The sequence below is a fragment of the Micromys minutus genome, assembly GCF_963924665.1.
Source record: "Micromys minutus genome assembly, chromosome: 22".
NCBI classification, from domain to species: domain Eukaryota; kingdom Metazoa; phylum Chordata; class Mammalia; order Rodentia; family Muridae; genus Micromys; species Micromys minutus.
This window is the reverse complement of record NC_137957.1, coordinates 16770300-16872239: the sequence shown is the minus strand read 5'-3', so window position 1 is coordinate 16872239 and position 101940 is coordinate 16770300. Positions and strand designations below refer to the sequence as shown.

At 41.2% G+C, this 101940-nt stretch overlaps 1 protein-coding gene and 2 pseudogenes across 4 annotated transcripts; 1 reads left to right on the top strand and 2 right to left on the bottom strand.

Moving 5' to 3' along the window:
- Positions 1–7452: 7452 nt before the first annotated feature.
- Positions 7453–70117, bottom strand: FRS2 (fibroblast growth factor receptor substrate 2). Of its 2 annotated transcripts, XM_080935343.1 has the most exons (9): positions 69990–70117; positions 33757–33850; positions 32481–32524; positions 17912–18003; positions 14380–14471; positions 12357–12543; positions 11066–11224; positions 10472–10635; positions 7453–8719 (listed from the first exon to the last, which is right to left on the bottom strand). In XM_080935343.1, the coding sequence occupies exons 5-9, from the start codon at positions 14443–14445 to the stop codon at positions 7769–7771; spliced, it is 1527 nt and encodes a 508-aa protein (XP_080791469.1). In that variant the 5' UTR covers positions 14446–14471; positions 17912–18003; positions 32481–32524; positions 33757–33850; positions 69990–70117; the 3' UTR covers positions 7453–7768. The 2 variants fall into 2 exon arrangements, with proteins under 2 accessions (XP_080791469.1, XP_080791468.1); XM_080935342.1 differs by lacking the exons at positions 17912–18003; positions 32481–32524.
- On the top strand, positions 59852–60288 carry LOC308434904 (large ribosomal subunit protein uL15-like; annotated as a pseudogene). The gene has a single exon. The product of its transcript is annotated as a large ribosomal subunit protein uL15-like (transcript).
- Positions 60874–61076, bottom strand: LOC308434903 (snRNA-activating protein complex subunit 5-like; annotated as a pseudogene). Its single transcript has one exon. The product of its transcript is annotated as an snRNA-activating protein complex subunit 5-like (transcript).
- Positions 70118–101940: the final 31823 nt, after the last annotated feature.

Sequence of the window (101940 nt, the reverse complement as noted above, 5' to 3'; positions counted from 1 at the left end):
TCAAGCAGGTCAGGAAGCAGGAGCTGATGCAGAGGCCATAGAGGGATGTTACTCGCTGGCTTCCCCTGGCTTGCTCAGCCTGCTTTCTTATAGAGTCCTGTGTTTTGTATTTTCAAGACAGGGTTTCTTTGTGTAGCCCTAGCTGTCCTGGAACTAGCTCTGTAGAGTAGGCCGGCCTCGAACTCATAGATATCCACCTGCCTCTGCCTCCTGAAAAGTATTTTAATGGGTAGATACCAGGTGGGTATTTAGAAGCAAGTCACACTACCTGCACATTTTAAAAGGCTGCTTTATTGAGCACAAAGTATATAATGTCCAGTGGGTGGCAAGCAAACTTAAAGATTGTGGGTGAAGGGTTACCAGTGCCCCTCCCTGTCTGCCTTTAGAAGAGTAGGTGAACAGAAAGGCTTTGAATAAAACAGGGAGACAGCCCTGCCATCCTATAGAGACTCTGTCTTCTCCTCTGCATCCTTGTTCTCTTCTACCCCCTTCCCACACCTATTCACTTGGAACCAAGCTACAATGGATTGTAATTGCAGCTTGTTTTTATAACTAGTTTTGTAATCATGGGCTTCCACAGACGTTCTGAATTGACTGAAAGCTATTTCCATAAGTCCCACTGGCTGAATGTATCATTTTACCCCCCTCACAAATGTTTCTTAGCATTTTACAACTTGTGTGGCAGTTTTGAACTGAGAATGTTACAGGGTCCATTGAGCTTGCTTACTCCTTCCTCAGGTTGTTTCTCTTGGCTCTCTTCATCCGTCTTTCTTCCCTATGGTTGGATCCCTTTTGGTGAATTCTGTTACCTGACTGCTACACTCTGCCTCAACTTCCTGGTTTCTGAACAGACATAACAGAAGACAGACTCTCACAAACACAAGACTAACTTTCTTAGAGGGTGCCTGGGCTATAGTTAGCTTAGGTGTAACTCCAGTGTGGTTGGGAAACAGTTTCTGCAGTTGGTGTACTTGCAATGACATACAAAAGCTCTGAAGAAAATTTGATAGAAGGTGACTTGGGGAAAAAACAGCATAGTCTAGATCAGTGGTCCTCAGCCTTCCTAATGCTGTGACCCTTTAATACAGTTCCTCATGTGGTGGTGACCCCAGCTATAAAATCATTTTTATTGCTACTCTATAACTGTAATTTTGCTATTGTTATGAATCACAATATAAACATCTGTGTTTTCTGATCATCTTTGGAGATCCCTGTGAAAGGGCTGTTCAACCCCCATGACCCATGGGTTGAGAACTGTTAGTCTGGAGAGATATAAGTAACTGAAATAACAAACAACAACCAGAACACAGGTAATGAGACTTCTCGGCATTCAAGAACTCTTGTAATACTGCCGTAGGGTATTAGGACTTCCAGAGTCAGCACCTACTCGGATTCTTACTGTTTGACACTAAACTGTCCTATCATTCACCATACAGGATGCTACTGCTTAACACTCTGCCAATGGGGACAGGCAGCCTGCAAGATTAGCCAGGACCATCTTTTTGTTTTGTTTTATTATTATTAAAGTGTAGGAGTACTCTGTCTGCACTTGCACCTAGATGCCCGAAGATGGCATCAGATGCCTTTGTAGATGTTTGTGAGCCACCATGTAGTTGCTAAGAATTGAACTTAGGACTTCTGGAAGAGCAGTGTTCTTTACCGCTGAGCCATCGCAGCAGCCCCAGTCAGAACCATCTTTAAAGTAAACTAATGAGGGGCTGGAGAGATGGCCTAGCAGTGACAAAGTGCTGGTTCCTCAGGCAGAGGGCAGGAGTTTGCTTTTCAGCACCTATATGTGGCAGCTCACAATTGTAACTCCAGATCTAGGCCGTTGGGTCCCCTCTCAGGATCCCAAAGATAGTTGCACATAAATATGCAAAAATATACAAATACACACATAAATTGACATTTTTAATGTTTATAAATAAAGCAAGCTAGTATTTGTGATAGTGCCTGGTAGTTAAGGTATTTTACAAGTCAAAATTCTAATTTCTATGAAAAAACACTTGTCAGTATTAAAACAACACACATCACAGTTGCTTTTGCTGTTTCTAGGTAGCTGTGGTTTTTAGTGGGGACAGTACTGGCTTCTCTTGTAGTAAGTAGGACAATTCTTTTTCAATATGTGGAGCCTCTACAAAAGAACCACTATTATACTTTTTATGAGATGGGAAATATTTAAGGAAATCTTGACAGCCTTCAGTACAGAAATGCTTCTTCTATAAGCGATGTGCATTTTCTAGAGTGAGTATAAACTATAACTACTGAATAAAATATTCATGAGGAAGTAAACCTCCAGAACCTAAGTCTGTTTTACACACACACACACACACACACATACCACACACAAAACAAAAACAAAAAAGACGACACTTTCCTCAATTCTCCTATGGGATTTGGCTGCTGTCATTGTAAAGTTATAGAAGTTGTTTGTAATATGTAACTTATGTCATAGGGCTTAGTTCTTTGGAAGGAAAGACACTGTCTTCTATTAGTGATAGTCTAACTGTAGATTCATTCCTTTGAGGATGAAGTAGGCTATTTTGGTGACTAGCACAGGGCGGAATTTAAGCCCATCTGTTAAATAAGAACATGTGACCAGGTACTGTCCCCAAAAGATCTTCAGAGGAGAAATGCATAAACATTACAAAGCAGCTTTCATATTCTGAGCACAACACCCTAGTCTTCAAAGATACTCTGCACCATCATAACCAATTCGAGCATTCTCTGGTGGCCCAGATGGGACATATCTAATCATTTGTGGGTTTGTCCCACCCCTATATAGCTTAAATGATTTCCACCTCCATCTCTGTGATATTAGACAAGACTCGGCAATTCAGTGGCTAAAAAAAGGTTTGGGTTCCCAGAACTGAGTGAGAAAAACTGGAATGATCATGCACAGTAGATACTGAAAAAGTCTGCCAAGTAAATGTATAATCTTTAACACAGCGTATGTTTGCTTTGAAAACAAATCTGGCTGGAGATGGCTGTGTTTAGGAGCACACAGTAGTCTTGCAGAAGACCTTGGTTTGTTTCCCACCCGTCTATTGGGGATCGACTCCTTCTTCTGGCCTATATGGGTACTGCATTCACTTGTACAGCAACGCTCCCCAACTTAAGACTAACACCTTTATTGTAAGGTGTCAAGAAATACATGGAACATAAATACAGTAAAACTTTATGTAAGTATCCAACCAAACTTTTATTTGGGTTTTATTGCAATCTACTTTTGGCAATAAGGGAAAAGTGACCATAAGAACTCATCAGATTTCATTCAACAAAGCAGTTTTTCATGAATGCTTACGGTCAGTGTATAGTGAGCTCAGCTTCCAGTATCAACTCGAGTACCTCATGGCGGGTATTTATGCCAGAATGGTAACAGTACGGCATTGCAAGATGCTACACAGTTTAAGATGAAACATTTTACACATTGTAATTTTAGGATAGTAAGGTATACTAGTATAATAAATAAGAGAAACTTAAAAGTGTTGCTTAGCCCTTGTTGAACAAAACTCCATTATTAGCTTATGCTTTAAGTACTCCAGTTAATAAAGGCTTGAGTGCACTTCAAGGACTGACTTTTCCAAAGACTAAACATTAGTTATTACTTGTTACATCAGAACAAAGCTTTCAAGCACAGCCACACTTGTCCTTAAAGCAGGTCTGCATCATACATAACTTCTCACGACTGACAACATGGCTTATATGGCAAGAGTTCCACACTGGGGCGACCACGGGGCGGTCCTCCCACCCCCGCTCCCTCCACAAAGCCACACTTGGCCTCAGTGTAAAAGGTCTGTTTTATTGCCATGCTACAGAACGTCTGACATTGGCACTGACGGGGAGTACGAACAAGGACAGAGGGGTGAGAGGGCCAGCGACACTGTTACACACACAAGGTTTTATTGTAATTAACAGTGGTTACGTTTGCCAACTCAAAATTAAACTGCTGATCTGAAACAGCATTAAAACACAATTTATGCATAGTACAGTATCACATCTTTCATTAGAGAAATATGGAATGTTTAGAAAATTAACCATAGGGGAAGATTCATATCTCATATACAATTTGGCAATGGTAGTCCCACTGTAGACAACTTTTATAAAAGAAAAACTAAAATCTAATAAGCTACCTTTATACAAAGTTGCTATATTTATGCCTTTATGTAGGAAAAACATTTATAATGCAAATTAGAGCATACAATAATCTTACATTATTATACAATATAATGAAAATAGAAACATAACACAAAGTCTGTCCTTTATAAAACATCTATTTTGCATTTCCCGACGCAAACGTGGCACCCTGGTGACCACTGTACCCTCTATGCCAGCCTGTCTCCACGCTGTCATTGTCCAACTGCCAGAGAATTTCAACGACAGGATGCTATGAAAGAATTGTGTCACACCCTGGAAACTGAGGACGCAGGGATGGGAACAGCGAGATGGCAGGACGCTGGTCTGTGCAGAGCACACCAGGACAGGGTTAAAGGATCTGTTAACTTCAAGCCAAAATGGTTTCTACACATGCTGGAATTTCGTACCAACGCCTTGATTCAAATTTGGCAAACATTAAGGAAAAAGTAAATAGTACCATATACTTCACATCAGAAAGATGAATGAGATGCCAATACATTACTTCTGAATGATGTCTCTAAAGAATATATATATATATATTTATTTATACATACACACTACACATTGCACAAAACACTTGGGTATTGTGGGTAGAAAACAGCACACGGGAAGTGGGAAGTACTTGTCAGCTTGTTAAACCTTTGCCTTGAGGCAAATACACAGTGGCACATTGCTGGGAAATTATGGAAACTTAAGGCCCCTGTCCCATTTTTAATAGAACTTTAGTGAGGTACGTTTTTATATTCTGTGCCCCAGACTCAGGGTGGGTGCAGTGGGGAGCATAAACAAACTCGTTTGACTCTTAACACAGTACAGCATGGGGGGCGTTAATATCTGTGATGACAAAGATTGCTTGGCAAGTGTCCTAATCCCAAGTGTGGTCTATTATGGGTGTACTGAGAAGTGAAGAGCTGTTTGCTGAGTCTTCAAGAGTAAAGTGCATGACTCATCACTCCACAGAAGCAGCAGATAAAGGGACGGTTTGCCAATCTTCTTACAGGGAGAGAGGGAAGGCACCATATTTTCACTTTCAAAGGAAGATGAACCTGGGAAACAAAACACTCACAAAACACTAGTGACACCCCTATCAGTTTCCAGCCCTGGTCTGGAAAGAAAAATGTTAGGATCTATATGGACTAAAAAAGGATTTTATTTGGGGAAAAAACAATTAAGCAAGGATTATATTTCCAAAACCAAAAAGCGGGGTCAAATGGTCTAATCAACAAAACCAATCATCTAAAATTAGTTTGCTCCAGAAAATCTGAGACATATGGCTACAAATATATGCCAATAAAATATCTCACTCTAAGATTTACCAAATAGTAACAGTACATTCTTCCAGGACAGAGCTTAATGCCCATTATGAGCCAACTGTAAAGAACACAGGTATTCTACATGACTGATTAAATAGAAATAAAGGTGGTTTCCAGAAGACATCCAGAAATGAACACACCTCTTTACCTCTTCCTAATACTCATATTATACCTGAAAATCAGATTCTTAGCAGACAAATGGTCCCATTTGCATTCTTATGCCACATACTACTTAAAGCACAAGCTATAATGATGTATTTATTAGTCAGCTAAAAAATGTAAAATCTAGTTCAGATTTGAAGGGAAAGTGACGTCAAAGAAAGGACAAAGCCCCAGCCTGGGATGACCGAACAGAGCAGTCCAGTGCTGAGGCGGAGACCCTCTGTCTGGACTGCTCCTTATGAAGGAAATCGTGCACTGCCCCATCAGTGTCTTTACCCCAAGTCACAAGACCCACCACTGACATTTGGCACAACTAGCAAGCTATTCAGAAGAAAGGATGGATGAAACAGTGTATTTAACAGGGAAACAGCACATGTAGCCACTACTCTCTTGAAGAGAACAGCCAACATTTTAGTTCAGAGAGGGAAAAGGAGAAAGAAATGTCTGCTGTGCTATAAACCAATGGCACTGAAGATGAGCACGTGTAATAATTTACTTCTCATGGCCCCAACTCTACTGTTCTGCTAATTCAGTAGCTGGTCTGTAATGTGTTCCTAAATAACTGAATGACTGAAACCTTTTCTTGTTAAATCTACCTTAGTCATATCTGGTGTAATCAGATCATAACACGAAATGTCTTTAACTTTAGAGAAAGCAAGTAAACTATTTTGTAAGGCTGCCTATCCTTCCATTCTTCCCTTCTCTTTACTACACAGTGCTTTGAGAGCGTTCTTGATTTCCAAGAGTTCAACATCTAGGATTGCATCAGTTTGTATAAACTCTATTCATTTCACATCACAATCATGACATAATTGCACTGCTCCAAGACTTCCCTGTACCTGCTATGCTGGCAACAGTATTAACAGCTCACCAACATCATGGGGTAAGAAGAGCCCAGCTCCATGTGAGAGGACAGCAGAGCGAGCAGAGCAGGCAGAACAGGACTGTAGCCGAGGAGCTGAGACAACCCTGCTAACGAGCTGCGCAGGGTACCCGGGAGAGGACAGGACCCTTGGGGACTCACATGTTTAGGAGTATCTTCCTTTTCTTCTCAGCTACTAAAGAGACCACCCATGGACACAAATGAAATTTAAAATCCAAATGATGCTTTTTTCATCAACTTGAAAAGTAAACAGTAGATAAATAAATACTGGATAAGGGCAACCCCCAGTTTGAGAATAACAGTTCTAAATGGACCCTCAAGACCCTAACAACAAAAATGCAGACTAAGTAATAACAGGAAACATACAATCCCATTCCAAAATGACACACAAACATTGTATTGTAAATCAAAAGCTATTACATAACAAGGTAAGACAACCCAAAGACCAAAGGGGGAAACTGAAGCTCGGTGGGGATTTCATGAAATGTCTCCAGAAACAATGTGCTGCCAATAATCTACCACAAAGAAACACCAAGAGATCATGGTGTACATTTTCAAATGTTTTTGGGTAAAGTGACCTGAGACTGATTCCTAAACCCATCATAACTCTGAGTAAGATGCTATCTGGACATGCCCTTCAGTCGACAGCAGGAGGACGCAGCTCTCTCCTGTCTACCTTCCAATACACAGCTACGGTTATGAGACTGGACTTTTTCTAGTAATACTGAAGACGGAGGAGCTGACTGATACAAAAGGAAGTGTGGTTCTCTTTGTTTCTTTTACACAAGTTTGGCCCAAGTCAAAAAGCCTTTAACTAATGAAATAAAATCCTCACAATCCATGCTAGAGACCAGACCCTGTGAACAGTAATCTACGAGGATTTCTCTCAGGGCCTAGGGTTATGTTAGCAATGCGCATTATCAAGAGACTTTATAAAAGGTTCAAATGCCAACCACAACTTAGACATGAAAGATATGCATACATATGCCCAGAATACCGAGTATAAATCAACCAGCACGTCATTCACTTCAATCCTCATGTTAAATAGGCACTGTGAAATGGGGATGCTGCTGTACAGTGATGCGCAGAACGTATGATATTAGTGTTCTTTAAGGAGTACCTGCTCTGCATTAATTCCCTTTAAAGACGCAACTGAAATATTCAGGGGGAAAAAGAGATCAGTCTATAAAAGGAGTCAGTGTAGAAATGAAAACGAAGCATTGCATCTTCATGTCGAAGAGCCCCACGAAGGTGCAGACGACGCAATGCAGGCTCACATGGGCAGGTCGGTACTATTGTGTCTAGTTTTCCTAGACGTGCCGTCGTCTCGAGGCAGTGCTTTCTGCAAGGTGGACATGGCGGCAGTTCTCTCAATGTCTATCACAGCGTACAGCTCTGTGCGCCGGGTGGGGGTCTGTGGGAGGGGAGTGGTCGGCGTTTTTGGAGTCTGAGGGTTGTCAGAATCACTGCCCGCTTCCAAATCCACCTGTATATAATTGAGTTGCCTATGTTCTAAACTGGGGCGCCTGATATCAAAGTTAAAGACTGTTGGTGTACAATCCCTACGCCTTGAATAGTCTATTTTGTGAGCACTTGCTGGCACGGTTACATTCTCTGTATTGACATAGTTATGCATTGGATCTAGATTATTATGGTAGCCATTTAGAGATGGGGTCTTTGGTCCTAAATTGTCATCTTCATCCCTACTGAGCTTGCGGGCTTCCCAAACAGGAGGCAAAGACGGTAAATTTTCATAGTTTAATAGCGCAGGTCTTCTCTGCGCTGAGTTGTTGATATTCTGGGTGTCTGAGGTGCTGGTAGATGTCAGACGACCTCTCCTGACCCCTGAGGCACTAGGGATAGACAGCCCGTTTATGTTTTCATACACCAGTTTGTTAACAGGGGGCACATCTCTGCGTTCATCGCTGTCATAGCCAGTGTCCCACTCTGTGCTACTGGCACCACTGCCACTGACTTGGTCTTTTCCAAGTTGCTCCAGTTTCTCCTTTTCCATTAACTGCTTCTGAACAGGGGTTGGTCCTAAAACGAACTTGACTCCTTCAGGCTTAAGAAGCACTTGAGGGTCCCTGTCTTCAGTGTTACTTGGCTCTTCTTTTGGTGTGTTGCTTTCAGCATTAGAAACTCTTGCCTCTGGGGGAACATGCACACTTGCACGGTTCTTTCGCTCTTCTTGTACACCTGTAGTGTTAACATAAGTATGTACCTAAAAAGAAACAAAGCAAATCAGCCAAGTGTAAAGCACAAAACAAAAACAGGCTCTCTAGCTCCAGTCGGAGATCTATCGGAGCTAGAGTCGTGGCTCAATGGTAGGGAGCACTGCTCTTCCAGAGGACCCAAAAGAATTCACAACTCTTAGCACCCACATGGCAGCTCATAACTTTTTGTAACTCTAGTGCCCTCTTCTGGCCCCTATAGGCACTGCACACATAAACACAGGCAAAACACCCATACACATATTTAAATAGATACTGATCATGTCAATTTATCCTATTTATTTATTTATTTATTAAAACAGGGTTTTACTATGTAGCCCAGGCTAGCATCATCTAGATTCAACTGCCTCTATCCCAAATGTTAGAATCACTGGTTTGTGCCACCATTCCTGCTTACATATGTTAATTTTATCACTTCCTCTTTAAATGTACTGTTTGTTACCTTAAAATGTTTGCACCTATCTTTTTACCTATCAAAAAACTGGAGGTAAGTAAAGTAAGTAGAAATCTCTTAAGTTATAAAAAGAATAACTCCTTTAAAATAACAGGCAGCATTATACTGAGACAGCACATTATATTGAGACAGTACATTATACTGAAACAGCACTGCATCCATCAGGCAGGAAGCCAGCCAACCATGGGACACACAATCCTGGTATCTGAAGCAGAGGCAGGAAGTCAAGTTTGAGGCTATCGTAGCCTATATAACAAGACCCTGTCTCGGAAGGAAGGAAGGAGGGAGGGAGGGAGGGAGGGAGTCAGAACCAAATAGGCTTCTCTTTCTGCAGCTCTCAGGCATCACCACACGACTCAGAAGTAAGAAACAACAAGGAAAAGGTAACTCTGTCATTACCTCCTCATGATCTCACCCAACAAAGTGGAAACCCCTATATAAGAATTCTATACAATTTATAGATGCAAAATAGCTGCCACCTAGTAAGGTGTCATCACTGCTTAGAAAGGGCAGATGGTATTGTAGAAGACAGTCTACAAGTATCTGAAGGACACTAAGAAGTTTAGGATTCAAAACGAAATGCAAAACTGAAGTAGAAATAATTATAGTAAATAATATAAAAATGTTTAATATGCAAAGAATACAAAGAACTATACTTTAAAAACACTAAAAATCTCTTACTCATAAATGATCATATACTTTACAAAAGTAGACGTATCTGATAATATATAACGTTCAAATACTTGGCTCCACATTTGTACTATTGAGGAACATCAGATAGCTCCAAACAACCTCAGCAGCAAAATGTGCCTTTCCATCTGTAGTTCGCTGGTAACAAAGACTAAAACATCAAAAGCAACATAAAATCTTGACCCACTGAGGTTTATTCTATTCAGAACCACCTATGAGTTTGCCTTTCTTCATTGACAGATGCAACTCTCTATGGACTGACAAACGACTTAAAAGTTTCTTTAATCCCAACACTCAGGAGACAGAGGCAGAGAAATCTCTGTGAGTCCAAGACCAGCCTGGTCTACAGAGTGAGTTCCAGGACAGTCGGGGCTGCACAAGGAAACCCTTACTCAGAAAGAAAAAAGAAAAGTGACGTTCCCCCAACATCTGTGCATATTACAGCACATGCTAGCATCTGTATGCCCCTTCTTCAACTGTCGATGCAGAAGTAATTTACAGTAAACTTAAATCTGTACTGAGTAAAAGCTTCCAGCACTAACACAGGCACACTTCAACCCCACAGAATCAGATTCGCGGACACAGTGGTAGACCTTACTTGTTCCTCAGCCACGAGCAAAGGGTGTGTGGACTCTTCACCGACTGAAGGTAAGCGAGCACTTCCCACGGAAGGATGCCGGCTTGAGGGGTGGGATGAAGCGTCTCCAAACGAGGGGTAGCGGGGATATCCATTAGGTAAGTTCTGAGCACCAAGCCCTGGAGCTGCAGTTTGTTTATCGAGTTGAGAAGGAAGGACATGGAGTAGGGCAGAGAATAAAAATGAATGAGACTGACACACACTGGGAGTCGGTGACACTTCCTGTCAAGGCCTAGAGCACAGAAAACAGCCCATGCAGTCTGACCTCATCGACTGGCTATTCTTTCTGCAGTGTTGGTGCTAAAGCACCAACTCCCCCTGCCCCTATCCCTGCACACAGGCAAGGCAAGCATTCTGACACTGACCTATACTCCTGCCTTAACTCACATTCTAGACAATGTGAGATGTTTAATGTTTTCATTTTTAAAATGTTTGCAACTAAAGCTAGCGGGGGTTTTGTGGCTGTTCACCAGCATTTCTAGTTGTTACAGATAAATATCCATAACCTGTGTCTTATGTCTGACATGCAGCACGAGAGGAAAGAGGGCCACTTACTTGTAGGTGTTCGAGGTGTTCTAGGGACTTCCAATTCTGTCTGATGACTATTCCTTTCTACAACGGGCTCTTCTACCACATTTATACTATTATTTTGCATAATCTCTTGCAACATGTTAAACAATTCTTCTGCACGAGCACACTTAAACGCAAAAATTCCTAAAAATATAAATCAAGAGCTTTAACATGGTAACCATGCCTTTAAAAAGCTATAGGAACTTTGGCCAAAGAATTCCCTTTTGCACTCATCAGCAATAACTGCAGCGATCAATTCAAAGGACCAAGAACAAATGACTGTTGAATATTTGGTCATATTTGGGACACACACATTATATATATAAAACCCCTCCAAACTCAAGTATAGAAAGGCAGAAAAATGTCAGACCCAAAGAAAGGACAAGGAGTGGTCTGCAATACTGACTTCTAGACATGACTGTAGCTTTAGGATTTATAACCAGTTAATCACTATGTGGGAAAGAAAGACATACTTATCAATGGTGTAGCCATTGGTAATGTGCCTATACCCCTGAACAAACTACACGTTCTGTAAATAACTCTAATGAAATTCACTGAATTTCCCCAAGCCCCTGCTGGCCAAATGACATGAAAGGAGATGGAGGACTATCTGAGAAAAGAAAGGGATTAGCAAGACTGGGAGGTGGGTGTGATCAAACTTTATTATGTGCATGGGTGAAAATGTCTTATGTACAATGAACATATGGTAACAGACACTCAGAGAATGTCTATTACACAGGATGAATAGGCATCGTGACAGTCTGAATGAGAATGGCTCCCAGCAGCTCATATATTTCAATGTCTAGTCCCTATGAGGGAACGCGGAGGCGTGTTTTAAGGTTTCAGAAGCCCATGCTAGGCCAGCGCTCTCTGCCTGCAGCCTGCGGGTCAGGATGTAAAGCCCTCAGCTGCTGCTCCACTCCACTGTTCACATTCTTTGCCCATACAGTTAGAACCGAAAAAAACAAGTTAATACTTTATTTCTACCAAGTGCAAAGTGTTTAGTGCATGCTTGGTAAATGAATCCATAATTTATATTTAATAACCATCTTATTGGCAGTTTTGTGTGGTATTTATTGGCATAGAGGCTTCCTTTTTAACCCTGGCTTGCCTGGAATTTTCTATGTAGGATTTACAACAATCCTCCTGCTTCTACCTCCCAAGTGCTAGGTGTACAAGCATGTGTCTCCATGTCCAGTCTTTTATGCAGAGCAGCCGGAAGTGCAATGCTTCAAATATACTATCATGCGGAGAAGATAAAGAAGGCTTTATCTACCTTGTCCAGTTTGACACCTTCGACCACTTTCAAAAGAAAATAGATTTGAGTCATAGCCATATCGCCGTAGGCAGAGGTAGTGCCATTTCACTGAGTCCCGTTTCCTGGTGTATAGAATCAGCTCTGTGTCTGTAAGCTCCATGACACCTGAGCCTAGCTCATTCCCATCGTCATCCACGTTAATGACCTAAAAAGAGATGAGAGTAACTTAACATTCAACTACCCTTTAGAAAACAATGCATGGCTGATAATTCTGTCAGCTTTTTCTTCACTTGCTACTTTATTCACCACCAGTGTGTGTTGGGCATGGACTATGTATCTGTCCCCACTTAATAAGACACAAACACAAAGTCAGACTGTTGACAAACGAATGCAGCAGAGCTGGACAAGGTGGCCATGGTAGCCTGAGGTGGCTGAAGAGAACATGGATCCCTCCTTGTAGGCTTGAGTAGGATTAACTTTACAAAGGAAATCTGGTGGCTCACAAGATGCACAACACAATATGAAGGCAGGGTGCTGAATCAGAACAAAGGAATCACCTTCCAAAGAGACCAAACTAAGACAGGCACAAAGCCCACTTAATGAGAACCTCAGGAAACACCCAGAAGGTGAGGTGTGTACAGCCCAGTGTTAGTTAGAGCAGGTGACTAGCATGCCTGAGGCCCTGGGTTTCACTCCCAGTGCTGTGACAAAGGAAATGGCCAAAGACTACGAATAAAGAATAAAGGGCAGCATACAGGGAACTGTAATTCCTGGGGCACGGACAGGTGATCTCCACGTACTTTCCCCACTGAATCTTCCTAACAACCTAGACTAGAGGCTTCCACTGCGCCAGTGGAGAAGAGACTTACTGTCATACAAACTGCCTGAGAGAGCAAAGTCATCGAGTAACGGGTTGAACTTACACAGATATGTGTCATCCAGAGGGGAGGACTCCCAGCACAGAGGTAAGATTGTAAGTGACACTAAACAGCTCTGGGAGCAGTTAGCCTATTTTAGCGCAGATTACTGAAGGATGGACTGCAGGGTAAACACAAGCACAGGCAGACATGGTGGCGCATGCATGCAGTCCCAGCTAGAAGAAAGAGGAGGGCGGGGACTGCACACAGCCTTGGATACACAGTGAGACCCTCTTACTAAGAAAAACCGTGGTCTACACACGCTGAAGATGTCTCCGAGACGTGAGGGCACAGATGCTCCTCTGCAGCAGCACTTGCAAAGTGTCAGAACTGAAGAGATGGATCTCCCAGTCACTGTGCCCTGGTGTGCTACCATGCTCGTATTCTACAGCAGTGGGCTAAGAGACCATGTACGGAAACCTCTAGGACTGACCCCAAATAAAATTATTCTTTGATATAAGATTTTTGTTTCAGTAACAGAAAGCTCACAAGTGCTAAATCTGTAGTCACAAGAAAACTGTAAAATGACAGGTAAAAAAAGTATTACCAAATCAACTGGATACAGGAGATCAAATGAAAACTAAAAAAGAATTCCTATTATGGTCTGTCCCCTAACAGCTCAAGTGTTGGTGGCTTGGTCATCACTGTAGCAGTGTTGAGGTGGTAGGGCCTTTAAGAGCTGAGGCATAGTGGGAGGTCCTTCAGCTACTGGGGGTGTGCCACCAAAGGAATCAAGGCACTCAGTTCCTGTGAGGCTTCTGGCAGTCTAGTCTCTCAGGATTCTGCTCTTGTAGACTACTGAGATACTCTCCCACAAGGAGGCAGTCTAGTAAAGGGGTCCTTGGGCAGGGCCAGTGCTGTGCTGACTCAAGTTTTCTCTTCAGAACTGTGAACTAAAGAAACCTCTCTGCTTGGTAAGTTCTTAGCTTTAGGTATTTGCTGCAGCAGTGAAGAACAGAGTAACAACCCATACTGTTAGTAAGAAAGCACCATCATCTACTAAATGCAAAAAGGCGCCCTGTGGAGGAAAAGGAGATTTTTAAAATGGCAACAAAGATCAAGTGTTTGAGTATGCCCAGGTAGGCAGAAGGAGAGACATTTACAGTGCTGCTGGTTTTACTGACCTTAAACTTGTTCCGATGGTTATCTGAGACAGTGTCTTTATCTGGACAGCTACAACAGCTACCCATGGCTTCTTCAGAAGACCATGTGAGCACTACACAGAAAATAATTTGAAGAAAATTATTATAGACAGGATACAAAAGATTCAAAATAGGAAAGGACTACAAAGTATCCCATATAAGCATGATACTTTGATGCAGAAAATAAAGCCCAGCAATGTTAATATTTAGGACTAAATTTCAATTAGTTGGTCAATTCTGCTTTTGATAAGATTAAATCATACATGCCAGAGAAACTCACATTTCCAGTTCAATCTGTAACAGTCTGCTTATTCTAAAAGCCTATACCAGTATCTAAATAATTAGCTTACAGTTATTCAACAGTTAATCAAGAAACTAATGTTTTATGGTTTAGCAGTAATTTCATGTCCTTCCTTTAAACAAACAAACAAACAAACAAAAAAGTTGGGCATGAGGCATGTGCTTTTAATCCTAGCAGAAACAGGCAGCTCTGTGAGTCTGAGGCCAGCCTGATTTACATAACAAGTCCAGGCCAGCAAGGGCTGCACAGTGAAACCCTGTCTCAAAAAAACTTTTTTTTTTTAAAAGAAAGATGCTATACTTTTAACTATCAGGTATTCTGATCCTTATCCACTGTAGTACCTTTTACATATCTTATTAGATAAAAGTTCATTGGCAACATCAAAGAATTCATACATATCAGATCCTAAACAGTACGTCAGTAAGAAAGGTCAACTCAAGATTCCACCAGTAGCATAAATACATAGCACTGTCCAACCTGATATTCTGTGTATTTAATTCTTGGCCACAGAAGTCGGATAGGAAAGGTTACAGAGGTGAGAATAGGTGTTCAAGGGCATGCAAAAATAAACACGGGAGGCTGTCTAAACAGAGGGTGAGCATACTTGCTATTTGCTCCATGGGGAATGAGAAGCTGCACAGGAGCCTCATAGGAGCCACGCTGGTCCAAGCACACTGACTGGAACCACCAGACACTTCTTCACCACTTTCTGGTTTAACATCACATTAGCCTATTGTCTCACGTCCTTCCACACAGCTTTCTGTGGCTTCCTTTTCTCAAGATTAAACTTTTCCTGACTCCTGCCTAATAGGCTCATTTAAAATTGTTTTAGACCTCTCCATCCCCATCTAAGCTCCCCAGGCTGTCCTGACAGCAAAGCATCCACCATGTTTTGTATGTAGCAGACACTGGGGTTGGCTCTCTATTTAGATACTGCCTCCCCCATCATAAGTCCCCTCCCAGTAGAAGCAGACCTTACTCATCCTTGCAAACCTAGTGTTCAGCACAAAGTAGGTACTTTTGGTCATTTATGAACTGCCAGGCAGTTAAAATTAAGATGGAAAATGATAATAGTATATAAACCTGAAGAAATGATAACCTCCAGTGTTCCCACAGTGCACTATCAAGGCCTTTACCATCTTTGTGCAAGAGTTATCTGTAGTGACTCACTCCACTGTGATCTCTGGAGACAGGCCCCGTGTCTCCTTCACTTCCCAGGGCACTGGGAACTGTCTAACATAGTGCACGCGTGTTCCATACATGTTAAGTTTTTGTTGTTGTTGTTTTTGTTTTTACCAACAAGGGCTACATTATTAAATGGGAAAATATTTTTAAATTTACAAAAAAGATGTAATTGATAGAAACATTTTGAAAATCTTAAAATTGTATAGCATTCTTTCCCCAACCTCCTTAAAACTTATTCATTTTAACCACAAAAGGGAGATACTCAGATATGTGTTTAAAATTTATTTGCCTGCAGAATTCACTTGTGAGATTAACTCGGAAATCTACAGAAAACTGGACTGGGGTAAAGACCTAACAGCACAGCAGCAGTAGGCACAAAGAAGAAAGTGATAATTTAGACACAGTCTGCAGTGCTGAGTGGCTAGACTGGTACAAAGGAGCGGTGAGCAAGGATCCTGTGTGGACATCCGGTAGTAGTTCCAAGGCCAGACTCTCTGGTGGAAGTGACTCAGCTTCAACTATCCTAACCTGAGGTAACAAATGAAGACATATAGAAGAACTAAATATGCAAATATGGGTTTGAGGGAGGAGCTTAGCAACGTCAGACAGCATGGAGCACTGAGACTATTAAGAGAAGAAAGGTTGGGGCTGGAGACAGCTTATCACTTAAGAGCACTAAGTACTCTTGCAGAGGACCTAGGTTTGGTTCCACCACTCTGATGATGGCTCCCAATCTCCAAGGGCTCATGCATGCACATACCTACACTCAAGCCCACACACATGAGTATGGAGAGGCTGTCCTATCTCCAGTTTTCTAAGTCCCGACAGCACCATATGCATATGGTTCCTTAAGGTGTCATATAATTAAAGAAGCAGATGGGTCAGAAAAAGTTTTTCTCCCTCTTTTAAAACCTGGAGGGGAAGCATGTGTGGGGAAACTACATGACAGAGTGAGCTGAGGACCTGAAGAAGGTGAGTTAGGTCCAGGGACCAGACTTCAGGGCCTACCAAGAGGTGGCGGGCTTCCTTGTACTCTGAGGCAAGGGAGGAAGAAAAAAAAAGAATGGAAGGGACTAGAGAGGTAACTTCAGGTCCAGAGAATTTGATGCCTTCTCTGGCTCCTGCAGTTACCTGTACTGCGCACGAGCACACACGCTAAAGGACAGACAGGTGAGAGCAAACACGCTGAAGTTGATGGCATCTCCTTTCTTGTAAAATACCAGACAAAGGCTGTACGATGGGGGAGCCGGAGAGACTGGTAAATAAGTGAGTGGCAAGAAGATTTTTAGGTAAGAGGACCTCAGACTGATCTAGGGTCTGAGGGTAGAGGAAACTGAGAAATTACAGGATGTTTTGCTCAGGAAAGAAGAGGGGCGAAGGACACAGGTTTGAGGATGAAAGCAGAGGCTCAAGACTAGTGAGGAAGTGCAGCTGAGGAAGGCCGGCAGCGTGGTACACATCTGTCAGTGACAGTTCTGCAGTGAAGGGTGGGGTGGGCACCTCCCCATGTGAGCCTGCCTGTGGACATTCAGAGGTGCTGAGCGGTCCTCACTAACAGCTGTGTATGGCTGCACTCCAGTTTCTGCACTCTCCTTGAGACCACACTGTCCCAGGCAAAGGGACAGGCAGGTGCTGGACGGTCTGCACTTCTCAACAGCAGACTAGTATCTGAAGGCCACATCTCTGTGGTGACAGCTCAGAATATTAGCACTTTAAACCCTGGACTGAGAACCATGTGAGCTCATTAGCATATTTCTTCAAACCAGAACTCTGCATGTATATAAGGGATCTTATGCTCTCCTAGAACACAGATATCTGAGTGCATTTAATAGCAAGAGGGAGTTTCGGTCTGTGATCAAACACCCCACAAATCAGCTAAATATTCTACATTAGTAACCACTGTGTTTAATAAAAGCCATTCGTCCTTATTTTCTGGGGATAGGGGAGTCAGTAAATAAACACACAATGTTGTTGCATTCAACAAAATTAAGTTGATTGGTCTTTTCTTTAAGGCAAATTTCAACTTACCTAGATCTGGCCATTAATATTCTTAGCCTCTGATGCCACATCAGGAGATTAATCATATTTCAAAATACAATGTCTTTGTTTGTTACCTTAACCTAGAAATAACAGAGAAAAATTAATCTCTTTCTGGCAGTTGACTCTAGGGCGTCATTGTGCTGAGTGCAAATACTTAACTGACGTCCACGTCCAGCCCTGACACATTGTCTCTTTTATGACACCAGTTTTCAATGTTAGGTTACTGCTAGTACTAGTAGTTCAGCTCACTACATAAACTCAAATACCTAAAATATTCATTTAAACCTGATTTCTAAGCTAGATTTTTAAAATATCAAGCAATGACACACCAACCCAAGTTCTATGATGCTTCTACTTCTCTATTAAAGCGTTGACTCTGGCCTGTCCTTTGCTAGTAACTCCTTCCCAGGCCTAAAGTCCCGTTTAAGCCTGGAGAACAGTGATTCTGCATTCTGAAACTCAAGCCTCCTTTACATACACCTCCATGTCTTCTATTCCCTAAGACTCCCGACAAGCCCAGGTGGTATTAGTCAATCTAAACACAGACAAGAAAAACATGCCAAAGACTCACAGGACAATGACATTCCAGCAATAAACTAGTCTAGAGTCCTAAGAGATTTCACTGTATGGAAATGTCTGGTCCATCTGTTTACAACAGCGGGAAGGGGACCAAGCGCACTCAAGCAGAGAGGTGTTCACTGAACACCTAGACTGCATCTACTAGGCTCTTTATCGGAGCTCCCAGAACCTCCCATTCCACCTACACACTAACCAGTTCACAGTGGATGATAATTCAAAATAACCACTTCCAAAATCATGTACTTACAGATAATCGGTATAGTTTCATCTCCTACTACAAATACCTGAACATAAAACAAACATACCAGGCACTTGCTCATAGCCCGTCCATGGGGTACCAAGTCTGCATCTCTGTGAGCACAGCCTTTGTTTGTGTACCTATCTATAAAGACGGGGACCTTGCTAAATAGTCCAAGGCCTAGACACAATAGAGGTTCTCAACCTGTAGGTACAGACTACTTTGTGGGGTCAAATGAACTTTCACAAGGGCTGCATATTAGATCTACTGCATATCAGATATCAAATTACAATTCATAGCAGTAGCAAAATTACAGTTATGAAGTAGCTATAAAATAATTTTATGGTTAGGGTCACCATGACACGAGGAACTCTATTAAAGGAATGCAGTATCTAAGCTTCTACTACATAGTTCAGGCTGGCTTCAAATTGATGGTCTTCCTACTCTAGCCTCCCTGGTGCTGGGATGATGAGAACATACTACCATACCTGGATAACAGGGCTTCTTAAAAACTATAGGTCTCAAAAATATTTGACAACAATAAAAGGAGATTTACGTTTTTAAGTATATTTTAATTAATTCTTTAAGAATTTAATACAATGTTTTATAAAAAAATCATTTTAAAATTTTTAGTGTACATTCATGTGTTTCACATACATGTATGTCTGTGCATCACTTGCATGCACGAGGCCTGTGGAAGCCAAACCGTGGCATCAGATCCCTGGAAATGTAGTTACAGATGGTTGTGGGCTGCCCTGTGAGCACCAGGACTCAAGCCTGGGGGCCTCTAGAGGAGCAGCCAGTGCTCTTTACTGCTAAGACATCACTCCACCCGGTTTTTGTTTTATCTCCTATGTATGAGTTTTGCCTGCATGTACATCAGTGTACCACAAACATATCTGGTGCTCAGGCCAGAGAGGGTGTTGGATCCCATGGAACTGAAATTAGACAGCTGTGAGCTGATCCTGGGTCTTCTGCATGAACAGCAAGTGCTCTTAACTACTAGCCGTCTCTCCAGCCCCAGTCAAAAGTCTGTAAATGTTCAATGATCAAAATAAGTTTAACATCAGTGGGCAATAAACATGCGGCATTCCTGATAGGAGTCTACTGCACTGCGATGTGTGGCTTCACCATCCGTGTTCCATCGCCAACATCAGTGAATACAGCTTGGATACCTCGGCTCAGATGGGGGAAGCTAAGTGCTATGCAGTGCAGCATTTCTACTGTACACAGAGTTTTCTTCTCCTGAACAAGCAAAGCTTAACTATAGAAAACAAAGACAATACCTTCCTATCTTCATTCCTCTACAGGTAAGTATCTAATTAGTCTACCTTTGACTCATACTGCATCAGAAGGCTTGATTGTAAAAAGCACTATTTGAGCTGTTTATTTGAGTGCTGTAAATTGTTCGGTGAATTTTGGTTTTGGCCTAGGACAGAAATGGTTCTAAACATACTTCTGCCATTTTCATACTAAGTATGAACAGTCTCAGCACTGATTATTACAAAATATCAACCAACTATGAAGATGGTTGATACTCTGTGCTCTATGGTTTTGTACATTTTCCCAACATTGTTTTTTTGTTAAGATGCTCTTTAAAAAAAAAATTTATTTATTATGTTATGTTTATGAGTACACTGTAGCTGTCTTCAGAACACCAGAAGAGGGCCTCAGATCCCATTACAGATGGTTGTGAGCCACCATGTGGTTGCTGGGAATTGAACTCAGGACCTCTGGAAGAGCAGTCAGTGCTCTTAACCACTGAGCCATCTCTCCAGCCCAACATTTAAATTCTTATGTAGAAATAAGCATGCAAAATTGCTTTTGGTAAAACTACATGTATATCAAAAATTTTTAATAACTTCATAAATTATTATCAGGTGTTTCCTTTGTATGTTTATTTTATAAACATACACCTATAGTTATAAGCTATATAGTTATCATTTTTTCATACAAAAAGGGTCATGAATGAAAAGGGTTTAAGAAATCCCATTCTACACATTGCCTTCCATTCTCCAGCCACTCAAGTATATTAGTGTGAATATAAACAGCCAGAGAGAGATTCTTGTGTATACGACTGCCCACAACTAAATAGATTCTAGCACAAACCACTTATCCTATCTGAGGCTCTGCTCCCACTGTCTACCTCTTTTATCAAAGACCTTTCACCCTTGCTTTCTCTGTTGGGGGCTCTCAGCATCTGCCCACTTGCACACTGAGTATGTTTACAGTTAGTAAATAAGCTTAAGAGAAATAAGAGTGGCAGAACCAAACCCAGCTGTCCTGGACTCAGAGCCATCGGGCTGCATCAGCACACGTGGCTCCTCTGGCCCCTTGAAGTCAGTGAGGGCACATGTTTATGAGACGCGGTCTGTTCAGCTCAGGCTGCTGTCATACTTGCAGTCCTCCTCTGTTCTGCTCCTGAGCTGAGATGGCAGCTGTGTGCCACTGCAGTCACTGTGTCACCTTATGTGTTAACTGACGGTTACCACTGCCAAGTACAGCGGTAGATTTGCTTGCTTTTCAGAGGAGATGGGGAGAGGGGCACTGGGGGAGGGACTGTGAGGGTAGTATGGGGGAGGGGGAAACAGGGATTGGGATATAAGTGAATTAATATAAAACATTCAGTACCTACCATATAAGGTGTATTGGGTAGTAAAGATCTTGTGCTTCCTTTAAAAGCATACTTTGTACATGAAAGCACATTCTCTGTTTCACACTAAAGCATTCCCAATATGAAAAAAAAAAAAAAAAAGATAATTTACTAGACCATGGGTGTCCTGGGTATTTGATTCAGATCTTCTGTATGACTTAAAAAAACAAAACAAAACAAAACAAAACAAAACATGTATTTATTTTATGTATATGAGTACACTGTTGCTGTCTTCAGATACACCAGAAGAGGGCATCAGATCTCATTACAGATGGTTGTGAGCCACCATGTGGTTGCTGAGAATTGAACTCAGGACCTCTGGAAAAATAGTCAGTGTGCTCTTAATGCTGAATCATCTCTCCAGCACTCTGTGTGACTTAAATCTCTGGTTTCTCTCCACTGCTGAAGGACTCAGAACTGAATGCAATGCACATGCAGTGAAAAGGAAGTGGTTATATATGAAATGGAGCTTTGCTTTTACTGTTCCTAGAAATCCAAGGGTAGGAGAACCACAATGTCTGTAAGCTTTCCTCTGTGCATGCACACAAAACCACTATCAGCTATGTTGGATCAAAAATAATAATAATAACATGCCTTCTAGCTATAGCAGGGAAACTACACCCATGAAATCTCAACAGCATGGCTGCCTAAAGAAGGGCTGGACAATTTCAACAATAATTGCAATTCAAATTGAGATAGGAGCAATCTCATAGAGCCCACCCATGAACTACAGCCTGCCTTCCCCAAGGAAGTGTGTGTGTGTGTGTGTGTGTGTGTGTGTGTGTGTGTGTGTGTGTGTGTGTCAGAGAAAAACTTGGATTTCCAGAAACAGTAAAAGCAAAGCACCATTGGTCATTTAAACCAAGCGCTCAGCCTTAAATATGTGCATGTGTGCGGTACATTGCCAATGCCCAATAACTAAGCAGGCTGTACTTACATGTTGATTTCTGTGTGTGACTGTCTTCTGTCTGTGTAAGGGACATGGTTAAAAGAGAAGGAAGCTATAAATGGGGGAAGGGGCAATACATGGGAAGGGTAGAAGAAAAGAGGGGGACAGGAAAAAAGGTATAATTATATTTTAAACCTCAGAAAAAAATAGGGCCTTGAGAGTTTCCACAGTAGTTAAGAGCACACGTTGCTCTCATAGAAAATCTGATTAAGTTCCCAGCACCCAAATGTTGGCTCATAACCATTTGGAACTCCAGTTCTAGGGGATCCAACACCCACTGACCAATGTAGGCACCAAATAGCCAAATACACCTAAAAAACTAAATTTATTTTTAAAATAATAATATGAGATTGGTATGGTGGTATACATATCTTTAATCCCAGTACTCAGAAAGCAGAGGCAAGAGGGTCTCTGTGAGTTCAAAGGTAGCCTGGTCTACATAGTTATAACCTTTGGTGTATTGAAAATAGTTGCTTCGGCTAAAACAGTAATATTTGTATAAATAGTAAAAAAAAAAATGTAACTTTAGAACATCACAAACTACTGAAGTAATAGTTAATGAATATTAGTTTCTGCCAATTAGTTTTCTTTCTACTAATTCACTCGAAAGATTGGGGGGAAAATCAATGAATAAAAAGTTCATCTTCTTTATCCTTAAGGGTAAACTCACTGTAAAGACTGTAAGTTACTCCTATTACTAAGGCTGAAATTGTTTAGGACTGGAATTGGCAGCATATGTGTTTTCACACTTTAATTAAAATGCCAGAAATGAATGTGTTTATTTTGTCAATACTAAGAAAATCTTGTGGTAAAGGAAAATATTCAGAACACTTCCTCTCCCCAAAATACACGGGTTAGAAAGCAGTGAGCGCTGTGTCCTCTACCAAAGCCCTGATATTTGCTTTAACAGAATGATCAGATCATTCAACTTTTTAATGCAAAATTATTCTAAAAAATAAATGTTACTCATGTGCAACTAGTAGCTCTTTAAATTACTAAAACTGTGTTAAAATTGCTAGAAAGAAAAAATTGTATAAAAAGATGATTGTAGATTAAACCCCAAGCTACTCCATCTGAGTTTTAACAGTGCTGCTTCTATACTACGTAGACTTAGTGGCATTAGTAACATTAATGCTGCAGCCTTTCTTTCACAAGTTAAGCTAAACAGAAACAGAAACTCAATATAAAAACAGGCAAAAGTTAGTCTAAAGTATAGTCAGCACTTTATAAGAATTTCAGTTAATCTGAAGATGAAGTGTTCTAAGGGAGTTAAGACTAGAAAACAACAATTAATCCATGAGCGTGTCTTAGGAGGCCTCTTTACAAGAGCCATTTACCCAGGCCCCTTGGGCAAAGCACTCCTTTGCTGTATTTATTAGATTTTAAAGTAAAATAAAATAAAAACATGAGCTGCTCAACAGCATGGTATTATTTAAAACATGGCTTTCAAAAAATATGAGGTACATATTTCCTGGGATGAAAAAAATCCTTGAAAAGGCTTAGTTTACTAAGTTTTAGATTTAGAGAAACACTGAGAAGATGGTGCAGGAAAACCCCACAGACCCGTGCCCACCTTTCTCTACTATTAACATCTTACATGACATGGCTCATTTGTTGTTGTAAAAAACAACACGGGTAGCATTACTAACAATTAAAATACACATTTATAACCACCATGGAAACTTAAGCCTACATCCCAATCTCCAAGAGTCTGAGGCAGAAGGACTGTCCTAAGCTAGAGGCCAACCTAGGGTACAGTATGTTCCAGGCCAGCCTAACTATAGTGCGACATCCTGTCTCAAAAACAAAAACAAAACAAAAAAATTTACAAAAATTTTAAAAATATGATTATCTGGCTTTACTTAGTTTTTACATAAGCTTTTTCATTCCTCCCAAGATACTTGGAGTGTATGTAATCATAAAATCTCTTAAGGTTTCTCTTGGGTGTAACATTTTCTCCTAATGTTCCTTATTTCTGGTGAGTCCTCCAGTTCTGAGCAATAATAGGTTAAATACTTTATAAAGCTCTTTGCTGAAATTTGTTTCACGTTTTTCTTATAATTAGACGAGGATTATGAGGTTGGAAAACCAGAGATAAAACTTTACAGCAGTTGAAACACTATCGACATGACTATGGTTGATGTTAATTAAGCCTGGTCACCTGGCTGGGGCTGTGCCTACCATTTCTCCACTAGAAGCTATTCCACTCCAACTCTTTTCCATGCCGTATGTTTTAGAAAGAAGGCCCACACTCACAAAACAATGAAGTTAAGAATAATGATGCAGATCTACAATTCCTCAGGATACTGGGCATGGAAAAATGTAGTGAGGCTTAGAAGGCATTCCCACAAGTGCAGTTGCTAGCATTCAAGGGGCAACTTCAGTGCTGGGGGGTAGGGTGGGGCGGGCAGAGACTGCTCTGATCTATTGTATGTAAGATCCTGGGTTCAATCCCTAGAATGACACACACAAAAAAGAAGAGGGTGTGAGGGACAGTTTCAATCACTCTGAAGTCAGACACTGTTTTGCTGTTTGGTGTGCTGGGCTGGCAGTCTCTTTGCTGAGCTTTATCTGTGAGGAAGACCAATCTTTTAGATTGCACAGGAAAGCGGTCCCTCCTCCCCCCACTTTTATTCTACTCAGTCACATATTGACCCATAGACATTTCTTTTACATTTAGTGACTGCTAATACTACTTAACATGACTTTGTTGCTCAAATGATTTTAATTTTGGCCACAGGGAGCTTTCATTGGTTCCTATGCTCCTTTAACATATTCCTATCTTTGTGGGGTTTATTCCTTTGTGTCTTGCTTATTTACCCCAGTCCTAGAATCTGCCTTTCCCTAAAGAACACTGGTACCTCTCTTTCTTGTAGTGAGTGTGCTATTTATTTAAAACCCACCTCCAGGCCCTGGTGTGTTCTTCCTATGTGACATACTTCCAACAGGACTCTGCTTTTAACTGGATTTTAGAAAAAGTTTGTAAGAAATTAGCATAAAATACAGAATTAAATTCATACTGAGAGAGCACAAGAGATGGCTCAGTGGTTAAGAGCACTGGCTGCTCTTCCAGAGGTCCTGAGTTCAATTCCCAGCAATCACATGGTGGCTCACAACCTTCTGTAATGAGATCGGATACCCTCTTCTGGTGTGTCTGAAGACAGCTACAGTGTACTTATATATAATAAATAAATAACTTTTAAAAAATTTATACTGAAATTAGAAAAGGTAATTTTAAGTTAATACAATTTAATGGAAATAGAGTAATCACCACTTTTTAGACATATTTCAAATAGACGAGATCAATTTTATTAAAACTATAAAATTGGAACATAGTCTTGGCAAAAGAGGCCCTGGGGATACAGCCATGTTGGTAGAGTAGCAGTCTAGCATGGCTGAAAGAAGCCCTAGGCTAGGACAGACGTGACTATGTGGCTCAGGCTGGAACTCACTATGTAGTCCAGACTGCCTCAAACTTCCCATCTTTTTGTCTCTAGAGCACTGAAATTAGAGCCATATGCAATTAAAAACATTTATTTTTTAATTTTAAGAACTTTGTATTGAGGCAGGATCTGTGTAGCTATGGCTGGACCTTGAACTCACAGATGTGTAAGACAAACCTCTATGAGCAATGGTTCAGGAATAGACAGGCCAGTGCAATAAAGCAGAGCACGCAGAAACAAAAACCACTCATCTATGAAAACCTGGTTTCTTTCTTAAGATAAACTGTAAATGAAAACAGCTTCACACCTTCCTACACTGAAACTGAGGACTGCTGTGAGAGTGGGGTGTTGCTTGTTTGGGGTGACATTTAAGCTTATCAAGATCTATTTTGAAACATCACGGAGCCAAGTGAATGAAGGTCATATTATTTTAATTCTTTAATTATCCTTCAAATTATATAATTACAAAACTAATCAAACAAAAACTTGTGAAATCAAGTAGATTATGTACTCGAGAAAATATAAAGCCATGTGCTGAGGCAGCTTTGGAAGCTGAGGAAGGACTGTAGTTGGAGCTGGCTTGGACAATAAGACTTACAATAAAGAATGTGAGGCTGACAGGGCTCTGACTGTTCCAATCACCTCTCATGCCTTGTTGAAGATAAATCTATTACTGGGATGGGCTATGGCTCAGCTGACAGAGTACTTGACTAAGTATGTGAAACTCTAAATCCAATCTTCAAATCTACTGAATATGGTAGCACCTGCCAGTAGTGTCAGCACTTGGGAGGTAGAAGCAGAAGGATCAGAAGTTCAAGGCCATCTACAGTACATATCAAGTTGGAAGTAAGCCTGGGGTACATAAGACACTGTCTTAAAACAAAACAAAAAGGAAAAAACCCATACATCATTGTTGGAATCAGGGAAGAAAGAAGTAAAATCAAAAGAAGACATGTTTCAGTCTGTGTCTACACATATACTTTAAAGTACAAGTAACAAGTTCATGGCAGAATCCAAAGGTGTGTCAGAACTGAGCATGAGAATGCACCTTTCTCTGCTTGGTCTGTGTTTGTAAGGAAGGCACTGGTGTTTGAGCACCTGCACAGGTCAAGAGAAGTCACTGGATCCCATGGAGCGCCAGTCAGCACAGGTGGAAATCATCTGACGTAAGTGAATGGAAAAACTGGAACTCTTTGGAAAAGCTTCAAGTGCTCCTAACTGTAAGGCCATCTCTCCAGCTCACTTTAAGATGCATTAGAGAATGAACAATCCATGAGGCTCTCACAGGGCTGAGACGTCTCAGTGGGTAAAGTGCTTGCCACACAAGGGAGGACCTGACCAGATCCCCAGCACTAACTTAAAGCTGGGAATGAAGCCTTGGCACTAGGAGACAGATAGATCCCGGAACTTGCAGGCAAGCCAACCTAGCCAAAATGGCAAGCTCCAGGTTCAGTGAAAGACTGTCTCAAACACACATACAAAGATAATTTGTCCTTATAGACACAAGACAAAGATAAACGCTCCTTAACACTCAGAAGTAGAGGCTAGGGAGACAAGAGCTTGAGGTAAACTCTTGAGGTTCAAGAAGGAAGGAAGGAAGGAAGAAAGGAAGGGAGGGAGGGAAGGAGGGAGAGAAGGAGGGAGAGAGGGAGGGAGGGAGGGAGGGAGGGAGGGAGGGAGGGAGGGAGGGAGAGAAGAACAAGTAGACAAACAAAACAAAGATAAAATCTTCCTTGGTAACAGCAGTAACAGAGGCGGGCAGAGGGAGGGAACAACTAAACCAGGCATAACAGGGCAAGCCTGTTGTCAGACCTACTTGGGAGGCCGAGGTCTGAGGACTGTCCTTAGAATAGCAAAGATGGGGGAGGGGACTTTCCAAATAATCCTGATTAAAGTGTCAAGTCAAAGAAATACAATTGCAAAGAACACATCATTAAACTGGGAACTTATCAACATTGTATTCACAACTAAAAAGGGTGAGATAGAAAAAGTAAACATTTATGTCAAATACTTTTTAAAAATTGGATATAATGAATGTCTATGTCATCAAGCAAAAGATATTAACTCTTATTTCACAGGCAGGCAGGCAGCCACTGCCCTGTGAACTGTGAGCTTCTGGCTGCACACAGCATGGGCACTCAGCCCTGCGTTTCCAGCTGCCCACACAGCATTCTGTGATTAGGAATGATGCACAGTCACACCACATTCTTTCCCTCAGCTCACACAGCAAGAACTTGCCCTCTCAGCTGCATTCTGCTGCAAACAGCGTGGTCACCTTAGCAACCCTATGCTCCCAATATGGACAGCTGGTCCACTTAAAGTCAGTCCTCTTTGGCAAGGAAAGTGCTTATGTGAGAGAAGAGGCTTGCCTTTCAGTCCACACCACAGGGCTTGATTCATCTTCATCAGCACTTTTGTCCTGTGGTAGCAATTTGTGTGCAGTTTCAACATACTCTGAGTTGTGGGCCTTTGTTTTTAAATCTAAAAGCAAGTAACTAAAAAAGTAAAATCCAACTAGGTCATTCAAGACCCTATGATCAGAATATGAAACAAAAAATTACAGAAAACAATTGTACTCTTTTATTAAATTTTAAAACTCTCAAGTTTCAAAAGTAAAGTTAAGTTTCAGTGAAATTTAACACCTGAAGCCGTTATCTACAAAGGATCTGAATCAGAAAGTGCTAATTTTTCAGTATCATAGACTCTCTCGACTCTCAGACACAAAGCCCACAGAAAGCACTTTCCTAGCAAGTGAGAGACTCTGGGGTGGACTTCGAGCATCACTGAGCTGCTAAACTTCTGCTAAGAATTTAACCAATGGACTATAAGTCAATCTGCATTCATTAGTCTACCATCTACATGGACAGTTTCTTAATGTTTCCAGATGTTCAAATAAAATGAAGTAGTAAGTATATCTGAAGACCTAAGAACTAGACTGGCACAGATAACATGAATTACTCAAAACCAATCTGATCTCTGCCTGTACCAGGGTCTGAAGCAAACTGCACCTTTCAAAATAAAAGAAACAGTTTTACAATGCATTATACATCTCCACACTAAACCAGGCAGAGAAAACTGTGACACTCTGAAATATATTCAATCAAATTGTTCATTACATAACCCACAAAGGCAATTAAAATATCCTACCCAACAAATCCAGACACCTAACCTTTAAAAAAGCAAACCACAATATTCTAAACTGAAAGTTTGTGGTGTTTGTAATAAATTTGAAACATTAATGAAATGTTTTTATATATAACAGAGGTAAACCAAATCCTATTAATTGAATAAATGCTGCTTCAGTGTAACTTAAAATAAGTATATTTAAACAAAAAATAAGAGCATTTGGGGCAAGAGAGATGGCTCAGCAGTTCAGAGCACTGGCTGCACTTCCAGAGGACCCAGGCTTGATTTCTAGTACCTATATGGCGACCCACAACTGTCTGTAATTCCAGTTCCAGAAGCTCCAACACCCTATATCTGGCCTTCATGGACACCAACCATACTCTCAGTATACAGATATTCATGCAGGCAAAACATTCATACCATAAAGTAAAATAAAAAGCATGAAAAATTACTAAAAACTAAATTATTCATGGATTTCTTTCATTCTCTTTCTTACTGTATATGTGTGTTTAACATCCACGTTATGAGGTTCTTCCTGATGAAAACACTTCTCTAAGGGCTGGCAGGATAACTCAATGATTTCAAGGAAGAAGGGAGCCAACTTTCTCAAGTCCTTTAACTGTCACTTGTGCGCCTCAGCATCTGTGCAGGGGGCTGCGGGGGGGGGGGGTGCGCATGTGTGCTCGGGAGCAAAGTATTACTATAGGGCAGCCATACGGGAGGAGAAAGACCCCCCAAATTCATTTTTTAAAAACTGGCTTCCATTTGTAAAAGCAGAAGCGTTAGGGTTCTGTCAGTCTACCAGGAGAACAATGAAATTAGCATGCTGTATAAAAAGACTCAAGAACAAAAGATACTCAAAAAGAACTGTGCTGCTGTTCAAGTCTGAGTTGTACATTTAAAGGGCAACCGACCCCTGACAATCTACGGAATGTGAAAATCATTATCAGCTGCAAAAGTTCTGGTCTTCTCACCAAAACATTTATAAATACATCATTACTGACATTAAAAAAAAAAAAACCAACCAGCCAACCAACCATTTTCACAAAGCTTTCCACCTGGCTTTGCTTCCTCAGACTTCCTGCATCCCACCTTTCCTACACAGTGTGTAAGTCCCTCCAAAGCTGAGGAGCTGGAACTGGCTGGATGTGATAGGGTTGGGGAGTGGGGGAGGAGGCAGGAGGTGACTAGGCTTTGCAGCTCCTCTGTGAATGGGATTGAGGCTCTCCCAGAAGAGGCCTCCCAGCACCTCTCTCCATCTGCCCTCATCTCCTGGCCCAGAACTCTTCTCTGCAGGAAGCAGCAATCACCAGACAAGAACCCTGCCTGCCAGTACGCTATCTCAGAAGTCTCAGCATCCATAATGGTGAAAACTAAGCTTCTCTTCATACGTTGCCCAGTCAGTGGTGGGCTATTATTACAGACACAGATAGAAACACCACCTGTGTCAGCTCCCTAAGCCCAGAAATAGCCTGAGACCCTCACTCACCTCACAGTAAGATCTGTCCTCCTAATGAGGCACCTTTAGCCTTTCCAACCACATCTGCTTCCAGTCTACATCAGAAGCTCACAGGCACTTTTAACTCCAGCTCCAGAAATCTTATGTTTCTTTGGTTGCTGAACACATGCGCCCACGCCCATGCATATACACAAAGTAAATCAATCAATAAGCAAGGCTTAGGCAGAAAAACAGGAGAGTGGAAGCCATATTCTGACCTCCACACATTTGTCCACAAACACATGTACTCATTTACTTACAGACAAAATAAATATTTTTAAAACGTTGTGATTTAAATAAAATAATATGCACAACAAACATTAAAAGTCAACTATATGGACAACCAATATAGGAGAAAACAACGGTCCTGTAAATGGCCGGTGGCGATGAGTAGGACAGAAACCAAAGCCCATTCTAATACCGACAGGCCTGCTCAAGGCAATTCGTCAGACCTGCAGCCTCCCGGAGGCTCTCAAAGAATCCACACAAACCAACAAAATATGCATAGACTATACAGAGTACTTAAAATGTATAATCATTTTTAAGGTTACCACTGTCCCTTTACTACTTTTAATTACATAGCGGTGATACTGTGTGTGTGTGTGTGTGTGTGTGTGTGTGTGTGTGTGTGTGTGTGTGCGCGTGCATGTGTGTGCATGTTAATAATGTGCTAATTTTCTACACTAAATATAACAATATCAGGGTGCTGGAGAGGTGGTTCAGTCAGTGAAGTGCGTGCCTTTTCAGCAGACGGCCGAGATGAGAAAAGGCGGCTGGCCTGCTGCATTTGTAATCCCAGTTCTACGGAGATGGAGTCAGAAAGATCCCTGGGATCCCTGGGCTCTCTGGCCAGCCAGTCCAGTCTATTTTGCAAGCTTCAAGCAACTAAGAGACCCCATCTCCAGAGGGGGAAAAAAGACAAATAAAAAACATGACAGCTAAAGTTCTCCTCTGGTCTCTACATACACATGCACAGACATGCAACTGCATATGCATGTACATCTGCATATATATACCAATGAGTATGCATATACACAAATACCAAATAAAAATACTGGGATTTACACATAGCTCACTAAGAGGAGCATGCCTACCACATTAGAGGCCCTGGTTCAATACCCAGATCAATAAATAAATTAATTAAAAATCACAAAAATAACCATTTACCACTCTAAATGGAAGCTCTAAAAGTACCAGACCCTATCATCATGAATCATAAATTTTAATAATGTAGAAGATTTAAATTTCACTTTCCAAAAGAAAATAGATGAACAGACTAAGAACAGTGAGATTAAACCTTTTAAGGTTTGTGCTTTTGACCAGGAGATAGTGGCACAAACCGTTAATCCTAGCACTTGGAAGGCAGAAGCAGATGGATCTCTGGGTCTGAGGTCTATATAATAAGTTCCAGGACAGCCAGGGCCCAGCAATTGAATCCAAGTACTTGGTGCACAGTTAACAAACAAACAAATAAACAAACAAACAAAGATTATTATAGTTTTTACTCAATGATGTCTTCCTTCAAAAGTCTAAAGAATTTTAAAAAAATGTTAAAAATCCACTGGAAGGAATGATCCATAACAAATTTTAAAAAATATCTATTAGGGTTGGTACCCTAATAAGACTACCTATTATGGTGGGACACAGCTGTAATCCAAGCAGCAGGCCAAGGTCTGACCAGGCATGGCAGCATACACCTGAGCTCTCCATGCTGGAAGAAGGGCAGGACATGGTCTCTGTGAATTATTGGCCAGCCTGCTCTACATGGCAAGTTCAAGGCTATCTAAGGCTACATAGTAAGAAACCCCCATCTTTAAAAAAAACTAAAGCAAACAAAAGATAACCACCAAAATGGGGCGGGAAGATGACTCAAAGGTCTGAGCCAGCCCAATCCCCAGGACCTACATGGGAGAAGGAGAAAGAGCCTCACAAGCTGTCCCCCACCTAGACAGGGGTCTCATGGCACACAAAGTAAATAATGTCTAAAAGAAGACAAAGGAAATTACATTATCTTTCAGTAGAAAGCACTCTACTTTTCCCATTTTTTATTATTATATAAATGATTTCTTACCTTTTGGGATTATTTTTCTGAGAAAAACAGATATAATTTTGTTCCTTAAAAAATAAATCAGGTAGGAAAGAATTAGTTTCAAAATAGTTTCTTGAAGATAAAAAATTTCAAAATCAAATTCAGTTATAACTGACTTCTTTTTAAGACAGACCTCACTACATAGTCCTGACTGGCCTTGAACTCACAGGATTAAAGGTGTACACTGTCATGGCCAGAGGACAATGATGGCAGTCATTTCTAGCAAAGACATAAAATCCACTCTACTGAAAGGGACTGGGGCGATGGCTCAGTAGAGTACTTGTTGCTCTTGTAGAGGTCCTAGGTTTCATTTCCAACACATGGCAGGTCACAACCACTTTCTAGGGAACCTGAAACCCTCTATGGCTTCCACGGAAACCAGGTGTGCATGTGATATACAGGCGTGGGGATGAAACACACATAAAAATTTAAAAGTAAATCTTAAAACACCACTTATCTGTCAACTGAAATCAAATCATTTTTGTCAGACACAAAATGTGAGACACACTTCCATAATCTAAGACACCAGAAACTCAAGTGACATTTGTTTCTCTAAGACATGATGATATTCTGAAGGATGATATTTTAAGGTACAGAAATATTATAAAGTTAACTTATTTCAACAGAAGTATTTATAGCCATAAAATATTATATTTTATGATATTATATAATCACAAGGATCGCCTAACTGTAGAATATTTTATCACCCCAATAAGAAACCCTCAAATAATGAAGGGCAAGTTTTTAATCCAAGAAAGAATTATCTGAAATAAATCTAATTTAAAGAAGCTTTTTTTGTTTTTCATTTGTTTGAGACTGAGTCTCTCTGGATCCCAGGCTGGCCTTGAACTTACTACATAACCCAAGGTGGCCTTAAATATACATTAGCCATTCCAGTGTTTGGATTTTAGGCATGTGGGACCATACCCAGATAAGAAGCCTGTCGATACAACACTATGATCAAACTCTATCTTTATAATATGAAGAACACAGACTGGGATGAAAAAATAGATATCCAAAATTAGTAAGAAAAGCTGTACTGGGCAGAGGTAACTCCTTTTCAATATATTTTTCTAAAGCTGTAATTCAATAATATGTGCACAGTTCTTTTAAGAAAACATAGCAGACACATTCTGTAGAACTCATCTAAGCTACACAGTAGAAACAGAATTGTAAGTGACTCTTTTAATGCCCACATTCTTACTAATGTGTTCAGCACAGATAACTGTTAAGGTAAGAGAGAGACTTGGTTACTTACTAATCTGGATGGACGCTGTACTGCATCTTACTTCATGACAGGTGGATTAGTTCTTCACCATTACATCTGGGCATCTACTTCTTAGTAGCCATTTCTGAAATAAGGATACAGTAATTGAGAATATGACTTATGTTATAAAATGATAAAAATGTTAAGAACAATTAACTACATTATCATGACCATAAGCAAACTCCTAATAGAAAACATGAACAGAGCTGAAGAGTTATTAAGATTTAAAAAGAAAAAGCAGGGGCTGGAGAAATGGCTCAGCAGTATGTAATGTAAAAGCACTGGCTGCTCTTCCAGAGGTCCTGAGTTTAATTCCCAGCAACCACATGGTGGCTCACAACCATCTGTAACGGGATCTGATGCCCTCTTCTGTTGTCTGAAGACAGCTATGCTGTACTCATATACATTAAATAAATAAATATTTAAAAAGAAAAAGAAAAGGCTGGGTCCTATCCTCCAGGGCCAGAGTGTTTTAGTCCTCAACACCTGTGCTCTGCTGCTGGGCCTTACAGCCCTGACTGTGACTTACAAACTGAGACAGAAGAGATACACATAGGAAACCATACATTGCACATTTTGAACACCATGAAGCGATTGCTCACTTGTTTGTTATTTACTTACCCATTATACCTAAAATGAAAACCGTGCGTTCATTTTATATATTTATTTTAGACACTTGACACAATGGCTATCATGCCAATGAGTGTTCCACACGTTTATTCAAAGAGTGAAAAAACCAATTATTAGTTAACTCCAACTGATGAAGTGCTTAAGTAATCTCAGACACCGTTTCTTCCATAGAAACACTACGAATGCAAACTACCTGTCATTATCTCTTCTCCAATAAGCAAAAGCCGTAAAAGACAAGGAAGATACACTCCCGACCGCAGAAACAGAACAAAGCCTAGGCCACCTTAGCTCTTGATCAGCTCCACCTTTGGTAAAGAATCTGGGAAGAGTTGAACATGTGGTTTCTGTCAGGTACCAGGATGTGGGATGGGCAGATGTTTTTATTAAATATTCATAATCTTTGAGGTATTGTAGAGAGCATTAGGAATACAGGTCTTCTGTAGAGAATGAAATGTTGCTACTCTGACAGATCTCAAGAATAAACTCAACAATTCCGGCACTCCCCTACTTCTCAGGCTATAACTGAATAATAATCCACAAAATGCTAGTTGTGGCTGGGCACAGTGGTGAGGCAGAGGCAAGCAGACCTCTGTGAGTTTGAGGTCAGCCTGGTCTATAGAGAGTTTCACAGTGAGTACACCCAAACTACATAGTGAGACCTTGTTTCAAATATAAAATAAAATAAAATAAAATAAAATAAAAGCTTTTGTGTGCAAGTCTGTGTCAATGTGAAAACTTGGAAGAATAAGATAAAGTTTGGATAGTCTCTCCCACTTCACAAAGCAAAATGAGCAACAAAAAACCCAAATCATCTCAGATGATAATGGAGAAGAGGGGTAAGATAAACCAGGCACTGCTGAAAACTATATTGCAAATTATCTTGTGCTGTCATGGGTTGGTTAGGGAAGTCTGGCCAGCTTGGCTGGTGGGTTGAAGGCCAGAGTCTTGTAGGTAGCCTAGGCTCATCTGAAACTCAAGATCCTCCTCCCTCACCTTCCTGTGCAATGTGTGGCACACACGCCATCAAACCAGGCTTTCGAACATATTTAGGATAATTAAAATTACAAGACAGGTTGATGAGATACTCGGCTAATATAGATGCGTACTGTCAAGCCTGATACCCTGAGTTTGACCTCCCAGGACAAGGTATAAGGAATAAAACAATCCCCACGAGTTGTCTTCTAACTACCACATGAATGCTGTGGCAAACAAGCCCATACACACATCATATAAATACAAAAAAAATCTAATTAAAAATGTAAAATAAGTTTAAAGAGGAAAAATGGTGTAAAAGACACATATTTATAAATATGTAAACAGGAAACTGAAATATGAAACACTATGGATGAAGCTGGTGACATAGGCACACATAAAACTGCCAGTGCACTTACAACACACTGCACCAACACACTCACAGCACTGTGGACCCAACAAGAGAAGGGAGACCCTCAGAAAGTCTTTGTATTCTTTAATCATCATTGTTCCATGTGTGCACGCCCATTTAGTTCTGCTTACATTACATGGATATGACTTTAGGGTTCATCACTGTGTGGCAAAACTTTTCCTGGGGAGACACTACATGCAACGCATTACTTACTCCAGACTGGGAGCCAAAACCAGCCAAAGTGTGGACACCACCAAAGTCAACTCTGTAGACCATGAGTTTTATTGAGGTTGTTTACAGGAGGGAGAACTTACTGACAGGAGCAGAAGTAACTCAGACAGCTGTCACCAAACTGGGAACCTGGAGCACACCGCATAGTTCACAGGCAGCTCAACAGGTTGGAGAGTGTCCTTTCCAAGGGACTTGTGTCCAAATCTCTTCCAGCCAGTTCAGGTAGTTTCTGCTTCCCTCTCGATGGACTTTTGTAGCTTATCTTTGTTTCTCTGAGAGGGACTCTCTTTTATTGCTCACTCTGGCAAAAAGTGGCCTAATGAACCTAGTCAGTTTTAGGGACTGTCTAAAAGTTTGTTTTTGAGTTGTTTACCACCCTGCTTAAGGTTTCCCTGTAGGATGAAATGTTTCAATCTCTAAGGACACTTCCGGCACCACCACTTGGTACTATCAGAAAAGACTAATTCTTCCTAGCTGAGCTGTTGTTAATTGCCAGTACTCGGTGTACAGGTGGGGCTTGTGAGATTGCTGCCTGCCAATGTTTGTTCAGGTTTTGTTTAGGTAGACATGCTGGTCAAGTTTCATGGTGATAGCTTCTTTGTTTCAAAAACTCTTAAACTTGGGGCCAGAGAAATGTTTCAGCAAGTAAAGGCGTTTGCCAACAACTCTGACAGTCCCCGTTCAATCAGTATATGGTTGAAAAATGAGAACCAAGTTTGTTCTCAGACCACCACATGTACATTCTGACACGGTCACCCAACCTTACTCCCTCCACACTAAGAAATAATTATATGCATTAAAAAAAAATTAAACTACATTGAGTGGTCTTGTTACAAATACTAACAAATAGGTAATATTTCTCATCAGGATTCAAATAAAAATCACAGGAGTAAAAACTCAATAATTATATAAAATTTAGAGTATCCATAAAGACTCATGATTCATTTCATAAATATCTATTACTTGTTCTTTCCCCTTAAAAAAAGGCTTAAAGCAATTATTACTCTACTACACACCGCAATATAATAACCACCATGAACTGGGACATTAAGTACATAAACTTCATGGTCATCTTTAGAAGTTGCTTACCCATAAATTTCATATGAAAGGTAATAAAGCAGTCAGTGCAAAAGACAGGCAGACAGACGGACAAGTAGGCAGACATGTTGACATTCTGGAGAACCAACCCCAGAGTCTCATAAAACCTGAACAGGCAACTGTAACCCTAAGCTGCATCAACTTCTATAGCCACACTCGTCACATGATCCACGCCTTGCGTACTTCACAGCTCTGTTGCTGCAGTGGTTTCTTTAGAGCCTATCTCTTCCTTGCTTGCTTCAAGAATCAGTGAGATTAGCTGTTTTCAAAAGAAGGTCAGAGTATATCATCCTTCTCTTAAACCCTCCGAGGAAATACTCTAACACCACACCTTTACAGCGATCCTTCCCACTTCTCTCAATCTTACCACTCACCCACCTGCCTCTAGGCTTTGACCACAATGCTCTGTGCTCTCCATAAACACATTATGCCATGTTCCCACTTCAAAGCTTTCTCGTTTTCTCTGTGCAAACAACTCCCCCCGCCCCCAGTCTTATTTCTCCTCTTGCTTTAGAGTCTGGTTTTTATAAGTCATCTCATCAAAGATAGCTAGCTGCCTGTCTGGGAAAGCACCTCACCCCCAATAAATACTTTCTTGTTCTCTGGTAGAGAACATTTAAGAAAAATAGTTACTCATTTTAGATGAGTTGATTTCCAAGCATACCATCATCAGTGTTCAGAGCTTTGTGTCTTAACATCTACAGGTCCATACTGTCACTTTAAAAAAAATACTTAGGGCTGGAGAGATGCTCAGCAGTTAAGAGCACTGCTGATCTTCCAGAGGAGCCTTGTTTGATCTCCAGCATGGAGGCTCACAACCCTGAATAATTACAGTTCCAAGGACCCAACACCCTGGTAGCATAGAGCGGCAGCATGCATGCAGTGCATACATACACATGCACTCAAAGCATTACACATAAAATCAAAAATACCAAAAAATATGTTTAAGATCCTTATGGTCCCAACTTCAAACAATTCATGAAATTGTATGCATCACACTGTTTTTCTTTGTGTTTTTAAATAATCTGTTGTGCAGCTCTACAAAGGAGCAGTTAAGTTAGGAGTTTTAACCAAATGAGCACCATTAGGACAACTCCCAAAAGAAATAACACTGCCTTGCTCCTGGTTTTTTTTTTTTTTTGTTTTTTTTTTTTCTTTTCTTTGTATTTCTAAAGTTATAAACTTTTCTGAGAAGTTCAACTATTTCACATTTATTTGTTATCTTTAGGCATCATGGGCACTAGAAAGAATCAAAAGAGCCCACGAACATGACTAAATTAGATATAACCCAGTAGGGATGTTTGAACTTAATTTTTCCTTCTTTAAATAAACAAACACCCTCCAAGCTGAGGCCTGCTTTGCCTTTTATGTACCACATGCCTGACAAACTGCAGGGTTTTAACAGAGATTAGCCAGGGGACAGAGGACCCACCAAGCACGACTCAGTAATCACCTTCAAGACCAAAGCAAACATCCAATCTCTAGAGCTATCCCAAACCTCTGCCAACATACCTTTCATCTGAACAATCTATTTTCATTTAAAGTTCACAAAGCTATTCTCATATAGTCCAACATGTAAAAATAAATCCAGAATACCAGAAACATAATCAGCAGGGGCTTCAAGAGCTAGACAATGAATCTAGCATAAAAAGCTAACTTGTGGTAAGAAGGTGCGGAGAACCCTTTGAAGACTTTAACAGAATAGTCTCAGTCATCTGGAAATCAACTATCTGAATGATGAGGAATGGAACCAGCATGGCTAAGCATGCACTCATCTTCCTGATACCTGCATGCACTCTCCCAGACCCACATGGAGGAAAACAGACCTGGCTCCTTAGAGCTGTCTTCCCATGGACCCATGTACACAGAGTCTCTCACACACACACAATAAATAAGTGCAAAATTTTTTGAAAAACTTTTAATAACTTAGCTTTGTTATATTAATGACCTCAATTATCTAGAGAAAATAAAAATTATCACTGTGACTAAAAATGTGCCTTTAAACATGAATACAGCTTAAGTCTTTGCATAGAGGATAATGCAATAGAGTTACCAAATTAAAGTTGCCAAATGAATAAATATAAATGCTAACTTTCAAAATACTTTTGTCCAGGATTATCAAGAAAAACTAACACTTAAAGCTGCCCCTCAAGTCAGCGTATGGATTACTAAGGATGGGGAGGAAGACAAATATAATTTAAAAGTAAAAATACCAGGATTTAATGTTTTTCAACAAAACATGTTCAACACAAATTTTTAAATCTAATGAAGATAACAGAATGGTCTGTGTGGTTTCAAAGTCAATACCTGAAGCATCATTAGAAGTGTTTGTTTTTATACCTTGTCTCAGGTTTCAGAAAGGATAATAAGGGCTGGAGAGATGGCTCAGCAGTTAAGAACACTGGCTGCTACTCTTCCAGAGGTCCTGAGTTCAAATCCCAGCAACCACATGGTGGCTCACAGCCATCTGTAAGGGGATCTGATGCCCTCTTCTGGTATGTCTGAAAGCAGTAACAGTGTACTCTTGTAAATAAAATAAATAAATAAGTCTTTAAAAACAAAGGGAGGAGTGATAGCATATAAAGAATACATGGTCTCTTGAAAAATATATGTGCAATTTTTATAATCAGTAATTGTCTGGTCTTCCTTCCCATGTACACTCAAAAAAATGAGGAAATGTCCTATTTTAAAACTTTTATTTTGGTGTGTATGAAGACACGGACAGAGCACTCAGATAAAATAAAATGTTAAAAAAAACCTTTTATTTTATATAAACATCCTGCCCACATTCTAGGCACTATACAAAATATATTTCTAAATAGAAAACATTATTACATTTCCATTGTGACCTATTTAGAATATCAAAGTAGAAACTTCCCTAATTTTCTTCCAGCTCTTCATCACATGCAAAAGATGTACACAGACCTAAACAAGTATCACCAATCTATGACATTTATTGTTTATCATAATAAAATTAAATGCAATACCTAAAACCTTCACTATACAGAAAACCTGGCCTCAAAACAAGCTTGCCTTTTATAAATATCCAGGGAGCTAAGTTACCTGAATTCGGTTTTAACAGACCGTCTTTAGTTTTTCATTGTATTTTGAAATTAGTTAATTAAATGAAACAGGGTCTCTCTATGGAACTTATGACCAGACTGGCCTCAAACTCAGAGAGATCCACCTGCCTCTGCCTCTGCCTGTGCTGAGACTAAGGAAGTGTGCACCATGTCCAGAGGGTGGGATGTTTTTTAAGACCTACATAAAGCTCATCAACTTGAAATGTGAAATCCTGACAGCAAGGAGTTGGTTCTAGTGAGCATCTCCGGGAGATATCACAACAAAGAAGAAAAGATCACATGGCCCAGGAAACAAGAAGTAGCCAATCCTGCCCTTTCAGTACCGCTCTGGAGAGAATGACTCAGGGTCTCACATTCTGAAGACAGCAATTTCTAGAACTTAATTATCTTGCATTGAGCCCTACCCCTTTTAAATTCCACCACCTCCCCACACTACCACACTGAGCACCAATCTCCCAACCTATGGCTCATTGGGCACACATAAACCAAGAGCACAGGCTATACCTGAAATACTTTTGTCCTTACATTCCCTAAAGTTAATCACAGAAATTCCACGACTTCCCTACCTTATACCTCCTTCATTATGTATCAGTAATCTACTTACTAGTGTCTTTTAAATGACACACTGAAACACACAAGGGGCTGGGGAGATGGCTCAGCAGTTAGAAGCAATGGCTGCTCTTGCAGAAGACAGGGCTCCTACATCTACATAATGGCTCACAGACATTCATAACTCTAGTTCCAGAAGATAACACAGTCTTCAAGGGCACCAGACCCCCATGTGACATACCTACATACATGCAGGCAAACCAATTGTACCCATTTTAAAAAAAAATGTCACCCAAGGAAAAATGATAGGAAAAGTAAAAACTACAAACTCCTTGCCTACTATGTTCCTGGGTTTGATGCATGCATGACAAAACAAGATAAAATGGAGACTGTTCACTGATTAAAATGTAAAGAGAATGAAAGCGTGTGGTGCACACCTGCATCACGGCACTCTAACTGTGAAGAAGGAACAGAAAACCCAAGGCCAGCCTGGGTTACACACAGAGTTCTATGACAGCTTGGACAGTATAGGTAAAGCTGCATCATAAAGTCAAAGCCACCAATCTTCACATTTAAAATTCATAAGTATACATGCCATACATAATAAATGTTAATGAAATTAACAGATTCAGCCTACAGGCTTTCAGAATTTACTTGAAGCAGAGGAGTTTACTATGGTTTTTTTTAAGTTTTTTTCTTTTATTATTATTATGTGTATGAGTGTTTTGCCTGCCTTCGTGTATGTATGTGCACCACAGAAGAAGGTGTCAGAGTCCTGGAACTGGAGTTGTGTTAGTTATGAGTTACCCGTGGATACTGGGAATCAACGTTAGGCCCTCTGCAAGAGGCGTACGTGTGCTCTTAAAAACTGAGCCATCTTTCTGCCCCTGATTTGATTGCTTCTGATATGTGTATACATGTGTGCCTGTGTGGGAGTACACACAAATGAGTATGTGCCCTTGGATGCCACAAGTGTCACATCCCACCAGGAACTGAATTCACAGGTAGTTATGGGTAGACTGATGTAGGTGCTGGCAACTGAACTCTGATCCTCTGGAAGTATATAACAAGCTCACAAGTGCTGAGCCATCTCTTCAGTTCTCAAGGGATTTTAATATCAATTTTAAGCATGTTGGTTACAAAGAGGTGTTCATCAAGAAAATGAGACAACTGGAAACGTGGGCTTTAGGGTCACAGCTCTGAATGCTGTTGCATCATCAAGGGTATGTGATCTCGGGCAAGTCACCTTCTCTTCTGTAAAATGATGAGTTAATATTGCTGCTGTGTAATAATGACATGGAAATAGTGCTTATAACATGCTGAGCCTGGCGCCTGGCACACAGCGAGGGTGCAACAAGCATCCAAGGCACCAGGCACCACGGACCATTGTCGTTCTTTTTGTCTGCTCTGTAACTCCCTGCATAATTTTAAAAGATCAGACACTTCCCACTCTGAGAATGTTCCCCACATTGTATCACACATTCATCTAATGCAGACTAGGAGAGGCCAAGTGAACACAAGAAGCAGAAACAACCTGTTCTCATACTAACGTCGGTGCCACTATAGCAAGGTCAAGTCTGGGGATGAGGTGGCAGCATTTCGTTGTCCAAAGCCAGCAGTGCCACTGGAGCAGGCTGTGGCTTCTGCCTGTCTCTGTAGTTGCCACTGGCATTCTCATAGGGACCCTTGTGCAGTGAGACTCTGGGAACTGTTCCTAGCTGCTTACCCTGAACTTGATTTGTTAACGCTTGCAACAATATGAACCCTGAACCCTGAGTTCTCTTTAAACTATAAGATACACTTAAATTGGTTTTTCCTACTCCAGAAATTCAGCACACAGTGAGTAGAGATACCATGTATTCTCACCTTCTCTAGCCCTCAGCAACCAAGAGAGAGAGAGAAAGAATGAGAGAGAGAGCTATTTTCAATTTCTTTAAACAAAAGTAAATAAATAAACAACTATAGGAAAAAGTACTGTCCAGTTTCACCTCTTTTATTCTGGGAATTCTTGAAACCTTGTTTTAATAAAATATGAGAAATTGTTTTCCTAATTTAGAAAATAATTCATTTCTAAGGAATATTATCAAGAACACACAGGCCAAAACAAACTAACTAATACAAGCTATTCCAGGGCAGGTGAGAAGGCTCGGTGGTTAATGGCTTTGCTGCCAAGCTTGACAACCTAAACTCAATCCCCAGGACTCACATGGTAGGAGAGGCTAAAGTTGTCTTGTGATCTTCTCACCCTGTCAAGTAATAAACAAACAAACTGTGGGGGGTTCAAAGAAAATGGTCCCTATAGGCTTATAGGGAGTAGCACTACTAGGAGAGGTGGCTTTGTTGGAGGGGGGTACATGACTAAGGGGTAGGCTTTGAGGTCTCAGAAGCCCAAACCAGTTTTTTCCTGCTGCCTGTGGATTCAGAAGCAGAGCTCTCAGCTTCTCCAGCACCACATCTGTCTGCACACTGCAACATTTCCCACCATGACTTTATAAAACTTTATAAAAGTTAGCAATAGAAACCCTAAGACACAAACAAACAAATAAAAGGAAGCAAATTTTAAAGAAAAAAAAAAGTTCCAGCATGCCCAGCACTGATAGATGATTCCCAGCAGGAACTTTTCACCTAAGTATCTATAACCAAAAAGCCACTCTTGCTTAAGACCCATGAATGGCAAAATCAAAAACTTATCATAAGGCTGGAGAGATGGCTCAGTGGTTAAGAGCACTGACTGCTCTTCCAGGGGTCCTGAGTTCAATTCCCAGCAATCACATGGTGGCTCACAACCATCTGTAAGGGGATCTGATGTCCTCTTCTGGTGTGTCTGAAAAAAAGCTACAGTGTACTCATAAATAAAATAAGTACATCCTTTTTTAAAAAGGGTATCATAGAGTAAAATTCCACACACACACAAATGACAACACATAGAGCATTTAATGCACACATACTTGTTTTAACAAATAACTCAGTAAAACATCTATATAGCAAAACAATTCGCCCTTCTGTAAGCCATGCACAAGAAGTCAGTGCCCCATAGATATGGCTGATATATACTCCTCCATTCTCTACCACACTTCACGACAGGTCTCTAACTGTATTTTATGCTTTCCCCAGTGCCTAAAAGCTCAAATTTTTCTCTTACTTGACTGCAGGGATCAAAGTACAGCAGAGGACTAATCTCAACAAATCGAACAAAGCTTTTTCAATTAGTCTTTTAAATTAAAATAAAGATCAGTCGTTTAGAAACCTGTATTGATAAGGAATGCATGTGTAGCATACTGAAACTATCGGTAGGAATACTGCGTTTTGAGAGATCTGGTGTCCCAAACCTCAGCGCTCACAACACCCGTGCACTCAGGCTAGGAGAGGACTGAAGTTGTTGAGGCCCTGAGACACAGGCAACATATGTGAGGAACCTATCTCCTGATCCCAGGCTGCCACACCATTAAACACCAAAATGACCCGCCCCAACCAAATCCAGGGCAAGAAAACTCAAAAATTCAACTCAAACTGTTTTCAACTTTTCTGACCTGTGATAATTCATAAATACTATGGAGTTATCAACAGAGAAAAATGGTCAAAGAGAGTAAGAACTGCCCATGAGGTTTATCCCTAGTAATACCTAGGACGTCAGAAAGTCAAAGTCACACTCTGGTGAATCAGGTACTGTAACTCTGGTGGCCAATTAGGATGAGTTAGTTGATCACCATTTATCTCATCCTGCAGGTAAACACCACCTAAAAGCTTGACTTTAAGCTAAAAACAACAAAAAGGTTTTTCTGTTCATAATTTAGCTACTTTATGCAAAAAATCATCACCACCATCTGAAAAATCACCTTTTGTTAAAAATAGTATGATGCCATCTACTGGTGTGTCTGAAGACAGTATACTCATATACATAAAACAGATAAATAAATCTTTAAAATAAGATATGTCTAGGTTAGCCTTACAAACTAGCTATACTTGTTTTACGAGAGGGACCTAAACCTAGTTATGAATTACCACTCTATTGTGAAGAGTGATTATGCTAAGGAGCAATCAAAACACTGAAAGTAAAAATGGAGCTGACAGTTCTCACTGAAATAAGGAATAGAAACAAGAAGTGCATGTGTGCACACAGAACCAAAAGAAAGTTCAGAGAGAGAATGGCAAGCCAGAGACGCCTGCTGTTACTTCCCCTCTGCAAAGGCTAATAAATGGAGGTACAGTTAACAAGTCTTTAGTGTGCACAGCCCAAGGGACTGGCTGAAACAAAGCCATGAGCTCTGTTTAAACTAAGTAAAAGCACAATGTCCCTGATGTAGCCTGACAGCAACAGACTGACTGAGAGAAAACCCGAGAAGAGGGGTGAGTATAAAGAGAACAGCAAATTACACACTGCTTTGCTAACTCCCAGAACAAATTCTGTGGTTACTAACACCATGCCTGTTTTACAGACCAACAGTACCTCAGAGTTACTGAAAGCTTAAACATGTCAAAGTCACACAGTGATAGGTAACATAGTGCATATTTCATCTCCTAATTTAAGTTACCATCTAAATGTCCTATCTGCCGATGAACATCATTCCAAACACGAAAGCTTAAAGCTGCTAAATACTTTAAACACAAGTAAGATTTGCCATTTCATGTCTACTTTTACTCAGATTCTAATACTGCCACAGCAGACAATGTTTCCATAAAGCTAAAAAAGACTAACTAGAAGACACTGCGTAGGGCACCAGTAGGCACTTCAGATGTAGTCAACATCACAACACTACTTAGCAAGCACTGTTTTTAGAGGTAAATAAACTGAAGCACAAATAGGCTTCGTGCTGTATGCCTGATCCAAACATGGTCTGATTGCCAGTACCAAACAAAAGCACTAGATACACGTTTTGGACACCTTTTGATAATCATTAGTGATTATGGACACAATGACAAAATGTTCCCAGAATTAGGCTATTCAATCAATAAAGCTGCACATTTTCATTCACTTAGCAAATATTTAATGTTGTCATAAGCTAAAAGTTGTATCAGAATGTAGCAGTGTTATTCACATCTTTAGAACACAGTCCAAATAATCATATAATGTAGACATCCAGTATACACAGCTAGACTGTAATATCAAAAAAATAAAGGGGAAATGGTCTCGGGGATCTACAGAATTACCTTAGCCTCAGGTACTCATCAGAAATGTACAAAAGGGAAACTGTAACAGTATCTTTTGTTTTCTAATGTGTGTGTATATGTGGTGTGCATACACATATTTATATTTGCATGTGAGGGGCATACATGTATGTGGGTGTGTGACGGCCTGAGGGTGACACTGGAAGTCTTCCTAACTGTTCTCCATCTTAATTTGTTGGAGCAGGATCTGTGAACCCAGAGCTCAGGGATCCACCAGTCTGCTAGGCAGCTTTCAGTGGATCCAGTCACACACAGCTCACCATCACACCTACCCTCATGTGCATGGAAGCTGGGACCTACACTCGGTCCTTATACCCAGTGGTAAGCACTTTAACCACCGAGCTGCCATCTCCACAGTGCCTAGGCGGAATCTGTTCAAACAAACAAGCACAACGAAACAGACTTTTATGGAAGGTTCTGGAAAGTGTCTTCCAAAATCACTCCCCATAGAAAGGTCAGGTTCTCACTATGAAAACTGTTGTGGCGGAAGGACAGACTGTGTTAGCACAGTTACACCATCTTAGGAGACTTAGAAGGAAACAGTGCTGAGGTGGGTCAGGGATATTAAATCCCTGCAAATAAGATGGGAAGCAGTAGCAAAGGTATTTACTTGTCCATCCAATTTCACAACTAATGTGGTTGTGAGTTTCTGTTTGGCATACCTATAAATTCCTTTAAAAAATTCCTATAAAGAGACCCGGCAAGGTAGCGCACACTTTTAATCCCAGAATTTAGAAGGCAAAGGCCAAAGGTCTCTGTGAGTTTGAGGCCAGCCTAGTCTACATAGCCAGTTCCAAGCCAGTAAGGTCTACGGTGAGTCAAAAATACATATATTCCTAAAGGACTGAAAAAAAGGGGGATGGCAGGCCTTTCTCAAGCATAACTGACCCCAGCACTCTTCCTGAATCCCTTTACAAAAATGAAAGGAGGGCTGCTGGGATGAAAGGTAAAGGCACTTGACACAGGCCTGACAACCTGACAGCGGCTAAGGAGTCTACAAAGTGGCAGGAGAAATCAGTCTGCCTGTCCCTCCCCTCAGACCCCGACACACTTAAAGCGAGACAATTACCTGAGAAATTATGGATAACTCAGGTCAAAGAAACATTTTTACATTTTGTGTAGTTAAAGCTTTATTTAAATGTGAATGTCAAATGACACAACTGAAGGCCTCCTTACGGAAAATATATAAATACGAAATATGAGAAAGAACAGGAAAGAATCTTATCTGCAAGAACTATAACAACTTGCAACTTTTAAAAGCCACATTTTGTGGGTACAAATTCACCACCTAAATATAATCTAGTTAGCATACTTCTACAGTCTAAACCAAGAACCTGATTCTAAAAAAAGAAAACACTTCAAAGCACAAGATTAAAACCACAAACTACATCAGAATTTATTTAATTTTTTTTCAATTAACAAGCTCTTTTCATATAGAAATAAAAGCTGTGTGCCTAGGTTTCCTTTTACAGTATATTAACAGAGGGTGGTGACCCATGACTGACTCACTCATCAACTGTACAACAACAGTGTAAAATAACTAAGCAATCATTACACATGTTGAGGGCACTAGTAATTCCCCTCCTGGAGATGTTGACATCCTTGGTTATCTGTGCCTGCTGCGGGACGGGTAGAGTTTGAAATGAACCACAAGAATGCCCTTTGGCCCCCTGAAGTTGATGTGACATGATACAAAAACAAAGTGCCTGTAGTAGAGGACCAGAGCTTAGTTCAAACTGCACCTTACACGGATCCGAGTGAGCTTTCGTCCCATGCCATTCAAATTACTGCATTTAGCCTCCAAAGTCACATGTAGGCAAGTCCTCAAACTTAGTGATCTTTAATGGTGGTGGAAGCAGTGACAAAGGTGGGGCAAGAGTACACTAGAGCAGAAAGTGAAGGAAGGCCTCCAGAGCCAAAGCACTGCTGAGACAGCACAGTGGGGTGGGTGATGGCAATGGCAGGGCTGCAGAACAGTCCAGGGGAAGGACACGCACTGTTCCACAAACTGTAACTTCAAGACATTTATTTATTTAACCAACACTTCCACAGGGCTTACTGTGCCAGCGACTGTCTGAAACACTCTGCAATTCATTTAATCCTCTTTATAGCATAGGTACACACTATATCTGATAGGTGAAAATATTAAGGCTCTCTTACCCAAGTTACACAGCTAATTAAGCTGTAGAAACAGGAATCAAATACAGGTAGCCTGACCTCTTAAATCCATGCTCTTAATCACTCTGCTAAGCAGTCACACAGTGTGGATGCATAACTGTGAGTTTCAGGGCACGCCATCCTGACTATGTGCTAGACAAATATCTAAAATTTCATTATCAAAGGAATTATATTTGTAGTAAGAACAAATCAGCACCCCCCCATACACACCTCAATAATTAAAGAAAACAAAGTCATGAATTTGAAAGAGAGCAAGGGAGTTACGTGGAAGGACTTGGAGGGAAGAAAGTGAAGAGGGAAATTAGGTAACTATTTTATAATCTCACAAAAAGATATTTGAAATAGTGTTCACCTCTCATAATATATAAAATCATCGATAATAACATCTGCTGAGGTGCCTCACAGATTGGCAGGTCTTTATCATTTTTTTAACTTTAAAAAATTGTATTTATTTATGTATTTTTTTATTAATGTAGGAGTGCTGTCTGCATGTATGCTTGTATGCCAGAAGAGGGCATCAGATCCCTTTATAGATGGTTGTGAGCCACCATGTGGTTGCTGGGAATTGAACTCAAGACCTGTGAAAGAGCAGCCAGTGCTCTTAACTGCTGAGCCATCTCTCCAGCCTTCTTTATCATTTTTAACTCTGTGAAATTCACACATACACAACAGGTTATTATATATAAAATTATTAAGATGAGCAATGTAATATATGCTAAGTGTAACTTTGTAGAAAGAGGCTATACCAACCTCTGCTCATCATAATTGTTATACATTAGATCACAACTTTAGTTGGTGCCACCAAGTTTTACTCTAAAAGCTGGTTAGATTACTAACAGTTATTTAACAGTCTCTACTTAACATATATTTATGTTATTAGTAGTATTAATTTACTATTTTCCACTAAAGCGCATGTATCAGTTCTTCCCAAATTTATCATCATAATTTGATTTGCAGCACTATTTTTAAATCCTTAACAGACTAGAGACACTATAAAAAATTGATTATAATTTTATGGAGGACCTGAGATCAAACCAATTCAATGTTACAGGAACCAATTAAAAAACAAAAGCAAGTGCCTCTGAGTTACAGAAAGAAGAGCCTTCAAGACTTCTAGAACTCTTATTACAAGTAAGACAATAAGTTAAATTTTGAAATAATTTCCAGACGTGTTAATACTAAAAGTAACTTCTCCATGAAGAGAAAATTACGCAAAATAAGTATGTCTTACCGGCCAATTCAAACAGTGTTGAGATGAAATGAAAGACATATGAAGACAACTTTATTGTCTTATAATTTCTTAAAGTACTAAGGGAAATTTTATGTTCATATAAAAATATTAAAGGAAATATAAAATAAGAAAAGCTTAAAAGAGACACTTCTCAAACTAAAAGGTGACTGGAAAAGAGATTTTTTTGTACAGAAAAAATATTTTTCTGTACAAGCACAATGAGGATTTTCTTTCCATTATAAATACATAAACGTTTTTTTGTTGGTACCACTTACTATGCCTATTCTCAGCCCTAGGATATTTCTGTACCAATCTCAAATTGGAACTGGGATGCTATCTGCCTTCAAAATGTTGAGTTTTGGCAGAAGCATAGTTCCATGTATAACAGAACTTTTATGCTCTTCTACAAGTCTTTTAAAGTGGTATTCTTATTTAGATGTTAACTAAAACCACCTGTACATTTAAAAGTATAAATCAAAACCTGTTAGACACACTGCTCACTAGTACAATGGATCAAAACTTGTCTCTAGTATGGAAAACGGTCCTGTGTTTATTCAGCAATTTATCTTATGGTTAAAAAGATTAGTGCCTATTTTTTATTAGATATCCTCTGTATTTACATTTTAAACGTTATCCCCTTTCCCCCTCATTCATATCCTCCTTCCCCCTCCCCTTGCTTCCATGAAGGTACTCCCTCTCTCAACCACCCTCTTCACCTTAATGCTTTGGCATTTCCCCTACTCTGGGAAAATGTGCCTTCACTGGACCAAAGGCCAATTCGTATTATTTATACATTTTATTTTAAGGAACTAACATTCCAAAGTTAGCTACATAATAAATGCTATTTTCCCACCACTGGAAAAGCAGAGAAATGATACACAAAGCTCTAATTTCCAAAGCACTATGCGCAAACTGTCTACTACTAAATGTAGCTATCTTGCTTATTAGACTGCCATAGTATGACAAATCATGTCCAGGGAGCTCTTAGGTAGCAATCTAACACACCAAAATGCCTACATGATTCATTCCACTTCATTATGCAAGCACTCAGTAATTTCCCATCATCACAAGAAGGGCAAGTATAGTTCAGTGAGATGCTTTGGAGGACCAGGAATGGTGGTGCATGTATGTAAGTCTAACCTTTAGGAGACTGAGACAGGAGTGGGGGTAATGTCATCTATCTCAGTATCTACCCAAACACAGAATATACAACAGGAGCTCCCTCTCTCGCTCTCACCTCACTGACTTAGGCTGCAAAGAACTTTCAGGTAATAATACCCAGCTAAAATACCAGTATTTTGGCATTTTCTCTTTAATTTTGACACTGCCAACTATTTAGAGTAAGTTTATCAGTTTTCCACTTATGGTAACAGTATCTTGTTTTATTGCTTGTTGATATTTCTACAAAGTAGGGTAACTTTCTTTATAAAAGACAAGGTCTCTTTCATATAGTCCTGGCTGAACTAGAACTCACTATGTAGACCAGGCTGGCCTTGAACACAGAAATCCAGTTGCCTCTGCTGGGATTTAAATGCATGCACCACCAGACCTGCCCTTTTCATTATTCTTATAGTCTCTCTCTTCCTTCCCCCTCCCCCCTGTGTGTGTGCATCGAGAGTGCATGTGCATGTGTGTGTACGTATGGAAATCCAAAAACTTGAGATAATGGGCTCTCTCCCACTATGTGGGCTCAAGGGACTGAACTTAAGTTACTAGACTTGGCAGCAAACATTTTCACTAAGCCATTCTGACACCTGTTTAACAAACCTACTTAACTAAGAGTGGTTTAAGGCTAGTAGTATGGAGATGACTTTTCTCTCCATGTCTCCTAGAGTCTCTGATGACTACAAATCCTAAAGTAAACTCTGTGTTTTAAACTTGGGAAATAGTACTCATGTATCAAGTTCTCTAAATTAATAAACTCATGCTGTTTGAGTCTTCACACCCACCCTCAACCCCACTGACAACCTCCCATCAAAAGTCAGTCAAGGGGCTGGCAACATAGCTAACTGTGTAAAGGTGCTTGCAGCCATACCTGGTGATCTGAGGCCTGAATTCAATCACTGGAACCCACATGGTAGAAGAACAGAACTGATAACCACTACCAATACCCACTCTGCAAACTTTTCAAGAGCTTCTATAGTCTAGACCCAGTCCAGCTAATATTCCTGACATATCTATGATATCTAGACTCAAACTGTTCAAACAGTGGCTCCATTATTTACTAGCTTGGGCCTTACTGGAGTTACCTAACCACTAGATGCTTCAGCAAGGCATTTATAAAAAGAAAGCCAATAATGCATGCCTCATAAAGGTGTTATACAGATCTTCATTTAATAAAAGGACAGGTTCATGTTGGAGGTCCACAAATAATGGTGCTGTTAGTCATTTACAATCCTACACTCAATCTTTGTTTGATCCTAGTTTGTTGACTGTCAAAATTATGCATAGTGGCTGGAGAGATGGCTCGGCAGTTAAGAACACATATTGTTTTTCCAGAAGACTAGAGTTCAAGTCTCAGCGCACACACACACACACACCAGACAACTCAAACTCCATCTGCAGAGGATCTAACACCTCTGATCTCCTCAGGCAAGCATGCAAGCTCACAGACACACAGTTTTAAATAAATAAATAAAAACGTAAAAACTATGTATGAATGACTCCAGACTGAACTGGCTCTAAAATAGTTGATTTTTCCATTTTTTTTTTTAATACTATCTAGGGGACTCAAAGATCCTAAGGGTACCTACCTCTGCCCTTATCACAAGCCTGACATGGCCAAGAATTCTATCCAATATCCTATAATGTGTAGAACAGAGTCTGTCTGTGTCTCTCTGTGTTTCTGTGTGTCTTTCTCTCTTTTCCTCTCCTTCCCTCTCCCAAATATATATAGTTCAAAATTTCAAAACAGTGTTCAAGGTGAGAAAATCTAGTTCAAATCAAAAATACTAAGAAGTGGATTTAGCTCAGTTGGCAGACTGTCTGGCTAGAATGGTAGAGGCTTGCTTGCATTTGAATCCCAGAACAATATAAACTAAGCATGGTAATACTCATATGAGAGATGGTGACCAGGAGTTCAAGGGTAGATACTAAAAAGATCAAGTATGAGGCCAGCCTGGGTTATCTGTCTCAACAAACAATAATTCCAGTTCTCTAAGATATTAGCTAAGTGAACTTCATAGTATAACCCTTCTCTGAGGGGGCATAAAAGATGTATTGTGTTTCACAGAAAGATTGTTAGGGGGAAAAATGAGACAAAAGGCCTAAAAGCAGTAAACTAAAAAATCAGTTCATATACTTCGAAGTAAGATTTCTGTCAGACAGAACTCTGGACTTCTCAAAGATAATTTAAAACTATAAATCACTCATGACATTGAAACTGATTTATTTTCTGTATCATCTATTGAAGTTCAAGGAATTTTAATGCAGAGTTCTAACCTACTTAGATTTCTGTATACTTAACTTATATTCAGTACCTGCTTGTCACAATAGGAACATCCATGACAGTATGAAAATTACCAAGACAAATTAAGAAAATTTACGGGGGTTGGAGAGATGGCTCAGTGGTTAAGAGCACCAACTGCTCTTCCAGAGGTCCTGAGTTCAATTCCCAGCACCCACATGGTGGCTCACAACCATCTGTAATGAGATATGATGCCCTCTTCGGGTAAGACAGTTACAGTGTACTTATATATAAATAAATAAATCTTTAAAAAAAGAAAAAAAAATTACTCTGTGCCCTAAAGAAATGTTTAAATGTTGAGAGCTGTCTGAGACTTCCTGTCCTGGCCGCCATTCTTCCTATGGCCGTACCGGGAGGTATGGGGCTTTGCTCCCTACAAGCAGTGTGCAATGGAGTTGCTCAAAGTGTCTAGGGACAAGCGCACACTCAAGTTCATCAAAAAGAGGGTGGGCACACATATCCGTGCCAAGAGAAAACTGCAGCCAAGAAGGAAGGACTGATGAACCCTTGGCCTCAATAAAAGATTGTTCCTACAAAAAAAGAAAACCAAAAAAAAAAAGAGCTGTCTGAGTGCAAAACAAATACATTTAATTCAGGAGGCAATAAAAAGCACATGAGCTGGTGGGCAAAATTCATACAAATTGTGGAGAACACAAACACAATGAAACAAAATTAGATAAATCTGAGAGAAAAGTCATTGTTTAGTTAACAGGATCCTGGCTATGCAATAGGATCACTTAAAGATCACCAGCACAGGGGCGATAATCTGTCATTTTAGCCACACGTGGCTCAATTCAGATGATGGCAATGTATCTGAACAGGTTTAAGAATTATTTAAGTGATACTTTAAATGCATACGACATTTAATGGAAGTTTACGGAATCTTGATTTCTGCAAACCACTTTAATTACCTTAATGCTGTAAGGCAGAGTAAGACCAAAAGGACAGATACCCGAATATCTGCAAAGGCTGAGCTCCAGCATGTCCACGGGTGTTACAAGCAACTTTTAAAATGCACAAATGTAGCGATTATTTTTAAGCCAACAATTTAAAGAAATGAGCAATTCCTATCTAAAGTTTATATAAATACAAGACACTAGTTTTGCAAATGTCAGCAGGCTTAAGATCCTTTTCTAAAGGAATTGTATCTCTTTGTTTTGATTAGTATCTTAATTTGCCTTTAGTTTCAAAATTCAGTTTGCCAACATTATTCCTCTCAAAGCCTCAGGAACTTCATTCCTAGTTTTAAGCTACATTAAAGGGAAATAAACACATGCAAACCAAGGCAGAAGTGGGCATGAAGTGCTTGTTGATGCTCACAGAAATTTAGACACATCTGATGGTCAACTCTGTTTGCTCTACCATGAAACTAGAGAAAGATAGAATTATTAGTACTTCTTTCAGTGAGACCAACACTGGACACCTTTAAACCAACAGAGAACACTGTCTAATTGTGTGTTTTCACTTCAGAGAAGACTGGTCAGAGTACTCTTTAAAAGTCCACACAATGTGGCCAGGCATAGTGGCACATGCCTCTGATCCTAGCACTCCAGAGACAGAGGCGAGCAGATATTTATTTATTTATCTATTTATTATAAGCACACTGTAGCTGTCTTCAGTCACACTAGAAGAGGGCATCAGATCCCGTTACAGATGGTCGTGAACCACCATGTGGCTGTTGGAATTGAACTCAGGACCTCTGGAAAAGCAGTCAGTGCTCTTAACCACTGAGCCATCTCTCTAGCCCATGTCTGAATTTCTAAGCCAGCCTGGTCTACATTACAAATTTCAGGACTACCAAGGCTACAGCGAAACCGTGTCTCAAAAAATAAACAAGAGTCCATATAACATAAAGATGTTACTGTCCTCCTCCTCATAACAATCCTTACAAAGAACTACTCCAGTTTTGTGTGCGTGTGTTCACACTTACCCCTATATACTCTTAGCCCTAGAAATCCTCTCCACTCCTTCTCCTTTCTCCTCGGACTCTAGCAATCAGACAATTATACTCACTCTCATTTGCCTCTGCTTCTCTATAACCTCCTTTAAGACCTCAGCTCATGGCAATCCAGAAATTGGGGTTCCCTAGATAGAACTAATGACATATTTCCTGTTTCTCACTTCCTCCCCAGCTTTTATCATTAATGTAAATCGACTAGAACAGTGAAAAAACCAACCTTCATTCTGCCACCATCTCTTCCGTCCTAACACACTTCTCTCCAGTTTTTCTGCTCCACAGGCTTTGCTGCCCCAAACACTGATCACAAAACTCACAATGGCTCAGTAGTAAGGATGCTTGCAACCATGCCTGTTGACCTGAGCTCAATTCCCAGAATTCACAAGGTGGAGAACCAACCCCTCAACCTCCAGCCTCCATATGAGTACATGCTAAACATGGTCTTAGAGATTTTGAATGTAAGTTAGGAAACAAAAGATTATTAGCTGGTACATACAAAAGAAATCAAGACCCCAACCCTTTGAGAGATTAGTGACACCCCTCCATAAAGACTCATGAATCAAAGGTATACTTAAAACAAGTGGTGCCACATAATTATGTGTTTGTGTATCTGATATTTACAAAGAAAATAAACCTTCAGAATTTACCAACTGCTATTTTTAAATTTTACTAATTATAGCTCAAGAAACCTCAAGTACTGAATATGATCAGAACACTGTCAATTATATTAATTATAAGCACATGTAAGGGATTAATATGTACACACACAGAGAGAAGCACTAAAGTTCATGTATAAAGACAATGGTTTTTTTCAATCCCAACTTGAAGAACACCTAAATTAAAAAAAGAAAAAAAAAAAACTTTTAAAATGGGGAAGACTTTGGACTAGGAAAGTGTTTGTGCACTTCAAGTAGAGCTTTATAAAGCACCCTCGTACATGAGCTTGGAAGGCAGTAGTGCTGAGAGATACAGAGACTGTGAAGGCCAATTCCAGAAGTTCCAGAGGGCAACAATATGAACACTTGGTTTAGATCATTCTTGTGATGTTCCGACAAAGAATGAGGCTGTTTTCTGCCCCTATCCTAAGAACTTGCCGAAGGCTAAATTTTGAAGTAATGGACTCATTTCTTTGGCAGAGATTTCAAGACAGCCTAACACTACTCTGTCACATGGTTGTTCGGAATCACTCTGAGGAGGCAGGTTTACAATGAAAAAGACAAAGTGAGGCAAAAAGAAATGCAACATGGACAGTTTGAAGAGGGAAAAAGAACACCAGGAACAATGTTGCAGCCAAGTCTTGCAGAGAGACAAGGATATTAAGGGGAGGCCTGATCTGCACTGAGATAAAGGGAAGGGTGACCTTAGGGCAAGACCTCATCCAGCTAAACTCATAAAATAAGGCCTGATGAATTTTGTACTGCTAAAAAGAAACAATAAAAAGCCACTGCAAGTATGATTGAAGAGGGCCAGCGTCTATCCCAAACTGCAGTTGAACCTGCCAGTGTGACCCAGGTGTTGCTGACTTTAGAGTTCTAACTTGTCACATGAACAAAGGAGTCATGGAACCCCCTCCATAGTTTCAGAGAGCCACAGAAGCCAGAAATCAAGAGTCCCTGCAAGGCCACTGCATCAAGTCATGAAAGCAAAGCTTGGGTGGATGAGGATCCCAAGATATCGGAGATGTTGGTGCTATAGGTCAGCTAGGACAAGGACAACTGTACATAGGGAGCAGACGCAGCATGAGAGAGGTGATCGCAAAGCTGGAGGAATGGAGCCATCTAACACCTTCAAAAGCAGACATGAAGCTACAGTATTTGGGGGTTGCCCTACTGGGTTTTGTCTTACTGTGGTCCAGCAGTTTTTCAGTGTTTCTATTCATTCCTTCTCAGACAGCAATGTATATTCCTTGTCACTCTATGTTGGAAGTATCTGATTTGCTTTTCAGTTTTCAGTTAAGAGAGTTACAGTTAAGAAATCACTTACAATCTCAAAATAAATTTGGACGTTGGACTTTAAAATTAAAAGTGTTCTTGAGACTGTGAAAGACTATGTGAACTTCTGAAACTAGACTAAATCATTTAGGGGACTGTGGTGGTCTGATTCAAACAACCCCCAACCCCACCTCAAAGTCTTAGGCATCTGCATTCTTGTTCCTAGTTGATGGCCTTTTTACACTGTTTAGGAGGTATGACTTTGCTGAAGAAGTGCAATGGGGGCAGGCTTTGCGGTTTCAAAAGCCATGTGCCATTCCTAGTTTGCACTCTCTGCTTCATGCTTGTGGTGCCCTCAACTCTGAGCTTCCAGTTCCAGTTGCCACGTCTGCTTACTACCATGTTTCCTACCTTCATGCCAATGCACCTTTAACCTTTTGGAACTGGAAGGTAGTTATAAGTATCAGCTAAGGTCATGTGACCAATTGTAGAAATGATTGTAATTGACCTCCACACATGCACCATGGCACCCATTCACCCCCAATAATCACATAAACAATAACTGTTTCCAAATAGAGAATCTAGGAGCTGTAGACATGTCTTGGTGATATAGAGTACTTGTTTCCCTTATAGAGGACTTGGGATTGATTCCCAGCACCTACATGGTAACTCACAATCATTAATTCCAATTCCAGGGGATCTGATGGCCTCTTCTGACCTTCATAGGTATCAGGCACAAGCATGGTGTCCATACACACAGGCAGGCAAAACATTCATAAGCATAACATTAATAAAGTTGAAAAAAAAGTTTTAAGAGCTGTAAAGTTGGCTCACAGGTTAAAAGCACTGGTTGCTTTTACAGAGAACGATGGCTCAATTCCCAGTACACACATGGCAGCTCACAATGTCTGTAACTCCAGTTCCAACACATTATACATATATCCATGCAGGCAAAATACTCATACACCTAAAATAACAAAATAAATCTAAAATAAAAGTTTTAAATAGAAAATCTATTTGGGGGGCTAGAGAGATGGCTTAGCAGTTAAGAGCACTGCTCTTTCAGAGGTCCGGAGTTCAAATCCCAGAAACCACATGGTTGTTCACAATCATCTGTAATGGGATCCGATGCCCTTTGGTGTGTCTAAAGACAGCTATAGTGTACTCATATACATAAAATAAGTAAATCTTTAAAAAAAATCTATTTTGTAAAAAAAAAAATTTCTGAATCTCAATTCAAGATTAATAAAATAAGAGTGATTTGCTTTTTTAAATGTCCTAGTAAAGTAAAATGCAAACCAAAACTACATATTGGGCTCTGAATACTGAAAAGGCTGGTGTGCCAGATGAGGAAGACAGCACTCTAAGAACAGAGATGCACACACCTATAGCCACAGCTCTCTTAAAGCCCAAATTAACCCATGCTTAGCAAATAAACAAAGATGAAAACAGAGAAAGGAAACTGATCAGATCCGAAACCACTAAGAAATTTCAACAGGAATAATAATGTCTTTTCTTTTACTTCAATTGCTTCTACACCCAGCTCACTTACAAGGTCTTTAAGCTATAGTCCCCATACACCCATGTCCAACATAATCGGGGAGGTGGGAGGGGACATGCTTTGAAGACCAGGCTGGCCTCAAAGTCAGAGATCTGACCTGCCTGGTGGTGATACAAACACCAACACCACCTGACCATTATTTTTAAAAATAATTATGTTTAATTTTTACCCCACAATATACCCTTACTTTTTAAAGAAAAAAAAAATCAGACGTCAAGACAAGATCTAAAGAATAAAATAACAGGGGATTAAGGATAGAGGTCAAATGTAAGGAAGCTACCCAAGTCTTTCAGACACTCAAAATTATGTAATGACTGAAATGGTGACCTAAATGGCATCCAGCACCTCTGTAGTATGTAAAACCATACATAGATATTTGAACCTATGCAGATCTAGGTACAAATCCTGATTCATTATTATCTACTTGACTTTGGGGGTTACTGAGCTCCTGACACCTCAGTCTCTAAAATATAAGATAGAAATCAGAATAATAATTCAGTAGAAATCCTTTTAAAATGTCAACCTGACCCTTCTGCAGAAATAAAGGTCTGCAGCTCTCCCCTGACTCCCTGCACTGGTACAATATTCTAAGTAAACTGCTTTCTTAGTGTCCCACCTTCTGCTCTTACCAAATGAACAAGTTGCTTAATAAGAGCCAGTTTCTTATTCCTATACCCATTAGTGTCAACTTGTTACTATAATTAGGTAAACTGATGAATTATAAGTAAAAAGAGACTTTTTAATGAAAAGTTTAAAAAGACTCAAAAGGCTAACTTAAAAAAAAAAAGTATTGTGTATGTGTGTGTGAGAGAGATGTGGAAGTCAGAAGACAACTCATAGAAGTAGGTTCTCTCCTAGCATAAGGGTCAGGTTTAGGTCATAAGGCTTGGCAGCAGTTACCTTTCATTGGTTGAGCCATCCTGTTGGGTCCCAGCCCATTTTCTACAGTTATGAATTTTGATGTATTTTAGACAGTTTTAAAAGAACAGAAGAGGTGGGCTGGGGGGATGGCTCTGGTTACAATTGTTTGATGCTCTTCAAGAGGCTCGAAGTTCAGCTCCTAGCCCCACAGCAGGCGGCTCACACTGCAGTTACTCCCTCCAGAAGATCCAACATTTATCTTCTGGTTCCTATAGACAAGGACACAATAAAAGAAGCAGGGACAGTGGTACACACCAACAGTCAAAGAGACTCAGGAGACCTCAGGATAGTGGTACACACCAACAGTCAAAGAGTCAAAAATTAGGAGAGTCATCTCAAAACAAACAAATGCCTACAGAAAGTTTGTATTTTACAGTATAATACACAAAAGTTACTCATGTTCTCTCCTATAATAAAAAAGAACACTATTAGGATACTCAACAAATAATGCCTCGTGGGTTATGTATTATGCTAAAAAGGCAGCCTAGAATTTTATTCAAAGGGCATATCCAAAAAGAAAGCCCTTGACCTTATGTGGGGAACTGAGTAAGAGGATACAGATTTCAGTTAAATTTTTGAAATGTGGTTCTGCCCAATGACAGGTGCCTTTACTCCCAGCTACTCCATAAGCTGAGACAAAATGTCTGATTTCAATCTCAGCAATATAGAAAAACTTCGCCCTTTATTTCCTGCCACCACCATGCCATCCAGACTGAGAAGACCTAGAAACTCTGGGGCCACGGGGGCCACGTAAGCCACGGCCACAGTCACATAGGTAAACACCACAAGCACCCAGGAGGCCGTGGCAATGCTGGAGGCGGCATCCCCACAGGACCAACTTTGACAAAGCTGGTATGAGGCATTAGCACTTGAGAGGAACCAGAGCTTCTGCCCAACTGGATGAATTATGGACACTGGTCAGCAAGCAGACAGGGGTCAACGCAGCGAAAAACAAGACTGGAGCTGCTCCCATCACTGATGTTGTTCGTTCAGGCTACTAAAGTTCTTGGGAAGGGAAAGCTCCCTAAGCAACCTGTCATCGTGAAGGCCAACTTTTTCGGCAGAAGAGCTGAAGAGAAGATAAAGGGTGTTGGAGGTGCTTGTGTTCTTATGGCTTTAAGCTACCAGGTTAATTAAATGCTAAAAAAAAAGTTTATCATAAGTCTGTTTGTGATTTCCCACAAATAATTTTTCAATTATATACTCAATATATCATATATGAAATCTTTGTATGTAATGCTCAAAGCTTTCTGTTATTATGAAGTTTAAATAAAACTATGTACTTAATGACACACAATGACTACTATTTATTGAACACTAAATTTAAATTCTGTTTCTAGGCCGGAGATGTAGCTCAATGGTAAGAGTGCTTGTCTATCATGAACATGGCCCTGGGTTTATCTCTAGCATCATTTTCTTAAATCCTATTGCACTTTTAGAGTTCTGTTCTCTTTTGTGATCTGATGATCTGATGATCAGTTAGATGGTAATGTGTTTGCCTAGCATGTCCAAAACCTGGTGCTTAATCCCCAACACTATATTAACAGAGATTATGCACTTGTATAATGTTCTATGTGTGGTGGTACATACCTAAAATCCCAGCCTTGAGAGGTGGAGGCGGGACAATCAGAAGTTCAAGCAAAGTCAGGTCCAGGAAGGTGGCTCAGTGCGTAAAAGTACTTAATTTAGTTTGTTTAACTAACCCTAGCCCTTGTCAACTCTTTACAATTCAGATTCTTCCTCCTCCTCTTCCTCCTCCTCTTCTTCCATTAAGCTCCTTGTGTTCAGCTTCAGTGTGGTTTGATTGACACTTCATTGTCTACATGCAGCAACATATCTTGAGACGGTTCAGTTGGTCATGCAGGGCCGCCTTCAGGTGCAACAGGGTCTCCTCTCCTTCAGAGCTCCTGCAGTCGACTCAACATCCTCTTCCACTTCCTAAGAGCACTGCCTTCAACTGCCATATAGAATTTTCTTACGCATATTTAATTCAAATTTATCAATGGCTTGATATAATACACTAGACAGTGTTCTATCACACACATCTGCCTTAGCCACACAGTAGCACACCTACATCAGCACGTGGGAGACTGAGAAGGACTGCCTGCCCCAGTACTAGGCCAGCTTGGGCTACACAGTAAATTCCAGGCCAACCCAGGTTACACAGTGAGACCCTACCTTAAAATTTTAAAAAAGCGGGGCTGGAGAGATGCTTCAGCAGTTAAGAGCACTGACTGCTCTTCCAGAGGTCCTGAGTTCAATTCCCAGCAACCACATGATGGCTCACAACCATTTGGAATGGATCTGATGCCCTCTCTGGTGTGTCTGAAGACAGTAACAGTGTGTGTGTGTGTGTGTGTGTGTGTGTGTGTGTAAAATAAATCTAATAATAATAATAACAACAACAGTAATAATAATAATAAAAAGACAGGGAGAGTGCCACGGGCCTTTAAACCCAGTATTTGAGAGGCAGAGACAGGATTTTTGCATTTTAAATCAGCCTGGTCTACATAGTAAATTTCAGGACAGTCAGGGCTATGGAAAGAAACCAGGTCTCAAAAACAAACAAACAAACAGTTTAAAGAAAAAAAATGGGGAAGAAGGGAGGAAGGAGGGAAGAAAAAGGACAATCATTTTCTATAAACTCATTTTCTATCCAATGACTAGCATGGCTCTTGAAACACAGTACTGTCCAAGAACTACTTACTGCATCAAGCAGTAGATAGACCCATGGTCTAACCTGTTCATTACCCAAGTCCTTCCTTCTAGCACTAACTCAGAATAGAAGGTAGAGGTGGCATAGTCCTGTGATCTTAGCGACTCAAAGGTCGAGACTATCGGTGCTACAGTGGGAGACAGAAATCCCAAGAAAGAAAAAGGAGTCTGGATAAGGGCCCAGCTTCTACTAATTCACTAGCCCAAAGGAAAATATTAACCAGCATTACACCCCAGTATCAACATATCAATATAATTAAGTCACTCCTCTGATTATCCAAACCTTTTGGATTTATTGATTTGGTTTTATGTGCATGAGTGTTGTGCTTACATGTATGTGTGCCTGCAATGCCTGACGCCCATGGAATTCACAAGAGGCTATTGATCCCTAAGTTACACAGACAGTTGTCAGCCACCATGTGAGTGCTCGGGATCAAACCTGGGTCCTCCCTCTGCAAGAGAAACAAGTGCTCTTAACAGCTGAGCCAACTCTCCATCCAATTATCCAAATCCTAAGGGCTTGTTTAACAACCAGAAAAAGAACTGAGCTGATACCAGAAAATCTTCCTCACTAACTTCTGTCACTTGCTGCAGATTTTCTTTGCTACATAAAAGTTCTTTATGAGAAGAGCTAAAGTTATGCAAAATAGTAGAAACTCCTTCCATAAAGCCTTAAGTTCTCAACAATTATTTACAATTATGACTATTATACAAATATACACATTGTCTCTACATTCACATATAAATATACTATAATATATAAGTACACTGGAATTACTACCTTTTCAGTAATCTGTTTTAGCCAGCAATCATGGATATGTTATTCGTACACTTAATAGTACAAGTATATAACCATTAACAGCAATTTCAACAAAATACAACTGCCACAAAGATTAAAATAAAATCATGGAAGTCGAACAGATTGGCTCATGCCCATAATCACCACTGAGAGGTTGAGGCAGAAGGACTGCCACAAGTTTTCTAGCCAGCTAAGACAATATAGAACTTCCATGATATGACCTGAACGCACACACACATGCACATATGCACACACACACACAACCGTGCACACACAGTCACAAAGAACTCAAGAGGAAGAACATGAAAATCATGAATTCAAAGTGATTGTATCAGGAGCCAGTCTGAAAACAAACAAGACATCAAGAGAACCTCAACTTAGAAAATAACTCGCAAGATGGATCAGTAGGTAAAACCTGGGAACCTGAGTTTAATCCTTGTGACACATTGTGAAAGGAGCTGTTCTTTAATTGTGCATGTTAAATATTTACAAATTAAGTAATTACTATTACAATGTACAAAGCTCTGGGTTCAATCTATAGCTCCACCAATACAGAGAGATGGGGAGGGAGGAAAATAAGACTATAGATATCAAAGACTTTTCAACTTATAAAAAAAGTATTTTGGGCTATTTCCCCTACATTTTTGGGGTACTCATCCAACTCATTTGCTACTGGGAATACTTGGTAGAAAAAAAAAACCCTCAACATTATTAAAATAAATGAATTACACATGATTTTTCTTTTTGGTTTTCCACAAATAGTTATATACAGGAAAAGTCTACGCCCACACCATCTTTAATATCTAAGACAGCAAAACCTCTAAGGCACTTTCGCTGCTTCAACTTAGTGTCAACATTTTGTCCTAGGTATCTCAATACAAACTCAAAGATCTCTACACATCACCTAGCTTTTTTAATTGCCCAAGCTCAAGTACCCAAAGAAAACTAATGTTAATATCTTAACTCAGTTGCCTAGAGTAAGTTTGTGCCTTAAAGCCCTGTGTCCTCCCCCACCCTAAGTGAGCAAGGGCGTGTAAGCTTCATCTAGACAACGATTTCCATTAACAGTTGTGTATCCTAAGGGAGACTTCCATGCCTCTACTTGCATGGCCCACAGTGCACCATGCCCCACACTCTCTCCCCTTCACTAGGGACCATTTGATTACTCGTATTCTATGTGCACAGGATTTACTTGCTACAGTGAATGAAAGGTTCTCCTCACTGGAGCTTCAGCTATCTTTCCTGCATGAGGAGAAAGGAAAGCCAGTTTCTGCTGTTCCACGATGTCAAAGGCGAGCTACTTATCTTGTTAGCTGATAAACAGTGATGACTTAAAGCAGCACCCCACCAGCATTCCCATGCCAGCAATCCATCACTTCTCGCAGTAAACGCCTGCAGATGGTCTGCATGGCTCCTTGTGCAAGTGCCGCAAGTACTAGTTGGGAAAGAATCGGGATTGTGCTCCATAGTATTTGGAATCACCAATGCACTCCTCCAGGGGAGCAGCATAGAATGTACCCTGAACCTAACTTGAACGTGCATAAATAGATAAGATGAACAGTCTTCTCCAACACCTCAAATACTATCTAAGCCAAGACTGAGTTTTCACTGAGCCATCATCTTTTAAAAGGGGTAGAGAGACCAACAGAGCACTGCCAATTCTTATTCTGCCAAGAGCTCACTCACCACCCACCCCGATCCATCCATCTGTCTGTCTCTCCTGCCAGGAATGGTGGCTCACTCCTATAAAATAAGCAACTGAAAGATGAGGCAAAGAGTCACATGTTTCAGGACAATCTTGGCTAGTAGAGGGTTCAAGACCAGCCTGTACTACATAAGGGGCTACCTGAAAAACAAAAACAAAAAAGCCAACTGTATATGATCATTATGACTTCATCAAAGAACTAATGTGTTTCCTTCAAAACTAGTAAATGATAATTTTAGGAAAATAGGATTATTTTTTAAATTCAGTAAGTTTATTCTTAAAAGACTACATTTCTCCTCTCATGAATCAAGTGGCAATAGTATCAGAGACTGACATGACACTTTTACACACATCAGCCTATGAGAAGCACAGGTCCATTGGCTAGGGCTCCAAGAGGAAAGCAGCAAAAGTGCACGCTAAGAACAATTATTAACCTCGGCAATAACAAGGACGTCTGCGGACTCCGAAAGCCACAGATGAAGAATTTTAACTCAGATTGTATGTCCTAGAGTAACTGCCAACCACCAAGCTACCCTCTCCCAGTGGCACACAGTGCACTTTCATCTAGCCACTCTTGACACCAATGACAACCAGAGCAGTTCCCAGACAGTTTGTAGGAGTGAGAGGTTATAGCCTTGGCCATTACTCAGACTAAAGCTAAATGGAACTCCTGACCTTTGCCTCACTAATACCAAGCTCAGTGAAACTAAACCAACCATCCCAGACAAAGCACACCCCCCCCCCTCCGCCCCAGACACACTGCTGTAGGGCTCTCTGGACATCTCCCAGCACCTGTGATGCAGTGAAAACCATATTCTTGAAAAGCTAAAGATGTTAATTCTTAAGAAGAAAATAAATGCTTCTACAGCAACTCTGACTAAAAACAAGCCTGTCTTTAAAAAGTTACAACCCTGAACCTCATTCTGCAAACTATTATGATCTTTTACATCTTAAAATACATTTTTTCCATTTAACTACCCAAAATGCAAAGACATGAAATCTCACAGATTTCATAGCTCCTAAAAAAAAAATCTTGAAGTAAAACATAATCTCCACATATATGATAGATATGAGTATCTTGATCTTTCATCCCTCTATGGTAATCAGAGCATTTGAATAAAATTATTCATGTTAATCAAAAGTACTTCTATTGGGTTGGAAACAAAGCTTGGTACATCTCCTGAGATGCCTGAAGTCTTGGGCTTGACTCCCACATCATAAAAATGGTATTATAAAAGAGCCAAAGGGAAAAATATATAGATACCATTTTACAAAAGGCAATATTAACTATATTAACAGGCACACATAATGTCTTTGAATATCAGAGGTTCTTAATATCGAAATAAAAATGAAATTCATACACACAAAAAAATAAATGAAATACCACAATTCCTTCTAAATCTTCACACAACACTCACTAGACACATGCCCAAAGACTCCCAAAGAGCTTGAGCTCCCTGGAAACTAAACATGGCACAACAGTCTTGCCAGCAAAGTCGAGAAATTTCTATTTCTTGATTCTGTTGTTAGTTGTTGGGGGAGGGCTGTAAGGAGGGTGTGCGAATGTATGTGTCTGTCTGTCTGTCTGTCTTCGAAGACAGGTGAGTCACCGAGGCCTGCATGTGGAGGTCAGAACACCTAGCAAGGCTAGTGCACCCTTTCCTACCATGTGATGAGACAGGGCAGCAGCACCTTCACCTGCTGAGTCATCAACAGCCCCTTGACAGGAATTTTAATGAACAGATTTCTTTCTCCTCCATCTGAATTTATAGTTCAAAGAAACAACCCAGATTAGCAAACTCCTTATCCATTGCACACAACAGTCTCCTGACTGTTTCTCTTCATTTTAAGCAGATGCAGTTAAATGCAGGTGAGGTTCTGCTTCTGCTGTTTTGATTTCCTTTTCCCTTTACTCAGTCCCTTGGCACTTTCATCTCCTTACACAGACTCAATATCTATCTGAATAATCTATTTGTATTTTCTCTATATATAAAATAGCTCTAACCTCTCTCTTGAACTGAAAACCAACATTGCCAAAAGCTTCTAAATAGTTCCTGTGTGTAAGTATAATAAATAAACAAACAAACAAACAAACAACAAACCAACCAACCCTCAGCATGCCTGGCCTGATAGCACACATTGGTAATCACAGCTTCTCTGGAGATTAGGGCAAAACTGTGAGTTTAAGGCTACCCTATCTTTAAAAAATGAAACCTAATTATGCAACTCCTTGCTCATATTCCTAGCTAACAGTCCAATTGTGGACATCCACATTAGAGAATACAGGTTTTCACTCCGGCTCCTCTAAGCTCTCCTCTCCTGCTGGGGCCTTGTTCTCGCTGCCCCAGCATCCCTCACAGTATGCACAGCAGTATATTAATAGTGTGCCATAATAAATCATTCTGCACACTAAACTATTGCAAGGTACACACTTCTTGTTTTCTTCAAAATGTTGAGCTTCTAAATATAGCATCTAAACATGCTCCACAATCCAGCCTTGACTTAAATTGCAAGCTTCATCTCTAATTCCAAAACAAACCATCCAGGTCATCTGGGACACTAACTTTTTCTCCACATCATGAGCCTTCTCATCTCCAAAATTGTCGCTCTCTTAATATGAAAGGCCTTCCTTATCCACAAATCCGACCTCCTGAGTCTTTGTTTTAGAACAGTTTAACCCTCAGTCACCAACTAATTTAAGATTGCCAGTTTAAGAGTAGGGTATGGAGGGACATGCCTGTAATCCCAAGCAGAGGAAGGAGACCACAGGTGAGAAGTTCAAGGTCAGTCCTGTCTCAGAAACTGCATTAAATATAGAGTACAAACTTATTGGGACCTAGTACCATGAAGCAGAAACACCAGCTTTCTGACAAGACAAGGCTGGCTTCAAATGCAAACAGCTCTGCTAGCCACGTAACTCTATGGTAGTTAACGGACATATTTGAGATGATGGTATCCTGACTGTTCAGAGAGATGTCTACACACGGAGACCCCTGTATCAAAAGAAAGAAGCTTTTAAGTCCTTGAGAAAACACAACTATAACAGTACTAACACATAATAGCAGTGGTCTACCCTCAGTGTTACCCCGTGCCTCTGTGCTGTAACATATGACTTACACTATAACAAACATTTCGCTTTTGTACAAGCCCAAATTTTAGATTAAACCCATCAATGTGGGTAAGTAACTTACATATACTTTTTGTTTTCAGAGTCTTCATTTGTTGTGAACAGGGTCAGCCTGACTAGTAGCTTACTATTATCCAGACAGATATTAATTTATACTGTAAACTTCTGTACAAATATCTTACATCCCCACTAGATTCAAATTCCTAAAGTCAGACTTAATCTTTGTGACTCAGAGTGCTAAGCACAGTATGTTTCATGAAGCACTCAACACCTCCCTCCAAATTAAGTCCCAATTTAGAGGAGGTTTAATATTCCTAGACAGTACAATTCAACACTTCACTTTTTCAACATGCCTTGGAAAATTATCAAAACATGAATATGAAGTTATAATGGCTTTATCTTTGTTTTTCCCTACATGGTTCACTAAAAGTCTGATGCATAGAAAATGCTCAGTATTATTTTAATTGACTTGAGCAATAGTTAAGTTACAATGCCTGTAAGTATCTGATTTCCACCACTTTCTTTTGCTTTTAAAACTCCCACAGTTTTTCCTTCAAAACACATAGTTTTTCCTTGTATCCAGAATACAAATACATAATCAAATCTGACTTGACTCATTTCCCAGACTTTAATTCAACATCCCAATCTTGGGCTCTGAACCAATGAGTACTTCAAATACTAGGAACCTACTGCATCTATCTGAGTCTAAACACTGTGCAATTTAGCCTCACATTTTCCCACAAGTATAGAAAATGCATCCCCTTTCTTTAATATCAACAACCTTGACACAGATTTGGGGAGCTGGAGAGATTGCTCACATGTAAAGCACTTGCTGAGCAGGCATGAGGACCTGAATTGGTATCTACACATCTACAGCACCCACATAAAAACTAGAAGCTGGGGCATGTGCCTATAACCACTAGACCTGGAATGGGGACACGGAGCAAACACAGGAGGGTCCCTGGTGCTTACAGGCCCCAGCAAAAAGCACAAGCTCCAGGCTCAGGAGACCCTGTCTCAAAATGATAATGATATTGATCATGATCATGGCGATGGGTAGTCTAGGAATGTGAACCTCTGGCATTACACACACAGAGAATTTTTTTATTTTATTTTATTTTTTTGCATAAGACAGTTTATGGAACTTGTCGCTCCGGATCATCCCCCTCATTCATGATACTATCTTCCCTTCCAGTAGTGAAAGGAGGGAGGATAAGTACAAGAAAGAAAGAAACACAGACGAGACAAAAACAAAACAGTATAAATCCTAATGTAAGCATAAGAAGTGCAGATAATGTCACTAGTTTTATAGAGAAGACTTGTGTATACTTGACGCTACAACAACAAGATCATCTGCAACAAATAAACTATCTGATTATAATTTAAAACTCAATAAAATCGGAAAATAACTCATTATATCCTACAAACCTTTCATTGGTAGTTTATCACCTAGACTCCGTTTACTAACAGTGCCTACAAGATTTTCTTCTCTAGGAAATTCTCAGTGTGTTGGAGCTAAACACTTTATACGCTTAAATCAGCAAACACCTCTGTCCAGCTGTGGGAACCTCTGAGTTGCAATAGCTGGACTACACAAAGAACCTCTGAGGAGAAACTGAGGACAATTTTTTTTTCCGGCTCAAGAAATGACAGTTCCAAGTATGAAAGTAGACAAAATTGGGTAGAAAAGAATACCATTCTGCAACCCTTTGCAGTTAACTTGTGCAATGTCCCGGCTGAAGACTGAACTCTTACAACTGTGACTTCGGATGATCGCAGGAATTTGGAAGACTGATTAGAGAATAGCATTTTTTTTTTTTAACGTCAGTAAGAACACAGGGAAACTCATCTAAATCTACTAATTCTCCTCTAATCTTTGTTTTTGAAGAAGCAACTCCCAACATTTTCGACTTTCAAGTGAGCAAAGACCTCTCGAGGAACGGTACTGCCTCAGTGACCGACCCTAGCATCCAGACCCAGTTAAGTCTCGAGCCGAGTCCAAAGCGAACCCTGACGCAGATCTAGATGAGAAGCCCCGCACGAGATGGCCAGCATCCACACTAGGATTGCCCCACCCTCGGACTACACCCCTGGGACACAGGATAATTACTGAGCCGGGAAGGGGGGGACAGACCCAAGAGGCGACGAAAATCGGGCACTGATGTCTGGGGCAGTCTGGCTGTCCCGGTCCCCGGCGTCCGGGTGCACAGACCCCGACAGCGGAGGCACCGAGTCCACTTGCCCCAGCAAAGAGGGGGTCGCAGCAAGGACGGCCCGGCCCCGCTCCAGAGTCCCCTCGGCGGCCGCGGCTCCGGGAACCCCGCCCACTCCGCGGCCCCGCATCGCGCCTCTTCCCAGCCCGCGGGCCGCGCGCGCTCCACGGCGGCCGACGACCCCCTTCCCGGACCCCGACAGCTGAACCTGCAGCGGACAGCCGGGTCCGAGGCTCGCCCGCCCGGCTCAGGCCCTGCTCGGCCTCCCCGGCTACTCACCGTCTGCGCCAAGGCGCTGCGAGGGCGCAGGGTGGCGGCCGCAGAGCTCCTCACTCTCTCCCCGACCCGACCCCCTACTCGGAGCCGACGGAGCCTCGGCGCCTGTGTCTACCAGGCCTCTCTCCAGCCCGAACCCTAGACAAGCACTTCCGGGGGAGCGGGGGAGGGCAGAGTTTGGCACCGGAACTGCTCCCAGGCTGGAGCTGCCAGCCCTCCCGGGAGGGGCGGAGCCTCGGCCGCCGGCGCCAGCGGACCCGCCCCCGGGCTCCTCGCTAACCCCTGTGGTCCCGCGGGCCCCAGGCGGCGACAAACACTCCTTATTTTAATGGCTGTTAGGATCGTTCCCTTGCAGCCATCTAAATTCTACAGAGGCTCGGAGAATCTAGTTTAGCCCAGTGCATTCACCCGGCTTGCCGACGGGCCCGCGGTGCTATCCTTACTAGCTTCTGTCCCGTTTGAAAATGCAGTTGACATTTATCGAAGGAAGGGTAGGCAGTGCATTCATTACGCGCTTCGGCGGCTTTAACTCTTTTAATAACCTTCAAACTCTTGGAAATTGGTGCTTCTTTTTTCCGTCTGTGCTTTACAGGGAAGGAAAACAGCCAGGTATCAAACTTTACCACACATACTGGCTCTAGGTTTTACTTTAATTTGTGGTATGCGTAGAACTCTCATTTGCCCCGAACAAGACTTTGCAATTTATTCAAAGACGGGAGCCAAACTGTATTTCCCTGTATCGCTCATCCTTTGCACCTTCAGCGAAGGCTGAGATGAGAACTCTCTAATCTTAGTGCCAGAATCCTGTTTCTTTACATTTCACCCTGGTGTGTGTGTGTGTGTGTGTGTGTGTGTGTAGTCTGGTCTGATGTGTTCATCTCTGGATTGTAGAAGTTAAAGATAATATAATGCATGGTAAACATTTCAGAGTATTTAGGACTGAGTAAATCCACTCAGTTCTTATACCTAACCAGTAACAAGCAATAGGGACGACCTGGGCACTTTTGAAACTGACCAAAGACAGTCTGAGGATCTATAGAGTCGGATGGCAGGCAGGGAAGAGAAACTATGTTAGAAGATTTCCTCTGCCACAAAAGCAAGAAACGCATCAAATATTAAAGGCAGGTTTTCAGCCTGAAGTGAAGCCCGGCAAAAAAAAAAAAAGGGGGGGGGGGTGTAGCTCAAGCCTGGAGAGGTAGTTTCTGTATTTTCAGCAGTCTAAAAAGGCTGAGGCAGAGTCCGGAGAGTTTCTGGCCAGCCTAGACTTTACAGTGCGTTTCCAGACAAAGGCAGCCAGGACTATGTAGCAAGACTCTTGTCCTAAAAGAAGAGGAGGAAGGAGGGAGGGAAGGAAGAAAAAGAAAAGAGTTTTTTAGTATGCATAGTGTTTGCTAAATACTGCAGGGAAGACTTTTAAAACATTCTGCTCTGAGAAAGGCAGGGTAAAAGAAAACCCCTTATTACAAATTTAAGATGCAAACAATCCCATCACTATTTGCTTTATTTAAAGTACTGCCTTGTGTTTTATGTAATTGCAGAAATGTTTGCAAATACTTCCAGAATTCTCAAGTTCAAGCAGCCTTTCATGCCTCCTAGTAGACTGAAAAAAAAAAAAAATTGAGCCTGCACAGACAAAATTTAGGCTGTCTCCAGCCGTTTACCATCCCCACCCCCCAATCCCAGGCACAAGCACACGTGTGCGCGCGGGGTTGGGGGGGAGGGCAGGCTCGCGCGCGTGCGCGCGCACACACATACATACACACACACACACACACACAGCCTAGAGACGTAGTGCAGGAAACCCTCAATCACAGACTGTCCTATAACTGGTAAGCGGCGAAGCCTGGATTTAAAAGTGAATCTGTGTCCTCAGATGCTTTCACCGCGCTGCCAGCAATTCGCAAGTTTGAAAGTGCATCGCAATCACCTGGAGGGCTTGTTAAACAAATTGCTGGGCCCCATCCCCAACCTTTCACTTACCCAGGGTAGTGCTTCTCTAGGTGTGTCCCCGGCTCCCGCAGCTCAGCATCACCTGGAAATTTATTAAAGATGCAAATTACCAGGCCACGCCCAGACCTTGTAAAGCTTGTAACTCAAGGATTAGACCGAACAATCCAAGCTTTAAGAGTCCCTCCTCCTCAACCAGGACTTCTGATAAAACGCGGAGTAAAACTACTGCATTCTAGTAGCCAACCTTTTGCATATTCTTTTCTTAATTGTGGTAAATCTACAGCTTGGGATTGTTGTTCATGTTGGGAGGAGGGGAGAGTTAGTTTTGTAGGGTTGGGGGTTCAAGTCTGTCTCTGAGGCCATTGGAAGCCAATACCACTGAGCTACACTCCTGCGGTGCGGGGGGGTCGGGGGAGAGAATGAAAGAAAAAAAAAGGAAGAGAAAAAATAGTTCCTGTTAACTAAATTACATTTTGGAACATTTTTATTCATCTTTTTCCTTCCACTGGAGATAAAAACGGGGAAACTGAGTTTTAATAGGGGAATTCTTTTTGATTTGTACTGAAACTGAACCAGGTGATTCTGAGTGGGGGGTGGGAGTGGAGGTGGAGGTGAAACAAATCTGACTTGAGACCTGCACGGTGTCGGAGGCTTTGCATGCCTTTTCTAAATTAATTTTCGATGTGCTGGGAGGTTTTATGGTCTTTTACAAATGAGAAGAGCTGAGACTGAGGTGAAGTAATTGACTTAAGGCCACATTCTTGTTCCGGGGTAGAAACAGGATTGCTCAAAGATCCCTGTAATTCCAAAGCTCTTGCGCTGCCCACTTTGTGGCTGGAGAATCAAATTCCAGCGGCTCCGCCACCCCAGCCACGCAGCCTTGAGTAAGCGATTTAATCTCTATTTTCAATTTCTCCATCTATAAATAATGCTACCATAAATCTGCCCTTCCCACACGAGAACGTCAGAAGAAATAAGGGAATAAAAATGTTTTCAGCTCTTCGAAGAAAAACAGTAAAAAAAAAAAAAAAAAAAAAAAAAACCAAAAAAAAAAAGGGGGCAAATTATAGTATTGTGCGTTTAGACACAAGTCGCTCACATTTGGAAGACTGGGCTTTGGAGTTTTTGTTGTTTCCTTCCTAATTCATATAGAAGATGCCCCACTCCCTCTCCAATAAAAAAAAGAAAAAAAACATGTTTAACTTCTTTTGCCAATGTCTCCTAAAGGATATAGAAGCTGATGGAAGGGTGGTGGATCTTACGTGTTATTGTTGTTGTTTTGTTGAGTTTACACAGAGAGCAGGCTGAGGTAGTCCGAATGTGTATCTGAAATCTCCACCTTTAGCAAGTGGAGGCTCAAAGCCAGCCTGAACTATATATAGTAAATCCCTGACTAAAAATCAAGGAGCTGGGTGGGTATACCTCAGTGCCGGTAGGCTTAAAATGCCCAGGACCCTCGGTTCCATTCCCTGCCACCCTGCCAAATTTGTAATTTAAATGTCAGAAATTTCTTACAAGGTTCACAGATCCCCCCCACTTCGGTACCAAAAGCTAGCCCACCGCCATCCTAAACACTTTTAATCCAGAGGGTTTTTTTTTTTTTTTTTTCTGTTTCAAGCACCTCTCCATCCTTCATCCTCCTGCCTCCATGCCCCCCACCCCCCAGAAGCCTTAAAATTCCTGTTATTTTATTATGGAGAAGGATTTAGGTCTTAATCTTTATCACCAGCCAGACTCCAGGCCATCTTTAGTGACTTAATGGCCAGGTTGCACAATCCCAGGGGGGGGGGGACTGTTCACAAAGAACACAGCGTGAGTGTTGTTCAAGGGGGTGCCAATCACACAGGCCCTTTGCCTGGAGAACTAAACAAGGCAAGGACCCAGTCTCTGCAAAGCACCTCTTCCCAGATCCATTAAGGCCGTTTGTTAAACAAAAGAGCTGCGCACTTCAGTGTTCAACCTTAGCCAGGCCTAGAGATAATGGCGGTCTTTGTTTATGTTTCGTTTGTTTTAAGGGAGGCCTGGTCCTTAAGCACCCAGCTTACTTCTCAGGCTCCACACTTCCCTGTGACATTTTTTCACTGCCTGCTCTGCTACCATCAAATCTCCCCAAACTTAAGAGCTTTTTAGACGTTTTACTGTTACTTTCAGACAGGACCTTACAATGTCGTTCAGGCTAGCTTCTAATTCTTGATGCTCCTGCCTCTACCTCCCAAGGGTTCACAGGTGAGTGTCACTAAGCCTAAGTCACTAGAGTTTTGGGGGTTTTGTTTGTTTGTTTGTTTGTTTTGTTTTGTTTTGTTTTAAAAACCTAAAGATGGTCACACTTTGCTTACCTCAACTCTGATCCCTTCTTTGACACGAGTGTTTAAAATACACTTGCTTTGCATGCTTAGTGCCGTGTACAATATATAAGGGTTTTATTCTAGGTGGGTACAGAGAGATTTGAAAGCGACTCTGGAACTCTGGAATGTATGTGTCCTGTAGCTTTGCACCAATAAATAAATATATACAAATAAAATAAGCTCAATGTTTTTTAAAGATCTTTTTCCTTTTTTTGATTTTGTTTTTATAAATATGAGAATGAAGTTTCCCTGTGCCCACAGAAGTCAGACGAGGACACTGGATCTTCTGAAACTTGGACACATCCATGGTTGTAAGCCACCGTGTGTGTGCTGAGCATTGAACCCAGATCCTCTGTAAGATCATCCTTTGCTCCTAGCCATTAAGCTATTTCTCCACCCACAAGATTTATTTTATTTTTAATGATGTGTGTAGGCGTGTATCTGTGTGTGACTATGTATATTTTCCAGAACAGCTTCCCATGGACTTCAGAGGCCTTAGGTGCCTTGGAACTTAAGTTTCTTTTTGATTATGAGCCATCCAATATTGGTACTGGGAACATTTAGGGTTCCTGGGACATTTGGGGGCCCCTGGGAAAGCAGCACATGGTCTCTTTTGTTGTTACTGGTGGTAACGATAGGTTTTATTATTTGTAGGTTTGCTATGGTTGTTGTTTTGTTTGCTTGTTTGTTTGTTTGTTTTTATGTGAATGATGTCTGTGTACCATATGTGCATACATTGCAAAGGGCAAAGAAGGCATCCAGCCCCCTGTAATAGGAGTTAACACTGTTGTGAGCTGCCATGTGAATGCTGGGAATCAAACCCAGTCCTCCAAAAGAGCAGCCAGTACCTTTTAACCACTGAGCCATCTCTTCTGTCTCTTGTTTTGAGACAGAGTCTCACTATGTCTCCTTCACCGACCTGTAACTGACTGTGTAGACCAGGCTGGCCTCAAACTCACAGAGACCTACTTGTGTCTGCCTCTCTCAAGCACTGGTACTAAAGATGTCTGCCAGCATACTCAGCAAAGAGCCATCTCTCCAGCCTTATAAATTCAAAGCTTTAAAACAGATGCTGGGGATGCAGCTAAGTCTGAAGAGTACTCGCCCGCCATATACAGATCTCTGGGTTTGACTCCCCAGGACCACATCAACGGTGTTGTTGTCGTTGTTCTGTTGTTTTAAAGCATAGGACTGCTGGTACATGTCTATAACCCCAGAATTTGGGAAGGAGAGGCAGGACGGTTAGGGGTTCAAGACTCTGTCTCAAAAAAAAAATTTTTTTTTTTAATTATTTTTTTCTGCCAACTCTTGAAATTTAAACTAGTCTGGCAAACATCTGGCACACATTTGGCACAAGGCACCATTGTCTTTGGTCTAGATGCCTTTCTCATCAAGGTTAGTGAGTTACTCCCTTTCATAAGAAAAGTGTTCACAGTAGACACTAAGTCTGGGGCCACCATGATAGAAAAGAATGTAGGTATTTTAAAAAACACGGATAGACAAGAGTCTATAACTGTTCCAGTGTACTTTGAGAGAGTTGGAAAGTATTTTTCTTGGATACCAGCTCTTGAGATCCCAAAAAGGTAAATACTGGAACAACTGAGCTACATCCCCAGATCTGTACCACCCATGACTTGATTGTACATACTAGTTGTTAGCTATGGGGACAGAGAAAACACAACTTCAGATACTTAGTATCACATACTCAGAAGCAACTCTGGGAGGTTGAGATCTGACCATTCCTCCCCTTTGTTCTGAGTGGAGAGTGACCTGCTGCTGGTTAAGGCTGGTTGAAGCCGGTTAAGGTAGATAGAAAGGAACAGAGGCAGGATAAGAATACAATCTGTCTCCAGAGGCACAGTCTTAACCACTAAACTAATATTTACTGCGTCTTCCCCATGTAACGTAGCCTTGATTGCCTCTCACCCAAAAGATCCTCAGTTTACGGAAGAGTGCTCCTGTCTGCTCCAGGGCTATCTAGAGGGATCCAGAATAAACCCACAAGATGTTCCTCACTCGGTTACCCACAACACACTGACATGTTTGTCCTCTTCATTCTGAAGTGTGCAAACTGCCAGACATCTCAAATATAATTCTCATGTAATGCTTGTGTGAAGTTTGTCTCTAACTGAAAGTTATCACCCAGTCCTATGCTTATAGTGAGCAAAGGTTGTTTTTCTTTTCTTCTCCCAGACAATGGATACAAACCAACGCAACAAGACAGTCACTGGAAAACCAGTATCTGCTGTCAAATCATGCTGCGGTGGAGACGTGGGAGGAAGGGAGATTGAACCGGAGCAAACTGTGACCTTGACACATATTGACACATATGTAGCAAAACCTCAAAAATAACCTCAAAGGGAATGGGCATCTATTTTAACACATTTTGCATTTTATTCTTAATTAAATATTAAGAAAACTTATTAGAACTTATAATGTCCCTTGAAAGGGTTAAATTCTTTGACTGTCAATTGTTAGCAAGACTGCGTTATTTAAATGAGTGTGAAGGAGGAAGGGTTACAATTCAACACTTTTTTGTTTGTTTGTTTGTTTGTTTTTTTAAATTAAAGTGTTGGGGGGGCAGCAAGTTGCCTCAGCAGGAAAGGGTACTTGCATAAACACCAGAGTTTGATAACTAGATCCCATATGGTGTGAGGGTCATCCTCTGCTCCTGTCTTCCCCTCACCCACCGCCCACATAAACACATACACAAACTATATCTTTTCACTTTATTTTTAAAATGGCCTCCCATCTCTCTCTGCCTCAGCTCCTCCTCCTGCAAAACACACACGATAAATGCATCTTTATATCATAGAGATGTTTTGAGACATGGCTAATAAAGGATTATAAAGCACAGGTCTTTGAAGTATAAAGCACTGCATAATTACTAAATACTATAATAATCATCCTCATAATAATAGTAATTTTCAACCAACACATCAGCCAGCCCCAGATGCCTTTAGTCACCTCCCAATTAGACAAAAATGTATATGCCAACTATGAAATAAAGTCACAATCTTAAACCACAGACAAGTTCCATTCTCTCCTTCTTTCCTCTACAGAATCCAGGGAGACAACTTGGCCCTGTGTGACCCCAGCTGTGTGCCCAGTTTGGGCAAGGCAAGCTTCTCTGGCCTATTGCTTTTGTTTTTAAGTCACAGTTATTTAGTTAGCTGTTGGAAGTAGGCATTTTGTGTCCCAGTGCACATGAGGAGACCAAAGAACAATTTGAGAGAGTTAGTGTCCCTTCCAGCCACCATGTAGGGCCCAGGGATAGAACTTAGATCTTCAGTCTTGAAGGCAGAAACCCTTACCACTGAGCCATCTCACCAGCCTGTGTTCTGTTTCTTTAACTATGAAAGGACAATTGAAAATGCCTAACTCATGATTCAGCTACAGTTTAACCAAGTAACACTAATATAATCCATCTAGAGGAATACTAGAAGTGCCCAATGAATGTTAGTGGTGACAGTATCTAGACACAATGTGGGGGCCGGGGGACTAACAGAGGATGGTAATCTATCCCAAGAGAAAGTAACATGCACTTGAAGAATGATTTCAGCTCTCTCTAGACCAGGCCGCCAGCATTTACTATACAAGCACTGCAGTGTGAAATTTAGATAGCACAGGAATTAGTGAATCGTTTCATTTTCTGTTTAGTGGCTGTTTGTGGGATAAATGACTTTGCTTTGATTGTAGAGGATGGGTGTAAAGTTTGAAAGTACCTCTTTACCACTAGTGATCCCAATTCCCTAGCTCCTTCCTCTCCACAGACACCACTGTGGCAAATGATGTGTTGTACTCTCCTTGGGGGCCCTTGGAGGTTCACTTACATTCCTACAAACAAACCCCAATATGCAGGCAATGTATGTGTTTACATTATATATGCTTAAGGTCCTAGACAGGACCCCCCAAAAATCGTTTTAAGAATTTAGCATTTTTATGGGTGAGATGGCTCAGCGGATAAAGGTACTTGGAGTGGCAAGTTACAAGCTTGACAACCTGAACTTGATCCCTCAGACTCCATGGTAGATGGGGAGAGCCAGTTCTCACAAGTTGTCCTCTGACCTCCACCCACACAAATAAATAAATAAACATCATTTTTAAAAGAATCTAGCATTTTCACAAATATATAGAAGTAAAAATCAGAGTTCATTTGGACTTCCTTGTACTTAATTTTAGTAAAACCTTAATATTAAAAGAATTTAACATTTTAAATTATTTTGAGACAGGGTTGCTTTCCATAGCTCTGGCTGCCTGTAACTCACTATGTAGACCAGGCTGGCCTCTAATTCACAGGAAATAGCCTGCCTCTGCCTCCCACGCTGGGATTAAAGGCACATGCTACCACGCCTGGCAAAACAAAATGAAATTAGTTAAGGGATACCATAAGCTCTTTAGGATCATCTTCAGCGCTTACTGCCAGCTTGCTCTGAGGGCTGGGATCGAACACTTGCCTAGCATGTGCAAGGCCCACATTTAATCTACCGTACTTTAAACACACAGGGCAAGTCACAAATATGCCGATGCTTGCTTTGTGACTGGAGCGTGTACATCCATATTTATAGCTCTGAATATAATTGCTTACGTGTGCTTATCTCTTGGCACATATTTTTGCTTTATTTTATTTTTGTTTTGGGAGTTAAGTGTCTTGTTTTATAACCTAGCCTGACATCAAACTCTTCATTCTCCTGGGATAATAAGCATATACCTCCAAACAGGGCATCTATGTAATATACTAGATATATTGTAATATTATATATATATAATTTAATAATATATCATATGTTGTTATATATACTAATGTAACTCTAATTTTTATTTCTATATATTTGTGAAAATACAAAATTTTTTTAAAGTTATGTTTATTTATTTATTTTGTATGTATGGGTGGGGGTCAGAGGACAACTTGTGGAAGCTGGTTTTATCTACCATGGGGTCATAGGGATCAATATATTATATTATGGATTATATATATTATACATATATAATATAGTATATGGTAGAGAGTATATAACATAGATATTATATATATGATTATATAGTATAATATAAAATATATAATATACTATATCTTATATACTTAATTTATAAAATGTTTTTATGTATTTATGTTATATATATTCTGTAAATAAATATATAATATATATGTATATTACACATTTATATGAATATATTTATATATTTACATTATATATTATATATCTATTGTGTATAATATTTGTGTATATTCATATGTTGTATATAAATATATGTATATATTATATACAATTATATTATGTATAATATATATTTAAATAGCATGTATATACTATCTAACAATAAGATTGGTAATTGATATATTAATTATTTCAAACATTTATCATTGTATTAAGAATTTTCAGAATTCTTCCCACTGTCAGTCTTGCAGCACTAAGTTAGTAGGTATACAGGGTGCAGCTCAGTGGCAGAGTGCTTGCCTGCTGTATCCAGAGCCCTAGGTTTGATGCCCAGTACACACACATACACACACACACACGCACACAGTCAACCACAGTTAGTTTACTATGCTCTAGAACACTGCACCTCTGTACCCGTAAACACTGATTTTTACCAAGCACTAATCTACATCGGGGAACCTCACCCTGTTTGCCATTCTGCCTCACTAAAAAAAAAAAAAAAAAAAAGAAACCCAAAACATGCCTCTTTAAGACTTCTGGTGAAATATTTTGCATTTCAATTACTTCCTCTCTTGGTAAAGTGAATTTCATTTTCGGCCATATTTCCAAGGCAGTCTAAGAGAATTCTCTTGTCATTTCCACAGAGTGTGTGCAGGCAAGGAATCAGCAGACCAGGGGCTTTCTGGGTGGTGACTATGGAGAGAGGCCAAGGCTATAGAATGGTGTGACTGAAGAATCCTCAAGTTGCTTTGAAGCAGCAGAAACTCACATGCAAATTGTACTTCACCAAGGCAGAGTGTCTCACCTACAAAGACAGAGCACATGTGGGATGCTATTGGAAAGCAGAGACTAGAGTGTTTCAGGGGACAGCATGGGGAATGCGCCCCACAGAGAAAGCCAAGGACCTTTGGAGAAAGAAGAAAGGAGACTTAAGCAATAAGTCCTAACTACGCATATTTAACATATTTCTCTTCTGGTAAATTAAGGGCTGAACTTTCTTTACTCCTACAGCAAGCTCAATGCACTTAAAAAGATACATGGGTATGTAAAAACCCAAAGTTATTTCTAATTTTAAAAATGTTTATTTGAAAGATCCCTGGATCTAAACCACTGTGAATGTTTATTGCACGATTATTGTGAACAAGGCACACAGGACATTACAGAGAATACCAAGAACTCTGAGTCCCAGGAAAGAATAAAAACGCCAGCCAGGGAGATGAGCTGTAGGCTCACAGAAAAAGAACCTTAAGGCTGCGTCTTGTGATAAGTGCAGAGTAAGTAACAGAGCCGTTAATTCTGGGAGACGGTTTCCATCATTCATGATTGTGAGACCAACTCTCAGATGGAACTTAATATTTTAAAGGATTTGTAAAAAGTATGTAAAGCATGGGGCTGGAGAGATGGCTCTGTGGTTAAGAGCACTGGCTGCTCTTCCAGAGGTCCTGAGTTCAAATCCCAGCAACCACATGGTAGCTTACAACCATCTGTAATGAGATCTGATGCTCTCTTCTGGTGTGTCTGAAGACGGCTACAGTGTACTTATATATAATAAATAAATAAATCTTTTTAAAAAGGAAGGAAAGAAAATGTGGGGACATCAAAGAATCCCAGCATTATTATTATTGTTTTTTTTTTTTTTTTTTTTTTTTTTTTTTTTACAAAAAGTATGGCTATAGGAAAGTTCAAAGCTCATCTAGTAAACTGGTTGCCCCAGCCTCCCAAGACCTGGGATTACGTGGACAATTCACCACACCTGGCCTTCAGTGTGGCTGTTACTTCAAAGAATGGTGCTAGTCCTTATCGACCACTGGGGAAATATCTCCAAGGCAGGCTTTTCTCCTACTTCCCCTCAATCTCTTAAAACTGATATACCCAGAGCTCGATCCTTTCTCTTCCCCATCATCCACACTTCCTCCACTGCTGATCTCCCCCAGCTTCGAAGATGTAAATACTATCTATAACGTAAAATGAAGAATGCATTTAAAATGTTAAGTTGAAAATGTCTCCTCTACTCCAATGTTATCCAAAAGGACAAACTACTGCCCAAGGGCTGGTACCATGCCCTGCTGAAAACAGGCTCATAAAGTTTACTACGTGCGACAGCCTGAGGAGAAAACCTGGGGACAGGGCAGAAAGGTGTGGTGGGAGCAAGGAACCAGAAGCCATTCTAAGATGAGGGTGTGGGGGAATCCCTGGCCAATCTCTTTTACCTCTCATTCATTTCAGTGTTTATAGGATTAAGAACTTGACACAGGGGTTGGAGAGATGTCTCAGTGGTTAGAGCACTGACTGCTCTTCCAGAGGTCCTGAGTTCAAATCCCAGCAGCCACATGGTGGCTCACAACCATCTGTAATGGGATCTGATGCCTTCTTTTGGTGTGTCTGAAAACAGCTACAGTGTACTTACCTATATAAAATAAATACATCTTTTTCTTTTTTTTAAAGAACCTGACATCAATTGATTTAGGTTTCAAATGAACCAGACGTTGGGTCAGATGATGAAGAATTCGACAGACTGACGGACAATATCCCTGAGGTTGAAAACAACTAACTACGCAACTCCGTGTTTCCAACATGTTTGTTTCTGTGACACACTCTGCTTTTCATGAAGCACCTCCTTCATACGTGAAATTCGCAAAGAATTCTCTTTCCATATTGGAAAGGCTACTTTTATATGATCACAGTTCGCCCTCTCCATTCTGCGTGAGCGTAAACAGATAAAATAGTTATACATCCCTCCAATCTATAGCGAAAGCACTTCGGGGACTGGAAAACAGACTCTTTACAGATGGGGAGGAGATGAGGGAAATGCCCTCAGTGTGCTGGCTCGCAACTGGAATGTCTACCCAGTACTGTGGCTCCTGTCAGAACGGGATGCTCTGCTGAATGAGCCCTTGTGTGTCAAGATTCAAAACGGTCTTGTTTGCTCTGGTCGAACAAAGCTCTCACAGACAGTGGGATCTGCAGGGGCAACCGCCAAGTGTATTAAGCCAATGTTCCCTCTGCCACACTGCGGATAGTTTATCGTAATGGCACTTCACACCTTCATGTATAGAGGCTGCTGTGCCGTTCGCTCGGCCGTCCTGCACAGAGCCCCACTGACCTCAAAGGAAATGACGTAGAGCAGAACCCCCAGGTATAAGGAGACGCAAGAGCGCCCTTTAGAAACTGGACCATTTTGTCTGTTTACTCTCATTCTTTCTGCAGAAATGGTTAAATTTACATACCAAATATCCAAAAGGCAGCTTTTCATTTCAACCGCTTATGAGTTGTCAGGTATATGAATATTTATTGGGAAACTGGAAACTGAACTGTTTTCTTCTCCTTCTCCTCCTCCTTCTTCTTCTTTTTCTAATGAAAGAGGGAAAGGGGGTTGTAGTTTAAAGAAACTCATCCCAACCCCACATTTTCTTGCTCTATAAGCCCCACAAGAGGCAGAGGCAACTTAAGGCAAGCTTAGTCGTCCTGTTGTACTGAAAGCCGCCTGGAAAGCAAACCCTTAGGAAGAACAAATCAGAAAAAATGAAAATTTGAGTGTATATTAAATCTCAAGATAGGGAGTCCTTTCTAAGCTAAAAAAGCAAGGAGAAATCTCACGATTAATAGTCTTAACTAACAAATATTTAATGTTTCTTTGTGTGCAAAATCAAAATAAGACAGACTTAAATGGGAAATAAAAAGTTGGGGCAGTTTTAGAAGGCATAAAGATAATATTTTTAATGCATTAGAAAATTCTGCATATTAGCTAAAAATAATGCAAAATAAGTTCCAGATGGATGGAGTTGAAAGTAAAACTTTTAAAAACTCGTTAACAAAAATAAGGTATAAGTAATATCCAGCCTGTGGATACAGAAGGTAATTTTAAGCCTAAAATCGCATAAAAACTATAAAGAAACATACTAATATATTTAAGCATATAAAATTTCATTTCAAAAATAAAAAAAATACAATTAGAGCCTTACGTACAACCCAGTCATAAGACATGTGCTTAGGTTTTGAAGTTCTGGGTTTGGGCTCTGTTATGAAAGGAAAAAGAAGATGAAAAAACTTTAAGTTAACTTAGAAAATTTTACAGCAAGCAACTCTCCTAAATTTATGAAAAACTCAATAAAACTGATCTTTTAATAAAAGGAATATATATATTTATATTTCATGTGCATAGGTGTTTTGCCTGCATGTATGTCTGCAGACCATGTTCCTGCCTTATACCCACACAGGTCAGAAGAGAACATAGGATCCCATAGAACTGGAGTTATAGAGGAGCTACCATATGGGGTGTGGGAACTGAACCTTGGTCATCTTGGAAAGAAGACAATACCCCTAGCTGCTGAGACGTATTTCTAGCTTGAGTGTGTCTATGTGTGTGTGTATGTGTGTGTGTGAGTGAGTGTGTGTTCGTGTGTGTGTGTATAGTACTATTGGGGCAGGTACGTATCCTAGCACTCAGGAGGCAGAGGCCAGAGGATGGCAAGTTGGAGGTCAGTTTAAAGTAACCAACCGGTGAGGACCAATGTAGGAAAGAAAAAGGTAAAGAAAAACAATGGAAAGCACTAAAGTTTCCACGGGAGAAACAAAGAATTGGGATGACTCACAAAGATACAAATTTCAGTGGCTGGCTAACCAACGTTTGAAAATGTTCAGTTACTCATAATCCACAAAATCAATGTTTTTAACTTCATATTAGCTATAACTAAGATGAGTGTGTGCTGTGGTCCTCTCCAGTACAAGTACACTGAAAATGTTATGAAAAGTGACTTCAAAATATCACCAAAAAAAGGGCTGGGGAGATGGCGGAGGCAGGAGAGTGGTAGCAATGAATGTATGAAGATGTGAGTGTGGATCACCAGGACCTGCACTCAAACAAACAAACAAGCAGCATGTGTTGGTGTAAACCTGAACTCCTAAGGCTGGAGAGGTAAAGACAGGAGAATGGCCACAGCTCACGGCCTGTCTGTCTAACCAATTGATGTGCTCCAGGTCCAGTGAGAGACCCTGCCTGAGGATGTGGTTTAGTTGACAGAATGCTTGGGGAACATGAACAAAGCCCAGGCTTCACCGCCAGGACACGCAAACTGATGGTGTCCACCTGTAATACCAGTGATCAGGAAGTGGCAACAGAAATGGTCAGAAATTCAAGCTTATCCTTAGCAAGGACTGCTTGGGTTAAGTAAGACCCTGTCTTAAAAAAATAACTTCTAAAAAAATTAAGTACTGACAAAAATATATTCATATAGTGTTATGCCAAAATGCCTTTAAAAATCCATACATGTGTCTCTCTTTTTTAAAAAATAAAGTTGTAAGAGAAAAAAAGAATAAATTTCATAAATACTAAAAAAATAAAAATAAAAACAAAGATAAAGTATGGTGGAGAAATAAATTGAGGAAGATTCCCAAACTGCCTGCAAGATATATACCTGCTTGCCTGGCTTCAGTGCTATCAACAGACACACTCACACACACACTCACACACACACACACACACACACACACACTCTCACACACACTCACATTCACACACACACTCACACAAACACACACATTCACACACACAAACACACACACTCACACACACACACTCACACAAACACACACTCACACTCACACATACACACACACTCACTCACACACACTCACACACACACACTCACACAAACACACACATTCACATTCACACACACACTCACACAAACACACTCACACACATGAACAAGCTGGAAACATGTCTCCACAGCTAGTGGCATCTTCTCCCCCCCATCCCATTCCCCACTTCACATGTTCAGAAATAAGCTTTTCTTCCTTCCCAGAGAAAAGGCAGGCTCATGGGACTAGGCGTGCACAGACTTGGCTGATCTGGTAAGATAACAGCCTAAAAATGTCCGAAGAGAAGTCTGATACAGGGACTTAAAGCAAACTGCTAAAAATTGAGGATAAGAAGGGTGTCAGAGAAAGAACATAAGACTGGCTGGGAACGTGGAGTTGTAGTAACAGATTAAAACTCAAATTTTAATCACAGCATGAATTAAGACCTTCTTTATCTCACCAGACATGATGACCCACACCTTTGATCCCAGCACTGGGGAGGCAGAGGCAGGTAGATTTCTGTGAGTTTGAGGCTAGCCTGGTCTGCAGAACCAGTTTTAGAACAGCCAGGGCTACATAGAGAAACCCTGTCTTCTTCTTCTTCTTCTTCTTCTTCTTCTTCTTCTTCTTCTTCTTCTTCTTCTTCTTCTTCTTCTTCTTCTTCTTCTTCTTCTTCTTTTTAAGATTTATTTATTTATATGAATACACTGTTGTGTCCTCAGACACACCAGAAGAGGGCATCAGATCTCATTACAGATGGTTGTGAGCCACCATGTGGTTGCTGGGAATTGAACTCAGGACCTCTGGAAGAGCAGGTGGTGCTCTTAACCACTGAGCCATCTCTCCAGCCCAATCCTGTCTTGAAAAATCTAAACGAACAACCAAAAAATATTTTGCCTTATCTTTACATCTTTACTTATGTATTATTATAATTATTATAATTATTATTATTAATTATTATTGTATGTGTAGCATGTGTCTGTAGCATACATCGCATATATGTAGGGTCAAGAGACAGCTTTTGGTATGAGACTCCAGATCAAACTCTGGTCATAACAACCAACAGAATTCTCCCTAATACAAACTACATAGTGTCTGTCATATTCCTTGTAGTTGATATGTTTTTGATGAATTTAAAAAATCCGCAAAATATATATGACTATATGCCAATGGAAAAAATGAATATATATATGAAAATATTTACATAATTTTACTATGTGTGGATGGGAAAAGAGTATTTGCCTAGCACTTGAGAGACCAACCCTCGTCAAGCTCCAACCTTGGAAAATAAACAAGCTAACAAACTGACTGTGTTTTCAGTTCTCGGGTAGAGTAGAACATAAGATTCTATTTTACAGGGTTCTCATTGTTGTTGTTTTAATAACATTTCTATTTTGTGGTGGAGCGGTAGTGGGGAGGTACAGTGCGGTTATGTGGGTGTCAGGATGTGCTATCTGCCAAAGTCAGTCCTTTCCTTCCACCAAGTAGGTCCTAGGGACCAAATTCAGGTTACCAGGTGTGATGGTTTGTATATGCTTGGCCCAAGGATTGGCACTATTGGGATCTGTGGCCTTGTTGGAATAGGTGTGTCACTGTGGGCATGGACTTAAGACCTTCACTCTAGCTGCCTGGAAGTGAATCTTCCACTAGCTGCCTTCAGCTGGAGATATAAAACTCTCAGCTCCTCCTGCACCATGCCTGCCTGGATGCTGCCATGCTTCCTGCCATGATCATAATGGACTGAACCTCTGAACCTGTAAGCCAGCCCCAATTAAATATTGTTCTTATAAGAGTTGCCTTGGTCATGCTGTCTGTTCACAGCAGTAAAACCCAAACTAAGACACTAGGCTTGAGCCATCTTTCCTGCCTTAAGAAACAAACAAATAAACCAACAAAAATCTCTTAGAGCCCAGGTTAGGCTCCAAGTCTCAATGGAAAGGATGTGGATGATTGGTCTCTGCCTCTGTCTCCCGAGTGACAGCATGACAGATTGTGGACCACTGTTCTGGTTGCTAGGATAAACACTCGCAGCAAAAGCAACAAAAGAAAGAGTGGACCTAGCTTAAACTACTAAGTCACAGTCTACCACTGAGGATAGCCAGGTCAGACACTGGAGCTGGAACTTGAAGGCAGGAGTCCTTGCTATCCTGTGAAGCATTACTTTTAACCAGGCACACTCACAGCAAGAAATATAGCAGAAGCCACAGAGGAAGACTGTATGATGACTCACACTCAGCCAGCTTCATTATGAAATCCAGAACCACCTGCTCAGAGACCACCCACAGCTGGCCCTGCCCTCCTACATCAACTAACAATCAAGGCAATCCCCTACAGGCATGGTCACAGGTCAATCTAAAGTAGGCAGTTCATTAACTGAGGCTCCACTCCTGGATGACTCTAGGCTGTGTCACTGACTGATAAAACTAACCCAGACAGCCACCCCAGCGGGGGTTCTCACGTAGTTTACAACCTAGAAGAGAGGTAAATAAGACATTGCAACCCTACACACTTAGAGCTATGGTGGAGAAGCCTACGCCCGGGGAGAAGCTCTTACTGTCTGGGCTCAAGGAAGGTCATCACAAAATACTCTTTAAAGGACCGGTGGTCTTAGTGAAATCTGAAAGACTGGATGACTTGGTCATCCAAAATGCAGTGGGGCAGGTCAGAGGCACTGTAAACCAGATGTCTGAAAATGAGGCAGACCATGGCATGTTCAGCATGCTTAAAACAAACAAACGAACTTAGGAAAGGCTTTCGGGGCAGTGGTGGTGGGGATGTTCGAGCACACACACACACACACACACACACTTGGGAGTCTGAGCAAGTCCAGATAAGTTAACATCATTCAGCTCTCCATACTGGGGAAGCTCCATAAGTACTGGGTGACCGCATGCAGTAGCAGGAGCAATGTGGCGAGTTTTATGTTATATAAAGATCACTCTATGCGAGGTGTGTGTAAGGGACAGAAGACCTAGAGCCAGAAGGCTATAGCAGAGATCCAGACGAGAGTTGGCAAGAAGCGACCAAAACTAGGTGTTAACAGTGGGATTTAAAAAAAAAAAAAAAAAAAAAGGTATATTTGAGGGCTATTTGAGAAGTGGCAAGGATAAAAATTAGAATGCAAATAATTTGCTAAGTTATATGAGGACAAGTAGTTAAATATTTGAGAGGAAAAGATCTTATCTCAAACTATATTAAAATTAATCCCAGGTCAATAAAAGATTTGAAGCTTAAAAAAAACAAAAAACAAAAACAAAAAAACAAACAAAGATATAAGACTTCCAGGAGTGTTCTGGTCAAGATGGCTCCCCAAGCACTCCAGCTAATACACTTATGCCAGGGGTGGAAGAAAACTGCTGTTCTCCAGAGACCATGACGAATGGACTGTGGACTTGAGGAGACGGAGGGACAAGGACACAGAAGTAGTGGCTGAACACAGCTGGCCATTGGAGTGGTGATTGTGTCTGCCATATTGCCAGTCTTATCCCCGGGTAGAATCTTTGAAATGTTACCCTAAGACCTGCTTTGGGATTAGTGGCCAGAGTCAAGAGTCAGAATGTGGGCAGCCATAAAACAGCTGGATAAGGCAGGCAGAACACAGGAAACAGGGGAAGAAAGTAAACCAGAACAAGACACATACACAACCAGACATGTAAGTGAATCTAAAGGCTGCTTTAACATCCTGCTTGTGGGTAAACAGATGGGCTGGAAAATTCCAGACTACACAGGGGTTATACAGCATGCATTCACGTGGGTAAATAGCCCAAGTACTCTGGGTTATTTTTTTTTTTTTTTTTTGAGACAATATCTCCTGTAGCGTTAGCCATGAAGGCCTTGAGTTTCTGATCTCCTGTCTGTCTCCTCTGAAACTCAGAGATTACACACGTTCGCCAGCACAACCAGTTTTATACGGGGCTGAGATGCAATCTAGAATTTGCTGATTGTACAGGCCCAGCCCTTAGCTGGAAAACTCTGAAGGTAGGGGAACCGGCAGGAAGATGGCCAAGTAGGTTAAGGTGCTTGCTAGCTGCCAAACCTACCGACCTGCGTTTCATCCCCAGGATCAGCATGGCGGAAGGATAGAATCAACGCTAATAAACTGTCCTCCGAGCTCCATACATCTCACTTGCCCCCCTCCACACACACACACACACACACACACACACACACACACACAATGGTCCCTCACCTCAAGTGGCTGTTAGCGTTCCCACTGCTCACCATTGCTTCCCAGTTCATTCACATTCTCCTTCTGCTGGACCAGACATATTTTCTTCTAATTATAATCTTTTCCGGTGCTCACAACCAAAGCCTCTTATTTTATTTCTAGTGAATAATGTGAGTGAAAGCCACTGGAAGACACTCAGCGCACACTTCCACATTCATATCTCCTCGCTGTAAATGTGACTTTTACTCTCCTGAGGCAGTTGTCGCCTCTGAGGCTCACGACCTCACTCTGCTCACTTAGGCCCAGTCCGGAAGCTTCTAGACTCTCTACAGTCTTACCTAGGCCTAGAACGTTTCCAGCTTCTGAGACTTACTACTGAATAACCTCACCCTTTCTAGTTCCTTCTGAACTCTGGCTGGCTGGTTCAACTCAGCTACTGTGGCTCAAAACTCCTTTCCAAGGTGACTGATTCAATCTGGCTTCTCTTGAATTGCCCTACTTTGCCTCATACTAACTTTGACAATGTGCTCTATGGCTCCTTCTCATTCTCTGGCTCATTCTGTCTTCAACTGTGTAGGCTATATAACTGCCTGGGTAAAACTGCCGGCTCCTCTCTCTACCTGCTCTCTTTTTTCCTCTCTTCTCATGAAAGTCGGGCATTTCCTATTCTGTCAAATCTTTCTCTGATTCATCACTTTGTCTGCCACTCAATTAGACATCACTTTGAAACATGACCGCTTCCTTCTGCAAACTGACTTTACCTTCCTTGTTTGGGATTAAAGGTGTGTGCTAAGACTGAGCCACATCGCAACTAGGAACAGGTTTTCTTCAGTAAATGACACAATCTCTGGGTTCCCAGCATGATCAGATATCCTGCAACATGTCACCCATCTGCACTTCTACTTGTTCTGGCTTCTTACCTGTTGCTATGGACGTTTGTCGTTGTTGTTGTTGTGGTGGTGGTGGTTTGGATTTGAGACAGCATTGCAACTGAAGATGGCTTTAGACTTCTGGTCCTCTTGTCCCAGCCTCTGAAGTGCCAAGACTGCGGGCATTCATCACAATGCCTGCCTTTGGATTATATTCTTAATGAAAATCAGTCATCTCCTATGTACTGGATCTCATAGCTTCCAGCCTATTCAGGGACCAACAGTCCTCTCCTTGGATACAGATAGAGATAGACCAGTAGCTAATTAAGTCCCAAGGTTCCACCCTAGGATATAGAAAGGAAAACATTCTTTCTTCTGGGTATCACCGGTTTTCCTCTCTCAGCTGAATTTCATATTATCATGAAACCATGTTTTCATAGCTCTTTTTTAGGTGCATTGGTTTTTCTTTTGTCTGCATGTATGTCTGCGTGAGGGTGTCTGATGGAACTGGGATTACAGGCAGGCAGGTTTGAGCTGCCATGTGGCTGCTGGGAAGAGCAGCCAGCGCTGTTAACTAAGTGATCTCTCCATTTCCCATCTCTCTCTTTCTTTAAAGAATAATTTATTTATTTTAGTTATATGAGTACACTGTAGCTGTCTTCAGACACACCAGAAGAGGGCAGCAGATCCCATTACAGATGGTTGTGAGCCACCATGTGGTTGCTGGGAATTGAACTCAGGACCCCTGGAAGAGCAGTCAGTGCTCTAACCACTGAGCCGTCTCTCCAGCCCCCTCCCCATATCTCTTGTCTTAACAAAACTATTGCTGTCAACCTTCCCTTTTCCATTCCTGTTAATCTACTTTCTTAGAAAAATGCCCTGAAGAACAGCTTGACTATAGCCTTTGTTTATTACGTTTCTCTTCCCTCTGCCCTCTGGGCCTTGTCCTCTACCTCAGTCCACTTAGGACGACTATAATAGATACCACAGGCTGTATTGATAACACACAGAAACAAATTCGCTCACAGTTGAAGGACAGCGTGTAGCAAGCCCCTTCTTGCCCATCCTGCGACAAATGAGCAGAGAGAACCCGGAGAACAGACAAAATGGAGTCACTCTTGCCCTTTCGTAAGGAAACCATTTTGCAAGAGCTTCCTTGGTCCCCCAGTAAGTGCACGGCCCTCACAGCCCAATCGTCTCTTAAAGGGTCCCTCTCTCGATATCGCTAAAAATAAAGATTATTTTCCATGTTTGGAAACAGTATTCAAAAAATAAACAAATAAAACCCAGTGTCTTCTATTAATCTCCATAGCACCAGCTCATCGATTTTCTTGTCAGAATCACCACAGACTCTGACACTGCTGATTCTTGGTCCACTTGCAACGCCTGGGAGATGCTGCTTTCTCAAGAGGCATTTTCTCTCTTGGCTTCCACAGTTCTCTCCACCAGATCGTCAGCCCCTTCTCTGTCTCTTGTATTGATTCCTCTTATTTCCAAAGCTTCTGGACACTGGAAGAGGTCAGTCTTTGGATTTTTTTTTTCTCTTCAATGTTTACCGTGTTCGATGAAGTAGCTTAAATTATGATTTACAACCATTTGCCACAACCCGCCCTCCCCCTCCACCCCCGCCCTTCTACAAAGATTATACCTCTGCACTCTGGATTTATCTCAAAATCTCTCTTCTAAGCAGACTATGCAGCCTGACCTTATTGCAGGGCTGGGCTAGTTTTGTGGCCATTAACTTCCAGGTAAGCCCAAGGCAAGAATGCTATTGAATCAGCCTACAGCTGGCCATTCAGCCCCACTGAGAGCAAAAACTCTGTAATCCGCTGTGTAACAATGACCCAAATGCTAACAGGTATAACCCACCGAGATCTGGGTTGTCTCCTTAACAATTTTGACTAACAAAACTCCTATGTATTTGGTTTCTTTAGAGAGAGGATCTCACGTAGCCAAGGCTAGCCTCAAATTCACTGTTGGAATGCGGTCAACTTCTGACCTTCCTGCCTCTTCTTACCAAACGCTGGGATTCCAGGTGTGTGCCCCTATTTATGAAACTGCCTTTAAATCGTCCTGAGTTCCAGGCTCATAGTTAGGTTGTCGATATAGCATCTACACTGATGTCCAAAGGCTTATCAAAGCCCGCAGATGTACGTGTACGCGCATGCTCCTCCAGACGGACTGGTCATCTTGAGTCCACTATTAACTCGTGGAAACATCAACCTTCCAAGATCATAACCACGAACGAAAGAAACCTACAGTCGTCCTGATTTCTCCGTTTTGCTAGTATTCCAAGCCGAGTCATCCACGAATCTTGCTGCTTTTATGTTGAAAATCTGTTCAGGCTCTGAAGACTCTCAAGCCGCGATCTCCATTTTCCGTTCACGGTGAGAAACACCAATGGGATGTCAAGCTTTGCTTTGCGCTTAGTCTGAATTCTTCAGCATGTTTTTGAGAAACGTTTCCTAAACAAGAAAAACAAGAGTTAAAAAAAAAAAAAACAAAAACAACAAACTCCCCAAGGAATGCTATTCACCTTCAGGTGGGGCATAGAGAACGGGTTGTCTTTTGACAACCCTAACCCTAACCCTTTGATCACGAGTTCCTACCTCCAACGCTATCGCCTAGTTCAAATCTCGAGTTATCTTCACCTGGGTTATTTCGAAAGCCACTGAGTTTACTCCCGTTTTCACCTCCCAGTGAGCTTTTTAAAATGTAATGATATTGTAGCTCGCCTTTGCTCACACTTTCCTTTCTTCAAATAGCTTTCCCTTCCAACAAGAAGGAAAAAGCAGGCCATTGTAAGGAGAAGGGAAAAGTCATCGGGACAGTCTCCTTCCCAGCATTCCTTTCGCTCCGCCCGCACAGCTCCCCTCAATATCGAATCTTGGCTGTGGCGACTCTCAGCTTCCCGGCTAGGCTTGGGTCGCAGTGACATCTTCCGTGTTCCTTACACATGCATTTGTGCTGTCACTTCAAAGTCTTTGAGTGTGTTAGTTTTGTGTTCCCTGGACTTGAGATCTTTGTTGTTATTGTTGTTGTTATCGTTGTTTTATTTATTGACCCTCCACCCCCACCGTTGGTTGGTTGGCTTGTTGGCTTTTAGAGACAGGGTTTCTCTGAGTGGCTCTGGCTTTCCTGGAACTCACTCAAGGTGATGAGGGTAGCTTCGAACTCACAGAGATCGGCATGCCTCTGCCTCCCGAATGCTGTAGCCACCACAAGCTGGTGTCTGCCTGTCTGTCTGTCTGCTTTTCTTTCTTCCTTCCTCTCTCCTTCTCTCCATCCCTTCCTTCCTTCCTTCCTTTTTCTTGAGCCCAGACCACTCAACAATATAGAACCTTGAATTGCTTGCTGATCCACCTGCCTCTACCCCCGGCCCGTAAGATGTCTTCCACCGTGTACCTCTAGGACTTACTTTCTAACCTGAAGAATTTTACTCACTTCTTCTCGACAGTGAGGCCTTCCTGACCCCCATTTCATTGCTCCAGAACCACCCTTCATCCCTACGTCCCCCTCTTCGGCGTTCACTGCAGAGAACATAAAGTTTAGTACGTAATCAATTCTGCTGACTGTCTCCAAGCCTCCACTAGAATTGGAGATGCTTCGTGGATTTTAAGTGGGGTTTTTGGTCATTGTTCTTTATTTACTCCATTTTATGTCCCCTGAGAATAGTAAATGCTCAAAAAAAAAAAAAAAAAAAGTCAAAGTATCAATATAATTAACCAAGTATAATGTCCAGAATATGTGAAGTACTAGACTATATAGAGTACTACTCGATGTCAAAAGGAAACGCAAGGGCCAGGCTATAGCTCGGTGGTAGAATGTTTACTTAGCATACACCAAAGCCCTGGATTTGCTCTCTGGCTGGGGGGGGGGGTGACCAAAATACCAACTAAGGGACTATGAATGAACAATGCTATGAATTTATAGGTGAAATGTGCACTCAATAACCCTAAAAAGGGGATTCTCGTCTCTAGTGAGGAGGCTTCATGGTAAGACCCCTGGGAGGCAGGGAAAAATGCAATAATTTTTTTTAAATGTGTGACGAAATGAACTGGTGATAATAGGCTAATTAGTTTGAATGTGTTTATATGAAAAACATGAACTTAAACACTGTATGTGTACGAGTGTTTGGAGTGCATGTATGTCTGTGCGTCGTGAGCGTGTCTGGTGTTCTCAGGGGCCAGAAGAATGTGTCAGATTCTCTGGGACTACAGTTAGAGATGACTGTGGGCTGTCACTGTGTGGGTGGTGGGAATCGTACATGGGTTCTGCAGTGCACTTAGCCTCTGAGCTGTATCTCAAGCCCCAACGTCACCTACTCTTTATGCATTAGTCAACTTCTTCCCACAGTAGCGAGCCCGGGCTGGCTCCATGATCCTTATTTCTTAGATGAAACTCCAGTGCAGGCGGTGAATATATATTTTAATAAGTTTGCTCTCCGCAGCAGTTCTAATGAAATACTATATTCGGAGCCTGTTCAGTTCCAGAGAGGAATGGTACTCTGATCTAAGGTACGAGAGAGACGGAGTGTCACTTCTGACATTTCTGAGTGCGGTTGGCACTTTTTAGATGCTCCCCCAATGATTCTCCTTCCTGGTACTCGTGGATTGTATTGAGAGACTCATTTCTGGGCAACAGAGAATGCAGTGAAACCTACAGAGACATTCCATTGCTGCCATTAACTCTAGACGTCTCTATTATAGGGGGAGTGGTTAGAACCCCAGTTCTCACTAGCCTTGCCCCTTTGGTGGAGAATTTGGAGATTGCCTTGTCAGACACTCCTCATAACATTGTGGTATTGAGCAACTTCAAAATTAAAACAAATGAACAAACAAAGCCAGCACATTTGTCAGACTGCTTTGTATCTGGGCCTTGGGATATAAATTCGGAGTCCACAATTCAATGCACTTGGGTGGAAGTTACATGGGCCCCTTGTTCTGTTCCTCCTACTGTTGCTTCTGACAAGTACAGAAACAACAGATACAGCGGTTAGGTGGGAGTTTCTGCTCTGGTTCCGGGTCCTTGGTTTGAGAATGCCGGAACGCCGCTGGTGTGTAGAATAAACATCTGGATGAACATCAGGACCTGCCTTCCTTTTAAGCCCTCTCCATGAACTTGGTAACTCAAAATTACTTGGATCTAATTTCTTTCTGTAGCCCAAAATATCTGATCAGTTTCTGTTTCCTTTAGTGAAACCGTATGATATAGTTATTGTTAGGAAAAAGATGAAGAGAGTGGGGGGGGGGGCTGGGATATGGCCCATGGTGGTTTGGTGAGGCATGGGGGTAAAAGGAATGCCTCTGGGGAACCCATGTTGGGAATCCCTTCCCCCTAGGGATCAGCCACACTACGGTATAGTGCAGAATAGAGTTTATTCAGGGCATGGAGAAGGGAGTTAAGAGGGTAGTAGAGGCAGAGAGAGAGAGAGAGAGAGAGAGAGAGAGAGAGGCAGGGGTAGAGAAGCAGAGTGGGGGAAGGAATGGGCATTGGGGAGAGCAAAGAACAGGAACACAAGAGAGAGAGGAGGGGGCAAGCAGCCCCTATTATATTGCCAGGTAACTGGGGCGGAGCATACCTGGCTATTGCCAGGTAACTGTGGGGTGGGGTTTACAGAATCCCAACGTTATCACTGCAGGGGGGTGGGCAGCAGAGAATGCTAGCTATCTGCCCAGAGCGAGCCAGAAAAACCCTGGACCCCGAGACAATCTGAGTATTGATCGATGAGATCTCTAGTCTTTAAAAAACCAATAGCCCTGGATACTGGCAGGCAGACTTACTTTATGGAGATTAGACTCTCAGTCTTTGGGTCCAGGTGTCCTCAGAGAAGAATGTCTGAGGAGAGAGGGGGAAAGCCCTGCCTAATAGAGTTGAGCAATACATAGGCACGGATGAACTTTTTAAATTTTATTTTATTTTTTTAAATCTCTGTTGATTGATTGTGGCCCAGGGAATCAAACCCTGGCCTTGTGTTTACTGTCTACTCCATCACTGAATTGTCCCATTTTTACATTAGACATACCAACAGTAAACAGGCAGTAGAAGAAAGATCCGAATGAGAAATGGGAATGACCGAGTTGCTGCTGGAGAGATGGCTCAATGGTAAAGAGCATGTACTATCTTCTTTATTTTTTTTAAAATGAGACACTGCATAGTCCTGGCCGGCTTGGAACTTGCTATGTAGAGCAGGCTAACCTTGAACTCACAGAGATCCAACTTTCTCTGCCTTCTTTTTAATGCCTTCCAATGACGTTGGTAATTCGTAATTACTTGAATCTGTTTTCTTTTGCTGCCCAAACTATCTGGAGCCTGGCTGCTAGGACTAAAGGCATGTGGTAGCATCACTGAGTGAGCCCATGTTACTCTTTTAAAGGCCTGATTTGGATTGTCAGCACCCAAGTCTGATGGTTTACAACCACTGTGACTCCAACCCCAGGGCATCTGACTTCTCTCTGCTAGCTTCCACGGGAATCTGCACTCATGTACTCACACCCTGTCCACACACACATTATTAAAAATAAATAGATAGATAGATAGATAGATAGATAGATAGATAATATCTTAAGGTAGAAATACTACTGGAGAAATAGCCCAGTCAATACGATGCTTTCCTGGCAGCATCAGGGCCCAAGTTCAGTCTCTAGGATTTAAATAAAAATGGCAGGTGGGTGGCACATCCTTACCATACAAGTGGTGGGAGACAGAGGCAGGAGGATTCCCTGGAATTCATCCGCCAGCTGGCATAGCCTGAAGGTTGAGCCACAAAACAATGAAAGCCCATGTGTTCAGTGCTGATGGACTAAACAAATAAATGTAAAACAAATATTTTTTAAAAAAAGTATGACCTTGAGTTATATAGAAGCTACCAATTTTGCATAAGGGTCACTTCAGGCCCGGAGGTGACAGCACATGACTTTAATTCCAGCACTTTGGAGGAAGAGGCAGGAAGATCTCTGTGAGAACTAGGCCAGCCTAGTCCACAGAGTGAGCTCCAGGACTACACACACACAGGGAGAGTAACAAAGACAACCGAGGAGTGAAAAAGGAACAGTCAATACACTCGAAAAGAAGGTCAAACTATTCACCAAACAAAGAGGCTGCGTATGTATACTCTTGGAGAAATGTGACATCAGCAAACCCAGATAAGCAGGGACATCTGGGTGAAACTTTACAGCAGTAGTCAGAGAGGTGACTCGGCGGTTAAGAGCACTTGCTCTTACAGAGGACCTACACAACTCCCTATAACTCCAGCTCCAAGGGATCCAGAGCTCACGTCTGGCTTCCACGGGCATCTACACTCATGAGCACAGGACACACAGGACACACACACACACACACACACACACACACACACACTTAAAAATGAAAATTTGTTTAAGAGAAAAAAGAAAACTTAGAGTGGAAGGGTGTCTCTCATTCCAGCCTCAATGACTCTCGGCATCTCTATACATCTGTTTAACTAAACCCAATTTTATTCTGTTATTATTTCTTTTTTTTGAAACAGAGCCTCACTGCGCATCCCTGGTTGGGATACACATGAACATCATCTTCCCTTTGCCTCCTGGGTGTTGGCATGGACGTCACACTTCACCACGCTTGGGCACAATCCGATTTTAAAATGAGGGGAGGAACCGTCTACGGAGCGCATTACATGCTATCCCGAGGAAACAAAAGCAGATAAAAGTCCCCATCTCCTCTTCTGACATCATGCTGGAACCAAAACAATAGCAATCATTGGAGCACAAGGCTACAGGAGTCTGGTAGGCACACACACTCATTGCTCCCTGGAGCTCACGGGAGAAGAGGACCCACGGAACAGGGAATTTGTGTCGTACAGACAGTACAGGAGTCTACGTGGAGGGAGAATCCAGGAGTTCTGGAGAGATGAATTTATAAATAAAAATCAAGTCCCTATACCAGCCATTTATTATGCTGACACAGAGACAACCTTCTTCTAATTTATGCTTGGTTTCCTAGGTGGGAAAAGAACTCACCAACCGGCCAATATAAATAACATCCCACTGGCTGTGAAGGTTCTCACTGCCTGAGTAATGACCCTTTGATTATGCAGGAGTCTGGAAATGGAACCAGTTTTTTTTTTTTCCTTAGAGCCTGGTCAACCCAGGATGAACCATGATTGAGGCTGTAGACTTACCAAACCTGCAGGGATTGTAAGGAGTCAGCGGGTGACAGGGGAAGAAGACAAATGTCCTTGGATTTAGGTATGTTGGGGGAGAAGAGACTTTTATTTTCTTTTTTTAAGAGATTAAATAAGCTTGGGTAAATAATTACCAAATTCCAGACACCACAGTGACCTTGCACCTAATACCCGTCATCCTGATCTTCAGGAGACTGAGACAGAAGGGACTACAATAAATCGTGCCAAGTCAGACAAGTTAGTGAGATCCTGTCTCTAAATCCGAAAGTCAATAATAAGAAAGCTGGGGCTGCAACTCATCGGGAAGATGCTTGCCTTGCACGTGTGAAACCCTAAATGCACTCCCCAGTACAACATAGGAACAAACAAACATCAAAAGCCTTTGACCACACACAGTACCAATAAAGAGGAGGGAACTGCATCCGGGTCTCGAGGCCGCTTTGAAACCCCACACGTGGTCAATTTGACATCACACTGGTATTCTGCTTGATCGAGTCTGACCAGTTTTTCCCTCTTAGTTAAAAGACTTCTTCTCTTTCGCCAAGGGTGTGTGTGGTCACAGGAGCACCCTAAGTTCAGCCTCAGCGGCCTCTCAGCGCCCCTCCCCCGTTCAGTCAAACTGATCTAATCTCTGACATTCCATATTAAAGCATCACCCTGTCTGTAACCCACACGGCAGCACCGAAGTCTTATGTCTTTATCTATATCTATTATTTTTTAATCACCCCTCAATACTAGAAGAAATGACATATTCTTTCCTATTTAAATTCTTACTCACACACAGTGTCAAAACCCTTTCTTTTTTCTCGATATTTTGTCACCATGTGCAGCCCCAATATGTCCCCGCTGAAAATATGTTGTTCCCTGAGTCTGTTTACTAAGTCTTCATCCACACAACCTCAAAACGCACACTTGTGTCTCAGAATACAATGGATTCTTATCAGTTCACTCGGGTACAAAGTATTTCAGAGTGTTGATAAAGAGATTTGCTTAGCTTTGCCATGTATGATAGGGGTTTGGTTTGTTTCCAAATTTAAAAGAAATTCATTTTTTAAAAAAATTTATTAATTAATTTTATGTATGTGAGTACACTATTGGCTGTCTTCAGACACACCAGAAGAGGGCATCAGATCTCTTTACAGATGGTTGTGAGCCACCATGTGGTTGCTGGGATTTGAACTCAGGACCTCTGGAAGAGCAGCCAGTGCTCTAACCACTGAGCCATCCCTCCAGCCCCAAAGAAATTATTTTTATTATTTTGCATATATGGGTATTTAGCCTGCAGGTATGTCAGTGCATCACATGTGTGTAGGAAAATGTGTCAGGTCCTCCAGGACTGGAGTTACAGACAGTTGTGAGCCATTGTGTGTGGTTGCTGGGATTGAACCTGGGACCTCTGGAAGAGCAGCCATGGCTCTTAACTGCTGAGCTATTGCTCCATCTCTGTTTCCAATTTTTTTCAATATTGTGAATTAACTGCCATATGTACTCTTGTGGTCATTGCTCCCCTTGAGTCGTTAGCGTGGAGCATGCTGTGTAACGAAGGCTTGATTAGTTCATAGGCGGATGGTGATGAAGGTCATAAGGAAGAAAGGGCATGACTTTTTTTTTTCTTGTCTCCAGAATATCTGTTCAGTGATGGTCAGATCATACCTGTGAAGACATTGCTGCAGACAGGAGGCTAAGATGTCAGGCAGTCTATGAAGAATCCTGGCTGAATGGCACTGACTCATTTCATTACACCCATCAAATGCTTTTTGGGGTTTCTTGTTTCACCTCTGTCTGCCACATCCCCGAGCCACAAGAAGTGCCCACCACAAATGGCCATTGAGAAGAGACCTACTCTTGGCCCTGCGAGCACATTGCTGCTTCAGGACCGCGGGCTTGCCTCAGAAGTGGGGAAATACAGCTACAACCGAAGAGAGGCGATGTTTGCGACCTTCGAGGGAGAAAGGAGACATTATCTAGTCTAGACACTGGCTTAAGGGCCAGCATCTCCACGTTTCTCGTCTCTGTTTTCATCTGATCCATTGTAATCCTCTTATTATATTTAATTCCCCTCCCCCCCTTTTTTTTGCCTCTCTGTCTTCTTAAATGCTCAGAATGCCCCGGCTCCACCATTTATGGACTCCGTTTGGCCTAGAAAGCGAGGAAGTGATCTTAGCCGTTTCTGTGGGCCTTTGCAGCTCCAACCTCAAGGTTCTATGGCTCTGCCTGCTCTCTCTGGATGGCAAGACCCTCTTGCTCCAAGCCAATGTCTTCTTCCTCCTATTACAATGTTTACTCGTAGCCTCTCTTAAGCTTATGCTCTCAAACCATTCAGCAGTAATAGCCCAGTGTGCCTTAAACTCCTACGAGTTTTAAATCAGCCATTTAGGTGACTTTATGAAGTTTCCAGAACTTCCACAAGAATGTCAGTACACCACCTTTCTGCGCCCATACGTAAACTCGGCTAATGGTGGGCACCTTCAAGCACCCATCTCCTATATGACTAAATATTAGTTAAAGCCACTTAGCCACAGCACTAGTGTTATAAATTATATAACAAACTGTTTATTACACAGCTACTACACCAAACATTCAAAATGGAAAAAAAAGTCTATAAATCACATTTCGTTAGTTAGTTAGAAACAGGGTCTCTTCACATAGCCCTGGCTGTCCTAGAATTCACTATATAGATCAGGCTGGCCTTGAACTCACAGAGATCCACTTGACTTTGCATTCTAAATATTTTGCAATGACAGTGTGCACTACCATACCTTGTCAAAATTTGTACTTTTTTTTTTTTTTTTGACACCACATTTAAGAGTTTCCAAAGTGAATAGACAAAAGAGAGACGAACAAGCCAATGTCCCAGTGCTTTGCCTTCCCCACACCACAAACCATCATCTTCTCAGGGAAACTGTTATAAACACATGCCATCAGATGGGGCCAGAGAGGTGGTGGATCAGTGGTTAGCGACACTGGTTCTTGTAGAGCAGGTAGGCTTATGTTCCTGCACACACATGGGGCAGGCTCACAGCTGTCCAGAGAATCTGACTTCCTCTGGCACTACACGTATGCAGTGCACATACATATGTGCAAGCAAAATACTCACATGCCTAAAAAACGAATAAATCTTTTTAAAAAATGAATATGACATTAGAATCAGCTGAAAGCTCTCTCGAATGAAGATTCCCTGGTCCTAGGCCTGTGGACTCCAGATCTCATGGTGGAGCTATTTTAATGCTATGAAAGACAAATGGGTGTTGGTTATGTCTAATTCTTGACTGAGAGGCTCCCTTAGAGGGACACTTATTTAAGGCTCTGCTTTCAGAAACAGATCACAAAGGTTGAATTGAAGACAACGTGGAGGTCCCCAGACAGGAGGATGGGCCTTGGACAGACACAGTCCTGTTTATCCTTAAATCCTAACAGCTTGGCAGTTCCCTAAGCAGTTACTGTCGAGACAGACACTGTATAACATTAGTAGATGATTATGAATTGAACTGGGTCACCTCTAAAGTCACATAATGGTATGTGGTGGCCCTTGATTCACTATGGCTGGTGCCTTAAAAAAAAAAAAAGGAGAAAATGGAACACAACAATTTGATGTGCCCAGGGAGTTGCGCAATTAGAAGGTGTGACCCTGTTGGAGTAGGTGTGTTACTGTGATCATGGGCTTTAATACCCTAGTTCAAGCTGCATGAAAGTCAGTATTCTGCTAACAGCCTTCAGATGAT

Excerpts from the sequence above, each read along its gene's own strand:
- FRS2 (XM_080935342.1), bottom strand. Across the intron at positions 12,544-14,379 it reads ACCATCGGAACAAGTTTAAG|GTCATTAACGTGGATGACGA; the intron begins GTCAGTAAAACC and ends ATCTCTTTTTAG. Across the intron at positions 11,225-12,356 it reads AAGGTGTCAAACTGGACAAG|GAATTTTTGCGTTTAAGTGT; the intron begins GTAGATAAAGCC and ends TTATATTTTTAG.